Source organism: Mauremys reevesii, linkage group 25 (assembly GCF_016161935.1).
Source record: "Mauremys reevesii isolate NIE-2019 linkage group 25, ASM1616193v1, whole genome shotgun sequence".
NCBI classification, from domain to species: Eukaryota; Metazoa; Chordata; order Testudines; family Geoemydidae; genus Mauremys; species Mauremys reevesii.
The window spans coordinates 8,951,348-9,067,165 of NC_052647.1; the positions used below are offsets into that span (position 1 = coordinate 8,951,348).

The window sequence follows — 115,818 nt, forward strand, 5'->3', positions numbered from 1 at the left end:
TAGGAAAGGGGTAGATAGTAAGGCAGAATTATCTTAATGTCACTACATAAATCCATGGTACACCCACATCATGAATCATGTGTGCAGTTCTGGTCGCCCCAACTCAAAAAAAGATGTATTAGAAATGGAAAAGGTGCAGAGAAGGGCAACAAAAATGATTAGGGGTGTGGAGCAGCTTCCATGGGAGGAGAGATTAAAAAGTCTGGGACGGTTCAGCTTAAAAAAACGACAGCTAAAGGGAGATAAATTACAGGTTTCTAAAATCTGGAATGGTGTGGAGAAAGGGAATAAGGAAGTGTTATTTATTCCTTCATATAACAGAAGAATCAGGGGGTCACCCAATTAAATTATTAGGCATCAGGCTTAAAACAAACAAAAGGAAGTATTTTGTCATGCAACACACAGTCAACCCATGGAACTTGTTGCCAGGCGAGGTTGCAAAGGCCATAGCTATACCTGGGTTCAAAAATGAATTAGATCCGTTCATGGAGGTTAGGTCCATCAATGGCTATTAACCAAGACAGTCAGGGACCAAGATGCTCTGGGTGTCCGTAAACCTCTGATTGCCAGATGCTGGAACTGGGCAATAGAGGATGGTTGGAAGCATCTGGCACTGGCCACTGTCGGAAGACAGGATACTGGGCTAGATGGACCGTTGGTCTGACCTAGTCTGGCCGTTCTTATGGTCTTAGTAACAATTTCCCTGCTCACTGCTGTTCTGGGATTTGGCTGGAGCAAGGCCCAGAACCAGCTCAGTGAGGAGCTGCCCTTCGTACCCCACAATTCCTGGAAACCCTGAGCTAGACAGCAGTCTGGGACCCCGATTCCCTGCTCTGGCTGAGATCCATTCACCACTGGCATCAGGGCAGGGGCAGAGGTGGGTTTACACCATTTTTGCCCCTTCCCGCATAGTTTACAGCAGCCTTGAGGCTACTCTGACTTACACACTGAACAGCCACCAGGGCTTCCCTGCAGAATGTGCAGTGATGTGGAGCACAAGTGTGGCCCTTGGCCTGAGGGGCGTGGCCAGGGCCAAGGGGGCGTGGCTAGTGCCCCGCTAACTAATCTGGACAGCTGTTTGGCTAGTTTTTCATGCTGGCCATACCCACTCCACCTTGACCACATCCCCTATGTCAGGAGCTTCAAGGGGTTAGCGGCTCAAGCGATGCCCTCTGCCAGGAGAGATCTCTCAGCGTTATGGTCCCTTTACTTTGCAACAGCAGCAGCAAAGGGGCAGGAGGGCAAGTGAGAATCAAGCCTCTGGATCATGGAAGGCTTTAAACAAACCGCCATTTGCTGAGATGTGCCTGTTCCGGTCAAAAACCAACCAGACTGCTCAGAAAAACAGCACGGAAGGGTCCTTTGCCTATTACCACAGAGATTGCTCAGGGCTGTTGGATTGCAGTCGGAACACAGATGTACCGAGGCTGGGTCCGTGCTCAGGAATCTTAGCCAAAATGTTCCCCCTTCGTCTTTCTGCTGCGTAAGAAGGGCTGGGCACGGGGCGAGCTTGGCAATGAAATAACCCCTATTTCTTATATCATCACTGGAACTCAAACACGTCACACTCTTTAATGGGTTTATCCTAGACCCCCGGGAGGCAGTGCTGTCTTCCCTGTTGTTCAGAGGGGGAACCGAGGCACGGAGAGACCATGTGACTTGCCCAGCGGTCAGAGGAGGACAGAGTAGGGAATTAAATCCAGGGCTCCCACATCTTAGGTCCATACTTTAACCACTGGACCATCATCCCTCCTTGTCTATACAGAGAAACTGACTGGAGAAGCTCCTGTGGATGCTCAATTCCAGACCAGAAGTCACTTTATTCTGCAAGTATTAGGGTGCTTCTAATGCAGATTTATTCCAGGCTATTTTAAATTACGTGTACAATCACAGCACCCAGGACCCCACTGTGCCAGGCGCTGTACAACCACAGAATGAAAAGACAGTCCCTGCCCCAAAGATCTTACAATCTAGAGCATCCACACGGGGCATTGTGTTTCCCTAGTGTTATAGGGGGCTTGGAGTCAGTCTAGAGCAGGCCATGAAATAAATCCCCCCTACTGGGTGCTGAGAGCCATTTCCCTGCTGCCGCAAAACTTTATTCACATTCGGGAGAAAACAGGTTCAAACCCAGACAGATGCTTCAGGATTGCTCCCCTGGAAGGCACAAAGTTTCTGGATTGAGGATTCTGGGGGGGTAAGGGGAGGGCATTGCAACAGGTGTTGTACAGAGGAGTAATCAGTTCAGTTCAGGGGCTGTTGAAGTGTGCCACAGTGTAAGGAAATGACAGAGCTCCTGGGTATCTCAGAGTTGGGGACAACCCTCACACGGAACGGTTCCGTGCTCTGTCCTCTGTGTCCAGAGAGCTTGGATCAGTGTCTCTAGAAATTGCAGAGCAGGGCGTATTACAAGGATCAATAGAGGGTTATGGAAAACAGCAGTGTCATGAGCGCTCTGTGTGTGTCCACTGCTGCCCTCTACTGGATGGAATTTGAACTGCATAGCTGTGTGTCAAGCCCTATGCTATGAGCAGCTGAAGGAGATTCTCCTGCAGATCCAGAGGTAGGGGACTGCATGCAGAAGGGTATGAGTCCTACCCCTGCTGCTGTGAAATGTATAGAGAGTCTGCCGTGACTCCAATTTACACTATAGATGGGGTTATGAGGGAGATCGCCCCATAGAAAGGGGGACAGCTGGTGGTGACATTCCTGGGTCCTCTTCTTCTCGGTCTATGAAGGGCAGCCGTTTGTCACCATGTGCTGGGCAAACGCCTCCAGCCCCTTGCAGAGGGCCTGGAAATGTCCCTGCTGGCATTCCAGGGGGTTTGGCCACAGCTCAACCCAGGAGCCGCTCCCGAGCAAGTACGCCATCCTGGGAGAGAGAGCAGGAGGAAACGTTAACGCAGCCCTTGGGGGGCGAGGGGGTGACCCTGCATGTCCAGGGTACAGCCTGGCAGAGATCACAGGGCACTAAGGAGAACCACCCCCCGTTGTTAGTATGGGAGCACTTGGCTCAGGGTCCCGCCATGGCCGGCTGCGGCGCAGAACGTCCCTGCCCCAAACAGCTCACGAACTGAGGCACAGAGATGAAGTGACTTACCCAAGATCACAGGGGGTCAGCGGCAGAGCTGGGAATTGAACCCACTTCTCCTGAGTCCCAGCCTACTGCATTAACCACCAGCCCAACCCTTCCCCCTCCTCATAAACCTCCTGCCTCTCCAGGAGCCTGCTGGAGACTCACTCGGTCTTCAGGTCCCACAGGTCACTGCTGAGGCCCCAGATCAAGTAGCTCCTGTTCTCCAGCAGGTTCAGCGTCGCCTGGCAAGCCACTGGGCTGATAAATCGACGGGTCTTCCCCTGGACGCTTTGCTCTGTCCCTTTAAAAAAAAAAAAAAGCCAGCGATGCCCTATGAGCATGGGGAGCAGAATGATCGCTGGTGACAGATCAGCGAACAGGAGCCAAACCCATTGCAGAAGAGTCTAATCTCAGTTAAACAGGTGCCAATCCAGAGTGACTCTTGATTTCAAAGGGGTCTCTTTTAGTTTGACATGTGCTCAGAATCTGTCTCCATGGGGTCGCTCTGGATTGATATTTGGAGGATAGGTCCATCAATGGCTGTTAGCCAAGATGATCAGGGATGCAACCTTATGCTCTGACTGCCAGAAGCTGGGCGTGGACAACAGGGGATGGACCACTCAATGATTCATTCCCTCTGAAGCACCTGGCATTGGTCAGTGTCAGAAGATAGGATATTGTGCTAGATGGACCACTGGTCTGACCCAGTATGGCTCAGGTTTTATGACATCAGGGCAGGTGTGCTCAAAATCCCTGTCAATAGAGTTGCTCTGGATTTATGCTGGTGTAAATGAGATCAGAACCTGGACTCCTCTGTCTTGTTGGAAAAGGCCTCCCATGGTCACATCTGGGACTGGAATATTGAGATTTTTTGGTTAGAAAATTATTTTATTTTCTACTAGAACATTTGGAAAAGTCAAGATCAGAATGGAAGAGTTTGATTTGATCGCAAAGGAACGTTTCTGCTGACCTGAATCAAAATTTCATTTAGCAGGAAGTTTCGATTTTTGGCTTTGTTCTGATCTTTGTTCCAAAGACAGCTTTTAGAAATATCGGCCTCTCCTGAGGAGCCCTTGGTAGGCTCAGGGTGCGGGGAGCTGTTATGAGACTACCAAGGTCGAAGCTGACAGCTAAAAGCCACCGGGGGGAATGCGGAGGCAGTGCCCACCCTGGGGATAACTGGAGCATTGATTGATCAGTCTGGAGCGTTTTCTAGCGCGACGTGCTCTCGGGGACTGTATTTCACAACGTCTCTGATGACGTGATGGGCATTGGTAGAGCTGACGGGGGGAACACAGGGCTGGAATAGCAGGGGGGCTGTGGGATGGGATTAAGGCGCATCAGCAGAGCTAGTTAGGGGGAAGCCGAGGTGTGGCATGGCCAGTACCGGGTTTACAATGACGCTGGGCTCACACTCAGAGGGGGCCCTGGCACCCGGACCATGGCCCCGCCCACCACTTGCTCCTCTCCGCCCTCCTCCCCTCCCCAGTATGGCTGAGCAGGGGTGGGGCCTCAGTGGGAAGGGGCGGAGCCTCGGGGTGGAGCAGGGGACAGGGCCAAGGTCTGGGTGCCAGGGCCCACAAAAGATTCATCCGGCCCTGGGGATAGCAGGGGGTCTAAGGCACACGACTGATAGTGAAAGGGGAGCCCAGGGCTGGGCTAGCAGGGGGCTGGGGGTCAGGATGGAGGGGCACTGGCAGAGCTGGAGTGGGGGAAGCCCAGGGCTGAGCTAGCAGGGGGCTGGGGGTCAGGATGGAGGGGCACTGGCAGCGCTGGTGGGGGGGAAGCCCAGGGCTGAGCTAGCAGGGGGCTGGGGGTCAGGATGGAGGGGCACTGGCAGAGCTGGAGTGGGGGAAGCCCAGGGCTGGGCTAGCAGGGGGCTGGGGGTCAGGATGGAGGGGCACTGGCAGAGCTGGGTGGGGGGAGCCCAGGGCTGGGCTAGCAGGGGGCTGGGGGTCAGGATGGAGGGGCACTGGCAGAGCTGGGTGGGGGGAGCCCAGGGCTGGGCTAGCAGGGGGCTGGGGGTCAGGATGGAGGGGCACTGGCAGAGCTGGAGTGGGGGACGCCCAGGGCTGAGCTAGCAGGGGGCTGGGGGTCAGGATGGAGGGGCACTGGCAGAGCTTGGGGGGAAGCCCAGGGCTGGGCTCGCAGGGGCTGAGGGTCAGGATGGAGGGGCACTGGCAGAGCTGGGATGGGGAGCCCAGGGCGGAGCTAGCAGGGGGCTGAGGGTCAGGATGGAGGGTCACTGGCAGAGCTTGGGGGGAAGCCCAGGGCTGGGCTAGCAGGGGCTGGGGTCAGGATGGAGGGGCACTGGCAGAGCTTGGGGGGAAGCCCAGGGCTGGGCTAGCAGGGGGCTGGGGGTCAGGATGGAGGGGCACTGGCAGAGCTGGAGTGGGGGAAGCCCAGGGCTGAGCTAGCAGGGGCTGTGGGTCGGGACTGAGGGGCATCAGCTGCATGGACTGACTTCAGTGGAGCCCTCCTTCACTGTGCGGTTCTCAGCTGGTGCCATGTCCTCCGTCGTTTTCAAGGAGCACTACATTCACCTCCCAGATGTACAGAAATAAAACGCAGGTGAAAAGCCTGAGTGCAGAAGCGGGGGCTGGGGGGGGCAGCATTGCACCCTGTAACGGGGACAGCCTGCACGCAGGGTGAGACGCGGGCAGACGTTCACACAAGGGCCGTTACCTTCCTTAATGACCTGCACGATCCTCATGGTGAAGTAATTGTACATCCCGTTCTGCTCCACCTTCACCAGCTGAGCTTTATAGACTGCGGGAGGAGATGGGAGTCAGAGATCTGTTAAAAGCCCAAAGGGGCCATCGCGACTGTCTAGGCTGATCTACAGAATACAAGCCAGACGCCACGGTGACGGGGGTGCCTGCAGGGGACTGGACTTGATGACCCAGAGGGTCCCTTCCAGATCTGTGTCTTACGGGATGAAAACCTACATAGAATAGAATCAAATCCCACCCATTCGGGCAAAGGGACACCACCAGTCGTCATCTAGAACCCCACTTGCTCAGCGCCTGGCTGCTTCCTAGATCAGTGGGGGCGTGGAATGTAGGGTCCTACATCAGTTGGTCTCAGGCACTAAAGGGGAACCTGCAGGTGGGGGCGGGAATGGGCTTGACCCAGGTTTTCTTGCTGTGTAAAAGGCCTGGGGGAAGATGCGCGATGAATTCAGACTCTTCTTCCCTGCCACCAGAGGCCTCTGTGGTTGCCTGGAGAGCGGATCTCCCAGGCATGGCTGTCTTCAGTCTAACTGGGAAGGGGGAGTGGGTTTTATTCAGACTGTTTAAAACTCAGTGGGTTTTAAATATTTAACTCAAATAGCTGAGCAACAGGTGGGAAAAAACACTTGTTAAAAAAGTTCGACCACCCATTTCAGATAAATAATTGTGCCTAGGTCTTATCATCAGTAGATCTCAAATTAGGTCAGTATCGTTACCCCCATTTTGTAATTGGGGAAACTGAGGCATAGAAGGGCTACAACCTGCCCGAGGTCACCCAGCAGGCCAGAGGCAGGAATAGATCCCAGCTCTGCTGAGTCCCAGCCCAGAGCCCCCATCTCTGTATCATCCAAGGCATGTGGTGGAGTTCACACATACCCCGTTATGTGGCCTGCTTCTTCTCTCCTGCTGCTACGTTCATTGCAGTTATCTCTGCCCGGATCCGGAGTTCGTTGCCGCTGGGATGACTGGCAGATCTCACCCCCAGCTTTGGCCCTCCCCTGGACAACAGCCCATCAGGAGAAATGAAACCAGAACATAGGGCCTGTCTTACCGTAATCCACCCCAGCCTCGCACGCGGCTTCGATGCGGACGGAGATGTCAGCAGGGGGGTGTTTAAATTTCTTGATCAGGCTGCATTTCTCTGGGGACAGAGGCAGACGATCCTAGTGAAGTGGCAGGTTTACAGCCCTTTTCACACCGGGCTTTCGCTGCCCTTTACAGACATGAATGAATTCAGCTTCACAGCCCCCCCCCCCCAGGTGACAGGTGGGTGTCACCCTCATTGCCCAGACGAGGAAGCTGTGGCATAAACAGGACAATGAGTTTGCCCTAGGTCACGTGATGAATCAATGGCAGAGGTGGGAATAGAACCCAGGAGTCCTGACTCCCAGCCCTCCACTGCTCTGACCACTAGTCCCCACTCGCTTCCCAGAGCAGGGAATAGAAACCTGGAGTCCTGACACCCAGGCCTGTGCCCCCTCCATGTGGAAAGGTCCCAGAGGCAGCCAGAGATCAGGGCCTGGCCAAGGAGGAGAGGTCGCTTTGCATGTTATCTCCGTGAAGGCAGGAACTGGAAGCGTCCACAGATTCTCCCCACCAGAGAACCACAGAGGGAGCGTTCTAGGAGCACAGTCTGGACCCAGACCCATTAGATCCCTCAAGCTCGCTCCATGCCGAGGGCTGCAGATCCCTGAGCTGCCACGGGCCGGCACCCGGCAGGGCTAGCGCATTGGTGCTGCATCCCCGGTACTCTCACTGGCCCAAGCCCATGAGGTCAGTTGTGGTTCCAGCCTGTAGCATAGAAGCCGGTGAAGGGACGGAGCAGAGAAATCTTCCCCTCCCTTTGGTCTCCCTTTACCTTCCATGCAACGGCAGGCGTCTTCCTCACACAGCACCTTCAGTAAGCCGCTGCCTTGGGTTGGGTGGTAAAATTTTGTGCAGCGGTTTTCTGAGAGAGAGAGAAAAGGTTTGTTACTCTGGAATCAGAGTCCCCATTGTACACAGACACAGTGAGACACAGACCCCTGTGATCAGGGCCCCCTGGTGCTGGATGCTGCACGAATAGTGAGAGCCAGTCCCTGCCCCAAAGAGCTACGAGCTAAGGACGGGTTATTCTGTCTGGAAAATCTGGCTTTGATTCCCTGGGGAATTGCTTTGTGTACTTTAGGATTTTATCCAGCTGCCCGTCACCATAGTGTCTGGGCATCTTCCGTGTAAAATCACTAGCAAAGTCCTTTGTGAACCTAATGGAATCTCTGACTCTTCTCCCTTTTTGGAGCTAACACTCAGCTGGGGAAGGAGTTCCTGGTTTGAGTTTATTTTTGAGATTTTATTTCTGTTGCCCATCCTGTACTGCCCCCTCCTGGCCTAGTGTGGCACCGCAAGCGCACTCTGCTTCCGTTTCCCTTTAGAACTCCACACACTGCAAAAATGTAGACGTCCAAATTCCCCTGCCCTGGTTCTTTACTAAATACAAATAAACCTGAATGAAAGGATTTTCCCTTAGGGTCAGGGGTTGCACAGCCACCTGCCTTTATGGGGCCTGTATTTCTCCCAGAGCACCTCACCCTTAGGAGAGCTTCTCTAGCAGCACCACCTCGTAATGAAGGGCTTTTATCATGCCCAGGTGCTCGTTAGTCATTTAACTACCCAGGTGGGCTCATTCCCCTTAAATTAGCTCCTCACAGGTCTGGATGCCCTGGTTTAAAGAGGCCAGCAAACTGGTGATCATTTCCTAGGGGGGGGGGGTGTGAAGGTGTTAGGCTTATGGTGGAAAGGCTTTTTCCAGAAAGGAAACTGAGGCACAGAGCAATGAAGTGACTTGTCCAAGGTCACCCAGGGAGTCAGTGGCAAAGGAACCCAGGAGTCCTGACTCCCAGCCCCCACTGCTCTAACCAGAGCCGGGAAGAGAACCCAGGTTTCCCCGAGTCCCAGCCGCAAGACTCGGAAGGCAGCTCAAGAAAAGAGCTGTCACTGTAGCTGAACACTGCCTGAGCTTTAAAGCTGTTTCTGAGGCAGAGCTATTATCCCTATGTTAGGAATGGGGAAACCGAGTCACAAGGTCAAAAGCAGAGCTGGGGCATCAAACGCAGATCTCCTGCCTCACAGGCTCATGCCCCATGCACTGCACTGTCTTGCCTTCCTGAAGAGCCAGGGGGGTGATAAAGCCTGTCCTGATTCGGTAAAGCAGTACAGCAGGGCTCTGTCTGACTGTTCGCTGGGGCCAGCGTGCTTTGCTGGGCACTAACGAGACGAGTGAGTGATGAATGCTCTAACCCAGGGAGTAGTACTCGTACACCGTCACGGCCGCCGGCTGGATCAGACCCACTTCGAAGTGCTGGTGAGCTTTAAACTTCAGACACTCCGTCTCTTTGCTGGACACCTAGGGAGGAAGAGAAAGGCCCTTAGGAGCTGGAATGGCCCAGTCATTGCAGGCAGGAGAGAGCGCCAATAAGGGGGGAAAGGGCCTGATTCCCAGTTGCTCCACTCTGCACTTGGCACAGGGGGCATAAGGGGGTGGAAGGGGCTTTAACCCCCCCCCCCCTTTGTGCTCCCCATATCGTGTGACTGTGCAGGGCCCTAGTGTACATTAGAGCCGCTTCAGGGCTGCTCTGACTAGAGAATAGCCACAGCACAGTGTGTCCATTCATAGAATATCAGGCTTGGAAGGGACCTCAGGAGGTCATCTTCTGGCCAGGTGCCTGATCTGCCCCCTGCACTGGGAACTGGGAGCACGGTGGATGCTGGATCCTTACACAGTTTGGGGAGACTCCCCTCCCCAAATTAGAAAAAATTAGAGGGAACATTGTCCCCCACCCCCAATCAGGGGCTTCTGGGAGCCACCCAAATAGAAATATGGGTCACACTTTGTAATCGAAATCTTGGTCTGAAGGGTTCATGCATGATGAATGGAGGATGTCCCCATATCAGCCAGGAGCAGGATGTGCTGCAGACGGCTCTCAGCAGAAGCTGTTAAGGCTGTGTCTCCACAGCAATTGGGAGGTGTCACCCCCAGCTTGGGTAGCTGCACACGTGAGCTAGTGCCTGAAAACGGAAGCATCATAAGCATGTGCAGGGAGCAGATCAGGCACCTGGCCAGAAGACGACCTCCTGAGGTCCCTTCCAACCATGAGATTCTATGATTCTATGGCCGCAGCCTCACGAGTGACAGCAGCTCAGGCTGGTTACCCAGCTACAGTCTGGTCTGAGATGCGAGGGTGGCTAGGCACCGCAGTCACACTGCGATCTTTAGTGCACTAGCTCGCGGAGCTAGCATGCATCAGTCTACCCGAGCTGGGAATCACACCTTCAGCTGCAGTGTAGACGTACCCAGAGATGGGTTAAGCAACCTACTGATCTGCTGGGCTCCATAACAATTGATTGGCCATTTATCAGTCACTCTCAAGCATTTATTAATCCATTATCAGTCAGACCTTAATATTAAGGGTATGTCTACACTACAAAATTAGGTCGATTTTCTAGAAGTCGATTTTTTTTACAATTCAATTTTATACAGTCTATTGCGTGTGTCCACACTAAGCGCATTAAGTCGGCGGAGTGTGTCCTCACTACCATGGCTAGCATCAACTTACGGAGCGGTGCACTGTGGGTAGCTATCCCACAGTTCCCGCATTCTCCATTGCCCATTGGAATTCTGGGTTAAGCTCTCAATGCCTGATGCGGCGAAAACTTTGTCGCGGGTGGTTTTGGGTACATGTCGTCAGGCCCCCCCGCTCCCATTCCGTGAAAGCAACGGCAGACAATCGTTTTGTGCCTTTTTTCTGGGGTCCTGTCTGCTGGACCCATGCAGCTCCGCTCAGCTGGCAGACCTCGGTGAGGTCGATCAGGGGTGCCTGGACAGACATGGGTATCCTCCTCTTAGAGCACCGAATGGGAGCGACTCCAGGTCATTCTCTTCTTTAAGTTTTGTCTCATGGAGATTCAGTCCTGTCTGGAATATCATGAGCTGGAGGCTTCTGCCTCAGGCTGCTCTCCCAGCCGGCAGCACCGCGCGGTCGCACCTACCCCAGCCTGCCCCTTGCTCCCATGGCTCATGAAGCCTGGACAGTAGCAAGGAGCAGTTCAACTTGTGGAATGGCAAATCCAGAACGAAGGATTGCACTCTATGGGCCACGTTAAGGTTATTTCAGTCCTAGATGGCATTTAGTCCCTATAAAAGGCTTCATGAAAATTTTTCCCTGCCCCTAACAAAAATATTAATTTATCAGAGCAGCTGAAAGGGTAAGGAACCCGGGGCTATAACTTAAAGAGAGCTTCCGTATTATTTAACTCATAATTGATATAATTCAAAGTAAAAATTTCACAGCGCGGTCTGTTCTAAGACTAAAAATGCAGGAGGGGAGTCAGAAAAAGGAACAGTGACCTGCTTCTGCCTGGCTTCAGACCAGGGCTGTTTCGTGTGTTAGGTGAATGTGATAACCACTACACTACAGGACTTTCGTGTGTTAGGTGAACATGATAACCACTACACTACAGGGCTTCTCTTTTTTTGCCACAGACTTTGCCAAATGCACAGGAATGTTTTCTCTAGCTACAGAACCCGCCTAATGCAATGTCTATATCTATGGCCTTCCTGCTCACAAAGCGGTCATGCCCCCGCCCAAGGCTGACACAGCGTGGAGTGCATGTGACACAGCGACCTGGCTCGGGCAGGATTGCTAGCGAGGCATGATAGTTTTGCCGTTAAGCAAACACAGCAATTCTTTCCTGGCCTCTGCCACTCAATGCCTCCATGCATTATGCTGTGCCCAGCCCTATCAGTGCGGGAGGACTGCATGAGCTCGGAAAATATATCATCGTGAGTGCGTTTTTTTCCCCCTTCTAATCTGCGATAACCTCAGGGATGGAGATGATACATTCTGGTGGGATTGCATGGTCACCTGTGCTGCTGAGTTCGCCACGCTGGCCAAACAGAAAATGAAATTCAAAAGTTCCCAGGGTTTTTCCTGTGTACCTGGCTAGTGCATTGGAGTTCAAAGTGCTGTCCAGAGCGGTCACAATGGAGCACTCTGGGATAGCTCCTGGAGGCCAATACCGTCAAATTGTGTCCACATTACCCCAAATTCGACCCAGCGATGTCAATTTGAGCGCTAATCCCCTCGTCAGGGAGGAGTACAGAAATCAATTTTAAGAGCCCTTTAAGTCGACAAAAATGGCTTCGCTGTGTGGATGGGTGCAGGGTTAAATCGCTCTAACGCTGCTAAATTCGACCTAATTTCGTAGTGTAGACCAGGGCTAAATGTGACGGAAAGAAAGAAAGAAAGAAAGAAAGAAAGAAGCGGGGGATGGCCAAGACATACCTTGTCTAGATAGAGGATGAGGGAGCCTCTCTCAGACAGGTCCGTGTCCAGTTCAAACTTGGAGATGTATTTGTCCACACGGTTCGTGAGCTGGGCATGGAAACCAAACGGATCAGCCAGTAGAATCCGCAAGCTGGGTGCCCACTTCGGCCCCCAACTCTGCCAAAGCTTTGGGGGTGCCCAGCTCTGCCCTTCCTGGCTTTGTACCCCCTTCCCCACCCCCTACTATCTGCTTCTTGTTCTCCACTCTGATGCCATGAACAAGGCTTGGCCAACTGACATCCCCAGGGTCTGATTCCTCTTGTGACACCTGGTCAGGGCATCAACACTATGAGTTCTCCTGCGCTTCTCACCCTCTCCGGAAGTGGTTCAACCCTGCCTGGGAGGGACCCCGCATTAGGAACGAGAGGGGAGCACCATCTCCATGGTCCGTCTGACACAGGGGCTGCCAACGAGGGGGCTGGTCCGTGCCAATGACACAGTGACATTCCTGTCCCACTAGGAACCGGGCTGAGAACCCACCAAACAGCCACCAGCTGAGAACAGCTACCGCTGCCCCAAGCTGGGTCGGAGTCTGTGACCAAGGATGACCAAGAGGTGAAAGGCACCAAGCCCCTGAGTCATGACCCAGCCAGCATCAGGAGGTTGTGATGCCCTCCCCAGATTGCTAAGTTTGTGTGTGTGTGATCCTGGCATGGAAGAGTTTAACCCCCCTGCCTGAACCACCACCACCACCACCACTCTTAGCTTGGTCCCAGGGGAGCAGCTGACTTCCCGCATGTTGAGGGGGTGGGGCTCACCCTATCCAAGTCGTCCATGTCCGGAGAGAAGCCAGTGGGCATGGAGACGTCCAGGATGGTCATGGTGGAGTCCACCGCTCCCAGGAACCTGGAGGATGCAGAGAGGATTTGGCTAGGAAAACACCCGCCAGGCAACGAAGCGGATCCCTCTATGGAGGCCACTGGCACTGATGAGTGGACACTGGCTGGACCAAGCCACTGGGGAGGCCGCTACCCAGCAGGCTGTCTCCACGGCCCTTCATGGCTGCCGCAGGAGAGGGGACGCATGGGTCCCAAGCAGCACCAATTCGGGCATCGATGGCTGCCGGACAAACCTCCGTGGGGAGCAGCGGGGTGTGTGGAAAGCATTGCTACAGGGACAGTAACCACTAGAGCCGGGGGGTCTCAAACTTCATTGCATTGCGACCCCCTTCTGACAAGAAAAATTACTACATGACCCCAGGAGGGGGGACTGAAGCCTGAGTCTGCCTGAGCCCCACCACCCGGGGCTTCAGCCCCAGGCCCCAGCAAGTCTAATGCCAGCCCTGGCGACCCCAATAAAACGGGGCTGGTCCGTGACCCACCATTTGAGATCCGCTGCATGAAACGGAGACATGGCCGCACGCCTCAAGCCAGGATCTGACCCACTCCCCACCATTCTAGGGTGGGGAGCGGCTGTGGCGGGGGAGATGGCCGGGGGTGACTCACCGCATGCAGATCTGGATGAACACAGAGTCCAGGGCCCCTTCTGGCTTCTTGGCTGCAAAGACCCAGCAACACAGCAGGGGGGTCACATTCTTGTCTCATCAGGGGTGTCCCCCCTTCCCTCCCCCACCCACCTCCCAGCACATTTAAAAATGGGTCCGGAGAGGAAACGCACCAGGATCGTCCCAAATTTATTCCCAGGGGAGGACTCCCCACTCCTCAGGGATTCCCCCAGCCCACTTACAGACACAGTCACACAAGATGGGTACCAAACTATCCCAGCCTGTTCTACGCTGGTCCTTATCCTGCTCCCATCACCGCCGTGTCTGGGCACCTTCCAGTCACTCATTTAAGCGACATGATTCTCATCTGTCCTGTGTGGTTCCTTGTCTCTCTTTCAGTGCCTCTTTGTCCTTGTTTTGGGAAGTGACTGGGGCCAGACAGTTAAAGGTACGTTGGTGTCTAACTCTCCCTGATTTCAATAGGAGCTAGGAGCCTAAATACCTTTAAATATCTGCCCCTTTGAGAGCCACTGATGAAAAGCACTAGATAAGAGCTACAGGTTATTGCTCTTGTCACATGGGACTTCTCCTCTCTCTTCGAAGTATTTCTCTGGGCCCCATCGTCCTAGTATCTGAGCACTTCACAGTCTGTCCTCCTTGTGGGGGAGGGAAGTCCCATTTCCAGATAGGGAAACTGAGGCACAGAGAGACTATATGACCGGCCCAAAGTCCAACAGGAATCTGTGGCAGAGCAGAATTGAACCGTGGATCCTTGACTAGCCTCCTTCCTCTGAAGGCATCTGTATGGATCTCTATCGAATCCTCCCTTTGGGTAAACAGCCCTAATCTTTTCAATCTCTGATACAGTTTTCCAGCGAAGTGTCAATTGTGACTAGTTGGTTTGCCAAGTGCAGTTGCTTCATTCACGAGAAAAAAAAGGACCTTGTGGTTACTGGCATGCAAATCAGGAGCCCCAGGGTCTAGTCCCAGCTGTGGCAGAGGGGAGAGGTCTAATGGTTCGAGCAGGGGGGCTAGGACTCAAAACTCCTTGCCTCTGGGAGGGGAATGGGGTTTAATGGTCCAGGTGGGGCATAGGAGCCGGGGTTCTAACTCTACTGTGCTGCTGAGTGACCTGTGCCTCAGTTTCCCCGTCTCTAACGTGGCTAACACTTCCCCCACCACACTGGGGCATAGTTAGGTTCTGAGATCAAAGCCTGTAGAGGAAGCAATTTTTCTTTCAGTGGGGAAATTCATCCACACCCCAACCTGCTTCCCCAGCCCCTTGCGGCTCCTGGCTAATCATGAGCCAAGGGGACCATTTCTGGGAGACCCTCTTGCCCAAACGTGGCCTGTGCACCCCGGCTCCAAGCAAGCCCCAAGCAAGCAGCTGGAACCCGGGTCTGAAACAGCCTCAGTCCCAACAGCTTGTGATGCTGTCGGATTGAACCGATGAACGAGAATGCCACTGTTACACAATTGCAACAAGCCTTGTCAAAGCCTGTCATGTGAGGTGTCAATGGAAAGGTGATGATTTGCTAGGTAGGATTGTCCTGTTTATATGCGTGTATTATCTGTGTATCTACAGTTATGACTATTGGCCAGGGACTTGTATCTTACACCTGTGCTGTATTCCTGGGCAACACCCATCAGATAAGATTTACATCAAGGCTAGACAGCTGTGGGGTGATGGCCCATTAAGGACACTTCACTCTAACGATGGGCCACAGGCAATGGCTGCCCCTGTGAATGATCAAACTTCCCGAGGAGGGGTGATCTGCCCATGTGACCCGGACTCCATCTCAGGCCAGTAACTTCATCCCCAGGCACATGGCAGAGGATATAAAAGACCCCTGGGATGGCTTCATTTTGCCACTTTCCTGCCCTGGTTCTCTGGCCTGTGGATTTACAATTAGAAGGAGCATTTTGAACTATGGACTGTTCCCAGAGAGACTTTACAAGCCAGCCGTCTACTCCATCGTTGCTACAGGACTTTGCAATTATTTGTATGTATATGATCTATTAACCATTCTTTTCTTTTCTTTTCTTTTCTTATTAAACCTTTAGTTTTAGTTACTACAGGATTGGCATCGAGATGATTATTGGGTAAAATCCGAGTTATAGATTGACCTGGCTAGGTGGCTTATCTCTTTGGATGAGAAGGACCCTACAACTGGAGGAAATTGGTTTTCAGTAACCACTCATCATAAAGTCTAGTGCCTGGGGGTCAGGGCCGGTGCTACCATTAAGGCGAACTAGGCGGTTGCCTAGGGCGCCAAGATTTGGGGCGCCAGAAAGCAGTGCCCCCAATTTAGTTTTTTACAGTGGTTCCTCCCCGAGCGCGTGGTCGCTGCTCCACTTCTCCCGCCTCCCAGGCTTGCAGCACCAATCAGCTGTTTGGCACCGCAAGCCTGGGAGGAGAATTAGAGCGGAGGGTGGCGTGCTTAGGGAGGAGGCGGAGCAGAGGTGAGCTGGGGTGGGAAGCTGCCGCGGGGGGGCACCTCAGGGCGGCGGGGGGGAGCTGCCGCGAGGGGGAGGGGGCGCAATGTGGAAGTTTTGCCTAGGTCGCGAAACTTCCTTGCACCGGCCCTGCTGGGTGGTGAGCCAAAGCTTTACTTTTCTTACTGGCTTGCTATAATTTCGTGACAGAATAACCACCGGTGTGGGGTGAGTCTGCTCTGTTCTTCACCAGTTTGTCCTGAATCTCAGCTGTGACCCACTGAGGCCTGGTGACAGGGCTCTGTTCCTCAGCCAGCTCGGAAAAGGGGGAAGCTGCATGGAGGTTAACCCCTTTCTCACCGGGGTCTTGCGGCCTGGTACCCCTCAAACCAGTCCCCTCTCCCCCGATCAGGAATCCCAGCTCTTTACCATCAGGCGCCCTTTGCACAGAGACGCTGAAGTCAAACTTCTTGCAGGCTGCCACCCCCTCCGTCAGGGGCGTGTAATAAACCGTCATCACCTGGGAAAGAAAGGGGCGATGAGGGGAGGGATATTAACCAGGCTGCTCCTCCCAGGTGTCTACAGGGAGGGGTCTCGGGGAAAGCCAGGCTGTCGCTGGATTCCCAGGGCCAGATAGAAACGACCAGACCCGAGAGAAGCTCGGGATGGGGGAGAGAGGGATAGAACGAGGGACGTGGCCTCCCCAAATCACATCATTGCCTGGCAGCCCTGCTCAGATCCATCCAGCAGGGGGCAGTGCTGAGATGGGGGGGGGTTGCTGCCCCCTCAGATCCAGGAGGACCCCTGCCAGCTGGGGAAATGGGCTTTCAGAGCCACGTGCTGTACGTCCAGGAGCTCCCTAGGCCGACGGGAGGGTTCTCAGCGGCCCATACGTACCGACAGGGTCCCTTGGCCATGTCCCTTGGCCGAGATGGTGAAGCCGTCGGTCAGCTTGGTCTGTGGGAGTGGATAGGTTAGCGTCCACGTCGTCTGAGACACAAGTGGTTTGTTCCCCGGGCAAGGCTGGGTTTCCAGCCCCCTGCCCATGGCATCCCCTCACCCTAAGGCCCTCCCCCTCCCCGCCTCTTCACACATGGCCCATTTCCCACCCTCCCCGTGGCCTCTCTCCAGGGTGACCGTGCCATCCCCGCCCACGCAGGCGAGCCCGCTGCCATTCCACCGACCCCTCATGCCATTCACCCTCATGTTACCCTCATCCATGTGGGGCGCTCAGCCCACTCCCCCCTCTCCACGCCCCTGGGACTTACCCGCTCCGTCCGGGCCACCATGGCGTTGTCCCTGTTGATCCTCCACAGCAGCGGCCTGCTCCGACCCGGCAGGTTAATGGAAACGTCCAGGGCCATGTCCTTGGTTTCCGACACATCCATCTGGTACTGGGCCAGAGCCTGGAAGACCATGATCGTGGCCTGTCGCGAGAAAGGGGCGCAGGGATGAATACGCAAGGACCCAGAGGAACGCCTAGCAAACCCGGCAGCAAGACCCCTGCAGCCGGGGCGGATGGGGCGCAGGGAGGCTAGAAATCCAGTGGCGGCTCCAGGGAGGCCAGTGGAAGCTACAGCTTTGGGGAGGTGGGTGGGGGTGTGGGCTTTACTCATCAGCTGGTGATTTGCGCTAAAAGGGGCTCAGCCCCCCCTTTACGCCACGGCCACAAAGGGGAACTGTGCTGCTCCGGGGAGCCGTGACTAAGAGCAGGGAGGGGAGTTTTCGGCATTGGTGAGACTGAAACACTGTGCTGGAGGTGCTGGAATGGGGGGGGGGCATGGCCCCCATCACTTTTTACTGGGCAAGCGACAGCAGGGAGGGGGCAGAGAGAAGTGAGTGGGGGGCGGGGTCTTGGGGGGAAGAGGAGGCACAGGAGTGGGGCCTTACGGGGGAGAGGCAGTGCAGGGGTGGGACATCAGGGGAAGGGGCAGTGAGAGGTGGGGCATCGATGGAATAGGGGAGCAAGGGGGGGCTGTGCCTAGTTCTGGTGTGTGCAACAAAGGACGCGGGAATATTGGAGCAGGTAGAAAAGAGCCACAAACATGATTCGAGGGGCTGGAGAAAATGCCTTTAGTGAGACACAGAAGGAGCTGAATCAGCTTCTCAAGAGGTGACGACGACGACAGTGTGTAAAGCACCTTCGTGGGACGGGGAACCCCGGGTTCTAAAGGGTGCTTTGATCTAGTGCAGGAATGCAGAACAAGAACAAGCAATAAGGCCAGACAGGACCATTAGACCATCTAGTCTGACCTGCTGGATTTCACAGGCCAGGGAACGTCAGCCAGTTATCCCGGCATTGAGCCCTATCACTCTGTTAGGCTACAGAAGTCCTTCCTGGAAGATGCTTTACTCATTCTCTGCACTCTGCGACGTGTTCCATGGACTGCTTGCTTTAGTCATTCTCGCCACTGAGCACAGCGGGCTGCCATCATTAGGGACCAGAGTGAACGCAGAATTCTGATGAGCCACAGCAAAAAAAGGAGCAAATAATACTCCATGACCAGCATTAGCTCCTGAGGGTTCAAACACCGCAGTGGGCTAGCCAGGGGCCAACTCCTTTCTCCCACAGCCAAGTCAGACTGTCTGCAGACTCAGGCAGGCAGCGCTGCCTGGGTGACACTTGGCTGGCAGCTTCCATAAAAGGCCAGAAGCTGAGACTCCCTGGCACAATTCTGTGACCATGGGGCAGATTCTGGGGCTTCATGGGATCCGCTGGGCCCTGCTTGCGCATTGTGGGGGTGAGGCCTGACCCAAGAGGCAGGTGTTTCAGACGCAGCCCACCTCAATCCCACCGGCCCAACCAACGTGTTCACTGAGCCACTGGCAAGATTTTAACAAGAGGCTCCCACAGCAGCTGCTCCCTCAGTCTTTGATTAACCCAGGGCGGCCGGGCTGCACTTCCCCGTTGGAACAAAGAACCGTCTGTCTCCCATGCAGAACAAAGAGCTGATAGCAAACCGCCTTGGCAAGGGGGTGTGGGAGGGGCCTTCCTAGGAACTGGGAGGGGTACAGCTAGTGCTGGAGGCTGGCAAGGAATGGGGGGGTGAGACGAAGGCTTTGGAAAGGGGATAATCCTGGGGCGGGGGCATAACCCCTCCTTGGGGAGGAAGGCAAGGCTCTGGAGAGGGCAAAGGCTCTGGAAGGGGGTAACATATCTCCTCGTGGGGAAGGGGGGGTGGGGGGGGAATCCCAAAGGGGATGTATTCTCTCCTAGAGGGAGTGGTGGCAATGGGTCTGAGGGGGGTTAACCTGGGGGGGGCAGGCCCCACACCTCACGTCAATCTGACCATGGGGTTTTAGCAAGGAGCTCCCCAGAGCCCCTTCCCATCACCCGTGACGCTGGCAGCTTGCCCAGAGCTAGAGGAACACACTGAGCACCCCCAGGCTGGGCTTCCGGGAGGGGAATGCTTTGCAAAGGGGGGGGAATCATTGTGCTTTTCAGAGGGGGAAACTGAGGCAGGGAGACGGAACGGTGCGTGTCCAAAGTCGCGGAGCAACACAGTGGAAGAGCTGGGAAGGATCCCAGGCCCCCTGCTCTAACACTAGAGCCCGTCCCCCTCCCAGAGCTGGGAAGGGAACCCAGGAATCCTGGCTCCCAGTCCTATGCCCTATCCGCAGGGCCAGGCCACCCCACTACATAAGCCTCCCTAGGACGTGGCATAGTCGCCCATGGGACAAACAGAAGCCCCAGGCCAGGAGACGTCCCCAGAGATGGGATGATGCCCTGGACCTAGGCAAGATGCTGCAGCCAGCGGCTGGGCTAATTCAGCAGAACCAGCTGCCGGACGGCTCCTCCCCTGCCATTTCTCATGTCACACGTGGGCCACCTCCGGCCTGGGTCGGGGAGCTGCAGTCGTGATATTTACCTGGGTCGAGCCGTAGCCTCCTCCGTAGTACCGCTGCTCTGTCAGCCACCGGACAATGGGCCCTGTCAGCCCCAACCTCTTCTGCTTCAGCAAGGCCAGCAGGGCGTAAGAGGTGGATTCGATGGAGTAGAGACGGGACTGGGGGTCGGCCCAGTGTGTTCCCCCTGCGGAGCAGCGAGGGACCCGCCCCGTCACCTCCACAGCCGGCAGCTAGCTCAGAGTAGCCTGGTGTGTCTGGCAGCGGGCAGGGGTATGGGGCTGGGTGGGTCCGTTGGCCTGATTTTGGGGGCAGGGAGGCAGGATACCAGGTTGGATGGGCCCACTGGTGTGATCTGATGGTGTATTTATGGGGGAGAGACACCAGGCAAGGTGGGGCTACTGGTCTGCTCTGAGGTGCACAGGTGCTGACTCCGTGGGTGTGCCAGGGCTGGAGCACCCCTGGGAAAAAAAGTGGGTGCTTAGCACCCACCAGCCACAGCTGGTCGGCGGCACCCCCGATCAGCTGATCTGAAGCGTTCCCGAACAGCTGATCGGGGGTGCCGCCAAACAGCTGTTTGGTGGCTGGGAGGGGGCAGAGAGCAGCATGCAGCTGGCAGGCGGGCACCTTGGGGAGGGGGCGGAGCAGGGGTGGGGCCTTGGGGGAAGGGGAGGGTGGGGGCAGGGCCCAGGGGCAGAGCGGGGATGGAGCACCCTGGGGAAAAGAAAAACTCAGCACCTGTGTTGAGGTAGCAGGAGGTACCAGGCTAGCCGGGCCCATGGCTCTGACCCAGTGCCGGGCTGGGGGAGATCTCAGCCCAGCTGGGCCCGTGGGTCTGATCCACACAGCAAAGGAGAGGGGGGATCCGAGGCCAGTCAGCCCAATGGCTTGCTCTGGCTCAGCGTCTCTCCTGCTGCCCGGCTGAGACGCAGATGTGGATTCTGGACCCAGAGATTCTCTCACCCGTGGAAAGCGCCATGAGCCTCTCTCCTGCTTCGGATTGGCCTAGCAGCGCCAGCGCATAGGACGTGATGGCCACAGAGTAGGGTTTCTTCAGGTCTTTCACGCGCCTTGCCAAGTAATCTCCAGCCTTCGTGATGCTTCTGCCCAAGCTCTGAAAGGCATCGAGACCCCGGAGCCCACATTAGAGCCCAGAGGGGAGACAGTGTCGACTGGGGAAACTGAGGCACGGGGAGGGGAAGTCATATTTTCCACGGTTAAATGGTGAATCTGCAGCAGAACTAGGAATAGAACCCAGGGGTCCTGACTCCCAATCCCCTGTTCTGACTACTAGACCCCAACTCTCCTCCCACATCATGGGATAGAACCCAGGCTTCCTGATTCCCAACCCTCCTGCTTCAGCTACTAGGCCCCACGAATCCTGACTCCCAGCCCCCTGTCCTGACTACTAGACCCCCACTCTCCTCCCAGATCATCCTGGGATAGAACCCAGGAGTCCTGTTGCCCCATCCCTTCCCACCCCAGAGCTGGGAATAGAACCCAGGAGTCCTGACACCCAGTCCCCTGGTCGCTAGCCTCCAGTCCTACATTCTTGTCACTAGATGAAAAAATGCCACGTGCTAGACTCGATGGCCTCACATGCCGCGTGACTCACCTCTACATACTGCTGACAGATGTCTCTGGCCTCCACCATAGCGATGACAACAAAGGCCGTCAGAGAAGCATCTGGCTCTGAACCTTGGTAGCCTCCCTAGGGAGAGAGAAGCCAGAGGAAAGGCTCCACATCACAGGCCCTATGTGCCCCGTTCCCAGGCGCTGCCCGAACTCAGAACCCGGATCCCGAGCTCCCAAGCTGCTGCTCCATAATGGAGCAAAGCGACACCAGTCCCAGATCCAGCCCCCCTCAGGGCGAGCAGCTCACCACCATCTCCCCGTGGATCACGGGGGCATCCTCCTGGAACGCCCCGTCAGGCTTCTGCTTGTGCAGGATCAGCCACTTCACAGCTCCGCACAGCACCTCGGGGTCGATCGCGATCAGTTCGTAGGCCAGGGCAAAGACCTTCACCACGTAGGCCGTCAGCCTGCCAGGGAGGAAAGGCAGGAGTGAGCGGGGGAGGAGCAGCCAGCCGCCCCGACCCCATATTAATGTGGGTCACTCTTTAAATGAAGAGTACCTTCATAATGGGTTAATATGCCCCGGAGATGAGTCGCATGCCATAGCGATTGCTATCAGCCAGGTATAAGAGCTGGAGACTCGAACAATCTCTTAACCAGTCCTTGCAACAACCATTTGTTAATCGAAACAGTGACCATAAGCTGTCTTATGGCTGAACCTGGAGGCCCCCAACTGAGATCACATCCTACCCCTCGTCACTGTCATGCTAGGCACTGCCCGGGATCCCAACCAAGACTGGGTCCCCACCCACGTCCTAATGGGCACACTGCCCAGACCCTGATTGAGATGGGGTGCTCCATTGTGCCAGGCACTGCACAGACCCCGACCAAGATGGGGGGTCTTCATTGTTTCAGGTGCTGCCCAGACACCAACTGAGATCAGGGCCCCGTTGTGCCGGGTGCTGCACAGACCCAGAGCCAGAGGCAGTCCCTGCTCCAAAGGGCTCACAATCAAACCAGACAAAAGGAACGGCCTTTAACCCCATTTTACTGATGGGGAACCTGAGGGCCAGATTGACAAAGGGATTTGCTCAAGGTCCCACATGAAGTTGTCAGCGAAAGAGACACAATTAAACCCAGGTGTTGTGGGTCCCACTCCAGTCCCCCCATGACAAGGCCAGCAGCCTTCCACCTGCAGGAGACTTTAGCGGAGAGTCTCTGGAGTCAGATGTGTGTTAGAACAACACCTCAGCCCCAGTTCCCCCCAGGTTTCTGCCCCCGGCGCCCCATGCTTTACCAGGTGCTCGCTGGTCTGTTTGTGAAGGCCGCATAGGAGTTATCTCCTTTCCGGTAAGCCAGCTGCTGGGTGTACCCTGAAATCAAGAGACCAGCGATGGGGCCTGAGCTGCAGAAGTTAAGATCTGGATTCCCAGTTTGAGGTGCTCAGCCCAGCTGTACACGCTTTGCTCCTGTAGCTGGGAATGGAACCCAGGAGTCCTGACTCCCAACTCCACTGTTCTAGAACCTATTGAGCTCCACTCCCCTCCCGCAGCTGGGAATGGAACCCAGGAGTCCTGAGGCCCACCCCCGCACTAGTCCAGTCCACTAGTCCCCATTGAGACTCCCAATCCCAACTGACACCACTAGACCCCTTTGTAGCTCTTTCATCTCATGATCTCCCGGGGCTCCTTGCTAGCCAAGGAAAGTACAGATTGCCACAGCATCTCCACCCCCCAGGGATGAGGACCTAGCCACAAATACCCACATTCCCATCCCTGTTGGGTTAGATGCTGCATCTCAGTCTCCCTGACACTGAGCAATACTGCCACAAGGCGACTGATGCTGGGGCAACGCATGTTGTAAGCAGCACAGGCCAGGATGAGTGTGTTACCTCGGTGCTTCCCAGACACTGCTGGCTGCCTATTTGCTTCGGGGCAGACTTTACAGAACGGGGGCTTGATTTCCACTTACATGTGGGCCCCCTCTAGCAGCATGACAAGGTCATAACAGGGAGGGTAACACCCCTGAGATTCCCCTCGTGAAGGGGTGATCCCAGCTGCAGTGCAAGGTCTTGCTCCCAGCTGGCTCCCAGCCTCCTGGTGGAGGGGGCAGATTGTGGGCATAGCCAGAGCATGCTGCACTATGGTTAGTCCCTGATTCCCGTACCAGCGTAAATCAGAGCAGCCCCAAGGCTGCTGTTGCTCACTCCAGGGGCCAGGAAAGGCCCTGCACAGACCTAGAACAAGGAGAGCACCAAGGGGGCTTAAAGCCCTGCCCACTCCGTCCCTGCCCCAAGCACGGGAACTGTGAATCAGGCCCCTGCTTCTAATCCACCAGGTTCCTCAAGGGACTGGGGCCCGGCTCCCTTACAGACCCCGGGCTCCCAGCCAGCTCTGCTCTACTCAGACAAGTCAGCCAGGGCGGCTCAGTGCCCGGGGGCAGGACAGAGCAGCAGGAGCCCCGGCGCTATCGCTCTGTGCCCGGCCCAGCTCCTCCTCCTACCCAGAGAGAGATTCACCTCGAGTGATGAACTTGATGGCCTCCGCCCTGCGATCCACCCCGAGCCTCTCCCATTGCCGGCTGCTGTCCAGGTAGTGGGTGGCGATGACAGCGGGGGTCATGCCGATCATGTTCTGTTCCCCGCAGCCCGCCGGGACCTGGATCAGGTGCTTCAGGTTGGCGCCGTCGATGGAGTTCTCCACCGTGTCGCCCACGATGTCCCCTGGGCGGGCCGGTCGGAGAGGGTGAGAGCTGGGCAGAGCCTGTCATACCGGGCCCTCCCCACCCAGAACAACCCTTCCCTCCTTTGCCCTGGTGGGCATCAAGCCCCACACCCACCCCTCAAAGCCAGCCCCCTTCTCAGCCGCTTCCCCCCGCAATGCCCCCAGTCCCGCCCCCTCCTCCCATTACCCCCCAACACCAAGTCCAGGCCCCTCCCCACCTTGTTGGGCGCTGTCCCCTCCAACCAGGGGTGCCAGAAGAGGGGGCGCCATGGCCACATCACTTTGTACCGGCCGTAAGGGCGAGCGATGGGGAGGGGACAGACAGGAGTGAGCAGGGGGTGGGGTCTGGGGGGAAAGAGGTGGCGGGGGTGAGGCCTCGGGGGAAAGGGCAGTGTGGGAGGTGGGGGCACAGTTTGGATGCCAGTGGCCCCCCAACTTTTAGGAGCGTTTTAGGGTTGCCAACATGCTAATCTCACAAAACTGAACACCCTCCCAGAGGCCCCGCCCCCTCTCACTACATTCCCCCTCCCTTGGTGGTTCACTGTCCCCCACCCTCACTGTCACTGGGCTGGGGCAGGGAGTTGGGGTGCAGGAGGGGGTGAGGGCTCCAGCTAGGGGTGCGGGCTCTGGGGTGGGGCCGGGAGGAGGGGTTTGGGGTTCAGGAGGGGGCTCCAGCTTTGGGGGGCTCAGGGCTGGGGCAGGGGGTTGAGGCTTGGGGTTGGGGTGTGGGCTTACCCCGGGCGGCTCCCAGTCAGCGAAGCAGGCTCCTTGCCTGTCCTGGCACCACGCTGCGTGTCCCCCGGAAGCAGCCAGCCGGTCCGGCACCTAGATGGGGGGCGGCAGGAGGCTCCGCGCGCTGCTCTCGCCCGCAGGCACCGCCCCCCCAACTCCCATTGGATGTAGTTCCCGGCCAATGGGAATGTGGAGCTGTTGCTCAGGGTGGGCGCAGCGTGCGGAGCCCCGTGGGCCCCCTGCCTAGGAGCCGGACCTGCTGGCTGTTTCCAGGGCACAGTGCGGTGCCAGGACAGGTAAGGACTAGCCTGCCTTAGCCCCGCAACACTGCCGACCGGATTTTTAATGGCCCGGTTGGGAGTGCTGACCGGAGCCGCCAGGGACCCTTTTCGACCAGCCGTTCCAGTCAAAAACCAGACACCTGGTCAGCCTAGAGGGTCTGCCGCTCCTGCCTCCTACCGCTCCTGGACTAATGAGACTGCCCGCCCTTGTAAATCACCTGGCGAGCTACTGGTCAAAGCTAGGGAGTGTTCTCTCTAGCCACGCATGGGGGGATTCGAGGGCTGATCAGAAACTGCCTGAGTGCCCATAGCCGGGCGAAAAAGCCCTTGATCCTGGTGCTAATGGGTTAAAACGTGGTGCATGGGGACCTCTTGCTGCCATCTTCCCTACCCCACTACCAGCTCTCTCCCGCACCCATCTCTGCCTACCCCCCTCCACCCCCAGTCCTTACCCTTCACGCTGACGAAGGTCACTGGCTCCGTGTTGGGCACCACGTTACTCATGTCCACAGGCCCGACTGTCTCCAGCTGCTCCCCAGAGGCTGCAAGGAACACACAGATCACAGAGGGAAGCACCCCCCGAACGTATCAGGGTTGGCGTGGCGAGCAATTGAGACCAGAGCGCCCGGAGCGGCTCTTCTGGGCGGTTACCCAGAGCCCTGCAGTGTCCAAAGAAGGCTCCGAATTTAGGGCATTTTAGGGACAGAGGTTTATCTTCCCGTGTGCAATTTTGGGGCCTCTCACATTGCCATGAAACATACAAGCTGCTTGGGGGCGGGGAGAAGCTGGTTATGGGGGGAACCTTCAGAAACATCTCACCTCCTTAAACTGCTCTCGTTTCATCTGTACTTTGCCCCTAACACTCCTCATGCTACCTGGGTTAGATCCCCAGAGGCACACGTGAGCTAAAGGATTAGCTCCATTAGCTGGCTGCAGTGGTAGGCTGTTACCAGTTGCAGCCCAGCCACTAACGGCCGCCAAATCCCACTCAGCGCAGCACGGTGCCTTGTGACTCTGCGGGGTAGGTGGAACCAGCCCCATAAAGCCACCAGCTCCTCCTGACACGTCTGATAAGCAACCAAATCTCCGGGGAAGGGGGGCGGCGGATTTTGAAGCAGAGCTCAGTCCCACAGGGGGTGACCCCCCCAGCAGGTCCTACCTGAGCCGCGGGCAGCAGGATCCAGCAGGACGCTCTTGATGTTCTTAAAGATTTTCATGCCCTCAGGCTGCAGGAGAGAAAAGCCAGACGGCTCATTGAGGGGGGGCACACTGGGCGAGGCCTCTGCCTAACCCCCCCCCCGATCATCCTTATACCAACCCCCAGCACTGGGAACATTTGAGCACCAGCCACGACAGCCCAATCGCCGAGACACTGCAGGCTGGTGGGCATCTCCTAGCTACCCTCCCACACGGGCATCAAGTCGATTCCCCTACTGAGCCCCAGCACCCCAGGGGCACAATACCCCCTCCTCTCCCTAGGACCAGGGACAATTCCAAGGGGCAAGTGGCCCCAGCTGAGCCAGCACATTGAGTTACCCCCACTTGGTCCTGGGAGGTCTCTCAGCTAAATTCTGACCAGGCCCATCCAGGCTTAGCTTAAAAGCAGCAGCACTAGCCTGTCAGCTGATGCCGCGACCTGTAGCCAGCGATCTCTGACACTTACCACCACCCTGAGCTTCTTCTTCACGCCATCGGCGATGGGGAGCCCATGGACAGCCGCTCTGACCTCGATCTCCACCTCCCCCAGCTCCAGGGGGATGATCACGTAGGAGACGGCTCGAGAGGCTCCAGCTTGGATCGTCAGCTCCTGCTGGAACCGGCTGTCGCGCCTGCTGGAGCTGCAGATCTTCTCGTTGTACATCAGCTCCACCCGGATCTGCGAGCCACAAGCCAAGCGGCCTCGTTAACAGCCACACCGGGGGAAACCATCCTGTGGGTTCGGCTGGCACCACTCCAGGAACCACCTAAGGCCTCAAAGTAAGGCTAAGTGCCTAGGCCTTGTGAGAACCAGACTCCAAAACCCCAGATCCAAATGCCTGCACACTCTAGGGAAGTTCTGATCCAGATCCAAACTGCGTGTCTGGCCCCGGTCTCCATTATGGGTCAGAACCAGAAGCCTGGATCCAAGCTATGGGAAAGTTCTGATCCAGATTAAAAGTGTGTGTCTGGCTCCAATCTCCACTGTGGAGCAGAACCAGGTCACTCCAGAACTGTGGGTCAGTAGAGGAGAGGTCTGATCCACACTGCAGACTTGGTGACTGGGGTCTCATCTCTAAGTGTCTTACCCTCCAGGATCCCCACTGTGTTCTTCACCCCAGCCCACCCCTCCACCCTCTGAAGCACCTGGCACTGGCCACTGTTGGCAGCCAGGACACTGGGCTAGACGGACCTTTGGTCTGACCCCTGTGACCGTTCTTATGTTCACCTCAGTATGTCACTGATAACCTCAGTCCAGGCAGTGATATTCTCCACAACAAATCTTGTTTTTATCCATAGCCGATTAACTATTCACCCTCCTCATGTAAAAACCTTGGCTCACTTCACAAGTGTATGGTAATTAACCCTTCCCCCACCGGAGGTAAGTAAATATAATTAGCCCCCTTTTATAGACAGGGAAACTGAGTCAGAGAGAGACGAAGCACGCTGTTCATGATGAGAACCCAGCTGCTCTAATTCCCAGCACCAACCATTAGATCATGCTCCAGCCTACTTTTAGCAACAGAATCCAGAAGTTCTGGGCTCCTCTTTGCTAATCGTTTCACTGCTCTCACTTCTTCAAGATAGGAATAGATCCCAGGCGTCCTGACTCCCACCCTCCCCAGCTCTAACCACTAGACCCCACTCCTCTCCCAACGCTGGGACCAGAACCTGAGTCCTAACTCTCAGCACCCTGCTCTAACCACTGGACACCACTCCCGTTACCAACAGGCATCTTCCACCCATCTGCCAGGGCAGGGCTGGTCTCTACTCGCCTGGAGAGCCCGGGGCGCGTAGTTGTACAGCACGGCCCGGATGGCCACCTGCTCGTTCCGCACCACGGAGTAGGGCAGCCGGAGATCAATGAAGAACTGCTTCATCACCGTTATTTCATAAGGGTCGGCCACGCAGATCCCTGCAACGGGAAGGGAGTCCAGTCAAAGCCCACCCGTCCTCGGCAGCAGGAACCTTCCACAGCCTCCTCTACGTGCATCCCCCGCAGCGAGGGTCCGGGAGCTCTGCGTATAGGAGGATCACACCACCGAAGTGCAGCCACCTCTGGGGAGGAATAGGGCTGTCCTCCCCCGCTGGGGGCGTGCTCAGCTCTGGGTGTGCATGATGTTGCCATCTAGTGGGTAGGAGATGCTTCTAGTTCGAGCCCTGCAACCCGACCCAAACCCAGCTGCAAGTGTCAGGCCCAGGTTGGGTTAGGTGGGAAAACATCCAGACCCTCTCCGGGTGGGCTCGGGTCGGCTCCCCATCTCCTGTCTGTGGCGCCGTGAGCTGCAGAGCGAGTGCGCTGAGGAGTCGCTGGCTGCGCAGGACACACACACAGTGCAGCAGGGCACGGCGGCCGGCAGGAGCAGCGCACCGGGCTGCTGTCGCTCAGAGCTGCCACCACACCAACCCCTGGGCAGGAGGCAACGGTGCTGAGTCGGGCTTGGGTTGGAAAACCGCTCGACTTGCTCGGGTTGCATGGGCTTGGCTCCAGTTCGGGTCTGGGTTGGGCCTAAAATTTAGGCCTGACCAGCCCGCAGCGTCTCCTACCAAGAAAGGGAATTTCTGTTTGCTCAGGGGCAGCATCCTGTCTTTGCAGTAGCGGGTTCTAGTGCCGGCTCCCCAACCGTCTGGCCTCATGGCAAAGGGAATCAGGGTGTTATAAATCACAAGATGCTCCACAAATCTTAACCTGGTCAATCCACAGGATTAACTCTGTTTCAGAGAGAGGGAAACTGAGGCACAGAATGAGGGCGTGGTGATGTGCAGGAGTCGGACGGCATGTCAATGTTCGAGCTGGGAATAAAAGCCAGGAGTCCTGAGGCCAAGTCTGCTGTAACCACTAGCCCTCACTCCCCTCCCAGAGCTGGGGACAGGACCCAGGTGTCTTGGCTCCCAACCTGCTCTAGCCACTAGCCACTACTGCCTCCCAAAGCCAGGAGACCTGACTCCCAGTCACGTGCTTTAACCAAATGCCCGTCCTTCCCCGCTTAGCCACGTCACCGGCCCAAGGTGGGCACACGACTCCCAGTCTTACCCCTTGTCCCGGAGAGGCTCACGGCCTGTACCTCCCAGGTGGTGATGGAGTCCTCCAGGTACACCGGCACCGTTCTGGAAGCCAGCCTGGAAGAGACAGGAGCGGAATTGATCAGGTTGGGGGACCCTTCTGGCTGCAGAGAGAAGACCCCCCTGTAGAACAGACCTCGGTCTGAGTGCGAGTGGAGACAGGGCATGGGGAGAGCCAAGCAGGGAGGGGCCAGACTGGGAGAGGAAAGGGGCGGGGCCAGAGAACACCCATGCTCTGGGTATCTGGTGCCCCTGCAAAGCCCCGGAGGGGGCCACGTGGAGTATGGGAAGCCCAGCCTGCACTGGGATGAATCTCAGTGTTTCTCCTTCGCCCGCGAGTGGTGTGACCCGTACCCGTCCGGATCGGCCTCCTGCGGCAGCAGCTCCATTTGCCAGAGCCAGCTCTCGGCAAACTGGCTCCTGGAGACGATGTCCTCGTCCGCCAGGTACTCCCCGTCCTCTGCGACTTCCTCCACAGGCTCCTGGCTCCTCCCGGGGGGCATCGGATAAACGGCTGATGCTGAGGGGGAGGGAAACAGGGGATCAGCCCTGCCCTGAGCCAGTGCGAGCCCAGTGACGGGTGGGAATGCCTGGGTTTCCCTGGGACCTACGGGGCCCGCAGGCCTGGTGTGTTACAGCCAGGCTAATATAATAGGCCCGACTAGGGGCTTGAACCCTGGTCCCCGGCACTAATATACTGTGGCAGAGAGTCCCTTAGGCTGCTGCTTGAGCCTGTTAGCTGGTGGACTCAGCAGCCTCAACCTTCCTACAAGGACCTGCCCCTGGAGCCCAGCTCTCCTAGTGCAAGTGACACTAATCACTGGTGCAACCCATATCCCCTAGTGCAGACGGAGCCTTACCTAACAGGACCTTCCTGTGAAATACGGGGGGCCTCTCGAAGATGTGCTTGCAGCAGTCGAGAAAGGCTTGGACACACTCGCCACCCTCCAGGACGTACTTGGCTCGTCGGTTGCAGGAGTAGCCCATGGGGTTCTCTTGCATGCCGTCCTGGCAGCACTTCCGCAGGTGCTGGCTCGGATACTGCCTCGCTGCGGGAAAGCAGGGCCCCCTTAGCGCCCGGCACGGGCGCGAGAGAGGGAGAGGGCACGTGCGAGAGCAGCAGCGTGAAGGGGGCCGCGCAAAGGGCGTGAGAGTGTGTGCAAGCAGAGTGCGCGAGAATGCGTGCAAGCAGAGGGTGAGAGAATGCGTGCAAGCAAAGAGCATGCAAGTGCGTGCAAGCAGAGGGCGCGAGAGTGCGTGCAGAGTGTGTGCAAGTGCGTGCAAGCAGAGGGCGCGAGAGTGCGTGCAGAGTGCGTGCGAGTGCATGCAAGCAGAGGGTGCGAGAGTGTGTGCAAACAGAGGGCACAAGAGTGCGTACAAACAGAGGGTGTGCGAGCGCATGCAAGCAGAGGGCGTGCAAGTGTGTGCAAAGAGGGTGTGCGAGTGCATGCAAGCAGAGGGTGTGCACGTGTGTGCAAACAGAGGGTGTGCAAGTGCATGCAAGCAGAAGGTGTGCAAGTACGTGCCCACACGAGACCGTGCAGAGGGGCACCTACCTTTGTCAGCTTTTCTCTCTGAGATCAGGGGCGAGCGCCGAAGCCGAGTGGGCTGGGAGCAGCGGGACTCTGGCAAGAGAGAGTAACACACGTCAGTGTCATGGGGATGTGGCAGCACCTCCGTGGGGAGATGGAATTAGTCAGGCTAAACACTAGGGCTCAGGGGAGAAACCCTGTGGCTCTTTCCTGATCTTGGGTTTCACGGTTCTCCCTGAAAAGGATCCCATCTCTGGTAGCACCGTGATGGAGCACTGGGGTCAGTGCTGATTAAGAGGGAAGAGCGCCTCCTACTGATTCTCCACCCTGCTCCCTGCAACACAGCACCCCCCAGCCCCACACTGGGGTATTGGGGTCAGCTCGATCCCGTGCTGCCCTGCACTGGAGAGCCCTGTGGCACGACTGGGTCACCTGTCCGCTGGGGCGTCTCAATGCCAACGTTGGTCTGAAGCAGCAGCCCAGCGTCCGCAAACACCCCCACGTGGTCCTTGCCGCTGCCGGGCGTGCAGCCGATGTCGCTCTTCTCCACTGTGTCCCAGATCTGGAGAGACAAGAGGGGACACGGTACCATTCCCTGCTCTGCCCCAGACTCACTGCGTGACCTTGGCTAAGTCACTTAGACTCTCTGGGCCTCAGTTTCCCCATCTGTACTATGGGGATAACAGCTCAGGATTGTGAGATGCTCGGGTCCTACAGTAATGGTGGCCCTGTAAGTATCTAGGGTGGATTCATAGAGGTGCAGATCAGAAGGGACGTTCGATCAGCTAGTCAGACCTTGAGCCCAACAAGCAGACTGGCAGCAGTAGGAGCCAACCTCTCCCAAAGAAACCAGCACTTTAATGCAGCACCTGAGGAGCCCACTAGGCCATGCTATCACACGAGCACGCTTGTAGGTCGAGAACACATGGCGGAGCAGCTCCAAGTCCAGACAGCAGGGGCAGGGGCGGCTCTAGACATTTCACCACCCCAAGCAGGGCGGCATGCCGTGGGGGGCGCTCTGCCGGTCGCCGGTCCCGCGACTCCGGTGGACCTCCGGCGTGCCGTCGGTCGTGGTCCCCCGGGGCCAGTGGACCTCCCATAGGGCGCCTGCGGGAGGTCCACCAGAGCCGCCTGCCGCCCTCCCGGCGACCAGCAGAGTGCCCCCCCGCGGCATGCTGCCCCAAGCACGTGCTTGGCGTGCTGGGGTCTGGGGCCGCCCCTGAGCAGGGGGCAGCAATCCTCACCCGCATGCACAAAGCCAGCTCACTACCTTCCTTTAGGCCTCTCCCCCATCCATTCAATTCGACCCTCCTGTGGAGGGAACGGGGAAGTCGTCCTTCCTCAAACCCATCATGGGTGTAGTGGGGAACCCAGCCTCACCGGTCATGCCGGCCCTAATAGCCTCCTGCCGTCGACACCCTCTCCCTGACGGGCATCAGTGTCAGAGCCGGGAACGGAACCCAGGAGTCCTGACGAGTCCTGACTCCCGGGTCCTCTGCTCTAACCACTAGATCCCACTGCCCTCTATCACCAGAGGTATAGAGACCTCAGCTTCTCATATAACCCATCCCCACTGCAGGTGGTACTCTGTCCTCCTCGGGCGGGGGGCTGTACCATACATAGGGGCTGCTGCAAGATTAGTTTTTTTTTCACTCAGGCAGCAGTGGCTCCCGCTTCAAGACCCAGTAGTCCCTGGTTCGGTCCCCACACCTGACCACCCCCTGCCGTTATGCTCACCTTGGCTTGGGAGAACTTATATTTCTTGTTTAACACATACACAGCTTTATCCACAGCCACCAGCCCGACCCTGGCTCCGGGATCTCCCTTCACTCGGAGATTCATCTTCCCACCTGGCACCTGGACATCATTGTCTTGCTCCGTTGCGCCTGTTACCTTCAGCTTTCATGGAGACGAGAGGAAGAATGAATCAGCCATGTGGGGGTGACTGCTGGAGAGACCCCATCCCCATGACGATGAGGCTCCTAGGGTTATGGACTCCCCATCTGCCCTGGGATTTGAACCCCTCTCCTTGGGTTGTAGAAACACAGGCATCACCCACTGGAGCTAAAGAAGCGCTCCCCTCGCAGTTAGCAGTGGAGGACACTTGAGCCAATCCCTTTCTCAGGCAGCGTCGAACAGGAATTTTTCAATGAAACGGTTTTTCGTCAAAACCCAATCCTGATCTGCCAAAGGCAAACCGTCTCTTGGGCAAGGGGCGGGTCCTTTCTGCGGATTCTCAGGCAGCGTGGAATTTCTGCTCAGAACGAGGCAGCGGGAGAGAGCGAGAGCCCAAAAGAGCTAAGGTTCAAATCGCTGCTCTGCCCCAAGTTGGAGGAGGAGCTTGATGTGGGTCTCCCATGTACCAGGGAGATGCCCTAACCATTGGGCCAGACAGTCAGCATCTTTTGCTCTCCTCCAGTGAAGATTTAGTTATCTACACAAAGTGGACCAGAGCTGAGACCAGCCCAGTAGGATATGGGACCCCCAGGTTCCCATGCTCCCCCACAGCCCAGGCGAGCACCCTGGATGCCAGCATGGGGCGGTCTCGCACTGATCTTTTTTGTGAAAGTCTTTGCAAGGTCTCTGTTTTGTTCCTGAGCTGAACGGGAAGCTTTCTGACAGTTCTGCTCCTATCATCAGGGAGAGCTTTGCCCGAGAAAACACAGAGGGCCTGATTCTCCTTTTGCATCCACAAGGTGTAAATCAGGAGTATGGACCCGATTCTTCCCCCGCTGGTAAATCAGTAATAACTCAATGGGCCAGATCCTCAGCTAGTGTAAATGGACGTCACTCTTAAGCACGCTTAGATGATTTACGTCAGCTGAGGATCTCGCCTAATGGGCTCCCTTGTCCTCCCACTGGGGTAAATCAGGGGTCTCTCCGCTGAAGTCAGTGGAGTTATACCCTGGCGTAAGCATGAGGCGAGACTGTGCCTATCTATCTTAGGTTTAATCAGCGAGTAAGGACTGAGTCAGGGTATGGCTACTTGCAGCAGCTGCAGCAGCAGGTGAAAAAACACTCTGCAGCGCTGGCTGCCGCTGGCGCGCCAAAGCGTGCCAGTGCCAGCCCAGCGCTGGGAGCCGCGCCCCAGCGCTGTCCGCTATTCCCGTTCCCAGGGAGGAGGTGGGAGCGGAGTGGGGAGAGCTCCAGCCTCGGCGCTGCTGACTACATAGCGCGCTCAAGCGCTGCGCGCGGGCGCGCGCGCACAGCGCTTTGAAGCGCTAATGTAGCCATAGTTTGTGATCTACCCTGGGAGTAGCTCACCATTTCTCCTGCTGGGAACCTGCACTCCTCTCTCAGCCAGAATCCATCAGGTTATTTAAATATATTGACGTAAGTGCCAGAGAGAAGATCAACCCACCGTTCCCATACAGGAGTCCTGGACGTCCAACCAGACCGAGTCTGCCACGATCTCCTTCTGCCCTAGGTGGTAGTAAGCCACGATGCGGAAAGAAGGGATGAGGTCTGGAGTGATGGGCAGGAACATCGTCACCAGAGTTTGTCCCGCCTGCCTGGCCTGTCTTCCAGCCCGGATGATCTTCCCTTTGTTCAGGATCTGATGGGGAAGCAGAAGGCATTCGCTGTCACTGGGTGAGTCCCAGTGATAACAGCACAAAATCACATAGAGTCAGGAAGGAAACCCAGGAGTCTTAGATCCCATTCTCCTTCCACTGCTGGCGACAGAACCCAGGAGTCCTGACTCCCAGCCCCCTGCTCGATTGGCTTCCACTCCCCTCCCAGTGCTGGGACCCCAGGAGTCCCGACTCCCAGCCCCCTGTCACCGTCTCCTCCCCTGCTGCGCACACAGCGACGCTGCCTCTTACCAGGTAGGTGAAATAGTGGATCTGCCTCTGAACGTCAGCGTTACTGTTCCGCAAGCTGAAGCTCACAGGCAGGGCGTTCCCCGGCTGGAGCTGAGTGGCCGGCACCGAGATGTGCAGGTAGTTCCTCGAGCCCCCTTGCGACCCGTAGGCTACCATGGCCCAGACCGCCGAGCTCTGATGCTCCTGCCGGAGGTTGGCAACCACAGTTTCCACCTGGGGGACGATAGGGGGGTGGTTAACGGACTTTCTCCATCAGAGACAGCTCAGGATCAGGTCTAAAAGGGGCCAGATCCTGACACCGCTGGAGTCAGTGGCAAAATTCCCACGGACTTACATGGGCCCAGCACTAGATAGTTGGGGCCTTGCAGGAATTAAGCCTTGTGGAATTAAGCCCTCTTTGTGCCCCCTGCATCTCGGGCCCAGACCCCAGCTTCAGTTTAGAGCAGCCTCAGGTCTGCTCTGACCTACCCTCTGCTCCCAACCCAGCCCCTCTGGGCCACGAGGAGCAGAGACTAGCCAGACTGCAGCAGCCGCGGCATCTCCCTTCTCCAGCGTGCCCCTGGCACTGGGGTCTAGAGGGGAGGAGGCAGCGCTATGTCAGCCAGGAAGGCTCATTGCTCTGCGGAGGGGTCTTAGGTAGGATCAGCAATAGACCCAGTTGCCTCCTGCCTTGGACATTGGCTGGGGCCTCGGACCTGTAGGGTCCTAGATCCGACCCGTCCCCGATCTGGTCCAGTTCCAACATCAACAGAACGTGTAGGGAACCATCACCAGGACCCAAGGAGCATCCCGCCCCGAGTGACCCGACATGCACCTTCACCGAGAGCTGAGATGCGTCTGCCGGGGTGTTGATCGCTAGCTGCACTGTCCCATCAGCCTGTGTCAAACCGCTGGCGCCTGTCCCGCTGCGCACGGGGACCTGGGGGGCGGGGGAACCGTCCGCGTTCACCACGGAGACCTGGGCATCGGAAGACAGGAGAGAGGGTGGATGTGAACTTAGTGATGGTTGAAGGTGCCCGGTAGGGTCTCCTTGGAGCTTGATGTTCTCTACATATTCCCAGCCCAGGCATGTAACCTGCCGGTCAGCGTCCTCCCCCGTGTCTGATCTGGTCAGTTACAAAGCCTGGCTCTTAGCAGATGCTGGGAACAAGATGGTCGTTTGTCCTGGTTGTATCTGTGACAGCAACGCCGCCCGAATAACCCTGCACCTCCTGCACTTAAGGGGAGCTCAGTCAACCCAGGGCCTCTACGCTGCGCCAGGTCCGCCCAGAGGATTCCGGGGGCCTGGGGTCTTCGGCGGCGGAGGGCCCCCGCTTCGGCGGTAATTCGGCGGCGGGGGGCCCTTCCGTTCTGGGACCCGCTGCCAAAGTGCCCCAAAGACCCGCGGCAGGAGCCCCCCGCTGCTGAATTGCCGCCAAAGCGGGACCCACCGCTGAAGTGCAGCGGGGTCTTCGGCGGTAATTCGCAGCCGGGGGGTCCTTCCGCCTAGGAGCGGAAGGACCCCCCGCCGGCGAAGACCCCGAATGGAAGAAGCTCTGGGGGCCCGGGCCCCGCAAGAGTTTTCTGGGTCCCCTGGAGCGAGTGAAGGACCCCGCTCCAGGGGCCCTGAAAAACTCTCGTGGGGGCCCCTGCGGGACCTGGGGCAAATTGCCTCTCTTGCCCCCCCTCTGGACGGCCCTGTGCTGCGCTATGCCCAGTGGGGCCAGCCTGCGCCAGCAGCGGTTGCAATGCAAACACTCGTGTGTCTATTTTTGCCTGCTCCAGTGGCCACTTCCAGGTAAGATTTCCCGTGAACTGCTAAAGACAGGCTCTCACGCTGTACCCCGTTAGAAAGCGAATCATCCCTGCTCTCCAATGGCACGCAGATCTGTTTGCTAGCCGTATCAGGCTGTAAGATAACACTGTGAAGGTTATACGCCGGCAACGCCGCTGGCTGGACGTACCACCAGGTTAAAGGGCAGCCCGGGCTTGAAGTACGTAGCAGATCTGGAGAAGAGGATTTTGTAGGGGGAGGTCACAATGCGGATCCCGGATTTCTCAGCCTCCACCATGTCACTTCCTTGGGGATTAAAAAAACAAAAAAGAAGAAGAAGTTTGGTCTTGCGGTGATGGCTGGACTGGGACTCAGGATTCAATGCCTGGCTGTGTCACCAACTCCTGTGTGCGACCTTGAGCAAGTTATTCATCGCTCTGGGTCTCAGCTCACCATACATCAAAGGGGGATAGTGATTGTTCCTCTGTCTGTTTAGAGTGTGAGCTATCCAGGGTGGGAACTGTGTGTCTGTGCAGCACCCGGCACAGGGAGCCCTGATCTCAGCTGGAGCAGAGACCATCTCTCACTGTGTGTCTGTGCAGCGCCTGGCACAGGGTACCCTGATCTCAGCTGGGGCAGAGACCATCTCTCACTGTGTGTCTGTGCAGCGCCTCGCACAGGAGGCCTGATCTCAGCTGAGGTTCTGCTGTAATACAGAGAACCGGAACTCTGAGGTTTGAAACACTACAGCGATGAAGATGAGTCCATGTTTTGCTGCTTTTAGGCTACAAAGCAAAACCCACCCCTGTGCTCCCCCTAGCCCCAGTAACAGAGACACTGGAAAGATCAGAAGGCCACAGCCATGTGCCAAGCCTGCTGGGGTTAGCTATGTATCACTTAAGCTCTGCTCTGGTCTGGAAACCCAGCAACCATCTAAGGGAACCACTCCCTTACCGGTGTCCGTCAGCACTGTCACTGTCACATAGATTGAGTGGCCGAGAAGCACGCTGGGGTTGGGGAACCTGCTATGCAACATTTCTTTGGTTAGCTTAGCATAGCCTTTGCCATCCCTGATCTGAAATTGACAAGAAAATAACTTGTTTCAATCACCTGGCCTCTTTCTTTCTTTCTTTCTTTTATTGTCTCCATCTAGTAATGGGGCTGTACCATTGTTAGGATATTTTTGTTATTAATATATTTAAGAAAACTCCTTATTGTTCTTAGCGCTGCCAGCCATGGATTTTTCCCATCTGTCTTTAGCTTCCCTTATCAATTTTCTATACTTCATAACTTCTAATTTATATTGATTGCTACCTATTGCCCCTTTATCCCCATTGTTATATGTTGCCATAGACAAGATATTTGGTGTATTTGGATATGGATCCAAACTCTACCCTTGGCTCCCCCTCTTATCCCAGACTCTGAAAGCAGAGCAGATATCCCAAAAAGCACCCCGCTCCACTACAGCCCCATCAGTGTATCATAGCCAGGAAGCTACGTTCTCACCGGGACTTTGTTGAGTGAGTTCACGATGCTCCTTTTCTCATTACCCACCATCACTCCAAAGAGCGCATAGGCTTGGCCTTGAACTGGCTTCCCATACAGGAACCTGCATGGAAAACAGACCGTGGCAGGGAGAGAAAATACTCAGCATTACTCCTATTTAATGGATAGAGGAAACTGAGGCACAGAGGGGCTGGTGAGCCTGTCCCAGGTCACAAAGCCTGAACCATTTGAGCTGAAGAAGTAAATCCACTCACTGGTAGCGGTAGTAGGCTGTTATCCACTTACGTGGAACAGCCCCTAGGGGGAGACACAGCAGGTAACCAATGGACTCCAGCACTGAGCCCATTAACAGGAGAAATAAGTAAGTCTGGCGACACTGATGAATGCACATGAGAATAGGTCAGGCTGTGAGCCGACAGTTAGCCCAGGCGATTATACTTCATGTGCGAGCCCCAGAAGCCTGCCCCACAGCACTGAACCGCAGCAGAAGCACGAGAGAGAAAGAAGGGGACCCACTTGGCTGTAATGTCGATCCTAAGCTCATTCTGGTCAATGAGGAAGAACTTCTGGGAAGGCTCCAGCGTCACTTCGAAACTAGGCAGCACTGCAAAAGATCGGAGACATCGCAACAGTCTGGGGTGACCAGACAGCAGGTGTTAAAAACTGGGACAGGGGGTGGGGGGTAATAGGAGCCTATATAAGAAAAAGACCCAAATATTGGGACGGTCCCTATAAAACTGGGACATCTGGTCACTCTACAACAGTCACCCGAGGGCCCAGGTTGGAGGTCACAACCCCCACGGGGAAGGGAGTCCTAGGAGACAAAAGGGAACTGGTTCCAAGATACACAGGGGGAGAAGGAGAGACTCTCCCAGGAAGCAGCTGAAGGCAGTTGTCAGGTTGGGACTGATCCGGACACCCCAGGTGCTGGGACTTTCGGGATGCTCTCCCTGTAGAGAGCTGGCCCTTCGGAAAGCAGAACCTCCCGGCTAAGAGGTGCTTCCCCTAGGACTGTGGTCCTCCGCTGCTACGTCAGCCTTTTTCCCAGCGTGATCTTCTCTTTCAGCCAGTGAGAGGCAAGCCCGACGGGGGGCGAATTTTACATCTAGCTGCTGCAGCTCTAGTGTGTGGGTCCTGGCATGTGCCTGTCCTCTCTCTTATTCCTGGAGAGGTGGCTGATGGGGCTTAAGAAACACGTAGAAGGTGGGAAGGACTGAGGCCCTACACAGCCTGCAGCTCACCCCAAAACTCAGGCAATCTTCGGGCTCCTATCTCTACTCACCCTGTAGGATCGGACCACAACATACTCCCTCTGCTCAGTGCCCTAAGAGCAGGGCCGCCCAGAGGATTCCGGGGGCCCGGGGTCTTCGGTGGCGGGGGGCCCTTCCGTTCCGGGACCCGCCGCCAAAGTGCCCCGAAGACCTGCGGCGGGAGCCCCCCGCCGCCCGGTCTTCGGCGGTAATTCGGTGGCGGGGGGGTGTGTGTCCCCGCCGAGGGCCTTCGGGGCACTTCGGCGGCGGGTCCCGGAACAGAAGGGGCCCCCTGCCGCCGAAGACCAGGCTGCGCCGACAGCGGCGGGTCCCGCTTCTCCCGCCCCGCCCGGCGGTGGGTCCCGCTCCTCCCGCCCGGCCCGGCCCGGCCGCCGCTCCTCCCCACCCCCGCCTGGCCCGGCCCGGCTTCTCCCGGCTTCTCCCGGCCCGGCCCGGCCTCGGCCCCGGCTTCTCCCCGGCCCCAGCCTCTTACCGAGCGCGTCGCCGGCAGGGCCTGAGCTCCGTCCCGCTCAGAGCCGCGTGGTGAGGGGGCGGGGCGGTGTGCTCCACGCTGAGCGGAGGCAGCTGCCCCGCCCCCTCCCCATGGCGCTCGGGGCGGGGCGGGGCTCAGGCCCCGTTGGAGCTCCCAGCCCCGCCCCCTCACCACGCGGCTCGGATCGGGGCAGGGCTCAGGGGCTCGGCCGGAGTCTCGGCGCTTGATGCGCTGAGGCTCCAGGAGAGGGGCGGAGGCGGGAGCCTCCGCTCTTCTCTTGGGGGCCCCTGCGGAGCCCAGGGCCCGGGGCAAATTGCCCCCTTTGCCCCCCCCCTCTGGGCGGCCCTGCCTAAGAGACTCCACTGTCACATGGACCCTCATCGAAAGGGGCCTCCCCAAAGCTCTTCCCACTGTGCCCGGGAGGTGGGAGTGAAAGGGAGAGAAATTCTTCCTGGATCCCAAAACCAGCCAGGAAACACCCTCCTGTTAGGGGCAGGGCAGGTACCGTATTCCTTGACTTCAAACTCCGCGGTGAAGGCCTCCTGAGGGGCATGCTCGTACTTGGAGACAATCTTCCACACTCCGCTGCTGCAAGACACAAGCCCAGATCATGAGGTGCGGAGCAGGATCTATCTAGCTCAGTCAGGCTGGTGCGGTATGCTAGTGGAGCTAAAGCACTGGGCTGGGACTCAGGAGATTGGCATTCGGTTTCTAGTTCTGGGAGGGGAATGGGATCTAGTGGTTAGAGCAGGGGGCTGGGAGTCAGGACTCCTTCGTTATGTCTTCAGCTCTGCCAGGGGAATGGGGTCAAGTGGGTTAGAGCAGGCAGGAGCCAGGATGCCTGGGTTCTATCCTGGCTCAGGGAGGGGAGTGGTGGTTAGAGAAGTGGGGGCTGGAAGTCAGTACTGCTGAGTTCTAGTCCCAGCTCTAGGAGAGGAGTGGGGCCCAGTGGGTTAGAGCAGGGTGGGGCTAGGAGCCAGGTCTGCTGGATTCTAGTCCCAGGTCTGGGAGGGGAGTGGTGTCTAATGCATTAGAGCAGTGAGGGCTCTGGGTCCCACACCCAGCCCTGTCACAGACACCATGAACAAGTTCCCGAGGGGCAGATTTTTTCAGCAGAGCTCGAGCTCAGCTTCCATTTAGGCACAACTTGTCCTGGGCTCTTTTGATACAAATCTAGCCATACTGGGAACAGACGAGTACTAAGTGCTTGAAAAATCTGAACCTTAAATCTCTCTGGGCCTCAGTTTTCCCATCTGCAAAATGGGAATACTAATATTTTGACACCTCCCTGGGGTGTTGTGAGAATATCACAGTGCAGTCAGGTATCCTAGGGATGGGGGAAGCTGACAAATAGATAGAGCCATCCTTTCCTTAACTGGAGCCTGCAACACTTAAAAAAAAACCCTTGGGAGACAGAAGTAAAAAATGGGTGATTATTGTAGAGAAAATTTGGTGGCAAAGTGTAACAAAAACACATTGGAATGTTGATGTGCGTAAGCCACTCCCACTTAGTGTCTAAGCCACTCCCACTCTGTGTGGTACTCTGTCCCCCTCTAGTGGTGGTGAAGGCCCATACAGAGATTGAGATGCCTGCTACAGTCTTGGCTAAGAAAGCTGGTCTGTGTAGATCAGGAAGTAGAGGGTCACATATGAAGATTCTATTATAACCACCTTCCCCTGGTTGTTACAGCTTACTTCACGATATCAGGGATCTTGTAGCTCCTTGAGACGATGCCACCTTGGTCCATCGAGGACACCGTGTTCTTCTCTACAATAATCCCATCTGGATTCTGAAACCGAGCACCAGAAAGAATCAGTCTGAAACCACCGTGCAAGGTGCTGTACATTATTTATTAGGTGTATTACTGTAGTGCCTAGGAGCCCCAGTCACGGACCAGGCCAACTCACCAGCCAGCTACATCCAGGAAGCTCCCTCCAGCCCCGGTATTTCAGTCCCTTTTCCCAGGAACACATTCACGTTTCATCCACAGTTCAATGCCAACCAGAACAGGTACCTGTCCCCTCCCACTGCCTCTACAGCAGCTACCCGCAGCCTGGTTTTTCACTTCGCTGGGATGCAGCGAGCCCAATTCTGGGTCCCTTCTCTGATCCAGGGTCTCCTGACGCAGCCCAGAGTCCCCCCTCTCAAATGAGCTACTGCTGGCTTCTATTGGACAAAAGATGGTCAAGCTATCACTTGCTGCAGGGCCTCAGGGGATCAGCTAGGAGACAGCTGGTTAGTCACAGGCAGGACTGGGTCTAACTCCTCTTAAAGGGCCAGCCACCCCCTGTGACAAGCGGTTTGCACAATCTCCTGGCCTCTAGGCTTGCTGGTCCATGAAAGGAAGTGAAGCAGAGAGATCTGCAGAGGGGGAAAACTGGATAAATGGAAAGCTTCTTACCATGAGCTCCACAGAAACCACCTTCAAGTTGGGGTCCAACATGTGACCCACAGTGAAAAGCCGGTACCTCACTACAGAAAGAGAAAGATGGGGCAGTCAGTTGCCTAGTCCAGAGTTTTGCAACACAACCCTCACCCCACTACATTTACCATTGCTCAGTGCTAATGCTGAGGTGTAACTGGGTTTATTTTGAGAGGTTGGCAGAGAACACTTGACCATGACTAGAAAGGGGGCGCGGGGAATGGAGGAGCCAGAGTCCCTCGGTTCCAAATTGTTAGAACATTTTCAGCACCAGCAGCTGCTGGCCGGGCGCCCAGCTGTGAAGGCGGCACCACCACCAGAAGCAGCGCAGAAGTAAGGGTGGCCTGGTATAATCTTGCCCCACTTACTTCTGTGCTGCTGCTGGCGGCAGCGCTGCCTTCAGAGGTGGGCAGCCAGAGAGCAATGGCTGCAATACTCCCCCTCCAGCTGCGTCCTCTATTTGGGAACTTGAAATATGGTAACCCTATCTGAAGACAGCAGGAGATGGAGAATCTACCACTTCCGATGGTTAATCACCCGCACTGTTAAAAACATGTGTGCCTTCTTCTGAAAAAAGAATCTTAAAATGCTTTGATTGGGTGCTACAATTCTAAGGACAAATTTCTGTCTTTGTTTACATGTTATATGCTGTTACAGGAGTCCTCTCTAAATGAGAGATGTCTGTATATATGAATATAGTTAGTTCACAGATCAGATGACACCCCAGAATATGTAGCGTAGTTCCTCTGGCTTCTTGTTGTGCATTATAAGTGGCTTTTTGTGCTACATTCTTCACCCACCCGACCGCACTGAATTCAGTCCCACCGAAAATCAGGCCCTTGCGGAGGGACTGGTGGGGAGGGGGGTAAGAAGCCAATAAACAGAGGTGCTCATAATTCGCAGCCACTTCATAAAATGTTGACCCATATGTGTAGATGTTGACATAAAGGTAGAAGAAAAGCCCCAGCCAGGAACTGACCTGTAGACCCAGGCGTGTAGATGGTCTTATCTGTCTGGATGAAGATGTAGCCACTGTGGAATGAAAGCAGAACCACCTTCTCTAAGGTGAACAGGCTGCTCTTGGCTTCGATGTAGACATATTCCTTCTTCTGGGTATCTTTTGGCAGTAGCTGAGCAGGAACCTGGAGCATCATTATATCATGGGAGAAGATCTTTCATTACAACCCTAACTCTCAGCTACTGAGATTTTAAAGCCATTGGTGGAACTGGGAAGTCACTGCTGTACTCACCGACTTATACCAGCGCCCTTACAGATAACCCATCTCTCTGCACTGGGGTTGCCTATGGCTTGGTCTACCTTGAGCAGTCTCCACCATGAGCCAATCTGTCCTTCTCCTCACCTAAGTCACTTAGGTGCTTTGGAAAATGTCCCTCCCCGGTTTTAAGGGGGAAAGGCTTGGTATACCATGACCTGTCCCTCAAACCATCTAGTTCTCTTCTGATTTACCATCTTATTTCTCTTCTGATTTACCATCTTATAAGACAGAGGTCAGGGTCCGTCCCTGCCTCCCCCAGATAAGCATGGCCTCCCACAGCCCCACCTTAATTTTGGCAGAGTTCATCATGCCGTTTCCAGGGTTCAGGCTGACTGTGGTTGAAACCAAGGCACTCTTCTTCTGTGGGAAGTCGTACACGGTAATCCTCGCCTCGATCGGGCTATGGTGGCCATGAGCTTCCACAATCACCATCTCTTCGCTCTCCACACGGAGGACACTTGGGGTGATCAATGTGCATCTGGTAAGGGAAGATATGAGATGGTAGAGCAGACTCAGCCAAACTCCATCTCTCTGCACCTGGGTTGCCTTTGGCTCGGGCTACCTTGAGCAGTGATCTTTGCTGCTATCAGAACGTAAGCAGCTGGGGCCTGGTGGTCAGACGTTGGATGGGAGACCTCCAAGGAGCCACCAGGTTTCTATAGGAAGTGAGTGGTTCTCAACCTATTTATCATTGTGGGCCACAAAAAGTGTTATCTGGGCCACAGGCTGAGAACCACAGTGCCCCCCACAAACCCCTATACTCAGTGCCCTCTGCCCAGAGACCTTGCCACAGAGTGGGGCCAGAAGTAGAGAGCTGAGCATGGGGCAGGGATACCGACCCCAGACCCTGCTGCACAGGGACCCCTGACCCCCGCTGTGCGGGGCTGGGGGGGGGGCAGCCAAGACCCTGAACCCAGATCCTGCCAGGTGCATAAACTGAGGCACGGAATGCCCATGTGACTCAACTACAACAAGACAGTGATAAAATTAAGAGTGGTAGAACCCAGGAGTCTTGATTCCTGGTCTTTGTGCTCTAAATTTGGAAAAATATTTGCTCGCTGTTCTGAGAATCAGGCTAGGAGCTAGCACTCCTGGGTTCTCTGTTCTAAATGCTGGACAATATTCCCTCGCTGTTCTGAGAAGAGAACCCAGGAGTCCAGATCCTAGTTCCCTGTTTCAACCAATAGACTTCCCATGTACATGGACATAGCTTCCCACACTCAGGAGCAGAACCCAGGGGACCTTTGTTTCCTGCCTTGATTATTCAAATAAATCAGACAATTTGCACCTATTGCATTTTTACAATTTTTCTTTTGGCCTATATGTTTTGCTTTTCTTTCTCATTCTTTGTGTCTGTATTTTTATGTCAGAGCTGTTTTAGTTACGTTCACAGGCAAGAAAGAGGCTGCAATGTATCATCTTTCTTTTTGTGCAACGGGAGAAGCCAGCGTCACATTGCAGCAATTTGCAAGTTCAGATTATGTATTAGGTATATTACAGTGGCACAAAGGAGCTGCCTCCCTTCATTGTGCTAGGCGCTGTACAAACAAAAAACAAAAAAGTCTCTGCCCCAAAGAGCTTACAGTCTGATTTTATTGTGTGTATCACAGGAGCACTTAGAGGCCGTGATAAAAAATGGGGGGTACCTGTAGGTGCTGTACACCCGTATAACAAAGAGACAGTCCCTGCCTGGAGAGCAACATAACCCTGGGGGAGGGACGGGTGAGAGTTGGAAAGTTAAACACATGAGTGTTTGTAGGTTCAGGGCCTGAGTATTAGGGCTGTTTACCTCGGCTTCAGCTTTGGCTTTGAATTTCTTGTCAATTTCAGGGGTAAATTAGGGGCAGCTGGTGCTGTATCCCCCAGACACAAAACTCTGGTCACCTTCTTTCTCCCTTGCAAACATTCAGTGCTTAGAACTCTCCTATTGCAACAGCCCTGTTGTGGGGCGGCCTCCTCCTACGCACCCCCTCATGGCCTCAAGACAGTCCTGCAGGCAGCCCCCTGCCTCCGTTTCCCCCTTTCGAGGGGCTTCTGCAATAACTCACAAGCCCTTTCACAGCCCATCTCAGGGCTGGGTTTATTAAATTAACAAATATTTCAAAATAAAGTTTGCCCGTCCTTCCTCAAGTGCATCCATGCTCACCTCTTTATCAGGTCACCCCCAGACTTTTCCTGCCTGTTGTCCCACTCCCCAAGTCCCAGCAGGCTCCACTGGAGTCTACTCACACCCTGCAGTTTCTGTGCTAGTCTCTGTAGCCAATGATGTTAGTTTAGTATACATTTATTGTGTGATGTTATGATTAATCAGTATGTTATAGTACATATATTCATTGTATGTTCACCACAGTTGATTTGTAGGACTATAAACAGGGCCGGCTTCAGACCCCAGCGCGCCAAGCGCGCGCTTGGGGCGGCGTGCCGCGGGAGGGTGGCAGGCGGCTCCGGTGGACCTCCCGCAGACGTGCCTGCGGAGGGTCCGTTGGTCCCGCGGCTTCGGTGGAGCATCCGCAGGCGTGCCTACGGGAGGTCCACCGGAGCCGCGGGACCAGTGGACCCTCCGCAGGCATGTCTGCAGGAGGTCCACTGGAGCTGCGGGACCGGCGACCGCCAAAGCGCCCCCCGCGGTGTGCCGCCCTGCTTGGGGCGGCGCAATTTCTAGAGCCGCCCCTGACTATAAAGAATGAGATTGATCAGTATTTAGAGGAACTATGTAGTAGACATGAGTAAGACAAGCTGAAACGCAAGAACCTGTAGACTGAGGACTGCCAGACTTTAGCTTAGCTATTTTAGGCCTTGGAGACATGACCGAGAAATAACCCAAAAACTTATGGGAAAGAGGTACCAACTGGTAATATTGTGAAAGTATAAGGTCTTAAATTTAAATAATAAATGCTTTAACAACATATATCGTCTCTAACACGTGCCTTAACCACAAGATAAAGGTGGTACGCCAACGTTAATGAGAACCTACACAGCCTATAGAATTCGGGGTCCCTTGTGTTTCCAGGAGACACAGACCAATAAGAAAGAGCGGGTTGGGGGTGCCCAGAGCAGGACAATTGAGCTTCCTATGGGAAACTCCCGCAGGAACCACTCCCTTATTGATCAATCCATGAGTCGGCCAACAGACTCCAACACCATCTAGGAGGATGTGAGTATGTCGGTAGGTATAACTGGTACACGGTACTTATCTCTAGGAATTGTATATGCTGTGACATTTATAACTTTGTTGAAACTTTAATAAAACTACTAAAAGATTGACGCTCTCGTAATTGTCGGTGTTATTTACCTATGGTTTCATGTGTTCCTATGAACTCTAGATCCAGAACAAACAGAGATAACTCTGTTGAACTTGAGACTGTAGCTGACAGAGCTGATCCCACTGAAGTAGGATTAACATTAAATAGAATAAAAGGCTCCATCTCCCTAGAAATGCCCCTCTCTCCACATTCCTGCTGCTCTAAGCTCTTGATAGGGAAATCAGCTGACCCCTGCTCATCTGAGCCACCTTAGTAATTAGGGTTGACTGGCCTCAGGCCTCTAGCCCTTCACAGGCCAGCCACCCACAAGCCCAATCCCACATGCAGAGTGAAAACTGAGAGCATGTGACCAGTGTTGCCAACTCTCATGATTTGACTGCAAATCTCGCAAGATTTGGTGTTTGCCTTGAAGCTCCAGCTTCCCCGAGTCCTGTGAATGTGTGAGGATCTCGGCTTTTGTTGACATCAAATGGAAGTTTCTAGCACTGCTGATCGGGGATGAAAGCTTGAAAACGCAGCCTGAGCAGGACCCTAAGAGGCTCAGAAACCCAAAGATAAATAAAAAGAACCCCCAGTTTGTTGTGTTTATAAAAAGCTTGTGAGTGTCCAACCAATCCCGTGATTTTGGGGGCCTGACTCGTCTTCTGAAGGCTTTTCGTGACTACTCATTTGGGGCCCTTGAGTTTTCAGCACCTTTATAAGGGGTCGTGGGTTTTAGAGCACCCGCCCCTCTGAAAATCAGGCCTCAAAAGCGCGTCAAGCTGGGTGCCTAAAAACTGCAGCCCCCCAACTCCCTATTGTGAATCTTGGCCAGGGTCTCTTCAGGGAAAATCCCCACTCCCACACATACACTATGATCTCCACTGATCATTGCTTCAGAATCCCGGGGTTACTTACAGCGGCTGGCCGTGAGACAGGGCTGATAAGCTGAATGCAAACACAGCCAGCAGGTAGACAGCAGATCCTCCCATGGCACCAGAAGACGCCACTTCTCCCAGAAACATCTGCTTTTTGTTCGGCTGCCTCTTCTCTTGTGAGCTAACCCCCGGGCAGTGGTTAATATATAATTGCAGAAGCTCCCAGACCCCCAGCACTAACTTGATCTCAGTACAGGGGAGGCGAGGTGGGTTAGTGTCCCTGCCCCTCAGTCAGGAAGCAGAAGAGGCTACTTTAAGAGGATGATCTTAGTGAATTTCATGCTGGGGGAAGGTACTAAACCAATGGATTGATGGTCTCTATTTATAGCCAGGGGTACAGGACGTCCCTTGGCAATGTGCCTCCATCCCGAATCTAGGCGATAGGGCCCTCTATTGGTGGGATGGTCAATTTCAGCTCTCTGGTCCATGCCACTGCCTACTCGTGCCTGTGGTTTTGTGACGCAGGCGCGTTTTATCTAGGTGTTGCACAGAGAACTCCCCCCTGCTCAACATTTCAGGTGGCTAAAGCGGGACACACCACTCAGGTTTCTGGCTCCCTCTCCCTCTTTGGACGGAGGCGGACGGGCCAAATGTGAGCGGTGTTGCAGCCTAGCACCCAGGCTCATAATGCGTGTGGCTCGCCCGCCCCTCCATAGGTGGCATCGGGAGGGGGGGGCATGGAGGCCAACCTGAGCAGCACTGCAAACCCGTGCACCAGGGCGCAGTGTCACAGAGTTTGGTGGCCCCCTCAAACTGGGGGCCCAAGGCAAACAGCCCCTTTCATCCCTCCCCTCTGGGCGACCCAGAATGCAGGAAATGTTCACTCCAACCAGGGCAGGAGGTTTGGGGGGGGTGTCAAAATGGGACAGTCCCATGAACCCCAGGGCTGTTGGGAGGTCTGGAACACCCTCCCCCCATTCTGGAATGACTTTCAGACACTTGGAGGGGAAGTGAACCTTTTAAAATGACATTCAGGCAAACGACAACCCCCTAAACAACCTGCACGTCCTGCCGGTTCCCTGGCAATGCAGTGAAGGGGAGGGAGCAGAGTCAGGGCTTAGAGATGCTGGGACAGAGGCAGGGTGGGACAATTGTGCTCTGTACAATCCACAGAGATCGTACTTGCCAAGATAAACTTGTCTGTGCAATAAGGTCTTGTTTACCTTCTACATCAAGGAAGAACCAGGAAGGAGAAGAAAGATGATCTTGTGGTTAAGACACAAAACTAAGGAGTCAGGACTCCTGGGTTCTATTTCCAGCTCCAGGGGGAGAGTGGGATCGAGTGGGTAGAACTGGCCTGTGGTCTATTCCTAGCTGAGGGAGGGGAGGGTTATCTAATGGTTAGAGAAGGGAACTGGGGCTCAGGACTTCTGGGTTCTACCCTAGCTTAAAGAGGGGACTACGATCAGTGGGTTAAAGAAGAGGATTGAGTGGTCGGGGCTCCAGGTTCTACTCCTCGCTAAGGGAGTATGGTTTAATGGTTAGAGAAGAAGGTGTGGGGGAAGAACACCTGGTTCTGCGCCTGTCATGGGCTTGCTGTGTGACATTAGCCCAGATGCTCAGAACCAAAATAGCAAAAGCAGCTTTTAATTCTGAATGCCTCTGATTTTGAGGGTGCCCAGTGTGAGCTATGAAGGCCTGAGTTTCACAGGGACTCAGCATCCGCAGAGTCCACTGTCAGCGCGGCCCGGGACACGGCGAGAGAAACAGCTGAGAAACAGTCAACCCTGGGGAAAGGAAGCTGGCCTGGGAAGCCTGGTATCTGGTTATTAGTTTGCTAATAAAGCCAACTTCCAGGAAGAGAGTGAAATTGGCTGTGTGTAATGTGTTTGGAACAGGCTACGGGTGCCATCTGCTCACAGGTTCCCAGAATCCTCCTCACCAAAGCGATGAACCTCAGATTTGGAGAAATCTCTGAATACGTTTGAGAGTAAAAATTCCTCTATTTCCCATCAATCCTGGGTAAACAGTGAAGAAATCAAGGATTGTGCAGGTTTGACAGGAACTGGCAACGCCAGAGCTGACGTGGGTTCAGGAATGGGAGGGTATCTGTGCAGGGCTGCCCAGAGAGGGAGGCAAGTGGGGCAGTTTGCCCCAGGCCCCACAGGGGCCCCCACGAGAATATAGTATTCTATAGTATTGCAACTTTTTTTTATGGAAGGGGCCCCCAAAATTGCTTTGCCCCAGGCCCCCTGAATCCCCTGGCAGCTCTGTATCTGTGGGAGAGCAGGAGAAGTGCCTTGTACCTTCCAGTGTAGCAACATGTTGGAATTTCCTGGTAATCTCTGTGGACGTGAGGTGCGGGGCACGCCGGCCTCTTAGGAAACCCCAGGAAAAAAACCCTCAGCAGTTGCCTGGCAAAGAGCAGCAAAACAAACTCTTCTTTATGTTAAATAGGTAGGGAGTGGGGTAGGTTGGAGCAAAAGGGCTGGGTGTCAGGATTCCTGGGCTCTGTTCCAGCTTTGTCAGGGGAATTGGGGCTAGTGGTTAGAGCAGTGTGTATACTGGGACTCCTGGGTTCTAGGCCCAGCACAGGGAGGAAAATGGGGGCTAGTGGGTTAGACTAGGGATATGAGAGTCAGGACTCCTGCGTTCTAATCCTGGCTCTTGATTTAGAGTATTTCCTTTTCATCCACATAGCACGGAAGACACTTTGCATGTTCAGTGCCCTTTAGAAACAGGGTCACTGCCCTGGGAGGAAGACAGCGGAGTAAGCAGACTCCAAAGTTCCTATTAATTGGTATTTAGCTGCTAGCCACATGAAGACAGGATCAGGGCAGCTCCTGTCTGTCAATTCCCTTCTCAGTCCACTGCAATCTCACGAATAAGATGCAATACCCTGGCATAGGGGGTGTGGTCATGTCACTCTCTAGGGGCTGACTACAATCGCTTGCTCATTACTCAGGTTAGACCAAGTAGCAGGAGATGTTGTGTTTGGCTCACAGGCCCCGTGTTGGAATCCCACCAGGCGGAGGGCGCTCCCTACCTGACACGACTAGATCCAAAGCATAGAGGCTAAATACAGTATAGGGAGACTCTTGCAACATTACTTCCCTGAAGCACTCTCAAGACGCTCAAGAATGTGTGTTTCCCAGCTGACGCAGCTAAGACAGTGGGTGAGCTGTAAGGCCGTCCAGATGCTAGCAAACTGGCATGCAAATAATCCGACCTGCAAATACTGAGGCATGCAATTAAACACAGTGGTATGACATGCCAATAAACCAATAGGCAAAAGAAATTGGTACGCAAATCAGCAGCATGCAGCAAAGCGAATGGGGTTCTTCCAGCTTTACTCTGAGCACAATAATAGCAGCTTTTAGCCCCTGATACTAAGGCCCTGCCTTTCACTGAAAATCCCCATAGGTTTCCACCTCTCATGTTCCCCCTTGTTTGCAAATTGCAACAGGGGTCTGTTGCCCAATAAATCCTTCCTTGGTCGAGTATTGAACCCAGCTCTTTATCCAGCCGAGATCACAGTCCACCCATGTGTTTGTTCAATAACTTGCGCAGGTTGTTGGAGGGTCAGGGCCATGTTCATCTGAATCTATCTAATATTAAATTATTCAATGTGAAAGGTGGAATTTTCCAGAAGCCTGTGTCTGAAATTCAGCAAATGTGCCTAGAAGCGTGCAGTCCCCGGATATTTCACGCAGCAGCTACAAGGTGGCTCGCTAATCCTGCAAATCGCACATATTGGGCACGCTGCATTTCTTTTATGTTCTTTCTGTAGCAACTTCTGGCAAACAGTATAAAGTGCAGACCACAAACTGCAGTTCGTGGGGGTCGCCTCAAGCTAAACTTACTGTTATGACGTTTATTTCTATTTGCCAAGTCGCACTGTTCGGCTTTCGTGGGGCAACTAATGCCATTTTACCTGCCTGTTAAAATTAATTTGCAAGGCTGGTGTGCGGATTATGGATTATTATTGTATACTCACCCCCAAATCGCGACCAGATGCCTTTCTGGAAGGTATATGCTTTAGTGGGTCACCAGTTATTGGGCTCAATACAGAGGGAACTGAGTGCAATACAATAGCCTGTGCTTTGCAGGAGGTCAGACTCCATGATCAGATGGCCTCTTGAAAATCTGCAAAAAGAACAGGAGTACTCCAGATGTTGCCTCCGCCAGTGTAAACAGGTGTTGTTTCACTGACAGGAGTGGGAGTAAACGGCTTGACATCAGCTGAGGGTCTGTTCCATTCAATACTCACTACTCATTCAATACAGTAACTCCACTGAGACCAGCCTGTGACCTGACCCTGAGTGTATAAATTAACCCTTTGGGGCAGGGACTGCATCTTGCTGAGTGTAAGTACAGTGCCTAGGACACTGGGCCCCCGATCTCAGCTGGCGTTTCCATAATACCAGGCCACAAACATGACTTGCTCCCTGTCACCCTGATGGAAAAATTAAAATCTTGCTTGTAAAACAAAAGGCAAAGCTGATTATTACGGTAGATGCAAGTCTTAGGCCTTGGGCTCTGTAGCGGGGTGATTACCCGCTCCTGCTCTGCAGGGCTTGAGACATCCCAGGAGAGGGCTGGGGCTGGGGCAAGAAGCCTGGGCTGATTGGAGAAAGCAGGCTCAGCTGGGGCCATGCCCCAGTCAGGCCCAGCTGGCCCCTATAAGAGGTTGTGAGCCAGGAGCCCAAACACTCTCCCTCTGCCTGTAGAGGGAGAAGGGCCTGGCTGCAGGGAGCTAGACAAGGTACCTAGAGTGGAGCAGGGCTGGGGAAAGGCAGAGGAGTTGGGGAGCTCCTGCCTGGAAAGCCCCAGGCTGCGGCCTAGCATAAGGCCAAGAGGTACTGGGGGTTGCAGGGGGCAGCCCAGGAGTAGGCCAAGGCAGCAGGTCCAAACCCCTTTGCTGATGATGAGTGGCTGATACTGCCCCAGTGAACAGGGGCGAGATGGAGACTGGGCAGTAGCCAATACTGAGGCAAAGTGGGGATAGTGGGGTGGGGGTTCCCCTGGGAGGGGGAGACCCAGTTAAAGGGGCACTGGGGTCCTGGGGGGGACACAGGGGCCAGTAGCTGGAAGGTGGATCACTGGCCTGCAGAGGGTGCTCTGGGCTGGATTGAGCTAATTCCCAGGATAACCAGCAGGAAGCGCTGCAGGGGTGAGTCTGGCACATCTACAGGCTTACACATTGATCTGAGCCCAGTGCCTCGACTGGTGCAAACCAGCATTGCTCTAACCAGGGGCGGCTCCAGGCACCAGCACGCCAAGTGCGTGGCTGGGGTGGCAAGCCACGGGGGATGCTCTGCCGGTCGCCGTGAGGGCGGCAGGCAGGTTGCCTTCGGCGGCAGGCCTGCGGAGGGTCTGCTGGCCCCGTGGCTTTGGCAGACCTCGCGCAGGTATGCCGCCGAATCCACGGGACCGGGGACCTCCTGCAGGCAAGCCGCCAAAGGCAGCCTGCCTGCTGTGCTTGGGGCAGCAAAATACCTAGAGCTGCCCTGGTTCTAACGAAGTCAATGGCAGTAGGGCCATTTACGCCAGCTGAGGAGTCGCCTTCGGGTTTTAAATGGAGCTAATGATGGAGCATCTGCCTAGCTCTGTATTTATTATTCATACGGCATTAGCACCTCGAGGGCCCAGCATGCTAGGCACTGGTCATACATAGCAAGGGGCAGTGGCTCTGTCCCAGAGATTCATCATCCAGAGGCAATGCTACAGGTCACACCGCAGGTCAGGGGCAGAGCCTGGAAGAGAATTCACATCTCCTGGGTCCCAGGCGGCTGCCTTAACCATGACACCATGTTGCTTTTACTTTCACCGCTCCCATTCTATTGGTTCCTCCTTGGCCCCGCTAGCCATATGGCATTGTCACCGCTCAGACTTGTGACACTCGTTGTTAGGTAAGCCCAGTCGGCTGTTTATCCATAAGTAAATATGTTGCAACTGGATGTCTTTGGATATTGTCCAGACTGAAGCCCTGTCCAAATACCACTGCCAGGAAAAAAAACCTGTTACTGGAAGGCAGCTGATAACCTGCCTTCCCCCATTAACCCTTCCCTGGTTTGCTTTTACCCAGAGGAAGGAAAAAACAGACTCTGAGATGAGTGATCTCAGTGGGGCTAGGCGGGTTCATACCAGCAGAGGATCTGTCCCAGAGATCTGAAGGTTTGGTTCATCAAGGAGCTTAACCTCTAAAAGGCCAGGTACTGGATTATAGGTTTATTGCAGGTGAAGAGCGATAGGTTAAGCAGTGCCTGTGCAAATTGCTGTTTTGAGCTTCAAAGCCACCCAAGGGATTTTGATACCCATCTGCCATTACAATGTGTCTGAATCTCCTACATGGCTTTGAAGATGCCAACAATGATGTATTGCTTAGGGGCACAGGAACTACCACACTGGATCAGATCATAGGCCAAACATGGCCATGACCAGACATTTCAGAGTGAGGTGGAAGAAACTCTACTGTGGACAATTATAGCCTGCCCAGGGGGGACATTACCTCTTAACACCCATTGCCTTATGTCCTGAAGCAGGGCTATCATGTGGCAATGAGTTCCGCAGGTTAATTCCACATTATTATTTCCTTTGATCAGTTTTATGTTACCTGGCAGTAGCACCCAAAGGCCTTCTTTGTGCTAGGTGCTGTGCAAACATACAGAGCAGGTGTAGATGATGAGTGGTCGAACATGCTGGTGCCCTGTCTTTATTAGCACTCCCACCATTGCTACCAGCAGCGTAGATTCCCTAATAGAGTGTAGAGGAGACTTGGCCTAAGAGACAGTTTCTGCCCCAAAGGTTTTACAATCCAAGCGAGTGGGACAGGCAGAGAGATCCATCCTTCCGTCGTTCCCTTGAGGACTGGGACCACTTCCCCTCCTGAAACATCCCAGGACTTGCCCAAGGTAAAACAGAGTCAAAAGGCAGATCCAGGGACAGAACCCAGGAGTCCTGATACTCAGCCTGGCCCCTCATTGTAACTCAGTAGATCCCACTCCTCTCCCAGAGCTATGAATATAACCCAAGCAGGGCTGGCTCTACAGTTTTGCGCCCCAAACACCCATTGCCTTATGTCCGCAGGGCCGGCGTGGCAATGAGTTCCGCAGGTTAATTCCACATTATTATTTCCGTGGCAGGTTCTATGTTTAGCTGAAGCAGTAGCACCTAAAGCTGCCTTCTTTGTGCTAGGTGCTGTGCAAACATACAGAGCAGGTGTAGATGATGAGTGGTCGAACATGCTGGTGCCCTGTCTTTATTAGCACTCCCACCATTGCTACCAGCATCCTGACTCCCAGCCCGCCCCCTCTTTAACCCACTTGAACCTATTCCTCATTCACAGCTGGGAGCAGAACCCAGGAGTCCTGACTTCCAGCCCCCCTTCTCCATGCTAGGCCTGAACTGTGGTATTTATCAGAGCTCCACCATTCTGATCTGTGGCTAGCACCTGGGCATGGAGGAAACACAACCACAGCCTCAGGTCCCTAATTCCAACTCTCCCCCTTGGAAAGACAAATAAACTCTTGTGTCCAGGGAGTGAAGAAAACATCTTTTGTTCTGAACTTTTCAGGTTTCCTGGGCTCCTCCCCCTCACTGACTAACCCGCCCAGCTGTTTGCACAAGGGCTCAGCTTACAGGCAACTCTGAGGATAAATAGCCCAGGAGGAGCTACTTCTCCTGACCCTCCTGTCCTCACCATGGGGGGCTCTGCTCTCTACCTGGTGGCCGTGTTTGCTTTCTACTTCCCGGCTGTTTCCCACAGCCAACTGTAAGTACCCCCGCGCTTCTGCCACGGTGATGAGGATATTAAGCTGGGTTCGTTACATGGCTGCCAATGGAAACCAAGCTCAATTTTCCTCTCTTCTCTGCTAGTGTGTGTGGAGTGGGAACAGGCTGCAGAAATTCTCTTCCTCACCTGGTCCAACCCTCTTCTCCCTCGCTCAGTTCTGAGGTTAATTTTGGGGTTTGGAAGATGGAATTTTTCTTAAAGAATAAACTGGATTTTGAGCCTCACTTGATCTAAGTGAACCAGGTGTAGACTGGGAGTAACTCCATAGAAAACAATGGGGTTGCACCCTCCTGAAATGCACTGAAATCAGTGGGGTTGTCGTTCCCTTGGCTTCAGTGGGCTTTGGATCAGGCCCTAAAAGAGACCAGAATCAGATTCTATAGGCCACATCTGGAACTCCTTGCTCAGCTTCTACATTGGCAAGACACCCAGTGGGGCTAAATTCTATTTTCAGTGTAAATTGGTGCAAACCTGGAGTAACTCCACTGACTTCAACAGGTAGTTGGTTACACTGGAGTAACTCCATTGGCTAAGGGGATTGCTTATGGTGCATGAGGCAGACCAGAACCCAGTTCACTTCCAAGGGGCTGGTGGGCTTCCGAAGCACAGTGGTCCACGGCTTGGGCACTGCACTGGGAGTCAGGACTCCTGGGTTCTATTTCCAGCTGTTGGAGGGAATGGGCCTGGGGGGGCCAGAAGATGGGAAGGGGAGTCAGAACTCCCTGGTTCTACCTGACGCTCTCACAATGGGGATATCCAGGGGATGCCTGGGTTCTGGGAGGGCAATGATGTCTAGTGGTTAGAGCCGGGTGGTGTGACTAGGAGTCAAAACTGCTGGGCTCTATTCCCAGCTGAGTCACTGACTGGCTGTGTGACCTTAAGGAAGTTCCTCTCCTTTTCTGTGCTGGCCTCTCCCTCATCTCTGAAAGAGGGATCACAACACTTACCTACCTCTGTAAAGGGCTGTGAGATCTATGTCTGGTGAGTGCTCTGAGTGTGACCCCGGGGTTAAGCTTCTATTGTCCATCTGACTGACTGGCTGCCTGGCATGGTTACCGAATCCCGGCCTGTTCATGTCTGTGCTGGGGTGGCCAGATGAACAGCCAGGAGCCAGACCAATAGCCCATGTGCTTGGCTCTAAAGCTGGGAAGGGATCTTGGTGCCAGGGAGTGGCAGTGATAAAAGGGAGGAGGCAGGAACAGGTAGTTTGGTTTGATTTAGTGCTGCCCCCTATGGCCAGGGCAAACGATGGACGTGACACTGAGCGGGTGACAGAGGGAAACTCCGAGGGATGCCCCACTTCAGAAGTGGGGGGAGGGGGCTGCTGAAAAGTTCATCCTACCTCAGGGGCCTGCTGAGCCAGTGAGAAGCCAGAAGCTGCATGAGAGATGATCTGACAGGATGACCCAACTCACCTACGGAGCCTGGGTCGGGTCCCCACCCTCCCCATGGGGCTGGAGGGGCTGCCGTCCAGGTGCCAGACTTCGGGGTGATAGACAGACGTCCCGGATGTGGGGCTGGGTTTTGCAGCTTGACCCCACTGGGAATGCACCAGGGTGGGCTGCAGGCCAGACACGCAGACCTCGGTGCAGCTTTCCCCGAAGGGTTCCAGAGATTTATGAAACCTGTTTCTGAGCCTGGGCCAACTTTCAGGAAAGGAGGAGGGAGGGTTCCCCCCAGGAGGGAGAGAGGAGATTTGGTAGCCACCGTGCAGGGCTCACTCTGGGTCTCACCCCTGACCTGCGTCTCTAGGATTTCTCGGCGGAACATCAGGAGCCTACCTGGTCCATTTTGACAGCGCTCTGGTGGATGGCTGGTACCAAGCACACGCCCTGCATAGGTGCTCCTGGTATTGCCTGCGGAGCAGTAAACATGGCCCGTGCTCAACGACTCCCCAGCGCAGCATGCTCCTCTCTAGGCAGGGTGAGGCCGTGCAAAGGGCAGCGCATTCCAGAGGGCTCCGTAACAGGGTCACACACGCTGGCTGCTGACCGTACGATCGCAGTTGGTGGAATGCAGGAGGACACAGTATCGCCCTCTCCAAGGGGCACTGGGGTCAGCACTAGCTCAGACGGGAGAGCTCCTTCTACTGACCCACACACCCTGCTCCCTGCAGCACAGCGCCCCCTAGCACCGCACTGGGGCATTGGGCCCAGCACTGACTGCCAGGGGACAGTGCCCCCTACTGAGCCCCCTAGCCTGCTCCCTGCAGCACAGCGCCCCCTAGCACCACACTGGGGCATTGGGCCCAGCACTGACTGCCAGGGGACAGTGCCCCTGCTGAGTCCTCCCCACCCCCCACCAGTGCCAGATTAAAGAATTTTGGGAATGGAAATGGTGGGGAAATGTGTGACCGGGGGGAGGGGTGGGTTGGGTCCTACCCCTAAGGGGTGGGAGGACCTAGGAGGGTGTTGGAGACTGAGCTCACCCCACAGTTACCCCACATGGTGGCTCCTGTCCCAGGGGGCTCCCTGCTCCAGCCCACTGGCTGTCACCATAGCATACCGGTGGTGGGGGCCTCTGTTCCCATCCTGGTCCTGGTGCCATCGGCTCACCTGCCCCAAACTGGACTATGATGGACCAAATAAAATAAGCTGACAGGCTTTGTTCACCCCCTGCCCGAGTGGACAGGCACCCCCGGAGATGGGGGCCCAGTGCAAGAGCATTGAGTACACGTGGGTTAAACCGGGCCTGCCCCCACCAGCACAGCACTAGCATCAAAGTGGGTCATCAAGATCACCACAGAGTTGAAAGAGAGCGCCCCCTTCTGAGCCACAACTTAGCTAGTTGCAATGCAGCACCCCCGGCACCATGCCGGGGCATTGGGGTCAGCACTGACTTAAAGGGAAGAGCATCCTCTACTGTATCTGTGTACAGCAGGACACCCCATTTCAGAAAAGTGGCAACAGCGGTGACAGAGGATCAGGCCAGAGGACACATCCACTCACAGCAATTTTCATTAGGGACAGGAGTGCATTATGCCCTGAACTTTTCACCTATGTGTGTGTGTGTGTATGATCTTTAAAAACTCTTGTCCAATCGTCCATCAGCGTTCATACCGGAGTGACACACAGATAACTTGGCTGATATTTAGCAAAACTTATTTCCCTCCAGGCTTACTTCCTTGTGAATTCACAACACTGTGGGTGATGTAATCAGTCAATTATTTCTCCAGGAAGGCGGCAACCTTGCTTTAATGCCATTGCCTAAGGGGGGATTTTCCAGACAGCCTAGGTGATTTAGGGGCAAAGTCAACTGGACTTGGAAGGGCTTGTCTCCATGAAGACTTAGTTCACAGCAAACTGAGGTGTAAATCTACCCCCCACTGCACACTAACTGTCCGTGAGGACACTGTTAATGTGTACTAACAGTTCCTTAGTGCAGTTTGTCTTAGTGCACTTTGGGCCCCAGCTGCCATGGCCCTGCTGCAATTTTTAGGAACCAGTTCGATCAGAGCTAGCACCTGCATGCCCTGGTCTACATTTAACATTTAGGTCAACCCAGCTACATTGCCCAGGGGTTTAAGCAGCACTGTAGTTAAGCCAACCTAACTGCCGGTGTAGATGCGGCTAGGCTGATGGAGGAATGGATGGTGCATTATCTACACCAATAGAAAACCCCCGTAGTGTAGACAAGTCCTATGTCTATCCAAATTGGGAGTCACACCTCCCAGCGGCTGTGTAGACATACCCCTAGGGGCAGGAACTCTCTCTTACTCTGTGTTTGTACTGTGCCTCAGTCGCTGTTGGGATTTCGAGATGCTGCTGTAAAGCAAATAATAAATTGTAAACCGCAGTAACAAGCTTGGCATAAAACCTCCTTGGGGATGTGGGAATCGCAGCCAGTGGGGTTTTAAATACTGACTGAATGAATCAAATCGACCTTTTTGCCATTCACAGCTACTCCCTGATCACACCCAACGTCCTGCGGGTGGAGAGTGAAGAGACGGTCGTGGTGGAAGCCCATGGCCTCAATGCCCCCATTGCGGTTACAATCATCGTGCAGGACTTCCCATTTAAGAAAAACATCTTATACCAGGTCCAAACCGATCTCAACCCTGCGAATGGGATGATGGGCACAGCCATAATAAAGGTGCGTAAAACTCCAGTCTCAGGTCATCCGGTGAAACAAACGGTATCACTTTCAACAGGATCCTCCAATATTTTGGCTCCCAACTCTGCAATACCGAGACGTTCAGACCCTGTCCAGGTTGGATGTCATTCTAAAAGAGACACTCTAGCCCAGCATGAAGTTATGAGCTGGAATTGCTGGGTGAAAGTCTATGGCCTGTGTTATACATAGGGCCCTACCAAATTCACGGCCACGAAAAACACATCCCGGGCCATGAAATCAGACCTCCTCTGTGAAATCTAGCTATTGGAGGGGAGGAGAAGGGGCAGGGCTGGGGGCGCCCCAGCCGGGGGCTCCTACCATGCCCCTGGCTCCAGCTGTTAGTCCCCTCAAGGCTGGGGAGGGACAGGACTTACTGTTACCCTGCACAGCTGCTCTCTGGGGGAGATCAGACCCACCTCTGGGGACCTCCCCTGGCTGTAGGAAGCTCCAGGGCTGGGCAGCAGCCCCAGAGCTTCCTGCAGCCACAGCAGGTTGCCAGAGGTGGAGGTGGGTCTGATCTCCCCCATACTGCTGGGAACGCCCCAGCCAGGGGAGGTACACAGAAGTGGGTCTGATCTCCCCCCAAGGGCTGTGCAGGGGAAAAGGAAGTCCTGTCCCTCACCAGCCTGGCCAGGACTAGCAGCTAGGAGCCCCTGGCTGGGGCGCTCCCAGAAAGACGGGGGAGATCAGACCCACCTCCACCTCTGGGAAGCTCCTGCGGCTGCAGGAAGCTGAAGGCAGTGCAGAAGTGAGGATGGCAATCCTATGACCCCCCTATAACAGGTTTGCGACCCCCTCTCCATGAATCCCTTTTGGGTCAGGATCCTCACGGTTGCAACACCCTGAAATTTCAGATATAAACATCTGAGAACATGAAATTGACTAATTTTCAAATCCTACGGCCATGAAATTGACCAGAATGGACTATGAATTTGGTTGGGCCGTAGTTATACAGGAGATCAGACTAGCTGATCAGGTTGGTCCCTTCTGTCCATAACATCTAGGAATCTATTAGTGATGGGGGCGTATAGCTAACTAGTCAGATAAACACTGGGGGGGTCTCTTGTTGGGGACCTAAAAACTGAGGTGCCCCAAATTTGGAGGTAGAAGAAAAAGTTGAGAGGAAGGGTGGTCTGGTGGTTAGGGTGCTAGACTGGATTTAGAAGACCTGGGTTTGATTTCCAGCTCTGTCACAGACTCTCTCTGCATCCTTGGATAAGTTGTTCTGTGCCTCAGGGTTTCCCCATCTCTGAAATATAGATAATAGCCCTTCTTTATTCTGGGCGCAGGGGGAGGGCATGCTGTGAGGGAAAATGCATTAAAATTGAGGCACGTGGGTAATAATATACTGACATGGTAATAGGGGCCATATAATAACTTAAATAGATAAACTGAATCACAGTGAGATCTAACATCAAACCACATTGGACAGATATTAGTTCCGTTGCTTAATGCCCAACTGGAAGATACTCAGGTGTTGCGGTGGTGGACAGGCAATTGACACGATTTTGTTCATTTTTTGGCATTTTCCATTGCAAATTAAAAAAAAAAGATGACTATGAAATGGTTAAAGTCACAAGAGTTTTGGTGAATACTTTGGTCTTAATTCCTGTTAAAACTTCAAAGCGAATTATTTGTGTCTCAGCTGACTTGGGAGCTTTTTCATTCAATGCACCGAGGTTCTGTGGTCAGGTACATAACCATATGCCCTGTGGCTCGTGTTTGCATTGCCTGGGAAACTTGCTCAGAGCTTGCCAAGTCCTGTCCCTCGTTAGCACTGGGCACAGCATCATTTCTGGGTGGGGTTCCCTGGTGGAGCAGGATTCTCGTTTTGAGTTGATCCAAAGTCCTGGCCAGGAATGGAGAGTTGAGGGGACAGAGGGAAGGTCTCCAAGATGTTACAGTTTTAGGGGAGCACAGTAGGAATAGTTGGGAGCACATCAGTGCAGTAGAACTGACTTCAGCAGGGCACCCATGGGATGCCCTTTGGTTAACAAACATTCCATATAACAGGAGGTGACTGGAAAATGGGTACAGGGCTGTCCAAATGGTCTGGCCTGACTCACTGGTGGTGACCTACACTGACTGTGCCATCCTGGGAATCCCCCTCCACTTGGGGTATTCCCCAGTGAGGAGACCCACCATCTTATGGCAGCTGTGTAAGCTGCTGGAGGAACTGCATGTAGAGCGGGTTAGTAAAAGGTCATGGTTTCTTATGGATTCTTTCCATGTATAACTTAAGCATTGTTAACACTTTTGCATAGAGCATCCCTTGTGGCAGTGAGTAAAAGCAGGAAGAACTCATCCATGCTCTTCTTCTCATGCAGGTTCCCACCAAAGACATAAAGAAAGATTCCAAACAAAACCAGTATGTTGTGGTCAAGGCTACGTTCCCTCAGCAAACCCTGGAGAAAGTGGTTCTGGTCCATTTCCACAGTGGATACATCTTTATCCAGACGGATAAAACCATCTATACCCCTGGGTCTACAGGTACTGCCTTCCCCTGGTCTCTTCTAATGGGAAGGGGTGGGAGCTGCTGATGTCATGCCATATCTACAGCAGGGCTGCTGGGTCCATCCTGTGCATATTGCTTTGCTTGTTGTCTGATTGAAGATGGAGGACAGTTGGAACAGAGACTCTGCCACCACGAATTTGCAATATTTCACCCTTCAGCATCATCCTAGCTGGGATGTCCTGTTGAGTGTTAGATACCGAAAGACTGGGTGGGCCATTGGATTAAGAATGGGCGATGGAACTTTTCAAATCACAGTGACTGGTTCTGCTCCATCTTGTACCAAGGTGCATGTCCCAATCTGACGACCATCCCAAAGCCTGCGTGAAATAGGAGCTGCTAATCCCAGGCCATTCAGAGCAGGACAAGTCCCTGCAATGACAAAGCCCTCCCACCTGGTACTTAGGGACAGGGGAGAAAAGCAAGACAACAGCCTAAATTAAAAAGCCATGGAGATCTCCGACTGTAGAAAGAGGCTATCGTGAAACAACCCCTGATGGGGGCTGATGGCTCAGTTTCTCCGTGGAGTTAGCCACTGAACTCCCGTTGGTTTCAATCAGACTTAGACACCTAAGTTTGGGCCAAGGTGTCTACCAGTTAACGACGTCCCTCTCTTCTCTCTTTATTTTCTCAGTTCTCTACCGGATCTTCACTGTGGGTCACAAACTGGAACCGGTGTCTAAGACAGTGATTGTGGAGTTTGAGGTGAGGTCCCTGTTCTGAGTGAGCCCGTGGGGGGATAGGTGGGTTTAGCCACTTGTCTGGGTAATGTGCAGCGATTTATTGTGACTGAGGAGGCTGCATAGACTCCCTGCGTGTAGCAGCAACATGGTATGGCCAGGAGAAAAGCAAATGATTGTCTGAGGACTCTTTTTGCAAACCTCTGGCGTCCAAATTCTCCCCCAGTCATTACAGAGGTTACAAAGTTTGCAGGGGCAGCAGCCAGGCAGCTCTTGGGGGAGGTCCCGCGGCTCTGCAATGGTGTTAACGCTTGAGCAAAGTTCAGGAAAAGCCAGTCAGGTGGTTGTCTGGGAAGGCTGAAGACAAGGAGCCACTGCAAGGAACCCTTTGAAGGACATGTAAACTGGTGGCAGGAACTGGGATTATAGCTCCAGGCGTTAGTTCTGTTCAGGCCCTTTCCACTGGGCTTTATGATCCATAAAATAAAATAAATCAGCTGCAAAACCCTGGGCAATAATCCTCCGGGGTTTTCCTCACCTCAGCCAGCTGGGAGTGGAGAGAACACATCTGTCCCTTCAGTTCCTCTTTGACTCAGTTTCCCCTTTCTTTGACACTCTGCCCTGAGCAGCAGCATAGCCAGCTGTGGCCTTGCGATGGAGAGCAGCTGTGGTTGGCAGAGTGACGCAGCCCTTTGGGCAGCTCCAAGGTTTGCAGATAGCTCAGGGTTAAGCCTGGCGTCTGCAAGATTCTGCCATGGAGGCTCTTCAGTCTTCCGAGCTGCTTCCTTGAGTTCTTTGCTGGCCTCGCTGAGCCATCTCAGAAGGTCAAGAGAGATTTGTCAGTTTTTCCGGTGTCTCTGGATAGTTAAGAAATTCAAACCAATCAGTGGAGTCCAGATTGTTACATGCTATTGTTGGAAGTATGGAGAACCCTCCACCGGCCCAGGAATGTAAACGTGGCAGATGATGTTGTGAAGAGCAATTGGAAGCATTTTTCTCCCTAAACTCTTAACTTGTTTCCTTTCCAGACCCCTGAGTCCATTATTGTCAAGCAGATTCCCGTCTCCGCCCCCTTGAAATCAGGCATCTTCTCCCTGAGCCATAGCTTGCCGGAGATTATCAGGTAGATTGCCCGGATGTTACTATGCCTGGACGGAGCAGAGCTTTGCAGGAGTTGGGCAGGGGAGCAGAAGAGATGATGTGGAGCTAGTTACTGTGTGTGGCCCATCAGCTAGATCATCTCCTACAGGCATTTCCAAGTGACATGGAGAAAACAAACGCTCCTGACACATATCTATTGAGAGCAGGGGCAGCTCCAGGCACCAGCACGCCAAGCGCGTGCCTGGGTGGCAAGCCATGGGGGGCGCTCTGCCAGTCGCCGGGAGGGCGGCAGGCAGGTTGCCTTTGGCGACATGCCTGTGGAGGGTCCTCTGGTCCCACGGCTTCGGCGGCCCTCCCGCAGGCATGCCGCCGAATCCACGGGACCGGGGACCTCCCGCAGGCAAGCCGCCAAAGGCAACCTGCCTGCCATGCTGGGGGCGGCAAAATACCTAGATTGAGAGGAGTGGAGAGAACTCAGTGGTTCAAGCATTAGCCTGCTAAACCCAGAGTTGTGAGTTCAATCCTTCAGGGGGCCACTTAGGGATATTGGGCAACAATCTCTCTGGGGATTGGCTCTGCTTTGACCAGGGGTTGGACTAGATGACCTCCTGAGGTCCCTTCCAACCCAGATATTCTATGATACCCAGTCTTGGCATAATTTGATTTATATTTCTTATAGTTTCAGTGGATAATCATATGGCCAAATACACAAAGTATAAAGCCTTAAATCAAACTGTAGTAAGTTCTCAAGCAGCATTTTTCTTGCTTTGCCTATCTGTAAATTTTGATATTATTTATATAAATGTGTTTTTGTCGGTATGCGTGTGCACAGTGAAATCAATGACACGTATCAATAAAAAAAAATCTTTCCAAGTCTACGCAGACACCAGAATGAAGTTGCACTGACTTCCTTGCCATTACTCCTGATTTATTCCAGAGTATGTGAAGGCAGGATTAGGCCCTGTTGGCCTGTTTTTCAAAAGTGCTGAGCATCCTACCTCCCATTCAGTGGGATTTATGAATGCTCAACTACTCTGAAAATTGCATCAGTGAGCTGGTGAGTGAGGGCCCTGATTTTGGTTTGGATTAGAGTTTCCTTAAATTTGGGGGTGTTTGGATTGAGGGTTTTGGCCCACGCAGACTGTAGAAACAAGTGCCGGCCACAAAGTTTCGATCCAAACTTCCCAAACCTTGCTGGCCAAAGGTTGATGTTTTGTTCGAAGTCCCTGCCTCTAGTTCTGGTTCATGAAAACATCAAGGTGCAGAAAAAAATGACTTGTCTGAGGTTCCCTGGGGTTCCCTGAAGACAGCTTGAGTTCCATGTATGGCTCAGATTTACCTTCAGGAGCCGATAAAATTACTGGAGAAAGAAGTGAGCCAGGTGGGCCTTGTGAAATGTGTGTGTTAAGTGCATTCAGTGTTCCTTCTTATTTCCTTCCTCCAGTCTGGGAACCTGGAAGATCACAGCCAAGTATGAAGACTCCCCTCAGCAGACCTTCAGTGCGCAATTTGATGTTAAGGAGTATGGTAAGAATCCGGCATCCACCAGGCCCAGGCTCAGGGAACGGGTCTGTCTCTATTCTCCTGACACCATCTTGGAGCAGAATCTCCATTCGGCTTGGCTTTGCTGGCAACCCACCAGGGGCGGCTCTAGGCACCAGCAAAACAAGCTGGTGCCTAGGGCGGCAACATCTAGGGGGCGTCCCCTGCGGTCGCGGGGGGCAGCGGGGCTGGGCCGGCGGACCTGCCGCAGTCATGCCTGCGGGAGGTCCACCGGAGCCCCGGGACGACCGGACCTGCCGCAGGCATGACTGCGGAGGGGGCGCTCGTCCCGCGGCTCGGCTGGACCTCCCGCAGGCATGACTGCGGCAGCTCAAGCGGAGCCGCCGGACCCGCGAGCCGCCGAGGTCCAGACGAGCCACGCGGGACCAGCAGTCATGCCCGCGGGAGGTCCGCTGCTCCCGCGGCTCCGGGGCGCCTCCCGCGCATGACTGCTTGGGGCGGCCAAAAAGCTAGAGCCGCCCCTGCAACCCACCCACCCTCTCCTACAAGCTCAATGTTCTCCTTTTCTCCTCTCGTTTCTCCAGTGTTGCCAAGTTTCGAAGTCATATTGGAACCGTCTGAGAAGTTTTTATACATCGATAGCAATGAAGTCTTCAGGGTTTCTATCACTGCAAGGTGAGTCTGTGAGCGGATGGAAAGGATCAGCTGAGTGGAGTAGCAACCACAGGTTTTAGTGCAGAAAGAAACCTAAGTCTTGCATCGCTTTGGGAATGTTTTCCACTAAATATTTTTTTTTCACAAAGAGCATCCTTTTTCTGTTTTTTTTTAATCCAAAAACCAATGTCCAAAAGTGGGGGGGGGGGGGGGGAAGTCTGAAAACCTTGTGATCCAGAAATGCTGGCACGGTGCCTCATGAGAGTTGCCATTCAGGTGTTTCATTTTTCCATTCTTCTCCATGGGCTGGACTTGCTATCTGGAATTAAATTCCCATAATGCACCGTAGCCATGATGGTCCACTTCTTACCATGGTGGAACATGGGAGAGAGAAACTGACCAAGGAGCTGGGCCTATAGAGGAGAATGGTGGCATGAGGCCATAATATTCAGCAATAGGTTTCCTTACCTATCTTACCTCTTACCCATCCGTATCTCCTCCAGGTACCTATATGGGAAAAAACTAGATGGCCATGCCTTTGTCCTCTTTGGGGTGAAGATGGATGATGAGAAGAGGAGTATCCCGCAGTCTCTCAAGAGAATCTCGGTAATTCTTGTTCTCAGCTGTGGTGAGGAGGGATTCATGCCTCCTGGGAAACTGTGTGGGTGAGGTCATGAAACTCTCTCTCCCTTCCTAGATAGAAGACGGAGATGGGGAAGCAACGCTGACCAAAGAGATGCTGCAGGCTCGGTTCGTCAACCTGAACGAACTGGTTGGCCACTCGCTCTACGTCTCTGTCACCGTTTTGACAGAATCTGGTGAGCATCAGCAATAAGTGCACAGCCAAGTGCTTTATTCACTGGGTGTTCCAAACTGGTGCCGAGTGCAGTTCAAGGTGTTGATTTAGATGCATAAGGCCCTATCTGCATAGGGCTCTGCAGATCTTAAAGGCTGCAGGCCAGATTCTGATCTCATTCGCTTTGAGGTAAATCTGGTGTGATGGGTTCCTCCCCCTCGCTGGGGTACCACTGAGCCTGCCCTTTCCACCAGCCTGGGCTCCCCTACACTGTCCTGCTGATCCAGGCCCTCTCAAGCCTCCTCCAGCACAGACCATGGTAGGGACACGCCCAGCTGCAGAAAGATGCAGACACTGAAATCAGCTCTGCACAGGAAGGCTTCAGCTAAGGAATTTCCCAGTACTCAAGTGCACACCCCCTCTGGAGTGTAAACCCAAAATTGTACCGTCTTGCACTGCACGGAGAACTGTCCAGCGTACGCTCATGAAATTCGCCCCCTCCTTCAATGTGGAGGATGATATGCACAGCTTTTTGCTCCCCAGTTATGAATTCCACAAACTGGTTTTAGAGAAAACAAAAACAAGTTTATTAACTACAAAAGATAGATATTAAGTGATTATAAGGCATAGCAAACAGATCAAAGCAGCTTACCCAGCAAACAAAACAAAAATGCAAGATAAATTCAGATACTAAAGAAATTGGTTACAAGCAGTAATTTCTCACCCTAAATGTTGTTTTAGGCAGATTGCAGAGTTTCTTGAAGGCAAGCTGCTCTTGCTTGCAGCTTAAAACTCCAGGTATTTCTTTCACAGGCCAGAAACACTCTAGCCTGACTTCAGTCCTGTCTTCCCCAGATCAGTCTTAGGTGTTTTCAGCAGTCATCTTGGGTGGGCATTCAGTGAAGAACTGACCCTGATTATCTCACTTCCCTGCTTTAAATAAGTTTTACATGTGGCGGGAATCCTTTGTCTTCCAGTATCAGAGGGGTAGCCGTGTTAGTCTGGATCTGTAAAAAGCACAAAGAGTGCTGTGGCACCTTATAGACTAACAGATGTATTCACCCACGAAAGCTTATGCCCTAATACATGTGTTAGTCTATAAGGTTCCACAGAACTCTTTGTTGCTTCTCTTCCAGGGTGATTCCCACCCCTGGCCAGTGGAAAAGTACTAATTTTATTATGGAGTCTAGTATCAGGTGACTTAATCATATGACCTTGCAGCCATAACTCAAAGTCCATTTGCAGCATCCCAGGAAGATGGGAGATTACCCTCTTCAAAGTCCTATTGTTCTCCCTAATAGTCTATTGACTTGTATCCAGCTAGCCAGCCAGACTGATGGCATTTTGTCTGGTGGGCGTTCTCCAGGTGCAAATACTTTTGTAGTAAAATGTATAGTAAATATTTCTAACTTAAGATACAAAAATGATATATGCATATATATTCATATTCAGTAAATCATAACCTTTCCAATGATATCTCACAAGACCCATCTTGCATAAAACATATCTCAGTTATGCTGTAATTATATTATAACAATATTTCTATAAAGAATATGGGATGTAGTGTCACACCTGGAATAACTCCAGATTTACACCAGCAAAAGTAGCTTGAAACTGTTGCACCTTTGTTTTCTGTGCATTGCAGCTTACCATTTCTAAGAGCTCTGGGTCAGCTCTTAGGGATAGTCTGGGCATACTTACTCCTGCCTCAGTGTGGATGGTGGAGTAGATGACTTCTTGCGGTCCCTTCCAGCTCTACATAGCTATGATTTCTAAACTTTCTCTGCAGTGGGAGCAGCCATTCTGTTCTGAGCAGCTGTAGCTTGTTACAGATGAAATTAGTAGCTGAAAGCCTGTGCCGTTGCATGGGTGTGGCAATTGGACCAAGTAATCCAAACAACCAATGACATTACTGCATGCAAATTAGTAGTAGAGTAAGGGTGGTGATTGGTTGGTAAAGTTGTGTGTGATTATCACAATGGTCTAGGACTCTTGGCATGGCACATGCCTTACTGGAGCTGTACACCAGGCTGGTAAAGTCAGAATGGCTGGGGACTTAAAAATTGGCCTGTAACAGACTTCAAACCCCAGAGACAATTGAACCTGGTGATATTGTAACTAAAAAGAGACCTTGTCTTGCTTGTATAGCTGCTTCCATCACTTCACACAGATGCCACAGACATTCTAGGCTTCAGAGTAGTACATGGACAGAGTGACAATCCTGGAATCTTATTATATAGATACACACACACTGTGCTCTCTCTCTCTCTCTCTCTCTCAGAGACTTTGTTTTTGTTCTTTCTTGTTGCATCTTTAAAAGCTAAAATAAGTCATTTTAGCATGAAAGGGACTGATTCTGTTTTCACTGCTACAGTGCCACTGACTACAGGGGACTTATTTCTGATTTATACTGGTGTGAGAACAGAATCAGGCTCAATGTCCTGCAGTAATGCCAACCCCTAATGTGCAAAAATCACAAGTCAGTCCCCCCACTCCCAAAATCAAGAGATCATATGAAAAAATCATGAGGTTTTTTTAAATAATAAACTTTGGGTGCTTCTTCATTCTCTCCTGGCTTTTGAGGTGTTAGATCGCACTTGGGATGTGTTTTGAAGCTTTTCTCTGCAACCAGGAGGGTTAGAAACTTATTTCTTCTTTTAAATGACAGCTGAGATTCTCATGCCATATGGTGATTCTAGCAGCTGGGGCTTGAAGACAAGGAATTTAAACAGGAGATCATGATGAAATCACAAGAATCAACATCTGACCATGGCCTATTCCTTGTGTTTTAGCCTGGACCTTAAGGACAAAATTTGTATTGCCTCGCTCAGTTTTAATTGACCCATGGGCTTTTCTCTGTAGGCAGCGACATGGTGGAAGCAGAGAGAACCGGAATTAACATTGTGACATCTCCCTATCAGATCCACTTCACAAAAACACCCAAGTACTTCAAGCCGGGGATGCCATTTGAACTCATGGTAATAACTCTTCTTCTGGATCATGCCCATTGTTACTCAAGGTGTATAAAGAGGAGAGAACTGTGGGTACTAGGGTGATGAGGGTGGTATAAGAACTTAGGGCTTGGCCACACTGGAGAGTTGCAGCGCTGGTGGTGGGTTTACAGCGCTGCAACTTACTCACCGTCCACACTTGCAAGGCACATACAGCACTGCATCTCCCTGGCTGCAGCGCTGGCTGTACTCCTGCTCTGCCTCGGGTATAACTATTGCAGCGCTGGTGATGCAGTGCTGCTCCGCCAGTGTAGCCACCAAAAGCGCTGTAATTGGCCTCCAGATTTTCCCATAATGCTTTTAACTAAAGAACTCTCTTTGTTTTGTTATGATGCCTCTCTTTGTTTTGTTGTGAACTTGGGGCTCCCGGAGCTGCTTATCTAAAAAACAAACACAGCTCTTGTTTGCTGTGAATGAGGCAGGCAGGGGGATGAATGTCTACAGCTAGTGTTTGCTTGAGGAGAGAAACAGCACGGTGGGAGGGAGAGGGGGAAAGGGAGTCCGTCGAAGCAGCTGCTTATCTGGTTTGGAGCAACAGCGTAATAGGTTTAAACCTTTAAAATGCCCATGGCTTTTGCAATGCCCTTGATCTCTGCAGTCTTGAGGGTTTTCAGACCCAGGTCTAGTCAGCACTCAAAGGGTACGTCTAGACTGCAGTCACGGGGAGCTCTAGCTGACATCCCTGAACTAGCTTCCATCACCTAGCTTGGATCCAGGAACAGTGAAACTGCGGCAGCGCTAGCTACACAAACCCACCCTGGATACTTACTCATGGCGCTAGCCCGCGCTGATGCTCACGCTGCCTTGGCTTCACTGTTCCAGGACCCGGGGGAGTGATATTAAAGCTAGCGTGGGTACTGTTGTCAGATGCCACCAGTGTGGTGCTCTGTTCTGTTTAATGTTGATAACAGTCGGCTGTGTGTGTGTGTGTGTTCCCTCTGTGTGTTTTGGTTAGATGGGCAGTTGCCTTATTTGCCTAGGGCCAAAACAAGAAAAGATTAGTGTGAAATTAATTTCCTCTCTGGCCTACATGAATCAATTTATTCTTAATTTTTGTATATTGTTTTGTTGGGTGTATAAAAGTGTAAACTGAATTCAGGAGAAGGGTTGAAGTTGTGGTTTTATATTTTTGTATGCTTGTAGTTTTTAAAATGGGTGTGTATTTTGTGGTGTGATACAGCAGATCATTAAGGCCCCATTCCTCAGAGTTATTTAGGTGCCTAATTCCCATTGAAGTTTGAGGATATGGACCTGAGATGCTACACATGCAATTTGATTTGAAGTTAGGATGCAGGGAGCGCTGCACCCCTTATTTGATGGATCCCTTTTTGATCGTGCCCCTCAGGTCTACGTCACAAACCCCGATGGCTCTGCAGCCCCCCGTGTCCGAGTACAGGCTGAAGGATTCCAGTCATCTGGGTCGACCCAGGGAGATGGAACTGCCAAGCTGATTATAAACATGCCCGGGGATAGCCAACAGGTTCCCATCACGGTGAGTAACCTTCTAACGCTGAGTCTGGGCTAAGTACTATATGCACCCTGAGGGCAATGCCCTGTTGGTGGCATTCACTCCCCTCTCATGCACTGAGCAGGGGGGTAACTGAACTCTGTGCATTCCATCTGCACCTGGGGTCAATTTTCTGTATGCCATTGGGTTTTGGAGATGCTCTGATCACCATGTAACCAGTGCTCCATCATGGGGCCAGAAGAGATCCCAGAAAACATTGACATGGGCATAAGTAGGTCCAGATTATTCCCCTTGCCACACTGAAGGTACCCACCATGCAGCAAAGGAGGCCTGCAGACAGCGCATGGCTGCTTAGTGTGAAGACCCTGTGAGGTGACACCAGGCTCAAGCTACAAAGCCCAAGAGAACACTGGATCTATCTGTGTCCAGCCGCTTGAGAGAATCCCTCTATATTCCTCTCTCCTGCAAGGGGCAAGGCAGTCTCCTCTGTTCAGGGACATGTTCTCTGACAGTCCAGAAATCTGGAGTCCCAGCAGAACTGTGCTGAAGCGACAGGCCAATTAAAAGTGGCATTTGGCGTTTCTCTGAGGTGTCATGCTTAGAATGGCTGTTAGCAGCAGAATCCACCAACAATGGCATCTCAGGGAAGCTTCCTTTGCTATTGCTCATGGTGTGACCCAGCGTGAGGGGCTAGAGACCCTAAGCTCACTCCCAGATTCAACTAGGATTTTATCTCCACCTTCCCTGCAGGTAAAAACTGCCCATCCCAACCTCCCAGCAAACCGCCAGGCCTCTAAGTCCATGGTGGCTGAAGCTTATCAGTCCCAAGGAAATTCTCAAAACTATCTCCATCTGGCGGTGACGGCTTCTGAGCTCAAATCTGGAGACAACTTACCTGTGAATTTCCACCTGAAGAGCATCAATCCAGCTGTTCTGAACCAGATCCAATATTTCACCTACATAGTAAGTGCTGCGTCCCTGGGTACTGGGATCTCCTGGAACTTAGGCATCATTTGAGTTTCCACCTGTCCTTTAATAGTCCCACTGCGTGTAAGGAGAACCTGTAGCAGAGAATTCTTCCCAGTCAGGCAGTGTGTTGATTATGTGTGTAGCAGAGTGTGGCAGGGCCCAGTTGGCTCCTGCCTCTGCTAGGTTCACAAAGTCACTCTGAGACCCTGGGTTTAGTAAACACAGTGCACTGGTGCACTTTATTCTCAGGCTTGTTCCCACCACTGTTTCACCATGAACAAGTAACCCTTCATCGTCTGCAGGCAGGAGATGAGGGAGCGCTACCTCCCTGCTTTCATTCCCTTCCTTTATCCTTTTCTACTGCTCTCCCTGGCTTCCTTCCCCTGAGACTTTTATGCAGCCACAGGGTAATTAGGTAGCAGCTGTCTCTGCCTCTTCAATTAGGGCCAGGTTACCTCCAGCCTGCTCTAATTTGTTCCCCTAGCGAGGAGTGGGCATGACAGAGGGCTGAAGCTGCAACCCTTTGCCCAGCACCCCGTCGCAGTGTGAATGAAATAGTCAGTCATGGGGACGACCCCTTATCCACTTCTGGTTACTGACTCTAGGCCCTGTGATAATCAATAGAGCCCACTTCCTCCAGGAGCTGGAGACAGAACCCAGGAGTCCTAACAACCATGCCTCTGCATTCGCCACTAAACCATACATCCTCTTCGATCTGCGGCTGGAACCAGGAGTCCTGACTGCTCCCCGTGCACTCACTAGAGCATATTTCCTCTTCGAGCTGGGGATGGAACCCAGGAGTCCCTGCTCTCAGTTCCCTGTTCTGAACACTAGACGTTACTGTGACTTTTTCAGTGCAGAGTAGTAGGTCCACTGTGTTATTTTTAGAGCTGGACAGTCAAATAATAAATTTGCCATATAGCACGGATATGAAGTATATTTGGTGAGTGGGATGGGGGAAAGGAGGGGTGGTCTCTGTTGGTGAAACATAAACAATATTCAGATTTGGGAATCAGATTTGGTGAATATTAGCACCACCGCGTCTAGAGCCTATTCCTGCAACACATGGATTTTAGCTTATTTTCCTCTCTCCGCTCAGATGTAAATGCCCATCTGAAAAGTTGCAAGTGACCGTCTCTTACTAGTAGAAAACTGGTGGATGGGAAGATTCATGGAATCTAAATCACGCATTGTGTTAACTCTTGTGGCCTTTAACAATCCACATCTCATGTTTCCCTGTTAGATCCTGAACAAAGGGAAGATCATTCGTGTAGGGAGACAGGCCAGGCAGGCGGGACAAAATCTGGTGACCATGTCCCTGCCCATCACTCCAGACCTCATCCCTTCATTCCGCATCGTGGCTTACTACCAAGTAGGAAATTCGGAGATTGTAGCAGACTCGGTCTGGCTGGACATCCAGGACACTTGCATGGGAACGGTAGGTTGATATTCAAGTTGGCCTTTTATATGTTAATACCTATGAAGGGGCCGACTGACTCTCAAAAGGGACTCTAAAAATGGCACCGTGGGGCTTCTCATTGACTGTCTCCCAGCAAATTCTGGATCAGATCTGATCGGTTTATATGTACAGAGATGTTCCCCAGCCCCCACAAGTCAATGCTGTCAACGCACTCTGGGATACGGTAGTCAAGCTGTGGTTCCCTCTAGCTCAGCAATAAAGAGTCTGTGGATTGAAGTGGATGGAGCTCTACTGACTTGCGCCAGCTGAGTATCTGGCTTTGTATCTGCACCAAAATTAGCCATTTTACTGATGGTTTGGAAAGTCAGAATTGATTCCAGTTCCCTCTCCCGGGGCTGGGCTGGTTCTTCAGGGCTAACAGGAGTAAGATTCTTATTTCTGGCCCATGAATTCATGGGCCTAATGTCCATAGGGGACCTGACTGTGATGTAACGACAATGCTGAGCTGCTGTAACTCCAGTTAATTGCTCCTGATTTACACCAGTGTGAGATCAGAATCGGGCCCACGGAGCAGATCCATTACAGTTCAAACTTTGTAGATTTCTCAGGGCTGCCTGAGGGACACAGTCACCTTTCCGTCATGGCTCGCACAAAGGGACCTCATGGAGATTGGGTCCAATTCTGCTCTCAATTTACACCCTTATGAATATGGAGTAACAGCACTGAAGTCAGTGGAGCTACTCCAGATTTACATAGCTGCCACTGAGATCAGAACTAGGCTTTCGGATGCTCAAGGAACCTGAGATCTTACCTCCTTTTCTCCTATCTTTTGCAAAGGACGGGCTCTTAGCTGCTCCCTCTGCTTTAAAACAAAACCTCTCCCTTCCTTCTCTTTCATACAGCTAGTGGTGAAAGGAGCCTCCAATGAAGACAGGAGAATCCATGAACCGGGAACTCCAATGAAACTCAAGCTGGAAGGAGACCACAGAGCTTATGTCGGCCTGGTGGCCGTGGACAAAGGTGTCTACGTTCTGAACAAAAAGCACAAAATTACACAATCTAAGGTGGGGCATGAAAGATGTTGGTTGTAACTTGTGATGTTTATAGCAGAAAATGCAGCTTGGCTCTTATCCTTGCTCTACGCCCCAGGATGGCGAAAAGTGAAGTGAGCCTTTTGTTTGCAGAGCTGCCGCTTGGGGTGTGAGCTCCACTGTACTTTAACTGAGCTGGGCCGGGCCAGGTCAGTATTTGGATGGGAGACACCCAGTGAAACCCAGGGTACTGCGGGGAGTGCTGTTCTGGACACACTAAAGGACACCCTGCCCTTTGGACAGTGTTGACCCAGATGGTGCTGGGCTGTAGGGAACTCTGTGGGTGATGCAGTAGGGGGCGCCCTCCCTTCAGAGACAGTTATCACCTCAGTGCCCATGGTGGTGCTGTACATCAGGGAGTGGGGGTGTGCTCAGTAGGGGGCGCTCTCCCTCCACAGTCAGAGCTGCACCCAATGACCCCAATGCGGCGCTAGCGGATGCTGTGCTGTATTGAGTGGAGTGGGGGCTCAATAGGGGGCACTCTCCCTTCCCAGTCAGAGCTGATCCCAATGTCCCAGTGCAACATTAGGGGGCGCTGTGCGGCAGGGAAAAGTGTTAGTGACTCAAGAGAGGGTGCGTTTTCTTCTGAGTCAGCACTGATCCCCGGGCCCTATCAAGGTTTTAGGGGACGCAATGCTACTGAAAGTGCCATTTCTCAGCTGACTTATCAAACACGGGTTCTGGTAATTAAATATCCTGTGACCCTTTCAACAAGGGTCAGGGCCCTGGTGCTCTGGCTGAATTCTAATTTTGGTATTTAATTTCTCTCTGCCTAAACATCCTCCTCTGTCTGGGTTCAACTGGCTGCATAATTCTTTCTTTCTCCTCCTAAAATCGGTTGTGTTGCTGGTGCAGAATGGCCTTTACTTACGGCTCAGATTTTACTTTAATTTACACTGCTGCAAACACAAAGCTAGTCAAAGGAAGTGAGTGGAGTTACTGCAGATTGCACGGTTGTACCTGAAACCAGAATCTAGCTCACAGCCTGTATAATGCTTTGGGATCATGCTGGATCATTGTATTTGCGCTTCATAGATCTGGGACTCAGTGGAGAAGAGTGACATTGGCTGTACGGCTGGCAGTGGAAAGAACAATCTGGGGGTATTTACGGATGCTGGACTGGCCCTGGAGACAAGCAGTAGGATTTCCACCCCCCAGAGAACAGGTATCACTCTGAATGGTCGCCATGAGCGATGGAGGAAGGGAGGAAAGAGTCAGCAAAGCAAGGCACAGTGACCTACACCATGAGCCCAGAGTAGGGACATCGGTCTAGCAGGACAAATCCCACTGGACCGGCCTAGGAATGGAAATGTTGGGATTACAGTGGGGGATGAGAATAAGGTCCTGAATTCTCACTGGAGCCCACCTATTAAGAGAGGGATTAATTTTAAGAATGGAATGATTCCAAGGAGGGGATTCAAAGATTCTCTCCTAGCTCACGAGGTTTCTCCCACTTTCAAAGTATCTTTCTTCCCCCTGGCCTGGAAGGGATGGGCAGATGGCTGGTGCTTCTCTCTGACTATCTCTGCCCCAGGCTACAGCTTTTTGGGCCAGTGCGCTAGAAGGGAGGAAGGAATGAAGCTTCCTTCACTTTCCTCTCTTTTTGGTTGCCCTGGCTGGCTGAGCATCTGCCCAACAGCTCTCATGTGGCTTCCAGCTGGGACAGGAAGGAGCAATATGTTATGTGCCAAAATGGCTTTTCTGGTTTCCTGATTTCCCCCTAAATCAATGGGATTCTGCTCACTGAGGCCTAGACCATTCTCAGAAATTTGGGAATTGACCAGATGTGGTGTCTGAAAGTTACCCTGTTACATCCACACAGAGAAATGGCAGCAAGTTAAGTGTAGGCCTCACTTGGTGGGTGGGTTTTTAATTTCTGTTTCTCACTTCCTTCTGCAGATCCAGAGTGTCCCCAGCCAGCAAAACGCCGGCGTCGCTCCGTTCAGCTCATTGAGTATAAGGCAATCAAAAGTAGGTACTAATCAGGGGGGTTGCTATTCTTGGTCAAAGCAAGCATGCAAAGCAGGAATGCAATTCCCTAGTGTGACCAGTTTCACCCTCCTACAGCCTCCTGCCAGCTGCATTTCCTGTAGCAGGAGACGGGGGAGTCTGGATAGAATTCCACATGGGGAGAGATTGGAACTGGTCAGTTTATAGAGAGGATGCGAGAGAGGGATAGAAAACAATGAATGGTAACTTGCTCTTTGGGGCACGGACCATCTCTCTGTTCTGTGTTGGTTCAGCCCCCAGCACTGTGGGGTTCTGGGCCATGACTGGGGACCCAAAGTGCTACACAACTCAAATAACAACAACAGCTACATTGTTACATTACCCATATAAGCACAAGGAGACACTCAACCCAACTGAATGGTTTCTAATTAAGAATTTATAAAAGGAACTATTTTCTTACACGATGCATAACTAACCCATAGTACTCACCACCATAGGATTGTATTGAGGCCAAGAGCCTAGCAGGATTCAAAAATGATGAGCCATTTACATGGAAAAGGAGGATGTTCACCATTCCATAGGATAGGATTTTTTAAGAAGACCTATACATCCCCATGCTTCAGGGCATGAGCCAACCTGATTGGGGTCAGGAAGGAACCTCACTGTGGGCAGGTTATTCCACTCTGGGGTTTCTTGCACCTTTCTCTGAAGCAGCTGGTGCTAGTCACTGTTAGAGACAAGATACTGGATTAGACAGAGCAGAGTGCCAGTTCCTATGTTCCTTCTTTGGCCATGTCTACTAGTAAATTAATGAGAGAGAGAGAGAGAGAGAGAGAGAGAGAGTGAGGACTAGAAGAAGCTTGGTTGGAATGATCTTCTGGCTTGTACATTTCAGCGGCAGATTACCAGGACCGGAAGCTGAAGAAATGCTGTGAAGACGGGATGCACGAGAACCCCATGGGGCACAGCTGTGAGAAGCGGGTTGGGTACATCCTGGATACAGATGAATGCAAGAAGACCTTCCTCGACTGCTGCAATTATATCAAGACGATACGTGACAAGCTGCAGCGGGAGCTCCCTCTGGAACTTGCAAGAAGCAAGTACCAGGGTTTCAATATCACTCAGAGGAACAAGACAGGGGGAATTGTTAGCGAAATAAGACCGTGCCATGTGACCCAACCCTGCTCATGTTCACAAATCCCCCTGGGGTGAGATGGGCTTGAATGCAGTGGCAGCAATCCTGTTAGTCTTGCACTATGTTGATATGGGGACCCAGATGAGTCAGGGTAATAACCTCTTCACAGGTCGCCGCTGAGGTTTAACCTTTGTTTCTAAAGCACAGTCCTCTACCACTTGAGCTAAAGGGATAACTCCCTAGCTAGGAATAGTAGTAGGCTCTTACCTTTGCAGAATATCCACTAGAGGGCGCACATGTAGCACTGAGCCAGTGGCTTATACCAGTTATAGGAGCCCAGAAAAGGCTAGCTCATGGGGGAACAGAAAGGCAGGCATGGAGAGGAGAAGCCTGTGGCTTCCCCTCCAGCCATTCAACCACATTCTAATTCATGCTCTTCTGGGCTGGCAGCATCAAAACTTGGCAATGTAGGTCAAACCAGGGATGCTTTCTGATCAGTTCTAGAATAGGCCAACCCCCAAATCCTTTCAGGTTTGCCCCATCCCAATCAGTGTCACAGCAAAGCCAGACGGTCTGTGATTTGATTTCCCAGGTGACCTGGATGAAGATTTCATGTCCGACGAAGATATCACCTCAAGGAGCCAGTTTCCAGAGAGCTGGCTGTGGCAGGTGGAGCAGCTGAATGAGCGACCAAATGAACTGGGGTAAGAGCATGTGGCCGTGCCACTCCCATTCATCAAAGGGCCACATTCAGATGTGGTATGGTGTAGCTCCCACCAGGGCCGGCGCTTCCATTAGGTGACCCTAGGCAGTTGCCTACGGTGCCAGGATTCGGGGGGCGGCATTTTGTGCGCTTCCCACGGGATGCACGGGAGCTTCCAGTTCCGCTCCCATTGCGCTGCCGAAGAAGGACCTCAGTCCTAAGATAGAAGGATCTCAACCAGCGCGGGCAAACTTTTTTTGGCCTGAGGGCCACATCGAGTTTCTGAAATTGCATGAAGAGCTGATTAGAGGAGGCTGTGCCTCCCCAAATAGCCAGACGTGGCCTGGCCCCTGCCCCATATCCCACCACCCCTGCTTCTTGTCCCCTGACAGTCGCCCTCTCCCCTGGGACTCCTGCCCCATCTACCCCTCCCTGTCCCCTGACTGCCCCAGAATCCCTGCCCCTTATTGCCCCCCGCCACCCCATCCAACCCCCCTCCTCCTTCCTGACTACCCCCCTGAGGACCCCTGCCCCCATTCTACCCCCCTGTTCCCTGCCCTCTGACCGCCCTGCCCCCTATCCACACCCTTTCCCCCTGACCACCACCCTGAACTCCCCTGCCCTCTATCCCCGCTCCCTGCCCCTTTCCCTTACTGGAGCACTGGTGGTGTTACAGTTGCACCACCCAGAGCACCAGGACAGGCAGCCATGCTGTCCGACTGGAGCCAGCCACACCACCGCGCAGCACAGAGCACCGGGTCAGGCCGGCTTTGCAGCTGCGCTGCCTGGTAAGAGCTTCCAGCCTCGCTGCCCAGAGCATTGCACTTGTGGCACAGTGAGCTGAGGCTGCGGGGGAGAGGGGGCAGCAGGGGAGGGGCCAGGGCCTAGCCTCCTGGGCCAAGAGCTCAGGGGCCAGGCAGGAGGGTCCCGCAGGGTGGATGTGTATGTTGTTTGCCCACCTTTGATTTTGGCCCCCTAGCTGGGGAATGTCCATGAGTCCTAGCTCCTTCCTTCTGTAACAGGCTCTGTCTTTCTCTTTCCATGTAGAATTTCTTCCAAGACGGTGCCTATTTTCCTGAAGGATTCCATCACCACCTGGGAAGTCCTGGCTGTGAGCCTTTCAGAGACCAAAGGTGAGGAACACCACAAGTTCTCCAGAGAACAGGCAGAAAAGCTAATGGGGAAAAGACACCAGGCCACAATGGGCCTTGGAAAGGCCACAGTGAGATGGAACAATCGAGAAGACAGCAGACATGTTTCAGGACTAAAGTATAAGCCCCGCTGTCTCTGACCCTGGGTCTTTCCCCATTGCAGGGATCTGTGTGGCTGACCCCTATGAGATAACAGTAATGAAAGATTTTTTCATTGACCTCCGGCTGCCCTACTCTGTAGTGAGGAATGAGCAGGTGGAAATCCGGGCTATTCTCTACAACTATCGAGAACAACAAATTAAGGTAAGCTCACCGCCTCATGGGGCTCTGGAATGGACCTGAGGTGTCAATGCTTTGACAGACAGCCAAACGAAAACAAAATGGTGGAGAGGGATAGTTCAGTGGTTTGAGCATTGGCTTACTAAACCTAGGGTTGTGACTTCAATCCTTGAGGGGGGCACTTAGGGAACTGGGGTAAAAATCTGTCTGGGGGTTGGAATAGATGACCTCCTGAGGTCCCTTCCAACCCTGATATTCTGTGATTCTTCTAGGGCCTGATCCCTTTGGAGCTGGACACCCTTGTCTCCCATTGACCTTGTTGGGTGCTCAGCACCTTGCAGGATCAGGGCTATGGAATCCACCCAGTTAAGAACAGTCAGACCAATGGTCCATCTAGCCCAGTATCCTGTGTTCTGACAGTGACCAGTGCCAGGTGCCCTAGAGGGAATGAACAGAATAGGCAATCATCAAGTGATCTGTTGCCTATTCCCAGCTTCTGGCAAGATTGCATGATATAGAGGGAGATTTTAAAAAAATCTCCTTCCGACTGCCATTCTTCTCTGGCTGGGCCTACAAATCTGTGAATAGGTGCCAGGTTTGGAGCTTTCATGCTGACTCAGACCAGGAGGGTCTCATTACTTACACTCAAGAACACCACAGGCTGAGAGCCTCTCTGAGGCAAGACAGAACTGGGGGTGGTCCTGAAGGGCCTCTCAGGAAGGAGGTCAGGATACAGTCACATGCTTTGTAAGTACAGTCCTGTCTGTTATTTATTAAGATTAAAGGCAAACTCCAGTCAGAGGATACGTTTTGGATCAATGTCCTACAGTGTCATGGTGTGCAGACTGCCTGCTCATGAATCTCTGTTCTTGTCTCAGGTCCGGGTGGAGCTGATGCACAACCCAGTTTTCTGCAGTGCATCCACTTCCAAGGCTAAATACCGGCAGATCCTTGAAATCAAAGCCAAGTCCTCCCTGGCCGTGCCATTAGTGATTGTGCCATTGCAGCTGGGATCTCATGACATTGAGGTCAAGGCAGCGGTGTTTGGCACTTTTGTGTCTGATGGTGTGAAGAAGAAACTTAAGGTTGTGGTAGGTATCAGGTGATGGGGGCATGATACCTGCTGGATGGTAAGAGGCTGGAGGCCAGATTGGCTGGCTTCTGGAATCGGTGCTGTACCTTAACCTGTTAAATTAACACCCTGCATCTCCATCCTCATTTCACTTCCTCCCCTCCCCTGTGGCAACTACAGCAGGGCTGGGGCTGGCCAGGTTATCTTGCACTCGATTCTCTGAGCCATCATATAAGAGACCTAGGTTCAGTTCCTCAGGCTCAGGGAATTGCTCCTTGGATCAGTGGGTGCTGGAATCAATGTAGACTCAGTGAACCCAGGGAGAACCTCATATCACTCAGCAAAGGAGCAGCATTGGTGGGTTGTGAAGGGTGTCCCATTGGCCCACCCCAGGAGATCACTGCAATGCTGGGTGAGAGGAAGATCCTCCACTGAAGATCAGGGAGTAGAAAAGTCCTTCAGGGAGGTCACAGAGCAATGATGGAATGAATTGAGCTTCTCACTTCCTCGCCCTGCCAGACTCTGTAGACCAGATTCATAAGAACATAAAAATGGCCATACTGGATCAGACCAAAGGTCCATCTAGCTCAGTATCCTGTCTGCCAACAGTGGCCAATGCCAGGTGGCCCAGAGGGAATGACCAGAACAGGCAGTCGTCAAGTGATCCTTTCCCTGTCGCCCATTCCAAGCTTCTGGGAAACATTTGTCCCGTTCATCTGTGGTGGAATTAGTGGTGTTATGCTAGGGAGGAATTTGGCCTAGGGACTTCTTCTTGGATGTATCCTAACCAGGATCCAAAATGAAAGGGGACACTGCCTGAGGTTGAGGTCAGATTCCAGACTCATTGGGACGGAACCTGATCTCAGTTTCACTTGACTGCTGACTTCCAAAGTGGAGTCACTCCTGATTCACGCTGATCACAAGATCAGCAAGTCGCTCACCTTTTCCTGTTGCTCTTCATTGTTTCTGAATGCTACTGTGCTTACTATGCTTTTGTCGTTCCTTTCTAGCCGGAAGGGATGAGGATGTCCAAAACAATTAAGTCTGTAGTATTGGATCCATCTGCGAAAGGACCAGGTGAGTAGCCGCACTGCTTTGCGTTTACATGGCACCTCTCATCCTGAAGGTCTCAAAGAATTCCACAATCTATAGCTAATTTGAGGGTCTCTCTGTTTTTGGAGCCCTTGTATCTAACCCAAACCCTTAATCGAATATGCAGCAAACTTCCCTGAAAAATTCTACCCTGGCATCCGATCGTGTGTGGGAGATTTCAGTGGGATTGGTTTTGTGTTGGCTGAGATGGAGGTCAAAATCAGACTCATCACGGAAGACTAGAACCACATATGCAGAGCAATTCAGCTGCCACTGAAATGCAGCCACCTCTGCCTGCCCCGTATTCATAGTTTCCTGATTCCCATCTCAGCTGTCTCCTCCCTCCCTTTTCCCTAGCACATCAGTGGATTTTGCAGGGCTCTCTATGAGTGTTGTAGAGTATTATTCAAGGACCAGCAGCAAAGCTCAGCTGGCTGGACGGATGGCATTTCAATGTCTCTTCTCCTTGTCCTTCCTTTTCAGGGGGAGTCCAGGAAGAGAAGGTGAAAGCGGCAGATATAGATGACATGGTTCCAGACACAGAATCGGAGACCAAAGTCAGCATCCAAGGCAAGGGCCTCTGATTTGAAAGTGTTTTATGCTTTAGAAACAGAGTGAAGGGAGCAATGAATTTGTCTCTGGTAGCCACACTCACAGGAGGTGGACCGATTACCCACTTGGTTCTCTTACAACTGCCTACGTGCACTATCGAGCATTAATGGCCAAGAAACAGCAAAGTCGTTGTCAGTGTGTGGCTAAGCAGGCGCTGACAGGAGAGACAGGTGCACAGAAATAAGGAGCACCCAGGTGGAAGCCTATGTCTCTGGACAGGATGGCCTAGTGGTTTGAGGCCTAACTTAGTATTTCAGAAGCCTGAGTTCAAGATCTTGCTCTTCCACAGATGTCCCTGGTGACTTTGGGCAGCTCGCTTAGCCTGTCTGTGCTTTAGGTCCCCATCTGTAAAATGTGGATAATACCCCTTCCTTTAACCCCATTCAGCTCAACCAGCAAGGGCTGGTGCTTTCAGAGTGGGAGTGTCCAGGTTCTATCCCCACCGCTGGCAGGGCTGGAGTGAAGTACCTAGGAGGGCTTGGTGAGAAATGCTCAGAATATTGCAGGGACCTTGTCAGCACACAGGGCCTGGATCAATGGTTGCTGGGTTAGGATCCAACCTTCATGGGGTTTGGGTGTGCTCAGCACCATGCAGCATTGAGCTCTCAATCTGCCATTGCCCGCAGAGAGGTCTGTCTGTCTCTCTGTCCCCACAAGCGCCTGCTCTCCGTGCTCAAATTCACGTCATGTTATTTCCTTGGCCAGGAAACCCTGTGACAATCATTGTCGAAAACTCCATCGACGGGGCCAACCTGAAGCACCTCATTGTGACGCCGTCTGGCTGTGGGGAACAGAACATGATCGGCATGACCCCCCCGGTCATCGCCACCATCTACCTGGACAGCACCGAGCAGTGGGAAAGGATCGGGGTGGAACGCAGGGCCGAAGCCATCAAGTTGATCATGCAAGGTAAGTACTTCTCATGCCAGACAGCAAATCCTGCTTCAGGCTCGCGTTAGGGACACAGGAACTGCCCCACAGGACTGGCCGCGAGGTCCATCTAGCCCAGTAGCCTGTCTCGGAGAGTGGCCGGTACCAAATGCTTCAGAAACCTCACGTTAAGCAGAGTCAGGGATCAGGCAGCTAGCCTGGCACTCAGGGGACACCATTTCAGTTCCCTGCTCTGCCACAGACTCCTGGTGTGATGTTGGGCAAGTCACTTAATCTCTCTGTGACTCTATTTCCCCCTCTGCAAACTGGGAGAGTTGCAGTGCCCTGCTGCACAGGGGGGTTGTGAGGGTAGATGGCAGGAGCTCCGCAAGCTCCCACCGGCACGTGGCCCTGCCCCCACTCTGCCCCTCCCCCTGTGGGCCACCCACGCTCCGCCCCAAGGCCCCGCCCCACTAGGCTTCTCCCCCCTGAGGCCTTGCCCTTGCTCCACCTCCTCCGGCCCCCATTCTGCCGCTCTCTCCTCTCCGCCCCCTCATCCCCCGTCACTCACCCATAAGGCCATAAGAAAAAACTGGGAGGGGCCATGGCCCCCTGACCTGCCCCCATTCCGGCACCCCCTGTAGGTACATTGAAGATTGTGAGTCACCCGGGTACTATGGGAATGGGGGCCAGATAAGCCCCTAAAATAGAGAGAGAATCTGCCTCCCACTTTAGGTCTCCTACTCCCTTTAGAGGTTGGTTTAAGACCTGAGGCATGAGGTTTAATATCCCTCCCCCAGTGTACACCAGCATTAGTCATGATAACTCGGAATAGACCTTCCTGTGCAGAGAAACACCCAACCTCGTTTTCAGTCCTGCTGGGCTTTTGGGCTCCTGTTCATTGCTAGCCCATGGCTGTTGTGCGGGGGATGGGATGGTCGTAGGGTGGAGGCCATTCACCCACAGTTCAAATCCGTGTCAGGTTGGCACTTGGTAGCGAGGAAGGAGAGAGAATCTCATGATCATTGAGAGAACTTGGTAGGTTTCAGCCTAGCTCCTGAAAGAACAAGGTGTCCCTTTCTCTACACCGCAGGCCCCCTCGTGAGCCGCCTAAATTAGGCACCGAGTCTGAACTACAAAGATCCCATCCCTTAAGCTTTTACAGTATGGGGAAACTGAGGCAGACGGTGACTTGCACAACAGCACATCACACAGTGATTGACAGAACTGAAAAGTGAACCCAGGAGTCCTGAATCACAGCACCTTGTTCCAAACACTAATCCATCCTCCCCTCCTGGAGCCTGGCATAGAACCCAGGCATCCCGCCTTCCAGATCCCCATACACTGTAATCACTTGGCCCCATTCCCTCCCCGAAGGGAGGATTCCTGCTGGTGAGGAACAGGGCAGTGCCCATGCCAGTCGGCTTCCCCACCAGACAGCTTTCTGCCTTTGCTTCCCTTGAGTTGCTGTGTCCCTCCTGAGAGACACCTGCAGAAAAAGGGAGAGCCTCCCAACTCAGACAGCAGCGGCAGGGGTCACAGTTCTGACTTGGTTTGCCTTACGCATGTAAAGTCCTTATTAGACGCTCGCCAGACATCGCACAGCTCCTTCTTCCTCTCCCTGTTTCAGGTTACACGCAGCAGATGGCTTACAAAAAACCTGACTTCTCATACGCCGCTTTCAAAGACCGGCCAGCAAGCACTTGGTGAGGACAGTGGGTTTTCTAATGCACCCTCTTGCTCAGTGTTAGCCTGACCCTACACATGCAATATGTGATCCAGAGCAAGTCAGTCTCCAGCCCAAAACCAGAGAGCAAAGGTCAACACACACAACCCAACCGCTGTTATTTTATTAATAAAGCTTTAAAACTTAAACCCTAGGTGTGCTCCTTGATCCCCTCCCTTACCAATCCTGCAGCATCAGCCTAATCACCTAACGCCTCAGGCAAATTGGTAACAAAAATCTGTCACAATTCCCCCAGGACTGATGCTCGGGCAGTCCCTGGGACTAGCCACACCACCTGTGGAAGTCACAGAAAGTCATGGAATCCGTGACTTCCACAACCTCCATGACAGATTCACAGCCTTAGTAATGAACTCCAGGTCCTTTCACTTTTAGATGGATAGTTTGTAGCTGGCTCAGACTAACCGTTACCATCTTGACGGCTGTTCACTGGCTTGTGTGAAGTTGAGTTTGGTGACTCTCCGGTCCAGTTCCCAGAGGCCTGCTGTCCACAGCGGGCCCTGAACCCCACCATCCTGGTCAGACCACTGCAGGCAGGGAGAGCTCGGTACATCTCAAGTAGAGCCAGCCGTAATAGGGAGCAGTGTCTGGATGCGCTTTCCCGGACAAGTGGTGACATTTTCCCTAGCTCCTGCTCACTCAGGTTACCATAAACTGACCCACGTGAACATCACTCCATTTACTGCTGTGAAATGTCTCAACTCATACCTGAGTGCAGACGGTCCAGCTAACACAGTGAGGGCAGTTCTGGGAAGGCAGGAGTGATCGTGATGTGATTGATTCTGCCCTCAGGCTGACGGCGTATGTGGCGAAGGTCTTTGCCATGGCTAAGAAACTGGTGCCCATTGAAAACCAAGTTATCTGTGGGGCGGTGAAATGGCTGATCCTGGAAAAGCAGAAACCAGACGGAGTCTTCCAAGAAGATGCCCCCGTAATCCACGGAGAGATGGTTGTACGTGTTTCCTTTGACTTTTACACACCAATCACTACCCACCTCAATCATCACAGCAACTTGTTGGTTCATAATTCAAAGGGACGTCTTACTGGGCTACATCCCAAAGTCTGTGCTCACGCAGCCTGATCTCCTCTTTCTCTCCCGGTGCAGTTACATGGGCAGCAGTGAATGGAGATTCAGGCCCAATGGGCCAGATTGTATCGATTTAGTCCTTAGTGGACTTCCTGGAGTCTTTGTCACTTCTCCCTTGTTGGGGGTAAACATTCTGCTGGGGGTAGATCATTTTGGGTTTTGTTGTTGTTTGGGGTTTAGGAGTGGATAAAGTGGTCATTGCTGGAACTAGGGGTGCCAGGGTTGGGATTTAGGGGTGCCAGGGTTTAGGGCGTGTCAGTGTTAAGATTTATTAGGCAAAAGGGGGTGTTGGTATCAGGCTTTTGGGGGTGTCAGTGTCAGGATTTAGTGGTCTCAGTGTTAGGGTTTAGGGTAGGAGGGGTTGTCAGAGGCAAGATTTGGGGGTTTCAGGGTCAGGGTTTAAGGTGTAGAAGGGGATGTTGGTGTCAGGATTTTGGGGGCATAAATGTCAAGTTTTAGGGGTGTCAGGGTGGGGTTTAGGGGTTGAAGGGGTGTCAGGGTTTAGCAGAGGTGCTGGAACTAGGGGTGCACAGGGTGCTGCAACACCCCCTGGCTTGAAGTGGTTTCCATTTATATACAGGGTTACAGTTTGGTTCAATGACTCTCAGCACCCCCACTATAAAAATTGTTCCAGCACCACTGAGGTTTAGGGCTGTCAGTGTCTGGGTTTAAGGGGTCTCTGTGTTAGGGGTCTCAGTGTTAGGGTTTAGGGCAGAAGGGGGTGTCCATGTCAGGGTTTAGGGGGTGTCCGTGTATGGGTTTATTAGCTAGAAGGTGGTGGGGTTAGTGCTCTGAGTGTTATTCTCGTGGTGGAAAGATGTCTCCAAAGGGGATAGTTTTGCAACATTTACTAAAAACACTTAGGCTCTGGCCTGGCCTGATCTCCACAGGCATTGGTTCCCCAGCCAGCTCCCCTCAACTGAGAATGCCTTGTCCTCACCTCTCATGCGCTTCGTTCCGGACTTAGTGATTTGCATTGCCCCAGAGGAGTGCAGCTTTCTTGGTGCTTCACAGGCCAAAGTTTGGTCTTTGATGTCACTGGGGCTTGATCCATTAATACACGAGAAGCTGCCTGGGAGCTAGTGGCAGGACCTGAGCACCGGCCTGGTGAGCTAAATTCTCTCACGTTGGTTTAATACGAAGCATCTCTATTGACTTGGATGGAGTTCCTCCACACTGACAAAGGAGTAACTGAGATCAAAACCTGGCCCGTTGCACGACAGGTGTCCGTTAGCAAAAGGGAGGTTCAGCGATAGGTCTGTCCATGACTGAGAGTCCATTTTTGGGTAGCATTCTAGGAAGCATGTGTTCTGTTATAATTTCCTATGCTGAGGTCCTGGGATTAATTCTTTCTTTTCATGGTACTCGGGGGATTTTCTTATCCCAAATCTGTCCTTTGCTCCCCTTTAGGGAGGGTACAAGGGGGCTGAGCCTGATGCCTCTTTAACGGCTTTTGTGTTGATTGCATTGGAAGAGGCCAAGGACATCTGCAAGGATCAAGTCAACGTGAGTATCCCTTCACCGTATATTCACTTCTATGCTCATACCCAGGTTTTCCCATCTTTCCATCCCCTATGAACCACGCCCCATGGCATGTGGAATTTGCTAGGGAAGGAGCTAGTAAATTTACATTTATTCATGCCACATATAAGCAAATAAAAAAAAAGTTTCCTCTAAGCTTATAGAAACAAAACTTATAGATCCAGAACATTCTAGGCAGTTAGTGAAAAATGAACCAACGCACGGAATACCGGAAACATTTTACTTCAAACATTCGATTTCCTCTTTTTCTTTAACAACAAAAGCAGCATCCCGAGCCCAGCATCCCCCCGCCCTCCCCCCAAGTCCAGCACCCAAGGCGGTTGACTGGATTGCCTGCCCCTAAATCTGGCCCTGGTCTGTGGTATCAGACAGAAGCTGCAAGAGAGGAGGATGAGATGATGTGGTGGGCACGTACAAAGAGGGGATGAAGAGAGTCATAGGCACCGACTCCATGGATGCTCTGGGGCTCAAGCACCCATGGAAAAAAAATAGGGGGTGCTCAGCACCCACCAGCCACAATGGTTCGGCCCCGGCTGGCCACCGATCAGCTGTTTAGCAGGTCCCTGGGGCTGGCCACTGATCAGCAAGAGGCTGGCGGGAGGCGCTTGGGGGAGGGGACATAGAAGAGGGAGAGGTGGACCAGTGTGTGTGGGGGGGTGATGACTTTGAGGGAGGGGATGGAGTGGGGGCAGGGAGAGGAAGAGCAAGGGCGGAGCCTCAGGGGAGGGGGCGGATCACTGACAGGAAGAGGTGGATAGATCCTGCATGCGAATCGTGCAACAAAGTTGTGAAATGGGCTACAAATGCAATAAAAAATAAAGTATTCAAAAATTTAACAAATGCAGGGGGTGTCGCCAAGGACACTGGGGCGCCATTGGGCTAGGGCTGGCCCTGCCACCGACTTTGGTCTCAGTCCTGATGACATCTGCACGTGGTCCAGAAATGTCCCCTTTCGCTCTGCATGTGGTCCAGAAATGTCCCCTTTCACTGCCCTCAAATATCTCACTTCCATTTCTTCAGCCTCCTCCGTCTTTCACCAGCACAAAATTCACTGTGAAATTAAATAAAGCTGGAAGCCACATGAATTCGTAATGTCTTAATGTAACCCACACACCTCCTGGGTGTGGTGTTCTGTCCCATCTAGTGGCACTAAGATTACTTAGAGAGAGATTAATGAATCTGCTCTAGAGCCTTTGGGCTTTTAGTTCATGTAGTAGAGGCTCATGCATTTAACTCCGCAGGTCCCAGATTCGATCCTGCCTGCCGACAACTAGGGTCTGTCGGTGTTACATTAACACCACCCAAAACCTCAGCCTAACTCATGAGTTTGATTTTGTGTTTTCTTTGTCACCTCCTAGAGTTTGGAAGGCAGCATCAGCAAAGCCGCTGAATACTTAGCCCAAAGGTACCAGTCTCTAAGCAGACCATACACTGTGGCTCTTTCGTCCTATGCCTTAGCGATGGTGGGGATGCTGAACACCGAGAAGGCGCTCATGAAAGCTTCGACAGGTAAATCAGAGCATCTTATCAAGTACTGGAAAGATGTGGCCACGTCAGGATGGGGTTCAGGGAAGAGAAGCAAAGGAGTTTGGAGAGGGATTAATTTATGAGGAATGAATAACAGGCATAGATTTGTTCCTTTTGTCCAGATTTGAGATTGATCAGACTGGGTGTAAATCCAGAGTAACTCTCCTGGGTTGAGTGGAGTTACTCCAGATTTACATTAATGTGTCTGAGATCTGGATGAGGAGAGATATGTGGTATTACTTGACCTCAGGAGGAATCTGAGAGCTCTGTATGTATATCTAAAGGATGAGAGAGAGAAGAGGGTGGGTCAAGAGGATGTAACTAGATGAAACTGAACAAAGGGGAATTTCAGAAGACAGAGAATAATATTACGCACAAGGAAAATGGAGTTTGCCCCATTGTTTGGGATAGTTAAAACAGGGCAGGACAAAGCTGTTGTCTAAATACAACAATGTTGTGTTGAAAGGTGCCAGGTGGGTCTTTGATCCCAAAACAGTCACAGACCTTGGCCATGAATACAATACAGGTACTATAGCAGCACAGCAACAGTGCAGCAGCTATGCCGGTATCACCCCCTATTGTAGACGCAGACTGCACTGATGGAAGGGGTTTTCCATCACTGTAGGAACTGCACCATCATGATCAACTGTAGCTAGGTCAACTGAAGCATTTTTCCATTGACTTGGCTGTGTCTGCACTAGAGGTTAGTTTGGCATAGCTATAGCGCTCTGGAAGGGGGTGTGTGTTTCACATGACCTGAGTGACACAGCTATGACAACCTAAGTTTTAAGTATAGACCAGGCCCTTGTTCAAGTTAATGGGTGTGCCAGGCACTCTTTCAGACTCAGTGGAAGGAGCAATCAAGACTCTTTTTGTAGTAGACACAGCTAAAAACAATGCAGGGACTGCCCAGGGCACACAGCAGGTCAAGAGCTAAGGCCTGTGGGCTGAGGGGTTTCCCTGATTGCAAATGCAGGGGCTAGTATGTTGGTTTTGCACCCTGGTTCTGCCTGTTAGAGGCAGAAACCAGCTGAAAGCCTGGAGAAGTGTTATGAAACAAGCAGAGAGACATTGCTTGTTGGGCCTGGAACTCACTTCAGAGGCGGACTTGGGGATTTCTCAGCAAGGAAGGTGCCTACTTTTGGTTTCCCTTATGCTCAGGGAAGCAGGACTTTCTGTGCATTTTCATAAGCAATCAGGTTTACACCATAGAACGTACCTGAGGTCTATCACCAATTCCTCAATGTAATTGAAACAATCCTCCAAGACCCAAAATATTGGGTATCTGCTCAGCCCGAAAGGGGCAACAATCGGTTCAACTTACCGATTCTCCATGCAGAAAGTTGGGGAAGGAGTCAGGTGATGGTATGGTCCAGTCAGATCTGCTCAGAATGAGTGGATGTCCTTGGGGAGAGTCCTTTAGCTCGCCTTCTTTGCTGCTGCCTAGGGGGAAATCGCTGGGAAGAGCGGAATGCCCGCACCTTCAACATTGAGGGCACCTCGTACGCCTTGCTGGCCTTGCTGAAAATGAAGAAGTATGAGTTGGCCGGTCCCATAGTCAGATGGCTGAGAGAGCAGAACTACTATGGAGGGGGCTATGGATCTACCCAAGTGAGTATGATCCTTATAGTCCCGCGTATCCTTCCAAGACTGTTTTGTGGGCAGGTCTCCCATCGGAAGGGATGGGATTCTGATCACTTGAGTCATTGTAGAAAGTCCTGGAGAATGCCCAGTAGAGAACAGTCCTGCATTGCCTGGAACATGGGCAACGTGACCTATCAGGTCTTTGCCATTGTTAACCTAAGGCAGAGACCAGCATAGGAGCATGACTGAATCTTCTCACAAGAGGCTCCATCCCGCCAAGGTGATGGGTGTGAGGACATGCTTCTCTTTAAGACAGCGAGTTGTCCCGGGGAGTGAATGGGCCTTCTCTTCCCATGGGCAGAAACTCACACACATCTGGACTCATTCTGGCATTTGTTTGGTTTTTGGCCATTGGTCTGGAGACAGGCTACCAGGCGTTTACGACCAATGTCTGAGTCCATATGACAAAGCCATTGTTGAATCATGACTAATCTGAATCAATTTGTGTTTTATCCATCTCTAAGTAGAACTGCAAGCTTATGGTTTTTTGGATTCTGTTTTTAAACTGTGCTTACACGAAGCACTGGAGAGGATAAAAGCTCTACTGCTTGTGACAGCTAAATAAAGATGGAGTGTCCTCAGATATCCCTCTCTTCCCTGGAGTTCGGGGGCCACTAGGAACTATAGAGTCTGTCTGTGTCCAGCAGCCTCAGTAGAGAAGCCCCTTTACATTCCTCGCTACTGAGTTTTGTCTTTTCTCTACCAAAAAGGATGCTACAAGCTTGGGTGGGAGTGGTCTATATTTTTGGAGTTACGGGCCATGTGTTCTATCCCTAACACTGTGCTGTGTGTGGTATAGATGTCTACACACCTCCTGGGTATGGTGCTCTGTCCCCTCTAGTGGCACCGAGACCACTTAGAGAGAGCGATTATTGCGTCTGCTACAGCCTTAGCTAAGGACCACATGGCTTTTAGCTCATGCAGGAGAGGCTCATGCATTTAGCAAGAGGCCCCGCGTTCAAGTCCCGGACAAGCCCCCATTTGTAATACCAATAGACCCTGGTTGTTGGTGGGTAGGATTGAACCTGGGACCTCAGGAGCTAAATGCATGAGCCTCTTCTGCAGGAGCTAAAAGCCACGTGGCCCTTAACTAAGGTTGTAGCACACTAATTAATCTCTCTCACTAAGTGGTCTTGGTGCCACCAGGAGGTGTGTGAGTTACATATACATAGAAGGAGCCACTATCTTGTTGTGCTGTGTCCAGCTGACAATTGGCCCATTAATAGTTAGGGGTGATGGGAAGCTAACTGACCATGCACGATTTATTTATTGACCATGGGTTCTATTCCTGGCTTGGCCACTGGCTTCCTGGGTGACCCTGGAAAAGTTGTTACTTCCCTGCCCTGTGCCTCCGTTTCCCCATCTGTAAAACGGAGATAAAGATATTGTACTACTTTGTAAAGTGCTTGAAGATCTACTGATGAAACACCATGTTGGAGCCAGGTAATATTATTATATAACCCTTTGCCTGCGTGAGAACCCAGTGGAACCCTGGTGTTTTCTTTCATTGTATTTTTGGTTCCTCTTCATTAAAGAGTCTCTTTAGAAGTTGTCAGATGTTCAGCGTAATAGGACAATAAGGTGTAACCCTCTTATCTTCCTCCTGGTGTTCTAGGCGACCATCATGGTGTTCCAGGCTCTTGCGCAGTACCAGATAGACATTCCGCAGGAGAAAGACCTGAATTTGGACGTTTCTATTCTCCTGCCACGTCGTGCTAGTCCAATAAACTACAAAATCTTAAACCAGAATGCTCTGGTGGCCAGAACAGCAGAGGTATTGTGCTTCTCTGTGTGATTAGTACAGATCACTGATTATAGAGAAAGGGGATTTGATTAGAACCTCCTATCCAAACCCTTTTGGGAGGAGGAGGGGAATTCATATTCCCAGCACCAGATCCAAATGAATTCATACTTTTGACTCAGATTTTTAAAACCAGAAGGGACCATTATGATCATTTTGTCTGACCTCCGCCATGACACAGGCCAGAGAACCTTACCTACTAATATCTGCATCAAGCCCATAACTTCTAGCTGAGCTGTGAGCGGTCTCTTAGGTAGATATCCAGTCTTGACTTAAAGACTTGAAGTGATGGAAAATCCACCACATCCTGTCAGGCCCTAGGTTCTAGGCAGTCAGGCCTGGTGGTTGGAGCTGGCTGGAGCGTCAGGACTGGGCCAAGGGCAATGCTGAAATCGGGCTCTGGGGACAGGCCGTGGGTCAGAATCCACAGACAAGCCAAATCAGGATTGAAGTCAGAGTTTGGATGCAGGCCAATGGTCAAAGCCAGGTTGGAATCAGCGAGGGCCTGGGGGGCCAGGAGGCAGATGCAGGCTGGAGCGGGGCTGGAGCAAGGTCAGAGCAGGGCACAGAGGAGGCTGAAGTGGGCTGGAACAAGGCTCGGGCATGGCTGGGGCAGGAACAGGAACTGGATCAAGGGCAGGCCAGAAGCCTGGGGAGTCTGTAACACTGCAAGGCCGGAGGAAGGTCCCTGGCTGACTAGTGCTGTTGTGTAGAGTAACTCTCAGCTCTGATGGGGACAGTGAAATACTTGTGCCTGGGGGTCATCTGGCCTGAGCCCTGACCAGGGATAGTCACTGCAGGCTCCGTTGGAGGGGTGAGTCACTGCAGCTGGGTGAGCAGCCCTGGGCTGGGTGGGGTTTGCCTCACACATCCCGAGGTAAATTGTTCCAGGGTTAGTGACCTGGAGTGTGTGGTTTTGAGCTGAATCCAGAAGTAGGAGGGGATGGGTTGCTGTTTAGGCTTGGCTCTGGAGAAGCAATACGTCTGGAGATCAAAGAGTTACTGCCTGGGAAGTAACCTTTTTTCTCCTTCATGCTATTGTCTCTGCAGAGTCCCCCCAGCCCCTCCGGGTGAGTGACTGTCAATCTCACCAGCTTCATTTTCTTCATTAGCTTCATTTGCCCTGTCTTTAAATAATAATAATAATGACGTACAAAAGAAAATTAACCTTGGATCAACTTTACAGACCAAATGGAATGAAGACTTCACTGTGAAGGCAGAAGGAACTGGACAAGGGACCTTAACCGTAATGACAATTTATAATGCAAAGCTACGGGAGGATGAATCTCGGTGTAAGAAGTTTAACCTGAGGGTATCGGTCGAAGAAGCCCAGGGCGGTAAGTAATTGCCTGTCATTTCTCTTCTGAAGCTTGCTGTCAATCCTCAGATCTGGACAAATTTGGCTCAGTTACACCAGTTTAACTCCATGGACAGCAGCAGATTTACACCGATGTGTAAACCATCCACCATCTCTGCAATCACATTCTTAACTTTGGAAAGTATTTTTGTGAAGCTTCTTCAAACTCTCCCAGTTCCCAAGTCCTACAAAATTATACCCATAGAGCAGGTACTAAATAATATTTCCAGCTATTATATGTTCTAAGTTGCAACTAATGCAGGGTCATTCCTGATGAGGGAGCAGATGCTGCCTTCTCTCATCCTGACACTTGTTAGCAGCACAGTTGGAGCATCAGATGTGGATGGGAACACAGGCCAGCTACTCTGGGTATTGTCTCCCTCTAAAGTGGAGATGAGCCCATGCCAGGATGTCTGGTTACAGACCCAAACTTCCAGTGCACATATTTCCAGACAGCATGGGTGTGAAATCAGCATCATCCAGCATGGGACAGAAGTCAGGATCTTCAGCACCCAAAACACAAGCCTCTGCTGCTTAGTCTAAAGGAACAATTTCCTTTAGCTGAGAGTAGCTGATTGCTAGTTGCGAGGGCTGGCCAGTAGAGGGAGATATGACCACACATTAGACCAGCATAGGCTAGAGGATCAAGGATTTTGGCACTGCTTTTACAGAAATAGGAGCCAACCTTAAATTGTTCTTAACTTTTCCAGCTGTCCAAGTTCACACACATGGGCTCTCTCTGTTTCAATCTCCTCTGTCTGATAACTCTAGATTATATTTTGTTTGTGCCAACCAGCTGGGAGAGGCTTTTTAGTTAGTGTGCCAGGGACAGGAAGAGTTATTTATGGATTGCTGGAGGGGAGAGGAGGTTTATTGAGGGATTTTTCACACCTACCCTAGGACCTGTTTGATTACTAAGCCATGTTAGTACACCTAAAAAACAAAAGAGGGTTTATCTGGCATGAAATTTACACTGAGATATTAATTTCTTTTCTCTTCTGCAATGTTTCTAGTTAAGAAGCCGGAAGGAGCAATGCGTTCAGTCTATATTAAAATCTGCATCAGGTGAGAACAGTGCCCTTTAATGACAGATGATAAATAGATGGACAGATGCAGGGGGTAGCTGGAGAATCCTGGGCTATGCATTTTTCTATGGAATGGCCAAAAAAGTTATGATAAAGCAACAGGAGCTAGTGGAGCGATCACAAAATCAATGTTCAAGTGATGAATTCTGATCAAAAGGTATTTTCTCTTCCTCTTGTTAGGTTCCTCGGTGTGGTTGATGCCACAATGTCCATCATCGATGTCTCCATGCTCACTGGCTTCTCACCAGACGTGGAAGATCTTAAGAGAGTACGTCAGTGTAATCTGAGAACAGGGAACGTAATAAACAATGGAGTGGCTTGACTGGGGCTTTCAGATGAGAAAATCCAATGCAGCAGGCTCCAGGGTTAAACCTGGAGGGAGACCAGACAGCTCTAAGGATAGGAAACCACAACCAGTTCTCTCCAGGTCGGGGATGGAATGTCATCTCCGTCAGGCAGTTTTGGGGGGCCAGTGTACAGTGGGGCCAGAATTTAAAAAATATGGCTTCCCTTTAGATCCTCTGACCTACATGGTGCAGAGGTATTTGGGCCTGAAGAACTGTGGATACAGAAAAAGAGGCTGCACAAAGAAGCCAGGCCCCGAAGGAGTCATTGCAGTGAATTGCTGTCCTGGTGTAAAATGAGGGTGGATTATTGGGCAGACAAAGCCAGGGATGTTTCCAGCATTGGTGTTATCCTCCTGCAGCTGTATAAAATCAGCCAGGATGCTAAACCAGAACTATAGCGTGCCCAGAGCTGCTGCTCGGCTTGTACTGAGCATGCTCAGTAACATTTACTGACACTGCTGCCCTCACTCTCTCCCTGCCCCCGCCCCCCACTATCTGCAGGCCTGGCACTTCGTAGCCCCGGCACCTCTGGGCCCTGGCATTTCGTAGCCCCGGCACCTCTGGGCCTGGCAGTTCGTAGCCCCGGTACCTCTGGGCTTGCCGCGTCAGTTATGAAAGTAAAAAAAAAAAAAAATTGCTTGAGTCCCGGCACCTCTTTCATTACACACATAAGCACTGTGCATACGTACACCGTGGTCACTGAACCTGGGACCTTTATCATGAAAAGCAGAACTGTTTCAGCGAGAGTACCAGCTCCATTAGCTGTGGATAAGGTTGCCAACTTTCTAATCACACAAAACTGAACACCCTTGCCCCACCTCTTCCCTGAGGCCCTGCCCCTTTCTTGCCCCTTCTCCAGCATCTGCCCCCCTGCTCACTCCAGCCCCACTTTCACCGGGCTGGCCAGGTGGTTGTAGTGTGAGAGGGGATGAGGGCTCTGGCTGGGGGTGCAGGCTCCAGAGTGGGGCCCACAAATGAAGTGTTCCAGGTGCAGAAGGAGATTCTGAGCTGGGGCATGAGGTTGGGGTGCAGGGAGCAGGTTAGGGCTCTGGCTGGGGATGCGGGCTCTAGGGTGGGGCCCGGGATGAGGGTTTGGGGGCACAGGAGTGGACCCGGGCTGGGGCCAAGGGGTTTGGAGTGTGGGAGCAGGCTCAGGACTGGGGCCAAGGGGTTGGGATGCAGGAGGGGCTTCATGGTGCGGGCTCCAGCCACGCTGTACTTACCTCAGGTGGCTCCTGGAAGCGGTGACATGTTCCCCCGTCTCCTTGGTGGAGTGGCCAGGGGGCTCTGCTCGCTGCCCACACCTGCAGGCACTGCCCCTGCAGCTCCCATTGGCCACAGTTCATGGCCAATGGGAGCTGCGGAGCTGGTGCTCGGGGCGGGGTCAGTGCGCAGAGCCCCTGTGGCCACTTTTGCACCTAGGAGTCGAACATGCCGGTTGCTTCCGGGAGCTCTGCAGAGCCAGGACAGGCAGGGAGCCTGCCTTAGCCCCCTTGCGCTGCTGACTGGAGCTGCCAGGTCCCTTTTCGACCAGGTGTTCCGCTCGGAAACCAGACACCTGGCAACCCTATCTGTGGATTATATAGCAGGTTAGTGTCCTACATGCACATTGTATCATGGGAGATGTGATCACAAGCAAGACACCACTGAGTCACGTAGTGAATTGCTGGGTGTTTTTCGCCCAGCTGCAGGACTTTCACAGAGACGCTGCCTTACCCACAATGCCTCTTGCTTTTCCTTATTCACATTTAGCTTTCCCAAGGGGTCGACAGATACATTTCCAAGTTTGAAATCGACAAAGCCCCGTCCGACAGAGGCAACCTCATGATCTACCTGGACAAGGTAAAGACTCGACAAGGGGCTTCTCTGATCCTGTGTTAATTTCATGGGCTCCTGCTGAGTCAAACTGCACTCCCAGATACACCCTGGCATCCCCGCAGACGTCAGCAAGTTGACAAACTGCAACCCATGGCCAAATTTGACTGACTGGCCCAGATTCAGGCTTTCCACAGGGAATAACTGAATGGGCCAGACTCTCAGCTGATGTATGTGGATGTAGGCCCATTGACTTTAATGGGAAATGCAGCATCTGATATTAAGTCTGAATTTGCTTCTCTGTGTCATTCACTTCTCTAGTTCTTCTTTCCTCCACCTCCCTCACTTTCTCTTTCCCCTCTTCTTTCCCCAACATCTCCCCTTCTCTTATTCTTTTTCATTCTCTCTTTTCCATCCAGCCACCCTTCAGCCTAAGCAATCCTGTTATTTCCCCACCCCCACCCAGGTTTCTCACACAGAGGATGAATGCCTGCAGTTTAAAGCTCACCAGTTTTTCGAAGTTGGTCTCATTCAGCCGGCATCCGTCACAGTCTACGACTATTACAGCATAGGTAACAGATTGCAGCTCTCCTCACCATTCAAGGCACCATGGCTTCAAATTCTGCTCTGGGTCACATTAGTATCATTACCTCTTGCAGTCTTTTGCTGCAGTACTTAGGCATCATTATCCCCCTGTAACAGAGGGGATGCACTGAGATGGTAAGAGACTTGCCCTCAGGTAAGGCCTAGACAGCTAGTAGCACAGCTGGGAGCAGATTGCCAGTTCAGAGCTCTAAGTACAGCTTCCGCGCACACAGTCCCCTCCCACCATTGGAAATAGAACCTAGGCGTCCTGAATCCCCATGTCCTGCTCTACACTAGCTCACGCTCCCATCCTTTTCCAGATTACTGTACCCCTTTCAGGAGTCTGATTTGTTGTGCGTACCCCAGTTTACCTCACTTAAAAATGACTTGCTTACAAAATCAGACAAAAATACAAACGTGTCCCAGCCACACTAGTACCGGCAAATTGCTGACTTCCTCATTTTTTACCATATAATTATAAAATAAATCAATTGGAATATAAATATTGGACTTACATTTCAGTGTGAGACGTGAGCCTGTTTTCACTTATGAGTCGTGTCATTCAGTGGCTGGAGGGCGGCAGCTGCTGGCCAGGTTCCCAGCTCTCATGGCAGCGCCACCGCCAGCAGCAGCACAGACATTAGAGGACTTGAGCTGCTGCTGGCGGGAGCGCTGCCTTCAGAGCTGTGGGGCCAGAGAGCGGCAGCTGCTGGCCAGGTTCCCAGCTCTCCAGGCAGTGCCGCCACCAGCAGCAGCACAGAAGTGGCCAGAGAGCGGTGGCTGCTGGCCGAGGTGTTCATGTTGTTTGTGGTAATGAGGACTATTTTTTCAATCCTGCTCCCATCCCGCCTCACAAGATCTACTCCCACTCGCTCCTGCATTGTTTATTGAATTTTTATCTCGCTCCTGCTCTTATAGCAACAGGCCCTGTGGGATCCCAGTCCTGTTGCAGGGCTCTAGATCCTGTTGTAAAACTAGGCAAATATCTAGATAAGTTAACATACCCCCTGCGGTACCGCTAGGGTATGTGTCCCCCTGGTTGAGAACTACTGGATTAGAACACAGGGGGTTTAGACTCATAGACTTTAAGGCCAGACAGCACCATCCTGATCATCTAGTCTGGTTTACTGCCCACCTCCCAGTTCCTCCTGTTCCAACATTACCCCATGCTGGAAATATATGGTCACACTCATCACCTCAACACACCCAAGCAAAGGCAGACAAAATAATAAGGGGAACCTCTGACTACAGGCAATAATTATACTACTTGCCCTCTCCTCCCGTTTTGCCTCCTGAGATGAATTTGCTACTAGCATGATTAAGAGGGTGTCTCCAACAAGCACCAACCCGTCATTTCAAGCTGATGGTTTCCTATAGCTAAGAAAGTCGTTCCCACAGACTGCTGCTCCCTTCCCCAAGGTCACCCAGTGGGACTTCTGCTTGAGTAAGGGCTTCAGGGTTGTCTCCTAGGTGCTGTAAACCGTGGCCGTTGTTCTGCGGGAGGGGGAATGATCTGTGTCTCTGATCTTTCTCTAGATGACCGGTGCACCAAGTTCTACCACCCGTCTAAGGAGAGTGGGCTCTTCAGTAAGATCTGTCATGGGGACGTCTGCCGCTGTGCAGAAGGTAAGGAGAGTCCTGTCTCTGCTTACATCTCGGGTGGGGGCTCCCCTCTCAGCTTTACTAGCAAACGTGCAGTCCCAGGCCCCCCAGCATCAGCCCCCTCCGTCGCCGATCAGGGCCCTCCTTCCCTGTGGGCTCTGGGTGAGTCTCACGTGCGATACAGGCTCACGGCAGCCACAGGCAGGATGGTCCCTGGGTCTGTCCCCCAGCCTGGAGCTCTGACTCTTGGCCGGCTGTGTCCTTGCTACAGCACCGCCACATACAGCAATGGTGGGACCAGGGTCGGGGTGAGGGCACCCTCAGTGGAAATATGTGGGGGATGAACCCCCACATGACCTCATGCATGCCTGGGGAGGGGAGGCAAGAGAGGACCCAGAAGAGACTGAAGGGTCTGGGACCGGGCCAGGGAGTGGAATCCAGACGGGCTGGAATGGGCCGTGGAGGAGGTAGGAGCCCCTGGGACCCACCTTTCCAGCCTGAAGCCCCTCACCCCTGCAGAGTCTCAATATCTTCCTTCACTCCCTCTCCTATCCCTCCTCCCCTGCATACACAGAGGGTTTCCACCCTCCCGGACCACCTACCCTCACCCGTGGTCCCTCCCTCCCTTCTCCAGTGGCAAATGCACCTGCCAATCGCAGGAGAGCTGGTAGCAGGACGTAGAAGCGGAATTTCTCTAGCCAGCCAGGTGACTGGGAGGGAGCGGGTATTGGAGACGTCAGTTCCTCCTCTCTGCCCATCAGGGCCTTGGGGGCTGGGCCAAGCCAGCTGATCCATGGAGTGGGGCTGCACACATTGAAGCAGGGCAATCTGGGGTGCAGGAGTTGCTGGGTTTCCAGCCATTCCAATGGGGATGCTCCCCCCTGGTTCTGAAACTTCAGTGGAAACCTACCAGCTGTTTCAATGGTTGGAATCCGGCCTGGGGAGGTGACAAGAAGTCAGGCACTTCTTTAAAATATCTGGGTTCTCTCATTCCAGGATGCCCCACAGCTGGCACCCCTCAGCCCTCCTGCTGTCAGTTTCAGCACAGAGGCCAAGTATTGAATGAGCCATGGAGGCTCCGCTCCCCACTGAGGAAGGGGTCCTCTAGAAGAGGGTGGAGACCCACTAGTGGGGCCGTTGTTCAGTGGGGAACTTGCTGTAGCCATGCTGTCTGCCGGGCATACAGAGAGGCGCTCAGTCTCCGGATCTGTCCTTCCCATCACCTTTGATTCCGCATCTGCAGCTCCACTAAGTCCAGTGACCAGGCTCCTCCTGGCGCTGACCCAGGCAGAGATCCATCAGTGCAGAGAGGGAAGTTAGCTGGGATTGCCAGGCCTATTTATGGTCCTTGGTTATTTCATACACCCAGGCAGAGTTCCTCTGGACAACATCTACTGATTCCTTTGCAGAGCTGTCTGAGTCTGTCTGCTCAGGATCGCCTCATTTAGACCCTGCAACCTACCCCTCCATCCCTTGTTTCTTCTTTTACTGTGCCCCATAACCCAGGCACTGACTTTTATTTTTCCTGGTGGTCCCTTCTCCCAAGACCCCACCCTCACTCTGCCACTTCCTGTCCCCTCTCTGCCCCCTCCCCAGAGGCCCCCACCAGCTGCTCTCCGCGGAATGCCTCCTGCCACCCGCCAAACAGCTGACCGGCAGCCCCACCGAATGGCTGTGGCTGGTGGATTCTGAGAACTCCCATTTTTTTTTCCATGGGTGCTTGAGCCCCACAGAACCCATGGCGTCGGTGCCTATGCCCCGTAATGTGATGGGTGGTTGGCTTCATGGCCGCTCCCTTGTCGGAGGAGGTGGGCCTGTCACTGGTCACTCTGTGGGTTAGCGTGGCTCACCCAGGATTCAAATAGGTGGGCACCTGTGGGTCACTAACAACAGAGCTGAAACTATGGTCTCCCTTGGTGATTCTCTACCCATCTTCCTTCCCCATAGAAAGCTGCTTCATGCAGCAGAAAATAGACGGTCCCATTACTCTGAACAAGCGAATGGAAGAAGCCTGCAAACCTGGAGTGGATTATGGTAAATCTGTGATTTGGATCTGCTGGGTCTTTTTCCATGAGGAGAGCGCAGAGACAGGGTTCGGAATTCGATTTGGATTGTAAAGTTTGCTTTTAAGCCTGATTCAGGGGTAAGGTGTGGATCTGCTGGGGCAGAAACCTGATGAGATTTTGGGGCCTTAAACTCCCAGAAATGAACACGATCAGATGACTGTTTAAGATTCAGTCTAGCCCTAAGTATTTATCTGCTCCCCATTTCCCTAGTATCTGAGCACTTCACATCTTTAATGTGTTTAGCCTCACAACTTCCTGTGAGGCAGGGCAGTGCTATTATCCCCACTGTAGAAAAGGGGAAACTGAGGCATGGAGCAACTAAGTGACTTGCCCAAGGCCATGCCGAAAGTCTGTGGTGGAGCAGGGAAATGAACCCCAGTCTCCAGCTATTGCCCTCACCATGCACCATCTTTCTCACAGCCTGTTTGGGGAGTCAGTTACACAGTGAATTCACTACTGAAAAATACTGCAGACCTTCAACTGGTGTTTTGTATGTCTTCCTTTTTTTAAAGTGTATAAAACCAGGCTTGTTAGAAGTGAAGAAGAGGGCGGGTCTGACTACTACACCATGGAAATTGTGGAAATCATTAAAGCAGGTAAGAGCTCCCCTTCTACAATCAGGGTACAATTTATTTGAATGGCCTTTGGGATAAAGGCCGGCATAAGAGCTATTTCTCTTAGCCAGAGGAAGTGCTAAAGCCCGAAGGCTAATCTAGTCTCATGCTCCAGGGCATTAACCTATCGCCACAAGGGAACAAGAAAGAATTTGCTCAACCCACCTAGGCAGCCATGCCACGAAGAGGCAGACAAAATAACAGGGGGAACCTCTCCCTGTGGTCAGCCTGGCACAATTGACCAGTCTCATTATGGGCTTTTTCAACCTTCCTCTGAAGCAATTGGCATTGGCCACTGGGGAAGTCAAGATCCCAGACTTGGTGGCCCTTTGGCCCAAGCTGCTATAGGGGACATGGAGTCTCTCTTCCTCAATGCTGACTTTTATAAATCAATATAAAGGCAAAGGAAGCAGGGATCTAACTGAGCTCAAAGCGGCTTCACTTACTAGGAGCTGATATGACTGTTCTAATTATTTTTATTACCTGCGATTACGGACCCCTTGTGCTAAGCACTGGACATATCCAGATACAACCCCTGCCTTGACGAGGTTACAATCTAAATCGACACTGGGTGGATTTATTAGCCCCATTTCACAGGTGGGGAATTGAGTCCCAGGGAGATCGAGTGACTTGTGCAAGGTCACACCAGGAGTCTGTGGCAGAAACAGGAGCTGAGGCCTGACCTCTTCAGGCCCAGCCCAGTACCACAACCACAAGACGGTCCTTCCTGTTTCTAATGACTGCTGGAGCTTTAGTGATTGGTTATCGTAGCAGTCATACTGGAGCTGAATTTGTACTGAAACCTCAAGAGAACACCTAGGAGTCTCCTCTTCTCTGTTCCGTTTGTTTTCATCCGTCTCCACCCCGTATTATCTCCTCCTCACTCTGCTCTTATGTGTGGCATCTTTTTTCACCCTCTCCCCCCTTCCCAGGAACTGATGAAAATCCACAAGGAAAAACCCGCCAATTCATCAGCCACATAAAATGCAGGGAGTCTCTGAGGCTGGAGCGTAACAAAGACTACTTGATCTGGGGAGTCAGCACCGACTTGTGGTCCAGGAAAGCTGAGTAAGTAGCCTCCTGTGGTTACCCTTCGTTAGTCAGTTTCAAGCAGACATGCCCTTAACTAATTACCCTATCTCTTTTAGGTACCTATCAGGCCCCCATTATTGTACTTTCTGAGAGCCTCACAATATCGAATGTATTTATTCTCACTAAGGGAGGCAGGGCAGTGTTATTACCCTCATTTAACGGATGGGTAAACTGAGGCACAGACAGCCTAAGGTCCAGGTCCTCAAAGGTATTGAGGCACCTAACTCTCACTGACTGGCCTTAAGTGGACCTCTGCAAAGTACCAAAAGGAAGTTTCTGGAGTAGCTGGGAATTGAATCCAGGTTTGCCTCGTAGTCTAACCCTGGACCACCATTCCTCACAGGGGCTACCCAACTATTTCACCAGCGCAAATCACATTGACAGTGCAATTTCATGGTCCCTGCATCCAGCCACAGTTATATCACTTAGGTTTAAATTGGGTGGAAATATAATTAATTAGGGTATAAACTGCACCTAAAAATGAGCTTCAGCAACAAAGATGCAGCTCACAGAGGCTGAAAGTTCCATCCTCATGCTGTATCTGGAGCATTGCATGCTGGGATCTGTAGTCTCTCTGGACCTATGAGATGGGAGGGAACCCACTGTTTCTCTGCACGTCAGATGTGGCCCTTAGGCACAGGTGGAGTGTGAGCTGCCTGTTTGGGGAGGCTAGACCCCAGCCCTGCCCGTCCTCTGCCCCTCATAGAATCATAGAGTATCAGGGTTGGAAGGAACCTCAGGAGGTCATTTAGTCCAATCCACTGCTCAAAGCAGGACCAATCCCAAAACAGATTTTTGCCCCAGATCCCTAAATGGCTCCCTCAAGGATTGAGCTCATAACCTGGGATTTAGTAGGCCAATGCTCAAACCACCGGGCTATCCCTCCCTCCTGCTGGAGCCCCCAGCCTGCCACCATGGCTGCCAGCCCTCCTGCCCCAGCCCCGGGCCACTCTGGCCGGCCAACCTGAGTGCCCCCAGTGCTGAAGCCTTGGGTGCCGCAGCCCCAGCATCCCCAGCCCCGGAGCACCAGGTGCTGCAGCCCCAGTGCCCCCTGCCCAGGAGCGTCATGTGCTGCGGCCCCAGCGCCTCAAGCCCCGCAGCACCAGGAAGCCCCAGTGCTGGGAGGCCCCAGCACCGGAGGCACCCAACCGCCTCAAGTCCCGAGCTCCAGGCCAGCCTGTGCTAGCCCCAGCCCTAGCCCCAGCCCCAGCCCCCTTGGGGAAGAGGAGCAGCCTGCATGGGCTGTGACCAGGGGGACGCAGCGGGAAGCTCAGGGCAGAGCATGAGTGGGGCCACGCCTGGCTGTTTGAGGGCACTCAGCCTCCCCAGGCCTGCCATACCCACTGCCCATGTCCTTGGGCAAACCCGGATGCCCTTAAGGAACTGAGCAAACAAGTTGGACAAATTTTGTGCTTTATTGCTCACCCTTCTGCCTGTCTGTCCCAGGCTATCCTACATCATTGGCAAGGACACCTGGATCGAGAAGTGGCCCAACGAGGACGAATGCCAGGAGCCAGATTTCCAGAGACTCTGCCAGGAATTCCTTGAGTTCTCTGAAGCCATGACCATGTTTGGCTGCCCAACCTAAACTTGGACCCAGCTTTCCCAGCAGCCCCAAGGGGACAGTTTGAACTGAGATGGAGCATAACACTCAGGTGGAGACATCTCCACTCAGAGTCCCAATGCTGCTGACACTCGCCACTAGCCCTGTCCTCTTTGGGGGTTTCACTCTCTTTTCTTCTTATTGTTTCTATATATATAAAAGGCTGATTTCTTACCCTGGCCTGCTGTGTGACTTTTTACCAATCTTTACATAGTCTGCAATATAGCTTTATAAGTAACCAGCTACTAGGATCATGGATGCATGAGAAACACCTTAAATTAGATTAGGATCATAGAATCATAGAATCATAGAATCATAGAATTCAAGATCAGAAGGGACCATTATGATCATCTAGTCTGACCTCCTGCAAGATGCAGGCCACAACCACATCTAGTCATTCTCACATTCACCAGGACTCCAGGACAGTTCTCCTCCTCCTCCTCCTCCCATTTCCAACTGCCCCCGTCCCAGCTTATAAAAAGTTCTTGTTACATCCCTAAATGCATATAACCTTACACTTCTCTATTGAATTTTCATCCCTGTTACTAATACTCAGTTTACAAGGTCATCCAAATCTCCCTGGAGAATATCAACCTTTAAGATTTTTTTTTTTTTCCATGACTTTACATAGATGTGTTGACTAACAGGCCTCCTATAATTCCCACTTTTTTTCCCTTCTTGAATATAGGAACTACATTAGCTAATCTCCAGTCAGTCGGTAACCACATATCTCAGCTACTGTTCTCCCCCATGTTCTGTTATTCCCCATATATCCGTTTCAATTCCCGGACCCTCCAGCTCAGTTCCCTCCATTTTTTACCTAAGCTTCTACCATTTGTGAACAAACATCCTAATTGTTTGTTCCTTCCTGGCTCCTCTCACTCTTTTTTCTTAGGTATGGACACAACAGTCAGTAGTATGAGTAGATCTAGAATCTGTCCCCCACTCTTCCTTACACTTAACTACCCCCCCTGGCTATATCTTATATCTTTGCTGTCTCTCTCTCCAATGAAAAAATTGGCGTGAGAGCACCAGGACCAGTGTCTAGTTTTTAATCAGATGCTCCAGAGCCCCTCCCCCTCCTCTCCCTCCTCTCCCCTACTTAGGTGCCTTAGATGGAGCTTGAGTGTCCTGAACCCCAAAAAGCCCCCCCCAAAGCCTCCCAGCCCCCCTCCTCCCAAAAGCCTCCTCCTCAACCACCTCCTCAACCAATTCTCATCCCCCTCTGGCGCCCCTCCTTAAGGACAGGGAGACAGGGAGAATCAGATCCTCTCACCCTCACCTCTTCCTTCTCCTTCTTTACCCAACCTGGCATAGTCTCCTTGATCTCTCTAGAATCTCTAGAGCCGTGTCATTCATTCATGAATGATGATCAATCAAAGTTCTTACCCTCCTCTCTCTCTCTTTTTCCTTTTCAACCTCATCCCCATCCCGTTTTTAGCCACGTGTAGACAGCACTTTTCTGTCTTCTCCGGCGGCCCTCCCTGGCCTGGCCTGTCCAACAACCGCAGTATGGAATCCCCAATCACACGACCTGCCCTTCGCCTGGGGACAGCACGGTCCTCTAACCTATCCCCGCCATCCTGTATCCCCTGGTTCCACTTCCTCCTCCCATCTACCCTCTCCTTTATCTATGCTTCTTTTTCTTCCTTTTCTTTGGCCTCTTTGGCTCAGTTACCACCCCTTTTTCCTTCTTCTAACCTTCCTCCTTCCTCCCTGTTCCTTAGCCCTCCCTTTCCCTCTTCCTTCCTCACCCTCCTTGGCACTTCTTCACATGCTTCCACCCATCAGCCTCCTCTGGTGGTCCCCCTTCCCCTCCCCACAGCCCCCCCCCTCCCCCCCCCCCCCTCCCGTTCCCCCTCAGCTACTGCTTGCATTTGCTCCATTGCCTCCCCTGCCCCCCCTTCTGTTCTCTCTCCATTGTTTCCCCTGCAGCCCCCCCCCCTGCAGCTTTTCCTCCAGCAGCAGCCAGTGCGACACTTCATATATATATAGTGGGTCAGCTGGTCAGGGCTGGGACCAGGACCAGCTGCTGCATGCTGCTCTCTCCTGCCTCCCCTCCGCTCTTGGCTCATGGCATGGCTGCTGCTGTGTGCTGGCTCTGTTGGCTGGTGTTCTTCCTTCCTCCTGGGGCCTCCCTCCTCCTCCCCCCCTGCTAGCAACTCGCTCCCTGTTGGCAGCCCTGTTTGCTGCCTCCTGTGCCGGATGGACAAGCATGAATGGGTGGCTAGATACGCATGGATGGATATTTGAGAGCGAATCTTCTATACCTATGTTTGTGCCTAGGGTGACCACACAACCCGTTTTGGCCGGGACAGTCCCTTTTCTCAGCACTGTCCCGGCTGGTACCATGGAGGGCAACAGACCCTCTCCACCAAAATGCACAACGCCGCCAGATGCCCCTGCCGAACAGAATTCTGAGGAGGCGGAAGTAATCTTAGATCAGGAGGCAGCTCCTGCTACCTGTAACTCCTCGCCAGATGTTATGCCCCCTCCACCCACTGCTGGGGATGATCGCAGGAACTTCCAGGATCTCTTCAAACAAATTGCTGACATGTTCTAGATCACCTTAGAAGAAGTCTCTCCTGATCATACTCCATACGTCCATGCCCAGATTGCCCTCCTGATTAACTCTGCACTCATGGAACCTGCCAAGAACATATGGCTGATCCCCGCTACCATCCATGCTTTAATCCACGGGTTGAGAACTACTGTGTTAAAGGCTCATTAGAGCAGTGGACCCCAAACTATGGGACAACCCCCCCCAGGAGTGTGTGGAGGAACATTCGATGGGGGGAGGCGCATGGCAGGGAGCCCCACCCACCACCTGGGGCCGAGAGGGAGCACGACCCAGCCCCACACTGCTCCCACATCTGCTCCGCCCCATTTGCAGCTCCACTCAGTAGAGGGTGCTCCTTGCTGTCAGTGCTGACCCCACTGTCCCAGCATGGTGGTAGGAAGCAGTGGAGGTGACTCAATAGCAGGTGTTTTCCTCGAGGGGGCGCTGTGCTGCTAAGGATGTCAGGCTTGAGCAAGAAGGCGGAAATCAGGGGGCCTGGACATGCTGTAGTATTTACAGATACTGTGCCACTATGACAAGAGTCCGGATGTTTACTCCAGTGTCCACTTTGGTACAATTTTATCTCCCTCACTCCCCCCTGCAGGTCCTTTTGCATACGGAATTCATCTTCACTTCCTGTCCTAAACAGCTGTTTTTACAGTCGGTAAAAAGCTACCAGCTTCCTTCCCAGAGGTTTCTGCAGGGATTTATCTGGAGTTTGTCCCCTATATGTTCCTGTCCCTTTCAGACGAAGCAAGAGTACAGGCCTTTCACATCTGAGGGCTTGGCTACACTTGCAAGTTGCAGCGCTGGTAGAGGCTTTCCAGCGCTGCAATTAGTAACCGTCCACACCTGCAAGGCACATCCAGCGCTGCAACTCCCTGGCTGCAGCGCTGGCTGTACACCTGGACAGGTTGGGGTGTAGCGATTGCAGCGCTGGTGATCCAGCACTGCTCATCAAGTGTGGACACACACCAGCGCTTTTATTGGCCTCCAGGGAATAAGGAGATATCCCAGAAAGCTTTTAACTAAATTACTCTCTTTGTTTTGTTATGCAGCCTCTCTTTGTTTTGTTGTGAAGTCTGATCGGAGCTCCGTTGAACTGCTTATCTAAAAAACAAACACTGATCACAGCAAACAGGAGCTATCTGTACCTGGCTGTGAACGATCAAATGAGAGGCAGGGAGTGAATGTTTGCTTGACAGAGAAACAGCGTTGGAGGCAGGCTGTTTGCAATTAAGACCAAGGGTTCGTGAAAATTTTGTGATTTTTCAATCCAGGAAGCTAAACTGTTGGCTCCAAAAATCCACTCTCTCTCTCTCTTCCCCGCTCCCTGTCACAGTACACCACCCTCCAGCCCCCTCTTTTGAAAAGCACGTTGTTGCCACTTGAATGCTGGGATAGCTGCCCATAATGCAGCACTCCCAACAGTGCTGCAAATGTGGCTACACACCAGCGCTGGTAGCTGTGAGTGTGGCCACACACCAGCGCTGCTTCTACACAGCTGGATGACCAGCGCTGCAAACCGTAAGTGTAGCCAAGCTGTGAGTCAACCCCTGTTTCCTAGTCAGCTCATACAGTGGGAGGGGATGAAGGGCTCTGATCTCTTATTGAGATCTGAAATGTCTGCAGTTAATCTTTGTGCCATGCCCAGATACCACAGGGCTAGACACCAAATAAATTCTTGGAGTAACAATAAGAATGAAACAACTTCACAGCTATGAAGCTCCACTAAGAGAGAAGGATTATACTTTTTTCCCAGGTGGGTAAACTGAGGCATGGAATGCTCATGTGACTCACCCACAACAGCGCAGTGATAGAATTAGGGGTGATAGAACCCAGGAGTCGTGACTCCTGGCCATTGTGCTCTAAACTCTGGAAAATATTCCCAAGCTGTTCTGAGAATCAGGCTAGGAGCTAGGACTCCTGGGTTCTCTGCTCTAAATGCTGGGCAATATTCTCTCATTGTTCTGAGTATAGAACCCAGGAGTCCAGACCCCTAGCTCCCTATTTCAACCAATAGACTTCCCATGTACGTGGGCATACCTTCCCATACTCAGGAGCAGAACCCAGGAGACCTTTGTCTCATGCCTTGATTATGCAAATAAATCAGACAATTTGCACCTCTTGTATTTTTATAATTTTTTTTGGCTTATGTTTTGCTTTTCTTGCTCATTCTTTGTGTCTGTATTTTTATGTCTAGCCTGTTTGTCAGAGCTGTTTTAGTTATGTTCACAGGCAAGAAAGAGGCTGCAATGTATCTTCTTTCTTTTTTTGCAACCGGTGAAGCCAGCGTCACATTGCAGCAATCTGCAAGTTCAGATTATGTATTAGGTATATTACAGTGGCACATAGGAGCTGCCTCCCTTCATTGTGCTAGGCCCTGTATGAACAAAAACCAAAAAGTCCCTGCCCCGAAGATCTTAGTCTGCTTATTTATTGTGTGTATCACAGGAGCACGTAGAGGCCTTGATAAAAAATGGGAGGTACCTGGTTGCTGTACACCAGTATAACAAAGAGACAGTCCCTGCCCGGAGAGCAACGTAACCCTCGGGGAGAGATGAGTTGGAAAGTTAAACACATGAGTGTCTGCAGGTTCAGGGCCTGAGTATTAAGGATGTTGACCTCAGCTTCAGCTTTGGCTTTGAATTTCTTGTCAATTTCAGGGGTAAATTAGGGGCAGCTGGTGCTGTATCCCAGCCTGGTGACACCAAACTCTGGTCACCTTCTTTCCGCCTTGCAAACATTCAGTGCCTAGAATTGACCCACTGCAACAGCCCTGCTGTGGGGCGGCCTCCTCCCACGCACCCCCTCATGGCCTCAAGGCAGTCCAGCAGACAGCCCTCTGCCTCAGTTTCCCCCTTTTGAGGGGCTTCTGCAATAACTCACAAGCCCTTTCACAGCCCATCTCAGGTTTGGGTTTATTAAATTAATAAATATTTCAAAATAAAGTTTGCTAGTCCTTCCTCAAGTGCATCCATGCTCACCTCTTTATCAGGTCACCCCCAGACTTTTCCTGCCTGTTGTCCCACTCCCCAAGTCCCAGCAGGCTCCACTGGAGTCTACTCACACCCTGCAGTTTCTGTGCTAGTCTCTGTAGCCAATGAAGTTCACTGGAGTTGATCTGTAGGATTATAAAAGTGTAAGATTGATCATTATTTAGAGGAACTATGTAGTAGACATGAATAAGACAAGCTGAAATGCAAGAACCTGTAGACTGAGGACTGCAAGACTTTGGTAATATTGTGAAAGTATAAGGTCTTAAATTTAAATAATAAAATGCTGTAACAACAGATATTGTCTCTAACATGTGCCTTAACCACAAGATAAAGGTGGTACGCCAACGTTAATGAGAACCTATACAGCCTATAGAATTCAGGGTCCTGTTGGATATGGACTGTTGTATTGTTCTCTGGTTCATTACACACGGTTTATTAAATTGTGTGTGGGTATCAAACCCAATGATCAGTGATTTTAAGGACACTGTGGCAATCCAAGATGGAGCCTGAAAACTGTCATCTTGTGACCTTCTGTTCACTGTCAGCCCGGTCCGGATAAAACTGGTCTGAACGGGTTTTTCCCGCCACTGGGCGATCCCCAAGGTTCCATCACCTCAGCCTGTTTCCCGCCTTTTTGCGGATCGTACCATGTTTTCCCGTCGTAGATTCTGTAGAAGAGCTGGGGTCACAGGCTGATGGGACCGTCCATCACAGCGACCGTGTGTGCGGTGTCGGGGCTCCGTGGCACTCGTGCGTCAGGGAAGATCACCATTCGTGCCCGGAGTGAAAGGGAAAGAAGACGACACGTTACCCTCTCACCTGTCCTGCGCCTGGGGAACGTCACCATCCAGCGGGTTCCTGGTCCGCGTCTTCCGGCCTGACGTCACCGAGGGACTCCCCAGTGCTCCTCCTCCCAGGGTTTCAATGACCTGCGGAGTAGAGGTCCTGGACGTCACCCTGCCGCGCCAGGGCTGGGAATGGAGTGAGAAAGCAATGGGGGTTTCCACGTTGGGGGTCAGATTTCCTGAACGCCAGGTGGGTTTAGTTTCATTCTTGGGCCTGAGCCTCACGCTGGCAGGGCAGAGCTGCTGTGTCACTGGGCTGGTTTGTTATTTAGCTCTGAGTCATTTACATTTACCCCTTCGCGATCTGTGTAATTCTCTCCCCTCAGACATTTACCTCTTTGTTCTGAACCTTCTCTCTTGTCAGTTCGATTTATTGTGCCCCACGCCGGGGAGAGGGGAGGAGATCTGCACCAGGCCACCGCAGAGGGCGAATCTGCTCTTTTGAGAAACAGGAGCTTGTTTCTATGCCAACACCTACAGCACTTTCCACATTCAGAGATATCGTGGATCCCCTTTGAGATAACAGTCCCTTGTGTTTCCAGGGGACACAGACCAGGAGGAAAGAGCGGGGTGACACTTCCATGTACATGCGCAGATGTAGGTATAGACAGACTCACAGAAGAGGAAGGGGTGTCCAGAGCAGGAAAATTGAGCTTCCGATGGGAAACACCTGAAGGAACCACACCTGTATTGATCCATCCATAAGCCGGCCAACAGACTCTAACACCATCCAGGAGGATGTGAGTATGTCGGTAGGTATAACTGGTACATGGTACTTATCTCTAGAAATTGTATATGCTGTGACATTTATTAACATTACCAACAAATCTATAAAACTACTAAAAGATAGACGCTCTTGTAATTGTCGGTGTTATTTACCTGTTCCTATGAACTCTTGATCCAGAACAAACAGAGATAACTCTGTTGAACTTGAGATTGTAGCTGACAGAGCTGATCCCACTGAAGTAGGATTAACATTAAATAGAATAAAAGGCTCCATCTCCCTAGAAATGCCCCTCTCTCCACATTCCTGCTGCTCTAAGCTCTTGATAGGGAAATCAGCTGACCCCTGCTCAGGTGAGCTACCTTAGTAATTAGGGTTGACTGGCCCCAGGCCTCTAGGCCTTCACAGGCCAGCCACCCACAAGCCCAATCCCACATGCAGAGTGAAAACTGAGAGCATGTGACCAGTGTTGCCAACTCTCATGATTTGACTGCAAGTCTCGCAAGATTTGGTGTTTCCCTTGAACAACCAGCTTCCCCGAGTCCCGTGAATGGTGAGGATCTCGGCTTTTGTTGACATCAAATGCAAGTTTCTAGCACTGCTGATTGGGGACGAAAGCTTGAAAACGCAGCCTGAGCAGGACCCTAAAAGGCCCAGAAACCCAAAGATAAATAAAAAGAACCCCAGTTTGTTGTTTTTATAAAAATCATGTGAGTGTCCAACCAATCCGGTGATTTTGGGGGCCTGACTCCTCTTTTGAATGCTTGGTGTCCAAAGACCAGACTTTTCTGCAGTGACTGACTAGGGACCGAATGGCTGGGCAGCAGTTCTGCGAAAAAAGGACCTGGGGTTACGGTAGACGAAAAGGTGAATATGAGTCAGCAGTGTGCCATTGTTGCCAAGAAGGCTAATGGCATTTTGGGTTGTATAAGTATCAGCAGATCATCAAGGGGAGATCATTTCCCCCACCTCAGCACTGGAGAGGCCTCATTTTTTTACTGCTGTGTTTTTTTTTGCCCACACTACAAGAAGGATGGAGTTCGGGAGGGCAACAAAAAAATTGGGGGCTGGAACACATGACTTATGAGAGGAGGCTGAGAAACTGGGATTGTTTAGCAACTACCTAAGGGGGTTCCAAAGAGGATGGATCTAGACTGTTCTCAGTGGTAGAAGATGACAGAACAAGAGTAATGGTCTCAAGTTGCATCCTTTTTTGAGCAGGGTTGGACTCAGCAACTTTATAAGGGGTCTTGGGTTTTAGAGCACCCGCCCCTCTGAAAATCAGGCCTTGAAAGTGCGTCAAGTTGGGCGCTTAAAAACTGCAGGCCCCCAACTTGCCCTCTTTGAACAGAGGTGGACGGGCCAAATGTGAGTGGCGTTGAAGCCTAGCACCCGGGCTCACAATGCCACTCACGTTTGGCTCACCCACCCCTTCATAGGTGGCATCAGAGTGGTGGGCAGGCCAGACCTGAGCAGCACTGCAAACCCGTGCACCAGGTCACAGTGCCACAGAGTTTGGGGGACCCCTCAAACTGGCGGCTCAAGGCAAACAGCCCCTTTAGACCCTCCCCTCTGGGCGACCCAGAATGCAGGAAATATTCACTCCAACCAGACCAGGAGGTTTGGGGGGGTGTCAAAGTGGGACAGTCCCATGAACCCCAGGGTTGTTGGGAGGTCTGGAACACTCTCCCCACATTCTGGAATGATTTTCAGACACTTGGTGGGGAAATGAACCTTTTTAATGACATTCAGCCAAACGACAACCCCCTGAACAACCTGCACGTCCTGTCGGTTCCCTGGCAATGCAGTGAAGGGGAGGGAGCAGAGTTAGGGCTTAGAGATGCTGGGACAGAGGCAGGATGGAACAATTATGCTCTGTACAATCCGCAGAGAACATACTTGCCAAGAGAAACCTGTCTGTGCCATAAGGTCTTGTTTACCTTCTACATCAAGGAAGAACCAGGAAGGAGAAGAAAGATGATCTTGTGGTTAAGACACAAAACTAAAGAGTCAGGACTCCTGGGTTCTATTTCCAGCTCCGGTGGGAGAGTGGGATTGAGTGGGTAGAACTGGCCTGTGGTCTATTCCTAGCTGAGGGAGGGGAGGGTTATCTAATGGTTAGAGAAGGGAACTGGGGCTCAGGCCTTCCGGGTTCTACTCCTAGCTTAAAGAAGGGACTGTGATCTATGGGTTAAAGAATAGGATTGAGTGGTCAGGGCTCTGGGTTCTACTCTACTCCTCGCTAAAGGAATATGGTTTAATGGTTACAGAAGAAGGGGGCGGGCAGAACACCTGGTTCTGTTCCTGTCGTGGGCTTCCTGTGTGACATTAGCCAAGATGCTCAGAACCAAAATAGCAAAAGCAGCCTTTAATTCTGAATGCCTCCTTTTTTGGGGGTTCCCAGTGTGAGCTATGAAGGCCTGAGTTTCACAGGGGCTCAGCATCCGCAGAGCCCATTGTCAGCACGCCCCAGGACACAGCGATCCTACCAGGGAACCTGAGAAACAGCCAACCATGGGGAAAGGAAACTGCCCTGGGAAGCCTGGTACACCTCTACCCCGAGATAACGCTGTCCTCGGGAGCCAAAATATCTTACCTCGTTATAGGTGATATCATGATATATTGAACTTGCTTTTGCCTCGCCAAACAGCCTGGCCCAACCCTCGTCCAACCCCCACCTACTTCCAGCCCCCTGACTGACCCCTCGGAACCCCCAACCCATCCAACCCCCCCGGCTCCTTGTCCCCTGACTACCCGCTCCAGAGACCCCCAGCCCCTAATCACCCCCAGAACTCCCACACCCTATCCAATGCCCCTGTTTCCCATCCCCTGACCCCCAGAATCTCCGAACCATCCAACCCCCCCTGCTCCCTGTCCCCTGACCCCCCCCCCAAGACCATCTGCCCCTTATCCAAGCCCTTGGCCCCGGCTCGGCAGCCATAACACGCCATTCAGAGCAGTGTGTCGGAGCCAGACACGCTAACGCGTTGATCCGCTGGAGTGCGCAGCCCCGTCCTCCAGAGCGCTGCTTTACCACATTATATCCAAATTTGTGTTATATCAGGTCGCGTTATATTGGGGTAGAGGTGTATATGGTTATTAGTTTGCTAATGAAGCCAACTTCCAGGAAGAGAGTGAAATTGGCCATGTGTAATGTGTTTGGACAGGCTGGGGGTGCCATCTACTCACAGGTTCCCAGAATCCTCCTCACCAAAGCAATGAACCTCAGATTTGGAGAAATCTCTGAATACGTTTGAGAGTAAAAATTCCTCTATTTCCCATCAATCCTGGTTAAACAGTGAAGAAATCAAGGATTGTGCGGGGTTGACAGGAACTGGCAACGCCAGAGCAGACATGGATTAAGGAATGGGAGGGTGAGTGGGGGAAGTGCCTTGTACCTTTCAGTGTAGCAACATGTTGGAATTTCCTTGTAATCTCTGTGGACATGAGGTGCGGGGCACGCCGGCCTCTTAGGAAATCCCAGGAAAAGAAAACTCAGCAGTTGCCTCTTCTGTATGTTAAATGGGTAGGGAGTGAGGTAGGTTGGAGCAAAAGGG

General features: G+C 52.7%; 2 protein-coding genes across 4 annotated transcripts; one reads left to right on the top strand and one right to left on the bottom strand.

The window, feature by feature from the left end:
- Window positions 1-2,305: 2,305 nt before the first annotated feature.
- Window positions 2,306-47,985, bottom strand: LOC120391359 (A.superbus venom factor 1-like). Of its 3 annotated transcripts, XM_039514931.1 has the most exons (41): window positions 47,686-47,985; window positions 43,811-44,003; window positions 43,228-43,390; window positions 42,228-42,298; window positions 41,521-41,615; window positions 40,331-40,413; window positions 38,599-38,686; window positions 38,083-38,185; window positions 37,531-37,651; window positions 36,767-36,882; window positions 35,638-35,781; window positions 34,824-35,036; window positions 34,361-34,555; window positions 32,737-32,898; window positions 31,432-31,561; window positions 31,024-31,092; window positions 30,328-30,516; window positions 29,822-29,987; window positions 29,439-29,524; window positions 28,180-28,319; window positions 26,871-27,083; window positions 26,367-26,433; window positions 25,660-25,749; window positions 23,990-24,193; window positions 22,769-22,844; window positions 21,779-21,938; window positions 21,512-21,607; window positions 20,860-21,010; window positions 19,920-20,083; window positions 17,319-17,477; window positions 16,948-17,007; window positions 16,480-16,570; window positions 13,616-13,667; window positions 12,929-13,016; window positions 12,129-12,218; window positions 9,085-9,190; window positions 7,667-7,756; window positions 6,860-6,949; window positions 5,762-5,845; window positions 3,242-3,377; window positions 2,306-2,872 (listed from the first exon to the last, which is right to left on the bottom strand). In XM_039514931.1, exons 1-41 carry the CDS (start codon window positions 47,790-47,792, stop codon window positions 2,731-2,733), a joined length of 5,043 nt encoding a protein of 1,680 aa, XP_039370865.1. In that variant the 5' UTR covers window positions 47,793-47,985; the 3' UTR covers window positions 2,306-2,730. The 3 variants fall into 3 exon arrangements, 2 of the variants coding, with proteins under 2 accessions (XP_039370865.1, XP_039370866.1); XR_005591277.1 differs by lacking the exons at window positions 2,306-2,872; window positions 6,860-6,949 and adding an exon at window positions 6,685-6,806 and having other exon boundaries at window positions 3,355-3,377; XM_039514932.1 differs by lacking the exons at window positions 2,306-2,872; window positions 3,242-3,377; window positions 5,762-5,845; ... (1 more) ...; window positions 7,667-7,756; window positions 9,085-9,190 and adding an exon at window positions 9,375-9,852.
- Window positions 47,986-55,263: 7,278 nt separating this feature from the next.
- Window positions 55,264-105,307, top strand: LOC120391361 (complement C3-like). Its single transcript, XM_039514933.1, has 40 exons — window positions 55,264-55,419; window positions 59,340-59,532; window positions 61,881-62,043; window positions 62,700-62,770; window positions 63,774-63,868; window positions 65,291-65,373; window positions 65,934-66,024; window positions 66,507-66,609; window positions 66,701-66,821; window positions 69,662-69,777; window positions 71,156-71,304; window positions 72,031-72,241; window positions 73,491-73,685; window positions 74,570-74,731; window positions 75,794-75,923; window positions 76,658-76,729; window positions 77,604-77,804; window positions 78,436-78,547; window positions 79,594-79,679; window positions 79,861-80,000; window positions 80,855-81,067; window positions 82,059-82,125; window positions 82,624-82,710; window positions 83,458-83,661; window positions 85,253-85,328; window positions 86,159-86,318; window positions 87,864-87,959; window positions 89,354-89,504; window positions 90,970-91,133; window positions 92,782-92,940; window positions 94,154-94,304; window positions 95,338-95,389; window positions 95,590-95,677; window positions 97,509-97,598; window positions 98,038-98,143; window positions 99,693-99,782; window positions 101,706-101,792; window positions 102,337-102,420; window positions 103,371-103,506; window positions 104,977-105,307. Exons 1-40 carry the CDS (start codon window positions 55,349-55,351, stop codon window positions 105,116-105,118), a joined length of 4,968 nt encoding a protein of 1,655 aa, XP_039370867.1. The 5' UTR covers window positions 55,264-55,348; the 3' UTR covers window positions 105,119-105,307.
- The last annotated feature ends 10,511 nt before the right edge of the window (window positions 105,308-115,818 follow it).

Coding starts and splice junctions, on each gene's coding strand:
- LOC120391359 (XM_039514931.1), bottom strand. CDS start 47,792: ATGTTTCTGGGAGAAGTGGCGTCTTCTGGTGCCATGGGAGGATCTGCT. Junction 36,883..37,530: donor GACAGTGCTGACGGACACCG/GTAAGGGAGTGG, acceptor TTAATCCCCAAG/GAAGTGACATGGTGGAGGCT. Junction 35,037..35,637: donor CATCTCAGCTCTCGGTGAAG/GTGCATGTCGGG, acceptor ATCGTCCCCCAG/GTGGAAACTGTGGTTGCCAA.
- LOC120391361 (XM_039514933.1), top strand. CDS start 55,349: ATGGGGGGCTCTGCTCTCTACCTGGTGGCCGTGTTTGCTTTCTACTTC. Junction 77,805..78,435: donor CCCTCTGGAACTTGCAAGAA/GCAAGTACCAGG, acceptor TTGATTTCCCAG/GTGACCTGGATGAAGATTTC. Junction 80,001..80,854: donor ATCGAGAACAACAAATTAAG/GTAAGCTCACCG, acceptor TTCTTGTCTCAG/GTCCGGGTGGAGCTGATGCA.